The sequence below is a fragment of the Emydura macquarii genome, unplaced genomic scaffold (genome assembly GCF_026122565.2).
Source record: "Emydura macquarii macquarii isolate MOO-44397 ecotype Brisbane River unplaced genomic scaffold, CSIRO-AGI_Emac_v2 contig_1348, whole genome shotgun sequence".
Classification (NCBI taxonomy): Eukaryota; Metazoa; Chordata; order Testudines; family Chelidae; genus Emydura; species Emydura macquarii.
In genome coordinates, this window is record NW_027131485.1 from 5,545,562 (window position 1) to 5,689,740 (window position 144,179).

The following is a 144,179-nucleotide window of genomic DNA, read 5'->3' on the forward strand; positions in this document are numbered from 1 at the left end:
AGTATACATGAATTCATTAAATAATATTTAGCTCTTATACTGTGCTTTTCATCTGTAGATCTCAAATCGCTTTACAAAATGGATAAATATCTTTGTTCCCATTTTACAAGTAGAGAAATGGAGGCACAGAGCATTGCTGTGACTTCCCCCAAGATCACACATTATGTCAGTGGTAGTGCTGGGAACTATGTCTCCAGTCTAGTGCCATATTCATTACATCATACTGCCTCCCCTCAAAATCCAGTGAGGGTTCCGTATTCTCCCCACCCCCAAGATATGACATCACAAACACAGAGCCTTAGAAATATGAGTGGTATGTTCAATCCTTTTGTGTCTGGATAGACATATGAAGTATCTTGTGCATTTATATGGCTGGTGTTCTGGAAAAAAGAGCCAGGGGTTCTAAGGGTTACTTCTGATCAGACAAAAACAAAGAGCAACAACAGAAGGCTGGTTCTGTGCTTAAGCAATACATGAATGTGTCACTACATCACTTGAAAACCAATATAACACAAGCTACATTTTAAGGAGTCATTTCTGTCTTCCAACATTTAACATGAAATGAGAAAAAAAGTGAGCTATTAAGCATAAGGGGATAACCAAAATGCTGTTTTTAATAAGATATACAGCATTGTGCATAATATACTAGAGAGAGGAGTGAGTCCAGTAGGATTTAACATAATAGCATAATAATCTAACATAATAATCCTAGAAACATAAGTAGCCTTATTTTGTAAAAGTCATAAAATCTGTTAACATGAAGACTAGAAAGGCTTTAGTGGGGTAAATCAAAAACATTAACTTCAGCTGTTTGAGATCAAGCAAGTCTGAAGAATCAAACAAATTACTGAAGTGGGTAGAGTTTGATACAACGCAATTTTAGATGAATCTAAACCTTTCTAGCTAACTGAGCACAAATCCATCCAACATAAGATGTTAACTCTACATTTGTGTATAAAATGCTAAAAATAAATAATAGAAAAATAATTAAGCCCACTCAACCCTTAAAACATCATTTATGTGGCAGCAAGCAATAGAGAATTGCAAAGCTCAAAGTACAGAACTTCTCCCATAATTCACAACCCCTAATTCAACAGCACTTTATTCTTTCCTCCTTTACAGACTTCTGACTTTTACAGGTCAGTGAGTTACTCCAGCTCTTCCTACTGTAGCTGACTGTTTCTTCCTGATTGATATCAGGAAGAAATAATCTGAACATGAATCTCTACTTCCCCTGAAAAATGCAGTCCACCCTGATTTCTGAAGTCACATAGAAAAAAATCTTTTTGTTAGATAGGGCAGAATTACTCCACCCTTTCACTCAGCATGCCAGTTCCTGAAGGTCCTGTTGCAGGGATGGGCTTCAACTAGTTAACCTTCCGATTTTCCTGAGGAATGGATGTGTAATATCTGTACATACCAGATATACCTGTACTCACTCCATTGCTAAAGAGATAAAGGCACATCCTCAGTATACTCAGTAGAGTCCTTTGGAGAGTGCCAGCATTCCTACAATTGTCATATGTATGGTAACTATACTAAAAAAGCAATGTATAAGTGCTCAATGATATGTTCTACAGCCACCCTAGAGGAGAGCTTTTAATTTAATGGCTCAGATTGCATTTGGTCTAGTAGTCCATTAAGTACAATTTTGCTTTTTCACATTTTAAATGTATTAGTTCTACTGTGTACAATTCAACACAATATTTAGATCTTTCCTGTACAGACCAAGTATTAAAGATTCAATGTATGGTTGTCATATGACTGTTCTGGATGGAGAAGGGAGTCCATGTCAGAATCTGTATAACTGCAATGCAAAGTGGAACCAGACAGATCAAATAGAACATAGCATCATGAAGACCTAAAAACAAACTGGAAAAGAAGGTGAAAATGTCACAAAGTTTTCCCAAGATGCAGTCCCCTCCTCCATAATCTATTTTTATAGTTCTGATTATTGAGCGTGGTCAATTTTAAAAGGAAGTAAACAGTAGGTTTACTTTGAAGGAAAACACTTAAAAATCATCATATGGATATCTTGTTAAAAAGGAATAAAAATCTCCATGTTTTTTCTGTATTTTACCAAAAGCTTAATGTATGGATATTCAGCTTGTTTGGTTCTAAGGAAACAATCTTTATGAAAAGTAGCATATAAATACAGACTGTGGATGAAAATAACTATATTTAGTCTATTCCCAGCTCCACAGAAGGAATATGGATTCTCACTATTCAGAAATATACAAGCTATTCCCACTTACATTGAAGTATATTTTCTGATTCTATGTACAGTGCCATTATTCCCTTTACTTTGTTTTGGGGGCATAAATACGTTTATTTGTATAAAATAAGCTATTAAGAAATGAGCTGAGTAAGATAAACAGGGTGCGTTTTAATATGCTGTAGATAAGCTAACAGACCCTTTTAACTAGTCTATTACACAACTGTAATAGGTAATATAAAAATTAGTATAAAACAATATCAACTGACAGAGCAGGCAATCCTAGAAAGTCTTGTAAGATTGAACATTTTTTAAAAGGAATTAAAAAAAGAATGGGAGAAAGTAGAGAATACAACAATATGGGTTTATTGGTATTTTAAAAGTTAAAATTCTGAGACATTAACTATGTATAAAGTACATTATCATGGCTGGCAAACGCATGGAACGTAAATGGATTTACCACAATATTACCATTAATTCAGTTTATTATTAAGGGGAAAAATTAAGATAATTAAATCAAATATATTACATGTTCAAGTTACATTGAGATTCTGGCTTATCTTTATACATGCAAGGATATTTCCTAATCTAAACCTCCTTTAAGAAACAATGTCTAAAAATGTGGAACAACAACTATGGATTAAAAATTATAATATATGATTAAAATAACTCTGCTTTATGAAAAGGCTTGTTTTGGATAGCTTCAAAGACATCTAGGCATTTGTCTAGCAGCTGTGATCATTATCCACTGGCATCTGGTTAATTATTGGCTTCTAATTATAAAATATCAAGAAACTGAACTCAACCTGAGAGACAGGCTTTGAAAAAACTCTTCAATCTCCAAGAAGTGTACATTATTTTCTGTTTTTCCTTAGCACTGTGAATGAGATGGGAGACTAACACAATGGTTGTGAAAGCTGACTGCTATGTGCCTCATCCATAGCAGATTGACGTCTTTGGGCTTTGGATCAAACCCTATGAGTCTTAAAAGTAAAAGCCAAATCCAGGTCTCACTGACTTCAGTGGAACCAGGATTTGGTCCTAAATGTATAACACAATACAATCACCATTTATTCCGAGTTAAACAGGTGTTTTAAATAAATTGTGCACATCTTAATGCCAAGTGAGAAAGAAAAAACACAAGCTTAAAAATTGAAGTAATACTAAGGGAATTACTTAACTGCTTAGGTTGGTTACAGGAGAGATGGAACTTTGCACTGGCAGGGTAGTGGTTAATTTTCAGCATTTACTGTTAGTGACTACAACTTAACATCTGATGGTTATTTATTGGCCTGTGTTCAATGGTTCTTTCCATTTCCAAGTAAACAAGTGTTAATTAGCCTTTTTGTTGGCAGTTTCAACAGAGAGGCCGAGGACTGAACTGGTAAACTATTTACCTACATATAACTTCCTTTAGATAGGGACTGAGGCACATTTGGCAGGGTGCTGTAGTGAAGCTACACAGCTTTTGCCTGCACTTTATCTTTCTGTATATTAAGAGAGGACTGCAGTTTTCCATACTAAGAATCTACCAACCTTTAACAAGCACTTTACCTTTTCTAAAGAAAAAGATTGTGCCAAATCCCACCTCTCCTTTACATTGGTGCAATCCTGGTTTAGTTTAAATACAGTTGCATTAATTTAAGAAAAATATATGGATTAATGTTTTATTCTAAAAACAGGAATTATGAGAAATAAAATAGTTGTATTGTACAGAAAAATGAATGAATATTAAATATAATTCCATTGAGAGACTGGGATAAATTAATCAAGGACAATGCTCAAATTACATCACAACCATGGAGAAGAAGCCTTAACAATATTTATTTATATAATTATTATTTTTTGCATGCAGTATAAAGATGCATATATACAAAAACACACTCTTGCTAAAACTTATGTTATAGTATATTATAAAAGATATGATGATATAGTTCCTAACTATATCCAGAACATTTAAGTTTACATTGCTACTAGATGTGATATTCCCAACTGTCAGATGGACTGACAGCTTATTTAGAGTGTCTCTATTTATTGTGCACCATCTATATATTGTGCATCTATTTATAATCTGGTAATTTGTTTCTAAACACAAGGAAATAACAATAAGAAGGGCAACAAACTACTGCTGGTGTATTTTCATGGTATGATTGACTGTAGTTTCAGTGGATCTCCAGGAGAGGGAGGTTTAAAACTACATATTTCTTATAGAGCAAGAAAAAGGACCTAGTGTTATAGCGAAAATATTTAGAATAAACCAAAAGGAACAAAAACTGACTCTCAATCCTGTAACCAGCCACATTTTCAGTAGTACTATATAAAAATATCAAATATTTAAATGGGTTTTTCTTGCTAAAGGCTTTACTGATGCCTAAGAATGAAATCACCTGGGACCCAAGTACAATATGGAGTAGCATTTTTAAAATGATTAACACTGAATGAGACAGTGAAGCGTCTTTAACAATAAAGAATTAATAAATAAACAAGAAAGAATTCCTCCAGTGTGCCATGTGGATAAGTCACTTGTCGTCTCCTGTCTGAATGACTAGTTCTTAAATTGATTTTAATTAAATACATTAACACTAAACACCATTTGACAGCAGAAAAAAATGTTACTACTAAAATCATCTTCCCCTTCCATTACTGTCACCATATAGTTACCCTCCTCAAATCTTTGTGTTGGTTTCTCATCATCATCTTTTACATAAAATTAAAGTTTCTCCCTTGCATTTTTGAGACTCTGTACATCACCTCCACTGCCTACATTTCAGCCTTCACTTCCTCCAACTGCTATGTTTCTCCCAAGCCACCCACCTTAAATAGCCCTTATGTACCTTCCCACTCATTTCTATGCCTCTTCCATGCCACTCATTCTTGCAACTCCCTTCGTATCCTCGTGTACCAAGTGATTATAATCGTAATTCAAATCCCTCCCTAAATCACACATCCACAAAGACTGTCAACAAGAACAATACACTGTAGTCAGTAGTATGAAACCACATAAAAAAAAAGGGACATCCACAGTCATGGTCCTCCAGTATAGTGTGTGCTTGGAATGTTGTGTGTGTATTCAACTGGAAGCTCTTTGGGGCATGGACTGTGTTTTCCTGTATGCTCTAACAATGTTCAATACATAACAATTTGGACTCAACTGTACAAATCCATGCTGATGTGACCAGTCCTTGTTCATACATTCAATCCAGTGGGTTCGATAGAATGGTTTGTCTGAATAAAGGTTTGACGGATCAGACTCTAATACTGATTTCCTGTGTGGAAACCTCCCTTATCACTAAGTCAATACAGTTTACTGTACTAATATGGCAGATATTACTTTAAAACTCATCCTACAAGTTAAATTTTATAGGGTTATGCCCTCAGGCATAAATTATGCAAAAAAGTTACATATGGGATATTTTATTTCTTTAAAGGGACAGATGAAATCAAGTCTTTTAGAAAAAAGTGAAAAGTGGTTTCAGGTATTATACCTGCTAATGGTTTTAAACTCACATTTTCATTTTAAAATTTTCCTTTCCCCCTGTTGCTGTATGAAAGATTTACACAAATAAAATAAATTTGACTTGGGGAAACAGTGAAAGTGACTATTTACCAAGTGCTGTCAACTGTAGAAAGTAAAACTGAAAAAATCATAACTGTTCAATCTGAAATTTTACATGCCAGGGGTCTGCCTCAGGTGAAAAAAATTTTTTTTTTTTTGGCACAGGAAATCTTAATTCTGGCATTTCTAAACTTTTGAATGACTTGACTCTGCAACCTTAATAGCGTTAATTTAGCAGGTTTATGTAATTACTACTGTTATTACTACTACTACTGTAATAGTACTACTTTTATTACTGTTTGAATGACTTGACTCTGCAACCTTAATAGCGTTCATTTAGCAGGTTTATGTAAGTACTACTGTTATAGCACCAGTGTACTAAGTGCTTTACAGACATGTAAAAAGACATTCTCTCTGCCCAAAAGAATTTAGATTTTAAGACTTTAACCCTGCGTATACTTAAGCATGTGTATAACTTAACTGATGCGAGTAGTCTTACTAGCGTCAATGGTACTATTCATGTAAGTAAAACTACACAAATGCTTAAGTGCTCACAGGATTGGGATCTTGGTAGGCAACATACCTCATTTCCCTGCCCTTGTGTTTGTAACAAAAAGTCACATGAAATAGTGCGAATAAGAACAACAAAGTAACCACTGTAAGAAAACTAGTACTACAGGCATCTTCTATATATAAGAAGCAACTGCTAATCATTCCTGTTCTACTGGTCAGAATGGTGTTACATTACATACTAATGCTTCTATACTATCATTAAGTAATTAAATTTCATGAGCATGATTTGTCTTTCTATTCAAAACTAGTAATTTGAACTTTAGCAAATATTTTATGGATTTTTTAAAAAAAATAACCAAAAGGGTTGGAAATTTTAAGACATTTATGGAGAAGGCCAATACATTTCTGGAATATTAATTTCTTAGAACTACTCCAATGACTTGAACTCCATCCCTAGTGATCACTCTTCTGACAGACTGAAAGAGATTGATTCAGTTTTCTTGCTACAGTACTTCAGACATGAATTTCCTTGAACTAAGATGACGAATATATTCATACACTTTGGTATGTCCATCTCTCAGCTTAGCCTATCCAATCCTCCACTGCAAAAATCATCCACTTATTTGACACTATTAGTAGGTTAATTCACTCTTCAAATCTTCTCTCTGACTCCCTATCTGTCTACTGTATCAAAATTAAGCTTCCTGTTGTTACAACTTAACCTCTTTTCTTTTTAAATCTCCTCTCCTTTTGCTCCCCTACCCCCAAGTCCCTTTCACTTTGCTGAAGCTGCTTTTCTGAATGCCCCCAGCTTGTCCTCCTTCCAAACCTACCTCTATGCCTTTCTTCTAAAGCTAGCGTCAGGAAGAGGGTTCCAAATATCTGCCACATCTCCACTCTCTCCCCCTTAAAGACCTTTCTCCAAGGAGGCTTTATAAATGATTGTTGTCTATATATTTAAGAGGGTTTTTTAATTAAAGTAAAAATTTAGAAAGTACTATGCAATCCTCAAGATGTATATATATATTATTCTCCCAAGGAACTCCATGATCATATTGGTTTCTGCCTTATCTTCTCAACCCCAACTTCCCTATGTAGCCACTTCCTCCTGATTGTGATCTCTTTGGGGTAATGATGCCATCTTTTGTTTGTTGTATAAAGCACTATGCACAGCTAAAGCACTAAGTAATAAATAATAACAGCAATGGCAGCTTTATTCTGTGTGCCACTGCTCTCTGGGGACTAAGATAAGGCCATTAAAATAAAAATGGCAAACTGTACTCTAACCTACATGATTTACCTAGTTAAACCAAATCCCTCTCCTTCCTATAATTGTATTGTTTCCCTCAGAAACAAAATACATTAAATATTTAGTACAGTAGGACTGTGAATATAGTAACTAAGTTTATGAAACAAAAACACTTTTGTGGTTTTGGTAACAGTTATAGTCAACATTAGAATATCACAGGTTTGACTGTTTTCTAATTTTGCACAACAGAATGACAATCATATACTGAAATGAATTTTTTTCTCTCTCACACACACACAGCAAGTTTTCTCATGTCCCCTCTCATTAAAAGGTACCTTTTCCAGAATAAATATCTGTGATGCAACTCAGACAGCGTTTTTATGTCACAGTTGAGAAGGACCAATTGAAAATTCCTTGAAGCAAAATTGCAACACACCTGATATAAGCTAACTGCATATTAATTTCTAATAACTGTATAACATTACTTCACTTGAATAACTGTTGTGACTTAAAACTTCACTTTTGAACTCACCTTGGATCAGGCTGAGAAAATTTATTATTCAGGTTCTCATATCCGAATTGATTTAGTATTGTAACCACAAGCATAGGAGCCAAAGACTGGGCAGGTTTAGTAAATAAAGCATTGGTACCAAAAACCATGGAGGAAAGTGGTGATCTGAAATATTCAAGACAAATATTAATCCATATCACCCAGAATGTAAACACACATCACTTACCGCACCTGTTAAATAGGGAACATAAGTACTGTTCAGACTCAAATATTAGCCATGACAATACATAATTGCATACTTACCATCAACCTTCTAGTGAATGGTTCAGATATCATAATGAAATGACTACATTCCAGTTAGATAAGTATATAGATTTATTTTTTTAAACTAAACACACAAAGCAAAGGTGTCACCTTTTATAGTAATTTAGGTCCCTGCAACTACCTTACTCAACCATCAATAAAATAATCTGGGATCTAACAGAACAGTGTCACAGGGCCTAATCCAAAACCTGCTGAAACTAACTGATAGATTCACATTGATTCCAACAGGCTTTGGATCAGCCTGTAGTCTAGTGACTCAAGAGTTGTAATTGCACACTATTAACAAGGAAAAAAGAGGAAAAGAGGATAGACTTACAAGCATTTGTAAGAGACGTGATTTAATACTAAAAACTGATTTAGTCAAGTGCTCTTCTTCTTGTATCAAATATTCTTCAAACAAAGCAATCTGTTTTTTATTCAGAATAATTTCAAGAAAGTCTTGTATATGTACCAGGGGAAATACTGCATCAAAAATACTTTAAAATTGCAAGTCACACTACTGCACCTTCCATTTACTAAAAAATTCAATGTACCACTTATGAGATCTGGTCTGCATAGACACTGACCCCAATTCTGCAAGGACTTATACCCACGTTCAATTTTATGCACTGGAATAATGCCACAGAAGCTAATGGAACTGTTCACAGTGTGTAAAGTAATATGTCCTTTAGTCTTTGCAGAATTGTGGTCCGAGAGGGAGCGGATTCCCCTTTTCCCTCTCAAATAGCACTAAGTATCCACTTTAAACAGGTGGTTTCTTATAGTTGAGTGACTGAAACCAGAAACCCCACTGGCATAAAAGTCAGTATATTTGTGAAAGGAAATGAAGTTAGTTGCATTTTGATATTAATCCAGAAGGTACATGAACCACAGTACAGCATATCACAGCAAGTTGTATCAATTTTTATTTAAAAAATTGAACAGAAGCTACACAGACTTTGAATTTTGCTTGTCAAATGGTATAGTTCAAACATTCAAATATTTTGTGTATGTTATAAAGGCCATCTCTGAAGCCTGTGAGAAACATTAGACATGGAAGTATTTCTACTGAAATCAAAAGGACTAACCATGTGAATGTTTGTGGGACTTGGCTCTTGTAAATATAATAGACTAGAGCTTACAGTGGAAGTGATCTGGTGACTCATTTAAATGTATTCCTTTGTTAAAGTTACTCAGGGCCTAATCCTGCAGACATTTATGTAAGTGCCTACCTTTAGTTGTGTGTGTAAAATTAAGCATTTAATGCAAGTGTTTGCAGGATTGGAGCAAAAGAATGTCTCAACATTTTCTGCATTTATTTGATATAATCTAGGGAAAAGTTTTTTTAATAACTAATACAATTTCAAAATATTTAAAGCAATGTACAGTAAGTGAATTCCCATTCACTTCTCATATTAAAAGTAAATGTAAGTGAAATTTCTTTAAAATAGCTGTAACTTTAAAAAAAACCAAATCTTCATTTATCCAATTAAGAATCCTCTTAGATTAATATATTCAGAGTCCTTAATGTATGAAAATGTAACTTTAGTATAGATAATTTGATTACACTAGCTATATTGCATTTTGGAGCAGTAGTAAGATGAACATACCTCCGTTTGTATTTTAGTAAGTCTGCATCAACAATATCTGCCAAGGGCAGATTAAACAAACTGAATGATGCTTGAACGATTACCCTATAAAAAGAGAAAATATTTCAAATGTTGATAGATATTAAACATGCTTTTCTTAATAAAAATTGTAATGGATGGTGTGTGTGTGTGTGTGTGTGAGAGAGAGAGAGAGATTGTTTCTCTCTCTAACTCACACACACATACTTTCTCAACATGTACATTAAGATAACTATTTTTAATTTGAAGCAAAAATACTATTAGGTCTATTTAAAGATCAGTTCTCCAAAGAAATATTAGACCTGTTATTTTCATGAAGAATTAGAAACCTATATACAAACCTAAAACTTTCCCAACTCTTTCTGGAATTTCAAGATATTAGCTTGGCATTGAAGTGAAAGATGAAAGACACTTGATGAGGGTGCCAACTTAAATAGACTTGAATGAAGAAAAGGAATATCTCAGAAGAACAACTGAAATTTTCCTCTAGAAATCTGAAAAAGGACATGCAGAAGACTGGAAGGGAAAGACAGGATAACAAGTTTAAAATCATTTGAAAAGTGATAGAATTAGAATGATAAAGATAAAAAAACCCACATTTAACACATGACAACAGAACCAAATGAAACAAACAGGATGACAGGTTTGCATGTGTGGCTACATTTTGGTGAAATTAGGCTCAAATTACAAGAGTCCTTTTTGGGCTAGTAGCTAATAATTAAGTATCTTTTGCATATTTTGAGAGATTTTTTTCTAGGGAAACTTGAATACTTGAAATGAGGAAAATATATTATTGGATAATGTAGCTTAGTTGTCACATAGTTCTTAGTTACAATAGCCCATGACTGAAATCCTGAAAAAAGAGAGAGAAGATGAGTATATGCAAGGAGAACAGGTGGAGTAAGAAGGGAAGAAGACCATGAACTTAATACCATCCTATTCTGTTTAGAAGGCGGTTTTAAAAAATGTTTAATGATGCAGACCCTATTGAGGGTTTTCCACACCTCACTGATCTACCTGTTCTATGAAATAACTTCCAGGCATTATGCTATAGCATACCAAAGAAAACTGAAACTTCATGGTTTTTAGCCAACAATCACCTGAATTCCCAGCATGTGCATGGGGATGGAGGGATACAAAATCTTCAGGTAATGCCCCGGAAATGAGGTTTGAACTTATATGACAAACAACATTGAGAAATAACCTCTTAGAAGTGCCTCCTAAATGGGTGGGTGGAAAATCTGAGTCAGTGGAATCTGCATTTGGCCAATGTTAAAACTGATGTGGCTGGAGACAATGCTGCAAACTCTAATTATTGTATTTATTCTACTGTTAATTTTTAAAAGAAAATAAAAAGCAGTAACTAAAAGTTCAAAAACTGTTAAACAGTGTTTTAATTTCAGCTCCTTTTCAGACCCATGAAACAGAACAAAAGGAGAAGAACAAAATGTATAATAGGAAATTCCTCAAGCTACCAGAAGGGTCTGACAAAAAACCAAAGGAAGTGATCTGACACTTTCTTTTCAAAAGGTGTAGTCAAGATGTTACTTTTTTTTAATAGTATCCATGAAGATATATATTTACTTACATGTTTGTTGTGAGATAAATAGCCAGCAGGTAGTAATGTTCTGGTCCTAGAAAAAACATGACGGCTGAAGCTATTCCTTCTATGTAAAAGGAAAACAAGATGATCCTGTAATAACCAAACTTCTTCAACAAAGTATGACCGAGAAGCACAAGGCACTGAAAAGATAGTAGATGTATATAAGAATATACAGTACTTCAGGACTTTTAAAAGAAAACAGTTTTTGGTGTTATAAATGTTTTATTGCTACATGGTACTTGCTACTGATTAGCAATCATGCATGTTTTCTGAAAGGGGAAATCTGAATCAGTTAGCATTTTCAAATGTGCTCACAAATTAAGAACATGGGAATTGCATAAACAGAACAGATAAGAAAACCCCACTGGTCCTATCTCTGGCAGTGTTTTAAAACAAACAGATGCTTCAGAGAAGAATGCTTTCCCTTCCCCCAGAATCAGTCTGTGCACCACTCTACCATGGGGTAAATATCCCTTCCTACTTCAGATGGCAATCAGCTCATACCCTAGAGCATGATTGTCTGATATCCCTTATACAATTTATTTTGCAGTTTGTTCATAGTGAAAAGTTTTTACCACTTGACCTTTGACTGCTGGACTGAACAAAAAGGGTCATTTTCTTTTAAAGCTATAATTTTTTCATTAACTTCATTATGGTTCTTATATCAATGGATATATATAGTTAACTTCCACCACCACTATTACTCAGTGTGACTTTTGTAGTTAAAACAGTTTCACCGAGAAAATCCTATTATAAACAGGTTACCAATTTGGTTTCTATTGTAGAAAATAGTATTGGGAAAGGTAGATGCTGAATGCACAGTATTGGGAGCTCCGATTCAAGTTTCCAGATTTCAACATGCAACAGTATATACAAAGTGCTAACAACAATCAAATTTCAGTTTTTGGATGTATCATATCCAGTATTTCACTCTTGGGTGCATATGCTAATAAAAAGAATTAAGTTACTCAATTCACTACCTGGAGAAGTTCATTTAATAAGTGTCCTTTTTCTCCAGAACACTACTGTTTTAGTCACAGATTGCACTAATTTTCAAATCTAAAGCAAGTTTTAATTTAAGAATGTTGAGCAAAAGGGCTATGTAAATCTAAAGAAATTAGAAGAGAATTAAACCCATAATTCAACACTGGAAATTATATTTTAACATTTTCAGATTATAGCATTAGAAATCCCCACATGCATTATGTCACAAAAGTCTGAATTACTTAAAACACTTTAAAATAAAAACATCTGAAAACTGTTTCACCATGAAGCCCATAGAAAAAATGTAGACCAAAAGTGACCTGCAGATGCTGGGTCCACTAAGTAACCTGAATATTATCAGCAAAGAAAGCTATTACTGCTACATGCCAAAACCCTTTAAAAGCTTGGGGAGTTCCTGCTGTCCTGAGGAAAGAAACTGAGACTCAGGAGTGAGAACCAAGCACAGATATTATCTTCAAGGAAAAGTCTATTAAAAAGCAAACCCAATACAGCTGGATTCCATTCTTCCATATATCAGCAAAATTGTCAACCAAGTTCTAGAAGCAGAATCTTTATTACTAGTGGCATAAGTAGAAAAACATAGTTTGACTTTCAAATACCAGGTTGAGTTTACGAGTGCTAGTATATAGAAAAATAATTGTTTCCTCTGTAAGCTAAATAAAGTTAACACGTAGGCTATATTGGTGGTACTCAAACTTGCCAATTGCCATAGATAACGAAGATTTGTAGCTACCTAAATTCAATATTTTCAGATGATATGGTAATTGTATTTTAATAAAACATAGAATGCTGTTTTTGCAAAAAGGTCTGACAAAGTGTAGTTCAGGCCCACAGCAAAAAGAATGGTCTTGGATAAAACCAGAGACTAAAACACTCGATAATTTTTATATAGAATTTTTAAGATCTAGTTTATGATTTTGCCTGAATTTTTCCCCATGATGCTTCCTGATTCAGAACGCCTCAGGATTATCATCCTCACTTTATGGAAACAGACTTTTTATTGAGTTTATTTTTGGTTAAAATATTTAAGATGTTGTTTCACCCACATTTGCCTATTGTGAAAAATCTTACATCTGGCTTCTTATCTTGTTCTCCTTGTTTTCAAGAAATATTTGTTTTGAGTGTTCAGAAAATAAACAAGTCAATTAAATACCTTAAACTATATGTATTTTTGTTACAATAGGAAGTTAGCAAATAAAAACAAGATTGAGGCAAACCTTAAAGACAGTTTGACTTTCAGTCTTAAAACATGATTTCATGATCTCTATTATGCTCTAATATATAAATCAAAGAAATAGTGTTTTAAGATTAAACTTTAATACTGAAAATGTATTAAAAAGATGTAGCGATAACAAGCTTTAACAAACAAAAAATAAACTCTTTTCTCTTCCCTCCCGCACTTTCCTTTTTGAAATGAGATGACATTTTCAACGTACAGTGCCTTTTATTTTTCTAATATAATAATGATACACTATCTATATACCCATGTATATGGTTCTCATCAATCAGATTTGAGCACCTCCTGTGAGTTACCAGATGACAACGCTCTTTTTCCTTCAATACTAATTAGCCACCAAGATTAATGACTTCAAACCCAACAGACCATTTAACAAAAGGAAGGAACTCCCCTTGCACTTTTCTTATTTTACACACACACACACACACACACACACACACACACACACACACACACACACACACACACACACACACACACACACACACACACACAATTACTTAACATGAGGAATCAACCCTGGTCATTAGCAACAGAATGGGTTGAAGATTCAGCACAAGGAAATAAAAGGCAAACACATTTTTGAATGCTCTACACATGAATAGGATAATTAAAAAAAAAGATTGTGGAAATATGATGAGGTAATTCAAGCTTTCTGTTTAAAAAACTGAGAAGCATACATAGTAATGAGCAGGAAAAGCAAAGAACTGACACAAGTGGCTGCAATACAGAGAAGTGCAAATCTGGCTGGAACAAGATGTTAAAAAATATCAGCCTATTATCTGGCATTTTGTGAAAATATGTTAATATTTAGAAACGCTAACAGACATCTAATGCATGTTATTTTAATGAACTGGACCTCATCTCCTGATAATTAAGAAAAATAATTTTGCCCTGGGAGCTTCAAATTCTAGTGCTTTGGAAACTTAAATCCTTCATTAAAGGACCTCTATTTCCATAAAAAATATTGACTCAGTTGATGCTTTAGGCTTCAATTTTTAAGTCCTTTGGTTGCAACACCAGGATATGCTCAGTATGTGTCCTATCCTATGCACCAACTGGGATCCCTTAATAGAAGCTGTGATCTAGTTTTGTACAGGCCAGAGAGGCATAATCAACAGAGGAGCTTTCTTTTGTGTAGGCTGGGTGCTTTACCAATAAAGTGAACGTCAGGACACTGCTGTCGGAGAATTCTCTTGTTATATCTTGAATTCAAAGGGATAAAACCTAAGAAAAATAAGGTCACAGCAAATTGTATATGGTTCAGAGGCTTTCTAGACAATGAATCTTTGGACAGCAGAGAGAAATGCGCTTTCTGAAAGACTGTTAGTTTCAGTCTGTCATGTTGATTTTATCAGCAGTATTGCTATACTGTCTTTTGAGTCTAAAGTTATTGAAGCCATCCTAATTTCTGCAGTTTCTGTCAAATATATTCCCATAGAAGTTTACCACTTAGGTTTTCTTGACTTATAGGAGAGACCTGTTAAATCTTTGGCAGGGAATTTTAATGGCAGATATTTACAAGTTCTGCAGCAAATAGATTAATTATATTTCATTGCTGTATATCAGCAGAAACTTAAACTATAAAAAAATCTTAGCTGTGGATTTTATTAGTACTTTCCCATGTCGCCTTTTATCTTTTAATAATGTATTTATTTAAAAAAAAATTGTTCCACATTAAGAATGGTCTGATTTTCAGACATGGCAAGCACTGTCAACACCCATATATAGTCTGCTGCAGATGCTCACTATTTGAGAAAATCTAACTATAAACTTTTTAATAAATCTATGAAAAGTTTTTAAAGATCAGCCTTATACAAGTTTACAGGGGGGCATGAGTAAGAGGATTTTTTTATTTAAAAACGAGCATACTTGTCTTCTCTGTGGGGCATCTTTTTGCATATTTTTTTCTCTCACTCCTCTCCCATTGCTCTCCTAATCTTTCCCTCCACATCTAACCCTTTTGATCACCTTTTGATCTAACCCTTTTGCCACCCTATGCTCCCTGTTTGGCTAGACTATACAGACTAGATTATTAAGTTCTTTTTATAATGTTGGTGCACAAGATTTGTTTCTCAGACTGATAAAAGGTTTCTGCCAGATACAGCATTTTCTCCAAGCAGTGTAAACTGATATTTTAATTATTGAGAACTAGCACAAAAGTAAACTGCATTTTTCTTTTAAGTGAAAGATTAAAAGCATTGTTGCATACCTGAGGACAAATAAAGCCTGCCCCATACATGATGCTTCTTACAGAGGAGGAAAGGACATCCTTGGAGATGAGATTATCCGCAAAGATCATCATGAAATTGTTGCAGAAGGCTAGGTGGAAGACTTGAAAGAAGTTCATAATCACAAAAAGTATAAAGTTTTTCTGTGTCATTATCTGTTTGGTCAATGAAATTACAGAGGACCAAGAGAGAGCTTTATCATTATTTCCTAAGCTAGTGTTCTCCACAGAAGTTTTTCTTTGTTCATACTCACTAGTGCTATATATGCCAGTGTAACACATACAAGCAGTTGCTAGTGCTGCAACCAAAACAGTATAGGTTTGAAAATAGGCAAAATTTTCCATATTATTTGATATTAGACCACAAAAAAGAATGCTGGTTGATCCAATTAACGTTGCCACTTGGTTATATTTAATAAGCTGAAGTCTACTTTCATGTCTAGTTGAAATCTCTGCAAAGAGTGCACACTGTGCTAGCAACACAAATGTAAGCAAGCCATCAAAAGCACATAAAGCAACAATAAGGTGAAGACCACTGAGCCAGTCACCTTCCTGATAATGTTTCCAAGGAAACCAGGGAAGCAGAAAAGCTAAAGCATATAATGGTGCTCCATATAAAATTGAAAATTGACGTCTTGAGCAGCATGGGACTTTGGAGTTGTCTTGAATATACCCAAAGAGAGGGTCATTAATGGCATTCCAGATCATAAAAACTACCTGAGAAGAAAAATACAGATTTTTTCATTAGTGATATTTTTCTTTAGGATTCATCAAGATATACATAACATCTAGAATAACAAAAGTATATGATACAAAGGTTAAAAGTGTTTTCTATGTTGTACACTCACATACAAACACTATGTACATTTTTATGTAGAATCATCTAAATTACACTATTTCCAAACCTCTGCTAACAGAGGATATTGAGGTACAAACACAGAAGTATACCATGTCATATTTCTTTATGTACAATTCTGTTTATAAAACAAAAGAGGAAGGCTTGCTAAATGGAAATGGACGAAGGCCAGATTTTTAAAGGTATTTAGGTTCTTAAAGATGCAGATAGGATTTTCAAAAATGAGTGTTAGGCATTTAGGTCCATTTGAAAAAACTCACTAGGTGCTTACCCACATCGCTAGCCACCTAAATACCTTTAAAAATCTGGCCTTAAGGCCCCAGTCCTACTAAGACTTACGCATACTGACCTTCATCCTGCAAACCCTTAGGCACGTGAGTAACTTTGAGAACACGAGTATGTCCATTTAATTCATTGGGACTACACACATGCATAGGTTGCTCACATAAGTAAGGGTTTGCAGGATCAGGGCTATGTTTAACTTTAAGCATGAGTCGCCCCATGGGACTGCTATTAAAATTAAACATTCTTTGCTGAACAGGAACATAACATTGCTAAAGAAATAAACTTAATTTTGAAGCTTGTAAGTGTAACAAACATACTTCCAACAAGGATTTTTTTTAAATCTAAAAACTATTCAAAATAAATTTGAGTGTACCTTTAATTTACTATGTATCAAATATTTAATTCTATTTGCAGTATTAATTCATCAGTGAAGCACAACAATATGAAAACCCATGTTCTAATGTACTGTACCTGTGCTTGATGAAATGCTACTTCTGAAATCTTGTACTGGTTTAAAAAAAGCTTAACATAGTAGAAGTTAAAGACACTGTTCATCATTCCAGCACCTAGTGTGGTCATGGAATATGCCAGGGCATTAGGATGAATTCCTAAAACAAACTTCATTTTCCAAATTGTGATAGCCTCTTCTTCTACTAATTATAAAAAAGGAAAAATAATTATAATACTTGAAATTCCTAATGACTACTAATGTACTGATACATGTGAGCTAAAGGATGGCACAGAGCAAAACAGACTGTGTTGTTTAAGCAGGTAACAGATGGGTCCCACCAGATTCAGCTAACCACCTTCCCATTCAAATACCGCATATTACTTGCTTCTCTCCAAGAAACAATGACCAGGAGTAAAAGAAAACTAGTACACAGAGAAGAAAATGGATTCCAGATGGTAATAGACAGACACTAATCACCGCATGCTCTACTGCAGGGGGTACCAAATTGTAGTCTGTTGTGTGCACTTGTTGGCAGTCCTCAGAACTGGCTGGTCACATCTTTTAAACCATATTAAAATGTAGCTACAAATACATTATACTTTCCTAATGTTGAATGTGAGCCATTGCTGTAGTTGACACAAATATGATGGCAAATGGGAGGGAAAGAGGTCTGCATGATTTTGAATAGGAGGGATGTCAAGCATTGCTTTTTTTTTTAACTGTACAGAACTGCACCTGACAACCAGAAGACAGAAGGGTCTAGTGGACAGTTCACTGGACTAGAAGCTTGAAGACCTTTGTTCTCTGTAGAGTTGGGCAAGTCACTGTTGCCTTCTTCAACAGTCCCCCCTTTACCCCATCTGTAAAATGGGATGATGATCACCCTTCTTTATAAAAATTAAAGGTCTATGAATGCAAATTACTATATAAAGTCTACATATTACCATGGATAATTATTTTCAAACATGATAGCCAAGGATTCCCCCCCAAACAACAGCACCATGACTATGGGAAGTTTACAATAAAAAAAAAGACAGAGCTGGCATCTACGCAGACTACAATCCTGTGTGAAAGCATTTGACCAGAACCAAGCATTGATCCCGAAGGACCCCAGGCTGCTTTATGGACCATACATACACAGAAAGATCTCACTTCAGGGACCCCTTAATAGCATGCACCTATACAGCCGCTTTGGCTTCATCTATTCCCATCCCATTGTACTTCACCACCATTCACAACCCTCCACAGGTCCCTTACCCAATCCACCCCCATGGCTCCCGCTTCCCTCCGTCCTTCACCACCATTCCCAACCCCATGACTCCCCCCTCCCTCTGTACTGCTTCACTCCCACCCCACAGTTCCCCCATCCAATCACACACCCCTAGCATGCCCTGTCCTCCCCAAATCCCATTTCTCAACTCCCCCTTATCCAGCCCGGGACCCCCGAGAACCTACTCCCAGCCAATTCCCTTCACAGCCTCGTCATCATCCACTCCGCCCCCACCAACCAAGCACTAACTGCCTCTATCTCCGCCCTTCAGCCGGAGGCTACAACGCAGCTCGCTCGGGGGCGGAACTTAATCTGTCAAAACCCACTTTCTCCCCCACTCCATTGGCTGAGTGGACGATTTCTGCGCGTGATTGGTCAGTATTCCGATCGATCCCTGAGTGGCGGCGTGCGATTGGCTGTCCGCCGGGGAGGTCAGAGTGCCCATTTTGAATCGTTCGCTTTGTAGTAAGAGGGCGGTTGTTGGTGCCACGTTGCTGCCGGCTGCGGTGCCGGGCCCAGCCGGGAGGGGGAGGGAGGACTCGGCAAAATTCGGAAACATTCGGAAACGCTCGGCAAAGTCCGCCAGCCGCGGCTTTAAAGGAGCTGAGCGGTCCCCGGCGGGTCGCCTTGCGCCGTGGTCGGCTCGGCTGGGCGTGTGAGGAGCCTTCAGGTGCCGCTGCCTAGCCCACCGGCCGAGCCGCGATGTTGGCCGACAGCCTGGTGGAGGAGTTCGAGATCCGCGACGATGAGCCCTGGTACGATCAGCAGGACCTGCAGCAAGGTGAGCCGCCTGGCCGAGGCTGTGCATGGAGGATGCCCGCCCGCTCGCCCGTCTGAGGGAGGCTCGCCCCTCGGTGCGCAGGAGACCGGCTCCCGCTCGCCACGGCGCTGAAGAGAGCCGTCTCCGGCGGTGGCTGCTTCAGGGGGTGGGAAGGCAGGCTCCTGGGGGAAGGAGTGTGAGGAGGGCGGAAGGGAAACGTGGCTGCGGAGGGGGGTGAGGCAAAGAAAGAAGGGGACGTGAGCGCCTGGGGGGTGCAGAAGACAGAAGGGGAGGGGAATACGGTAACTGTTGACCCCCAGGGGCTGGGCCGATGGGGTGGTATTGGGAGAAGGGACGGGAGACCGCTCTGGGCTGGGGGCGCACGGGAGAGGAAGGGGGGGGGGGGGACTCTCTGACAATTGAAGCTGCAGGGTATTTGCCATCTTGCAGCTTCTTACGGGGACCCGGGATTAACGGCAGGCAAACCAGGAACGTGATAAGATCCTGTAAGGCGCAGCGGTACCGTGCCACCTGCACAGCGATGGCTTCTGGGCCGCATGCGACTGGGGAGGAATAGGGACTTCAGCAAAACAGACCTTGGATTTAAAGAGTGGCTTCTGTACCCGGTTTAAGAACTGGTTTTCCCCTTAATTTTGGTCGCTTTTTGGCTGCGTGCAACTCTGTGGAAAAAGTGGACCACCTCTTGCAGAAACAACTCGGCAAAGAGAGCGCTTTAGCTGTAGTGCGTGCTCAAAATAGAGTAGCTAAATAATGTTTTGGGGTTTCCACGCCCAATCAATCACCTTCTCCTGCCTACCTGTAATGAAAGGGGCTGCAATTGATTACACTGTAAATACTCTAATATCTTCATTGTGTGTAGGTGGTTAGTGCTCTCAGCTCCTCTTCACACACCTCCTGTTTACAACTTGCTGTGAAAATTCCTTGAATAATTCCAATATAAAATTGTTCATCTTAATAATAAATACCTATCTCATATAGTGCTTTTCATCAGTAGTTCTCTAAGTATTTCATAAAACTGGTAAGTAGGCACAGTGGACTGAATGCATGGCATTAATCAGTTTTCTAAACTTCCTCTGGGCATTAATTGGAATGAATGTACAATAACTTTCTTTGGGTTTAACAACGTTCACAATTGGCATTTAGTTTTTTTTTTTTTTTTTTTTTTTAAATCCTATGTACATTCTTAAATGGCCAGCTAAGAACTGTGAAGACTCTGGGAAGTAACTTCCTTAAAACGAGATTTAACTAAACTTGATTTCTCCAAAATCGTCCTCATTTAAGCTCTTTGGGGTAGGGACAGTCTTTTTATTCTATTTGTACAATGCCTAGCACAATAGGGTTCTGATCCATGACTGGGGATGATAGATACTATTGCACTATAAAGAATAGAAGTAGGAAAAAGTCACTATTTTCACACTAAAGTCAAGCAGTTAACAGTAAAAATTAAATCTCTCTAAGGTAGGAATAAGTCTGGAATTGTGTATGTTTTGGCTGACTTTGCTAATTATTGAATAGCTTTTTTTTAAGTGCTTCATATGCAAAAATAATAGTTTTCTTAGCCTGTAATTTATAAACCAGTTGGCTTAAACAGGATCACATAACCATAAATAATTTGCTATTGCCTGGAAAAACTGGTGAACCATCTAAAATTATTCTCTAATGATTGAGACCTTTTTTCCAATCCATTGTAAAGACAAATATGGCTGTGTGATTCATCTAGCTGCCTCATGAAGTGTACTGTGATTCGTTTCTGCCTTATAATGGTATTCCTTTGGTCTGATCTGAATGAAAATAAGTGGAATAACCTTTACTTAGATTTTTTTATTATTTCTTGTATCAAATAGTTATTTGGTGTTGTGCTTATAAATAGCTATGTTCCACCTCAGAAGTTAGTGCAATTCAATGACGGTTAAAGGATTCTTATATCAAATAGACTTATAGACAGAATTTCTCATTAGAAAATGCCCTAAGTATGTGACTATTAGCCTTGCCAAAAAAGATTATAGTAAAAAAATCACAAAGAATGTGGTAAAACTTCCAGTTAGGGGATTTTTTCTATAGTCCTTTTTTTTAAAATGCTCTATTATTGTCTGCAGTACTCTTAGGACGTTTGAAAATATTTCCCGTCACTTTAAGATCTGGCAAATATTGACTTTTTTGTGTTGAGTAGAAATTAAGTTAAATGGTGCATTTTTAATACACCAATGATTTTTATAGTACCCATTATGTCAAGACATCTATACATTAGCATAATTAAAATCAACACAACTCTGGGAATAATATTGAATGGTGCTGCAGAGAGAGATCAGACTGTTTTGAGGATCCCTTAAAATTAACTTAAAACCCCTAACCACCTTAACAATTGAGTAGATACAATTTAACCCTTAGGATTTGAAAATCCCAAATTCAAAGTAGGTTAAAATTCAGATAAAAACTTTGATGTACAATAAAACCCCAAAACTTCCACCTTTAAAAATCTAGTTTAATTTCCACTCAGACTTCTCATTAAAGCATAGTGTTGCTTGAAGTGAATTTTCATATTTGAAATATTCAAGAATGGGATGAGCAATTCCCTGCTTTCATAGGTCTATATTTTGTTGCAGTGTATTGACCTTCTGAGAAGTCTTCTCTCATATAAGGAAAGTGATCATAATATGGTTGTTCAAAAATTTCAACAAAGGATTGATTAGATTACAACCTGCAATTAAGGGAACAATATACATTGCACAGTGGCAATTCTAAAGCTTGCTTAAAAGCAAGGATCTGATGCTAAACCTTCACCAGGACTGCTTATCCTTAGTAGTCTCTTCTGTTGAACATATCATTTTGCTGTACAAAGTTCTCTGAATCCTCTTGTGTAGAGTTTTAAAACATTGGCGGGAGGAGAAATCTTGACTCCTCCCCGCCCCCCTTATAGTAACACTGTCAGTATGGTTTGTACTCAAGTGTAATTAAATGAGGACTATTTAATGCAACAGCAGGAGCAGCTTCCAAGTCTCACTTTATTGTGGAGATTCCAAACATAATTAAACATGATGAGGGGCATAGACTGATCTACCAAAATCTTACTCGCATTATTGCATGTAGGGGAGTAATTCATAAAGTGAATGATTTTAATTTACTTATTTAAGTAAGAACTGGTGACTGTGACTCATAATAACTTTCACCTCCTGGTAAAAAAGTGACCTTGCCCATGTATCTGTGGGGACTTCATTAACACATTGGCATAAATTTACTTGAGATCACAGCCAAGAAATGGAGTGCAAAGGAACAGCAACTATATTGTACTGAACTTTTTAAAGATGGAATTTAAATTGCTTGTTTCCTTATTCATCTGGACAACTAAGTCTTATAGCTGATTACTTATTTTTCTTGGCTATGTCAGACACACTTTACACACATTTAATGAACATACTTGTCTGGATAGTCCTTTCACTGGCCGAACTCCCCATAACATCCACATACTCACTCAGTCTGCAGGATCAGTTGGATACATTGAAAAAGCTAATTCCCTTTAACCCATACACTAATGGATTTTTTCCCAAACATGCTGTACACCAGTAGCTCCCATTGATTTCACTGGGGTTTATGGGTGCTCAGCATTGCTGAAAATTGTTTCATTAGAAAGTATATCCTTTCTACAATGTTTAAAAATACACTGGAATTTTAGTACAGACCAAAATCCCTCACTTCTTTGCCTTTTTCTTGGCTTTTCCACCTGTTTTCCTGCTTATCATAGGAAAGCCAACAGCTCAGCAAAGAATGGCAAATATTTCCCACAAGAAAAATATCAATGCTTCTGCGAATCTTTTGTCAAACTAACAGAGTATGTTTAAGTCTGCAGCATGTACTTAGGTGCCCATTATAGACAGGAATACTTGCATATCACTTTATATGTTTGAAGTGCTCTGTAAATACTAAAAAATGTACCGACATTCATGCATATGTAACTTCATGTTTATATGCATAGTTTAATTTCGTCTAACTGCACTTTTAGATATACTTTTTCTAAAGCATGCTTACAGCCATAACACAAATCTACAAGAATGGCGAACATTCACAAAGATATTTAGGCTCCTAACTGCCATTGAAATTAATGTCAGTTAGGAGCTTAAATACCTTTCAGGATCTGGGACAAAATGTTTCACTTTGGGTGTTTTGGGTAATTCTAGGAGTTACAAACATTCTTTGTTTAATAGAATCTTCTTCAATGTCTGATTTAAAGCCCACAGCCTTATGTAATGATAAATAAAGTTGGAACACTTTGCATTATTCGAGGCAACAAAAAAAGTTGCTACAAATTGTTGAATGGCTTTAAGGATTACATGGCTGCTGGTTACCTAAGGCTAGCATGTTGTCAGTTTAGAATTTGTAAAATAGGATTATATTTATGTAACATTATGTGGAGGTTAGACTGCAGTAGTTACACGTAGAGAGATGTGAAAAAATGAAAGGGTCTATTTCTGACTGCCAGGTTAAACTTTCATTTTGATTAACCAGAGGCAAAGATAAAGTTCACACTTTCTGCTTCTGTAGATTAAAGATGGCAAGGAAACATCAAGCAAAATATCTTGATTAAAGCTGGCAAGGATGGGAAGATTTGTAGACAGCCCAGAAAAGGAATCCATAGATGGATTTGCACTTCTTAACAAATGGAGTCATGATCAAAATTATTCTTTCAACTCCTTCAGGATTAGAATAGACTAAAGTTGTCCCTTTATTATAACCATTTTATAAAGTTCAGGGATATACCCACAACACGGCACATGTATTTTGTGCATTATAGCACTTACACACTTTGTATCCATAAACAAAATTAACTTAATATTAATATTGGTTTATATAACCTTTTGTGTGGGGATTGAGGGAGTGCTATTTGTTGGATAATGAGCCTTTTGGTTTGAGATTAACTGTAATCCTAAAATTGACCTATTGAGCATGATACAAGAAGACTGCATTCATGTCACTAGAGAATGACATATTAACTTTTAATCACTGAACTATTTAGCAGTGTATCACCAGATAACTTTTTCTCTTATAAATTAATTCTGTGTTTATTTTTCATTTCCCTACTAATCAATTAAATTATATTGTACTCTGTTATGTTGATGTATGCAACTTACACAAACTTGCTGGAGACCAGAATCCTAGTACGATATTTGGATGTCATGTTCTCTGGCACTGCTTTTCTAAAACTAGCAGTTAATTGGCAAGATACAGGACAAACAAATACTATAGCATTTGATACAGTGGAGTCTTGGGCCCTTGTCTACAGTAGAAAAAAGTCTTACTTGGATGCATTAGCATGTATTAAACTTCTAAACATGGACATGCTAGGTGTATTTAATAGACATTTTTCCCTAGTGTGGATGTGGCCTCTGACTTGCTGCTGTTAGTAGTCATTGGGTTTGGAGTTTAAATATATTTATATTCTTGCTGGGCAGATCTTGCCCTTCTCTGATTGATCAGTGGTCCTTTTTTTTTTAAGAATCAGATTGGAAGGAATGTTTTTCCTTTGCTATTTTCAAAGATAGGAAATAACACCTTTGAAAACAACTTGATTAAAGAATATTATAATTCATGGATTATTTGATCCGCCAAAGCACTTTAGTACTTCTCAGAACACCCTGCTGGAAGAAGATCTCAAGTTTCTATGCATATCTATTGGGGAAGTTCTTTGGCTTATACATCAGAATATAGTGATGATTTGTATACCCTGTCTAACTGAAGGTTGCCCATATAAATTAACAAGGTTTTATTCTATAGAAACTGGATAGAGAGATCTTGTTTCATTTTAGTTTGAGAAAAACAAGGGCATTTTAACTTCCAATCTAAAGAAATATTGGTGTTGATATTCCTGCCTACTTATTGTTATCTGTAGTGGTCATATATATTATACATACTTGGTGAAAGGAACTCTGAATTCTCCTTGGCTTGTCCTTCCTTGTATTCTGGCACTCTAACATTTGTGATGATAGTTCCATATATCTAAAAATTAACAAGATTGTCACATACATGCAGCTGGCAATACAATCTGGTCAAGGTCCAAGTGATGTGAGGGAGGTGGAAAATTACAAACTTTGTATAAGTAATGTCCACTGTCACTATTAGATTCTGCACTTCTCTTTATATGAAATATAATACCATGTTTAGGGAGGTTACTACCCTAGCAATAACCTAGATTATTGATCTCCATTGTCATACTGTAAAGTGTGAGTGAGGTGCATGCAATGTAAGGACTAAGTTACTACTTATTGCATGTCATTCTTCCATAGCATGGATTAGTAAATTCCAAGGTTATTTTTAAAAGAGGGCATCTAATCTTAGCTATAGTCCCTGTATATAAGTAGATTCCTCATTCTAAAAAAAAAAAAAAAACAGTTACATTCATAGGAACTCTGGAGGTTGTTGAGAAGGATTAGGCTGAGTTTCAAATATCTTTCAGAGAACAAATAGCATTCAGAATAACTTTGAGGAAAAGAAACTAACCATTGTCTGATACTGTTTATACATCTAGAGACAATACATATCTAAGCACATTATCTAACTTCCCTATGTTATGAGAAAAGTGTTTCAAAATCTTCAGCTGATTGTCTAATGGTGCTGCATAGGGTAGGCTGCCTTTTGGGGTTTTTGGAGGGGTGAGGGGACAGCAATTTTTGTCCCATGCCTAGCCCAACCAGTACTTAAAAGGCCTTCTTGCTTTTGCTCCCCACTCAGAACCCAACTAGCCTATTAACATGGTGTTACCAAAGATCCCTCAATTTAGCTAGGTGCTAAGAGCCACTCAGCAGTGGTGCACTACTGGGCCTCGTGTTTATGCAGCTCTGCCTACCATGTGGGGAGCATTGTTTCTATTCATCTTCATCTGCATAGGGGACAAAGTGAATGGGCAGATGTAGATAGGGAAGAACAGAAGGGAAACCTGGAGGGAATGTGAAAGGGAAAAAAGTGATCAGGTGAGGAAAGCGAAACTAATGTGGTAGAGAGGACTAAAAAGGATGATGGAGTGAATGAGGAAGAAAGAATAATTAGCCTCAGTCCGAAATAAGTTGTATTGGAGCAAAATAGCTTGTACACCATTATCTATAGTAAGTCTGAGAATTTAATTTAAATTTATATTTAAATAACTTAGTAATGGTCAGATTGCACAAATTAGGTCTTAAAAATTACAGGCAGTTTTGTTTATTTAGATTTGCATCTTGCTGCTGAGCTTGGGAAGACTTTACTGGATCGTAACACGGAATTGGAGGAATCTTTGCAGCAAATGTATGCAACCAATCAAGAGCAATTACAAGAGATAGAGGTAAGTGTTTAAGATGAATTGGTGAGCTCTATTGTAGAGTTTGATAATATTGTAGTGTGGACATTGAAATAATTTGGATACCATGAAACTTCATTTTGATTTGGTATTGAGACTCCATCTTCCAAGAATGCATCTTGCAGTTAATTTTAGTGTGATTCTAGAATTTCTAAAGCTTGATGACATGCATAGACACATCGTTTCCTATTCTTAGCAGGATATTTGTATCTTGACTAAATTTAACTTGTATAACTATAATGACAAGGTACCTGTTTGTGTAAACTAGCTGTTTCAGAAATTGATTGTTTAAAACAAGAGCTTCTCTATGTAAATACATGATATAGATGGATTACTTTTCTTAGCAAATCCAGAAATACATGTAGAAGAAATCTCCATAGGTTATTGAAAAGTCTGCATTATTTGAAATAGCATGATTAGCTATTTCCACTAATATCTTTACAAATATTTTTTGTAAATTTAACAAGTGGCATTTTGTCCTACACAAAGAGTTTCATGTAATTACCCAGTAGAGAGCAGTGATTTTTGCCTGCTGTATATTTAATATTTTAGTCTGATCAATAAGTATTAAAGTCAATTGCAAATAGAATAAGTTATTTATGGAGTATAGTCAGCATTCCAATCATCCATTGGTAGACATTTTAAGCTTTTCAATTAGAGAAATGAAATGTGACTGGTACTTAAGAAGAATTTACATTACTGCTTATATACTACTTGCACCATGTGGACAATTCAGTTATCAATTTAAAGGAAAATGTATATATCTACCTGCAATTTAGAGAATGTTTAAATGATCTTTCACTATAATAATGACAGTTACTACAGCTTTAATCCAATATTTGTATTAGGTTGCGTATGGAAGCAAACTAATGCTATGTTGGTGATAACATGGCGTTTTAAATTCTAGGATGCTTGCAAGCATCCTACCTGGGATGAATTGTCTTTGAAAATACCTTTGAAAATACCTAACAGGTTCACAGTATAGACAAAAAGAGCCCTCTTTTAAGGATACCTTTGTATTGCTGAACATTGACATACCTCACACAGCTTATTGACCCTCCCCCCTCCCAATTAAATCATTGTAGATCTATTCTCTATATCCAGTTCATCCTGTAAAATAAATGACCATCAATAAAGCAAAACAATGCTGGAGTATTAAAGCCACCAACCAAAAAGACAAGACAAACTCCCCCCTCCCCACTCCCAACCTATGTGCATTTGTTTATGCAGAGACCTTGAAATGACTCCCAGGTCCCAGATGTAAATGGTTCATAAACAAGATTGATCCTTAGAGTCTGAAGTATGTAAACTCTTTGAGCTACTACACAAACTGTGAAGTCTCCCAACTCTGATGTACATTAAGGTGCAGAGAAGGGCAATAAAAATGATTAGGGGTATGGAACAGCTTCCATATGAGGAGAGATTAAAAAGACTGGAACTGTTCATCTTAGAAAAGAGATGACTAAGGGGGGGGGATATGAGGGAGGTCTATAAAATCACATATGGTGTGGAGAAAGTGAAAAGGGAAGTGTTGTTTATCCCTTCACATAACACGAACTAGGGAATCACCCAATGAAATTAATAGGCAAGAGGTTTAAAACAAAAGGAGTACTTCTTCACACAACACACAATCAACCTGTGGAACTCTTGGCCTTCACAGCATCCCATGGCAACAAGTATTACTGGGTTCAAAAAAGAATTAGATAAATTCATGGAGGATAGGTCTATCAATGGCTATTAGCCAAGATGATCAGGGATGCAATCCCATGCTCCAGTGTCCCTAAACTTCCAACTGCCAGAAGCTGGGACTAGAAGGGATGGATCCCTTTAAATTGTCCTGTTCTGTTTATTTCCTCTGAAGTACCTGGTACTGGCCACCACCAGAGACAGGATACTGAGCTAGGTGAACTATTGGTCCGACCCAGTGTGGCCATTCTGATGTCCACCACATTGTAATACACTCATTTTATGATGAGATGGCAGGGAAATGTTATAATCTTGCCAAATGAATAAACTGAAATGAATGTCCTACACACATTATTTGACAGTAGATATCTAAAGAGACCCGTTTGTGTCTGCTTCATTAGTGTAGATTTTTCTAGCAGTTTATTAAATTACTAATTTAACCTGATCTTTTTTAGTCAGTTAGTGTTGTGCATAATAGAACTTTTCAAAAGACAACTTTCTTGTGTTCCCTGCATAGGAAGGGCTAAGGGAATTGAAATATGCTGAACTGTTCATAATCCCTATTTTGAAAGTTAAAACTAGTTTTAAACAGTTGACATGATTAGATATTTAGTCTCTGATCACTATATCTGACCTTTGCACTGACACGTATACCAGTAACTAATCATGTTGGATGTAATAAATGCTGCAATTGCAGATTAAAACCAATGCCAGAAAAACTAACCCAGGCTGTTTATGAATCTTGGTATCTCTTGTAAATCCAAATGTGAGGAGTTACAGCTCTCCTTTTCATAATGATCTGGTGGAGTGCAAGCCAGCCTAGCTGTTTATTACTTGCAGCCACATATTGTTTTCCTACTTCCCCTGCAATTGATGTAGATGCTAGCCTGAATTTCTGAAGTATCTGAGAAGCCAATATGAATTGTTTGCATTTGGGGGTTCTGCACTCATCTCCTGCATGATATTTTCAAGTTACCCCAACATCAGGCGTGCAAGGTGAGGAAATGAAGTGCAGTTTCTTAGAGTAAATTTTCCCCTCCGCTCCCCCATGTTGCTCTTGGTTCCATTCCACCTAAAGTACAGTGTCTCTGCATGGGTTGTCATTCAGTGGGTTCTTTATTATGAATTAAAGTACCTAAATTCAGAATTCTAATCTTTATTTTATATGCTCAGTCACGCTTCACTGTTGAAGAAAGCATGAACATCTCCGCTTTACTTTGAGGCTAGTGGACAGGGAAAGTTAATCTGAAATGGGTCACATTAAGGTTGTTGGTTAATCCAGATGCTATTCTTGTGTGAATATGATGTCACATGCCTATTTTGCAAAAGGATCTAGCCAACAGCTATCTGATCTTTTAGGACTTTGTAGGTAGCAGTCCTAGATTAACTTGTAATCACTTCTTAAATTGCCTTTGATGTAGGCCCATCAAGCTTCCAATGGGTAAAAGGTTAAGTAGAATATTAAGTATTGATTACATAATTAGTAGGCCATTTTAATCTAGAAATCTTTGACAATTTGGATGTGGATGATTTTGAACATTTAGCATCCAATTGTATAAAATCTGGCTAGGTTTAGAACCTAATGCTTCAAGAAATACTTTGTGAAACTTCTTTGACAAACTAGTTCAGAATAATGTGATCTTGATTTTAAACTTATTCTGTGGTATTTCTGGTCCAGGGATGACTTAGTGCCATATTTACATTCCGGGTAACAGGAACTTTGAAGTATTTATGTGTAATAAAATACATAGAGAAGTGTTCAACTATGGAAACCCTAAGGTGATTCTAGTACCAAGGGGCTTAAAGATGGTTTAGTACTCTTACATTGGAAATCTTTATCCTAGGCTTTCTGAAAGCAGTTTCACAACTACAAAAATAAACAACCTATTAAGTTTCTTGAATAAAGAGGATTACAGTGAGAACATTTCATACAGAATTAAAAAAAGCAGGTGATTTTTTTTATTGGGATCACAGATGCTTGAATATCTCCTTGTGGGTAATTAGTTTGTCCTGATAAACTGTTTAAATTAGTTTGTACTTCCTGACAAACTGATATTTGGGCTCCTATTTTTCAGTTAAGACTAAACTAAAATCTGAGTTTCTTTTAATTTAGTGCTACTTCATACATTGAGGAATTTATGCTGATTTGATAAAGTCTGCCAATGCAAAGCAGAACCCCAGTGCTACAGCTAGTACACTGCATAACTACAAATGAAGTTGTAATTTAAATCTTTCATACTCTAATTTAAAGAAACTGTATTGTAGCATGGTGTCTTGCTAATTATTCTGAGATCTTAAACTGTTAGTGGGCTTCAGTTTATGGAAGTCACTCCAGGGCTATTTAAGGGGGCAACATCTTTCCACAGTGCTACCCTCAAAACTAATGTACATTGTATTATTCTTGACGGTTTATAGGAAATGAACTGGCAATCCTGATTTAAGAATTTAAAGTTAAATTTTACATGAAGTGGGATTAAAGGACCTTTTTAGCAGTATAAAGATGGTAACTGCAAATTCATTTTATAGTACCTTACCAAACAAGTGGAGCTCTTACGTCAGATGAATGACCAGCATGCAAAGGTCTATGAACAGCTGGATGTTACAGCAAGAGAACTGGAAGATACTAATCAAAAACTAGTTGCAGATAGTAGAGCATCACAACAAAAAATATCAAGGTAACTAAAGTTTTTGTGGAGCATTTTATTTTTATATTGAGGAAGTAGAAGGAAATACTAGTCTGAATGTATAAGTTTATACATTTTTTGGGTGGCTGGTTAGCCACAGTTGTCTAATCACTGGGCTGTTGGGTTGAGTATGTAGTTTTGTTTAATGTTGTTGGTAACTGGAGTGATTTCCAGAGGAAGAAACCCCAGAATGAGTGGATAGTGACTTAACTTATGCTATTTGTCATGGCCTTGACTTAACATGACTGGCTTTAACAGCTTTATATGTCCATTAATTTCAGCCTGACAGAGACTATTGAAAGTCTGCAAACCCATATAGATGACCTTCAGAGACAAGTGGAGGAGCTGAAGAAATCTGGACGAGGCCATATGAACCATGAGAGATCTGAGCAGCCACGTTCAGTGCACAGCTTCTCATGTTTGAAGGAGTTGTATGACCTTCGCAAGTAAGACATTAACTCAGCTACATGTCATTTTATTGTGCAAGCAGATTTTTTAAAAATCTTTCATCCATTTGTTTGCAGCAGAGCAGAAAAAGACATGCATTTCTAGAAAATCGGTCAGTGTTACTTCAGACAAATGGGTTGAGGAGACACAAGCGGTCTTCACAAGCCTACTTTTTCCAGTTGGTGTCATCACTTTACCATATAAAGAATGTTAATGTAAACACTTTATAGCATTCCGTATTCCCTCTGCTATTTTCTGACAGTTCCCTAGAATACTACTTGTAGTATTTCCCTCGTTCGCTTTTCCTTATTCTCTAGGCAGAATAGTTGTCTTCAATAGACACGGAAAAAGACTAATTTGGAACAAATTAATCATGCAACATTGATAAAGCAAACATCGCATACAAACTTAACATTGATTTTAAACCAGCAGAAATCTGTGCTCAGGATTAAGAGGAGCAATTGAATTCACAGCCTGATCTGCTATGCCCAGTTATTGCAATATAAAATAGAACCTCAGTGTTATGAACATCTCAGGAATGGAGGTTGTTCATAACTCTGAAATGTTTAACTCTAAACAAAACGTTATGGTTCTTCTTTCAAAAGTTTACAACTGAACATGGACTTAATACAGCTTTGAAACTTTACTATGCAGAAGAAAAATGCTGCTTTTAACCATCTGAAACAAGTATAGAAACAGTTTCCTTACCTTGTCAATTAAAAAAAAAAATTTCCATTTTTTTTAGTAATTTACGTTTAACACAGTACTATGTGGTATTTGCTCTTTTTTCTTCTCTGCTGCTGTCTGATTGCGTATTTCTGGTTCCAAATGAGGTGTGTGGTTGATCAGTCAATTTGTAACTCTGGTGATAGTAAATCTGAGGTTCTAGTCTATTGTCTTTCAGAGATACTGCAATACTTAAACATGATATGGGATAACCTGAAATTTAGCCTCAACTTTTTAACTTCTAAACTGTAGTGAGTTAATTTGGCCTACAAACTTAACAGAACAACATGGAGTCAAGATCTGATAAAAAGCAGCATACTGAATGATGGTGCACCTTTTCAGTTATGTGCACCTATAGAATCTACTATCCTGAGCTAATATTGTAATTCCTAATTTGTTTAAAAATGAACAAATGTTCAATTTAAAAGAAGCATGGCAAACTATTCAAATTTTAAACTTTAATATTGACACTTCTATAGTGCATACACAAGAGGTGACCCTTTTTCATTTGAATTACAAAACATACTTAAATGAAACTTTGCTAGATTTCTGCCATAGTGGCTTTTATGACCATTCTGGGCATTAAGGTTATATAGTGGAAATGCTGAAACTTTAAACTCGGGGTATGGAGATCTTACATTTCAAAGATCCATTTTATTGAGAATTATACAAGTTAAAAATAGGAAAAGACCTATTGGATCATGTAGTCCTTCTGCTAATACTAGAAAAGTCCTGTAGAAAACTATCCTATGGTCTTGTAAAAAAAAAAAAAAATCCTCTAGACTATTCTCGAGCATTCTGGTTATAGGTCTGCTTGGTATGTTAGATTTTTATCTATTTGACACTGCAATTAAGCAGCTGCCATTCATCTGAATTGGAAAGCATGTATCGCTGGATACTGAATTAATTTATTTATAACCCTGTAGAAAAGCATTCTGTTGGATTACTGAGGCATTATAGCTTTGTACAAATAGATACCTTAAACAACCAACCTGGTTCTGTTTGGAAACCAGTTTTCTTCAACAGGGAATTTAAATTCAGTCTCTGTATCATCCAGAAGAGGCAGCCTAAAAGATAGGAAATCTAAGCTCTGACACTTTCTGTTTCTACAGGTATTTTGTTTATGACCATGTTTTCGCAGAAAAAATTACTTCCATGGATAGTCAGCTGAGTCCCATGGAAGAAGAAAATGAGAACTTAAAAAAGGCATTGACTGTATTGCAAGCCCAACTTAATCTGGAAAAGGAGAAGAGAGTGACAATGGAAGAGGAATATTATCTTATGGTAAAGGAGAACTATGACCTTGAACAGAGGCTGGTTGATAAAGACTCATACCAGGCTCGGGCAGAAGAGCTTGAATTAGAAGTGGCTGAAATGAAGCAGATTTTTCAGTCTGAAAACACATTTGTCAACAGCAGGGAGAATGTGGTTCCAGAATCATTTTTTATTTCATTTAAAGAGTCTTTCGAAAGGGAACGTAATCAAAATCCTTCAGAGGATGCATTCTTGACTGTCCCCCAGCTTGATAAAAGGGCCCTAAAAAGAAGCAGCAGTGACACCTTCCTAAGCAGTGCTACAGGTGGAGACCTTCTAAAGGGCCATGAAGAAACCTGTATTAGAAGAGCTGAAGCTGTGAAGCAGCGAGGCATCTCCTTGCTTAATGAAGTGGATGCTCAGTATAATGCTCTGCAGGTGAAGTATGAAGAACTTCTGAAGAAGTGTCAAATGGATGAAGATTCTTTGAAACATAAGGCTGTACAAACATCAAAACAGTATTCCAAAGACCCTAATATAGGGAGCATCCAGTCTGACCTTTCAGCTAGTGATCAAGAGTATGGAAACGTGGAACTAACCGGCTCACCCACAAATACTCTACCTGAATATAAAGCTCTCTTTAAAGAAATTTTTAGTTGTATCAAGAAAACAAAGCAAGAAATAGATGAACACAGAACAAAATATAAGCATGTCTCTTCTCAGCCCTAACAGTTGTTTATATAAACCATGCCGACAACCTGTTTTCCCACTGAAAAGTTCTGTATTAGTCCAGAAGGGAAACATTAAGGGTCCCTCTGGTGTTTGTACATATCTTGCTGTCACGTGTACTCCCTTCAGTTTGAATGTATGTTCACTTTACTTGTAAATATGTATGATGTGGTATATGAATGAAGTTGTATACTCTGTGCACACAGTGACTCCACCACATAGTAAAGGTTATTGTTCGGTGGTAGTTGTTGGCAGTCAAACTAGAAAATTTGGCTTAGTTTTTGCATGCTAGGAGTGACAGACATTGCCGCAGCAGCATTGATTGAGCAGGTCTGTGTAGACCCACTCAGTTAACGGGAAAGCGTTCTCCCGTCAACTGAATTAGTCCACCTCTCTGAAAGGCAGAAGGCAGCATCGACGGGAGGTGCTCTCCCATCAACGTAGCGTCGTGAAGACACTGCGCTGTATAGATGTAAGTATGTCCATGTGAAATACACTAGTTATGGTGTGTAACTAGTGTATTTCACATCGACAATCTCACATTGAGCCAGTGCAGCAGTATAGACCAGGCCTAGGTTTGGCCCCTCCAGAGCAGCAACTAACAATCTAGCTCACTCTGCCTAGTTTGCTACAGAAAGTGGAGACCTAAGGAAAAATTGCTTTATTTCTCCACTACTGGAAATTTGGAGTAAATTTTTTCCTTTCTTCACAAATGAAGAGGGATGTGTTCAGTCTTAGTCTTTTTTGGCTATTTTTGTGTACTAAAATACCACCTGGGAGAAACCTCTGCTTGAGACTGAAATTAGCAGTCAGTCTAAATGGATATGTTCTAGCAGAAACTTAGGTGAACTGGCACAGCAGCCTGTGCTAAGTCAGTACCAAGTTTTCACATGCACTAAACTTTTTCCCCTTAGCACAAATGTCTTTATAATAAAGGGATTAGGTGTAAAGGTATCAATGTGAGAGTTCAATGTTTAAGGAACTCTGTTTTAAGGCACAATACTGTGAACTATATACATTGTCAGATCTACTGAGCCTTAGAGTGGTACTCCTAAACATGCATTTTTTTTTATCGTTGGCTAAGATGTAATGTTGTGGTTTAGCTTGCTAATCTTGGTGGTAGCTGACATGGAGGAACTGCTTCCTTGAGTCTATAAAGCATCCTACTTCAAGTGTTTTAAAGAATACAGGACAAGTAAGTTAAAGTGTTGTCTATCACTTTACACCATTTTAGCCCAAGTGTGTGTAGACCTATTTAGTAGCAGCAGTAAACGAAACATAACTACCACCCCAAAACACTTCTTGAAAGAACTGGGCCCATTATAGTTAAAATAACCTTTGCTACTTCCTCCTTTTTCCATCCCTCTTTCCCAATACAATGAAGATTGCAGGGCAAACTTCAAATAACAAATACATAAGGATAAACACTGCATCAAGTGGGAGGAGGAAAGGCAAAACATGGTAAAAGCAGAAGTCAACAAGGCAGGGAAACTAGATAACGTGCCCTAAAAGGTGACCTAATCATTTTACAAGAGTAGGGATGCAGCTTAATTCTTCAGTGACTGTTAAACTTAATGTTTGCTGTGGATAAACATGTCTACTTGAGTTGCCTAGATCAATCAACCTGTTAGCACAAACTTCACAGCTGTAGGTTAATTGCTGCTGCTATTATAAATTCTTGTCTGCCTTATGTAAAATGTAAGTTAAGCTCCAGTTCTCTTTCAGTAAGACTAAGTAGTTGTGTATTGAATTTATAAACACCTAGTTAAAGAAAGCAGAATCCTAAATTATTAATATTTTTCCTAAAAAGCAAATTAATGCAGGCAGCTGACATTACTGTGTCTGTGCTGCTAATTTTGTACAAATGTGTGAAGCTACCAGTCATGCAGCAAAGGGGTTCTTAACAGCAAGGGGGGGGGGAGGGGAAGGCGGTGGCATCTTCATTTATATATAGATTCACTTCCCCTTCCCAGCTGGAATTTTATGGAATTGCTAGCCTACCTCGCCTTTGCTTAGATGAAAAACAAATTAGGGAAATAAAGACTTGATGGGGTGTGTGTGGACTAAGTCTCCTTTTCTTCTCTCCTACATTGCTGCTCTCCCCCTCCCTAGTAGTGTGCAAGTTGCTTCCCTGTACCTGTTCCTTTGGCACCAGCTCCCTTTTCTAACCTACATATTGCTTAGCTTCTCTGTGCCCTTAGATATTCTTCTCTTGGTGATAGCTGGCTGTTACGAGTCTAAGGCAGTTTATATCGCTGCACATTATGTAGCACGTGCACTTAAGTGGAGGCAGCACTGTTACACCTTGTTCCCTAGTCTCACCCTGGAGGACTGTAGAAGCACATGGAAACTCCTGCCATAAGTGATCCACCCCTCATTTGTATTACGGTAGTGGCTGGGAGCCCTACTCACAGCAGACCTAAACTGGCCAAGGGGTGTATAAATGGAACAAAAAGATAACCCCTAGCCCAAAGAGTTCATAATCTAGGTGTAAGATGACAACACCTGGATAGAGACTGAGTATAAGGACACAGTAAGGTACCTGTGGGCTAAGGTGGCACTAAGGTACCTGTATTGCATGGGCTGAGACGTCATGGAAAGGAGGGTTCTGAAGGAGAACATTAGTTTTGCAGATATGTCCAGGGAAGCTCCTTGCACAAAGGTATTTGTTTGAAAATCTAACAAGTGGGTGATAGCTGTACAGGCTCGTAGGGGGTCAGAGTAGACATTTCAATACTGAATGAGAAATGATTAGGGGAAGGCCCTGCCCAGGATTCCTGCAAATTCAGCTTTATTTTGTACTGTAAGTGCTTTGTAACTTCAATACCTGATTTCTCACTCATCTCTGTCTTAACCAAAAGATAGGTGAGTACTATGAGCAATCAAAGGAAGGGGAAGTTGCTCACTCTACCAGTTCCTCAGGGGTGTACAACTAACTTTCAAATAGTTGCCTGTTAAGTACAAGCATAATAAAATATACAGGGTCCTAATAAAACAGAGGAAGATGCGTTCACAGTGAATCAAATTCAAAGCTGAGACAAGACCGAGGCGGATAGCAAAGAGAACTGCTTTTTTTGGTAACTGATGCTTGAATATATTTTGTTACTGCCCACTTCAGAATTAAACTATATTGGAAAAGGTGCAACATATATAAATACTACTCTATTCATAAACACTGCTACATGTGAGAAACTTTATGGATACAATTACAGGAATAATGCAATAAACCTGGTCAAGGGGAAAAGATCACCAGTAGCTGGAATTGTCATAACTAGACTGACTGTGTTCAGATAAGCAATCACCTCACAAGCATTCAGTAAAGGGGAAATAAAACAGCTCAATGAAAAATACATGCGACTTCAGAGGCAATAATCAGTTTGAAGCTAGCTTGCTCTTGTTAGACATAAACCAGTATCTTCCTGTGCTGGTAATGAAAGATACTCTAGTTTACTCACATGAGGTTTATGCTAAGTTATAGCTACTCAAAAATTAGAGCCGTAGGATATTGTCCATAGGCCAATGGTGATGCTATATAAATACAGTAAGTTATTTAGCCAACTAACTAAATTAATCCTTGTTCATTTAACTGCTAGAACTTACTTATTTCAGCCAAAGAACCCACTTTACCTCAGAACCTCACTTATGGTTGGCAATTGTTTTCACCAGACAAGATGAAACTACAACTGCACACTCAAATCTTACCTTCAGCCTAAGCAGAGTGAAGAGTAAACACATGAAATGGTTAAAAATAAGCCACATTCCTCCACTGAAATGTTAGTTTCCATATCCCCTCTCCACTTCTTATACCTGCTCTTAAGTCTTAGATTATGAAATCCTTGCAGCAGAATACTATTTATTTTGCCTGAACCATAGTACAACAGGGCTCCCTGCTCCTACTTGGAAGGGCCTCTAGATGCTACCATAATGAATACGAAGTGATTTGTAACAATATGTAGTACTGGGCTTATCCCTGCCTCCCCACTTGCTCAACCAAATCTTTTTCTGTTAATGTTCCCTAGTCCATAAAAGATTACACTACTTCAATTTATTCATAGACAAACACCAGGGGGTGAGATCATGATGCTATAGTCAATCTTCAAGATAAAATTTTATTTGAAAAAGTTACATAAAATATAGGTTTTACATCACCAAGTGTGTTAACTACAGTTGGACACCTTTCAGATGGTGCATAAGGTTACCTTGCTGTACCTGCATCTAATTATGCAAAACAAAATCCAGTGGAATACACTACATCTGCTTTATATGTAATTACTTTTGAAAACAACTTGTCATGTAAACAATTGGTGAGACTGTTTTTCCTATGTATAATTAGTACAATGTTTCAGATGGGTTTCCCCCCACAAACCGAGGTGCATATAACACTCATGAGAATTAGTAGGGTTTCTTTCAAAGTGAGAAGGAGTGCTTTAACACTCAGACTAAAACATAACCTTTACTTGTTTAATAAAAATTGGATGTTTGTAAACAAAGACAATTCATTGGCATTAATTACAAAATAAAATATTAGCCCATGATTTTTCATCATGTCTGTGTCAGTATATGTTTTTATTTTATTAGAATGAAATAATGAGAAGCAAAATACATTAGGAATCCCAAATTCATCAATTTGCAGATAGGGTCTCACATTTTCTTCCTAGTTGCTCTCTGCATTTAGGCAGCCATGCAAACAAGTGTGTGAAGTTGTGACATCACTAACCGTCTTTCTGCAGTGCCCACATAGCCAGAAGTAGGTCAGATTCTGCCCCTTGCTCCCTGAAGCAAAGGCAGTATTCTGTCTATGCCCACTGCAGTTTTCCTCCTCTGTCCTGGTGATAACGGAGTAAAAAGCACATCACTGTTGTCAAGACTGCACTGTCCCTTTAAGGTACCACATTCCAGCGTGGCTTACACAGCAGTCCTAGGGAGAATGGGAAAAGCAGTTACCATGCTGAAAAGTTTAGTGTTAGGGTATTACTGATTAACCTCAGAGGCAGAAAGCTCCCAAATCACACTAGATTCCAAGAAGCAGAGACAAAACATTAAAATCAAAAGTGTATAGAGGCAACACTGGGGCATGTGTTGTGCCCACTTACAGCAGGGCAGGATCTGCTACCTTAATCAACCCTACCTTAACGCTGATGGTACTAGGAGTACTACAGCTATTCAAATTTGTCACATGGTTCAGAGCAGACTAGTTAAACCATGGGAAGGGATCCAGCAACCCTAGTGGGACTACTTCCATGAGTAAGGGTTGCAAGATCACAGCCCATCTGTTGAAGTGGGCCTTTTGGAGCTATTATTGATTGTTACGGTAGTTTGTAAAGAACACCCGAGAATGGGGTCCCATTGCACTAGGTGCTCTACAAACATGGTAGCAGACAGTCCCTAAATAAGAACGGCCATATTGGGTCAGACCAACGGTCCATCTAGTCCAGTATCCTGGCTTCTGACAGTGGCCAAAGCCAGATGCTTCAGAGGGAATGAACAGAAGAGGGCAATTCTGAAGGGATCCATCCCTTCCCATCCAATCCCAGCATCGGGTAATCAGAATTTTAGGGACACCCAGAGCATGGGGTTGCATCCCTGACCATCTTGGCTACTAGCCATTGATGGACTTATCCTCCATGAACTTATTTCATTCTTTTTTGAACCCAGTTACAGTTTTGGCCTTCACAACATCCCCCAGCAATGAGGTCCACAGGTTGACTGTGCTCAAAGAGATTACAATCTAGACAAGATACCCCCACTCTGTGTCTAAGGGATAGAACACACAAGCAGAGTCAACAACGTGATTGCAACAAATGTCATGTTAGTTCCAGTGTGTGTCTGTGTGTGTGTGTGTCTGTGTGTGTCAGGTAAGGGGATCAGCTAAATGGAAGGGAGAGGGGATGCTGAAGGGGAATGGCACACGAGAGAAGGGTAAGGCCAAAGGCCTATCTATACTACAGCTGTAAATTGACCTATGTCATGTCGACTTACAGCCACTGCAATAATTACTGTGTTGGTGGTACTTTTGTTGGTGGTACGCGTCCTCACCAGCACTTCCACCGACTGAAAAGAGGCAGTGTGTGTGCAGGTGGAGGGCCTGAGAGCCTCCTGTGAAGCTTGCTGCCCGGAGCCCAGCTGTCCCCTCCCACCACACACACACCGGGGATCTTGGCTCCCCACTCCTGGCCAGGAGCAGGGCAGCAGCCACCCAGGCTTCTCGATTCCCTAAGTGGGGAGCCTCTGGCCAGCAGCCCAGCTGGAAGCAGGAACCTGGGGGCAGCCAGGCTCTAGCTGCCCAGCTTTCAAAAGTGAAGTTGAGGTGGAGAGACAGAGGGGGAGGGCTGGAATGAACAGCCAATCACCAAAGATAACAGTGCAGAAGAATCAAACCCTCTCAGACTAAGCAATTTATTAGACTAAACTATGAAACCACTGGATTATATTTTTAACCAAATTATTAATAACCACACACCAGAAAAATATCCCAGGATAGTGGAAAGACCGACAGAAGCTCAATGTACTGGTTTATTTTTAGTGAACACCACTTGTGTTGAATTTTCATTTTACACACACACTATAATAGGTAAATTCAACAAGAACTGAATAACTCCTTCTGATTGAAAATGCACAGCTTTAAGGGAATAGGAGGGTTTTTTTTGTTAAGTTACTAGACCTTTCAGATCCCAGCAGCCTAGTACGGCGGTTCTCAGCCAGGAGTACATGTACCCCTGGGGGTACACAGAGGTCTTCCAGGAGGTACATCAACTCATCTAGATATGTGTCTAGTTTTACTTACAGCAGGCTACATAAAAAGCACTAGTGTAGTCAGTACAAACTAAAATTTCATAGAGCAGTATAAACAAGTCACTGTCTGTGTGTACTATACACTGAAATGTAAGTACAATATTTACATGCCAATTGATTTATTTTATAATTATATGGTAAAAATGAGAAAGTAAGCAATTTTTCAGTAATAGTGTGCTGTGCACTTTTCCATTTTGAGGTCTGATTTTGTAAGCAAGTAATTTTTAGGTGAGGTGAAACATGGGGGTACGCAAGACAAATCAGACTCCTGAAAGGGATACAATAGTCTGGGAAACTTGAGAGCCACTGGCCTACTACACTGCAAATACTTAACCTTAAAGGAAGGAAGCAAGCAAGCTCAAAAGAGGGGTTGATACATCTGCAGACCAAGATTTTAATCATATGTTCAAGACTTATTCCTGAAAGGATTCTTTCGTGCACTGCTTTGACGCACTTGTATTCAGGGAAAATGAAGACTGACACACACATCCCACTGTTGGGCATGTGATACAGATAACTTGTAATTTGCATAAGCTGTGTGGCTCTTAGTTCATTTACTTCCTATGTAGAGACACTCCTTGTCAAATAGCTGAATAATGAAAACGTGCACATATGTTGTCTAGGCACTCCTGGTTAGTCAGTGTTTAGGCACACCTATCTTCTTAAAAATCTGCCTGCCCCAGCAGTTTGTGTTACACTGAACAGACTCAAAATGCTGTAGGTTTATCAGATTCTTCCAGTCAAGACCAGAGACACTTAATAAAGACATACTGCATATTATCAAAACAGCAGAACCCTAATCTTTCAAATGCACAATTAATCTACAATACAGATCTGCATTCTGCAAAGCACTTAAACATGTGATTTACTGAATTAGGGCCAGAGTGACCCAAATCCTAGTAACAATTATTTAAATGTTAAATGAGCTGGTGGATTTCTATTTAGCAACATCACGCCACTTTAATACTTATTAATCAACGCCTGTATGGCCCTCAGGACATTCCTTGTATGTCTTGCAGCACCTTCGAAACAATGGGTGGCTCTTTCAAAGGCAGAGCGTACAGGAGGGTTAAACATTCTTTCCTAAAATGTTTTAACTGATTGCTGCCTATGCAGTTGTAAACTCTCCTCCAGAATAAGGAGATGTGGGAACTGTGCTTCCCAACTTTCTTTAAAGTTAAAGGGAATCACATGTCTCAGCTCACAACAAGCCATGCCAAACATTTCCCTTGTAATCTTTTACCAACACCGTTTAATAATACTTGTAAAAAGTGTACTTTTAGACTTTGTAGTCATTGTTAGCCCATGCTAGAAAAAGATTTGTTAGGAGAACACTGAATGATGATGGATTAAAAAAAATCAGTGCCATTTGGGAAAAAAAGGGAGAATGTAAAGTGTATTTTACATCAAACAGATTGAAAATATGGCCCTGTCCACATGATGACAGAAACCATAGTAGCAACACCTTAACTTTTATGTAACTCCAGGTAGAACATGGTCCTTTCTGTGAAGCCAACATATTAAAAACTATAGTACTGACTGTATCAAAACCACCATTAAACAGGAGCTTTGTACACGATCTTTATATTTGATGCATTACCTTTATCACTCTATCCACATCCTGTTTATTTAGATCCTCTCCACATTCTTGGCTCAACTGATTCTGGATGATGTTCCTGCGCACTCGGTAATTTTTGGAAAAGATTTTAAGCAAAACCTGCCGATGCTTTAACACATGAGAGAAAAGTTATCTGTGTTATATTTCTAAACATGAAACAAGAAAATCACCATTGGCCCCAAACTAGCTTCTAAGTACATCAATTTAAGCAACACATAACACATTCACTGAACTGTGTTAAAGAAATCTTCCTTAGTAAATCCCTCTTCAAACAGTCCCATACTAGTGGGCTAGAACTACCGCAACTATAAGAATGATACTCAGCCCTGGTCTACACTTACCAGGCAATTCAGCGGCAGTCAACAGGAGTTATGCAAGCAACACAGAGTAGCTTGCGTAACTCCCGTTGGCTGCTCTGCTTCCCTTCTGTGCAGCATCTTCACGGCCCTGTGCTGACAGAAACCGTGTTCCTGTCGATGCAGTGCTATGCTACTTGAGGGGGTGGTTTACCAGCTCTGACTTCTGGATCGATTAAGCGGATTTTCATTGACTGCTCAATCGATCCAGATAGGTCGATCTGACAGTGACGACTTTGACGCTGTCAGTATAGACATACCCTCAGCATGTATTGTGTATTTCTGTATTCAAAGCATTGTACAAAATGTTAACTAATTAATTCCTGCAGCATCCCTTTGAGAAAGGTATTATTCCCATCTTACAGATGGGGAAACTGAGGCAGAGAAAGTTTAATTAATGGAGCTAGAATCTGAGCTAACCTTAGAACTCAGGAGTTCCTGGCCTCCAGCTCACTCCACTAGATTCTCTATAATGAACACACACAGCATACGCCGTGGGTCTTCCCTATGAAAATTGTTTTATGTCACGAGCACAGGTTTCCTGGCTTCCCTTTGTCCCATTACACTCCATTTACAGTGGTAATAATTAAAAAGTCAGTGTATGCTAACAAGTACCAGTTATTTCCTATTCTAACTATAAGGAAATTCTGACCTCTCAGGTATCACCATAGGGTAACTATACTAATGCTGACATTTTAACAGCAAGGAACACAGGAATGCAAATACTACCAAGCTTCCAGCAACCAATAACCTGGGAATGACTTGCTAGATTAACAGCCATGTTTGTCTTTACCTGATCGTAAATGTCACCAGCTTCCCAAAGTGCGTAAACCTTTAGTTCATCCGGTGAAACAGCATGAATCTGTGGGGGAAACTAAGAACAGTTTGCACCAGTCAGAGCTGTTGGTTTAATTTTAGTCACAGGCTGTTAAAACAAACCAGCTTGAATGAGGAAGTGTCCCTTGAACTTCCGACACTCAAGCAACCTTGTATTGCCCCCATTAAGCCAAAGCCATGTTTGAGCTGCACCTCTCTTCCCGATGGGTGAAATTCACTCCTGCACTCAAGGCCCACCCACAATGCCTATGAATTTCTTAAACTTAGTGCCCACTTACACCCTCAAAATAAATTGGCACACAGGCTTGTGCAGGCTCTTTGCGGGGGGGGATTTCACCCTTTCCATGCAACTGCTGAACACTGAAAGAGCGATTCCAGGGCTTGAATGTTCAAGGGTATTTCATGGCAACAAGACATTTAGTTCTCTCCTATACGCAGCAACGGACAGATACATTTGCTTCCATGACAAAAGTCACCCAGAGCGGTTCTCTGCTAGTGCACGAAACAGGATTCCACTGTTTTTCTAGAAGTTTTACATTGACCATGGAAGTTTTTAGGGCTCCTAGATGCTACAGTTATACGCATATATAAATAAAAATAAACTAATGAATAAACAGATACTTTAGACAGATTAGATTGAGATCAGCATTCAACTGTCACTCCCAGAGCCACCCAAACCACTGAAAAACATTACAACACAGGGTGATGGCAGAACATGGCGTTGCTGACACACCCTTCATCTCTATCTTGTGGGCAGGCTAGATAACCCCCCCCCCTCCCCTCCCAAGAGTAAATAGCACACTGCTCGTGAAGCCAGGCACTTCTTGCTCATTGCAGACTCAGAAAATGAAACACTTGCATTTCAAGCACCCAAGAAGGAAAACAGGGTTTGGTGTTTCTGAGCTGCAGTGCCCTCATGTCTCCCTCCACATCACAAGGGATTCAGCAGCCCCACCTCACCACTCACCCTCCAGACAAATGCTTTCATGGAAAAATAAAACCCCCCATTAGCCTAACATCTTCCCTTAGAGCAGCCATTAGCAGTAACACTGGAGGATGCTCTCCCTCTTGACATGTCTCCTCCTTCAGGTCACTAATAATTCATTCCTTGCAAACTGGCCAAACAACCTGATTTTCAAAATCAACCATCGGAAGCGAACAAGCCATTTCAGAAACCATTAGGCATAGGGATGGTCATTTGTTCCATTTCATTTATCGTCACACTTTAACTGTTAGCTGGTATGAAACATACTTTTCCTCCCACCCCCCATAGGCTTAGAGGAGAACCTTGGATGACAGCACCGGAGATCCTACTCTTTCCATTCATACACTTACACACTTAGTCTGTCATCTTACTGTGGAGAGGTAAGTTTTGTTTGGTAGGAGATGCCTGGTGAGATTAGCTGCTCAGAACCCTGCACTGATCCAATATTGTGAAACGCATCATGTACATTTTAACAAGATTTTCCATTTGGTAAGATCCAGGAGCCTGGCTGTTTTATGATTTAACTTTACACTCTCGACACTTCTAACATCCCTCTGCTCAAACGGATGCTGGCTCATAAAGCTGGCCTCCCAGGATATGCATATCCCACAGATGAAAGTGAATTATGGTCCAGGCCTGTGAGAAGGAGACTGCAGGGAGCAAGAAGTGTTTATCCCAGCACTGTTACACAGTCACCTGCTCTCCTCCATCTGATGGAGCTGCTCTGAAACTGCTCTCCTCTATACTACAAGCTGCTCTTTCCCTGATCAAATCACACTAACATACCGGCATTTATCTCAGCCGTTCGGGAACTCGGGTTCTAAGCCGATGTGGATTTACCAAACTCTCAGCAGCCAGATGCCGCCAAGGAAACAGTTGATTGGGTGTTTAAAAACAAAAAGCTTTTCTCCTCTTCCCCCCCTTGTGGAGTGTCTGCAAGACACTGTTGCCAAGATCATCTCACTCTCCTGCTAATCCCACTACATGGCCTTGCTTAGGATTTGGGCAGAGACCAGCCATCCTTCCTAGAGTGCTCCCATCAAGACACAAGGGGGGGTGGCGTGGCCCTCCAGTGCCCTTTAAAGACCTAGGAAAGGAAGCCCAGCAAGGGGAGGCTGCCACCAAGTCCCCACATCCCTGAAGGCAACCACCATAAGTGGGGGAAGGGTGCAACTACTCAAGGAGGTTAATGGATTTTCCTTGTGTGCAAACATCCTCCCCAGGGGACTGTGGAACTTCAAACCGAGGCTCACTCCAAGTGTGAGTGCTGAACGTGACTACGCAGCAAAAGAACGTGTCAAGGCTTCCCTTTCTCTTGCCCTGGCCTGTGACCCTGGAGTGCTAGATTGCCTGGAATCTCAGGCTAAAGGAACTAATAGCCAATTGTGTTCAAGAGCAGGTCTACCTGAAACTCTCTCTGGATCTCACCACTGTGCTAACTACGAAGCGTGTGTTTTGGCTTGAAGATATTATAGCGCTACCAAGCGGGTGCAAGCAATGTTCCTCCGCAAGAGACACGGCAGCCATTAGACTAACCTGCATTCTAAGTGCCTCAGGGCAGAGTCGATAAATCCTTCGTTTCTATGGGCGAGAACTGGTCAAGACTTTAACCCAGTTTTTAACAGTGCATTTTCTTTGATGGGGCAGCTCGGCCGCACCCCTCCTAGAGGGCCTTGTTTTAATTACCTCAGTTCATTAGTGTTCATCACTGGAGCAACTTCACTACAGAAAATTAACATGCACATACTGAATCGAGTGATGAAATGAATGGTCCTTGCACTGCTAAAAAGGTCTTGGGTTCCAACGGAGGCACCAAGGGAAGCAGCCCATGCCCAAGAAAGCCCTGTGCCCACAAGGAGTGTTTGAGATTAGTGTTTAAACTCACCAACCACCTCTGCCAGGGGAGGGGGCTTCTGGAGGAGAGGATTTAAGATGGTGATTGCAGCAGCGCAGGGACTGGATCTAAACAGTGGGATTTGCAACAAGGCTCACCATAAGCCAGGTGCTTCCAGGACCGAACAACGCACTCGCAGTCAATGTTAGACAACAGATGCCATGCGCCGGTGGGCCGGATGGGCCTAAAAGCCTCCACAAAGTCCCTTCAGTAGGGAATGTCTGGCTTTGAATCAGGTTCGATATTTAAAAGCTTCTTCTGTTACATGGTCCCTCTCGCCAGAGCAGCTTCCTCAGGAGTTATTTTTTAAAAACAGCATGGCCCCTTCATTCCCCCCGCAATATTTAAATAAAAATATAATAAAAGTAATTGACAAAGTTTCAAACCCAATCCACAAACCCAACCTGGCGACTCCACCAGCAGCAGCCTCAGCTAATGAACATCTGCAGTATGTGCAGCCACATCACATGGCACATGAAAGAAAGTGAGACCCTGCAATAGCCACAGGAGGCTCCAGGTGGAAAACCAGCCAGGATGGGCAGGGCTGCAGCCAGAAGACACTGGACAGGAGGGAGAAGAAAGTCCCCAATTAAATGATCTCTCTCACAGCAATACTTAACTCCCAGCTGCCACACTGTATACCTACCATGCACAGCCACCATACTATAGTATTCCTACCTCCCGGCAACAGACCTTGTTCCTTAACTCCAGATCCTACTTCTGAATTATTTCCTGCTCCCCTCAACTCTGTCTTCCTCTTGTACTTTCTGTCATGCCTCCTCCTTCAAGCAGCTCACCCTTCCCTTTTTCTCTCCCCCTAAAGGCAGTGGAGTCCAGCTTTTCTCCCTAGCTGCACAATGATCAGGACTGATACCTGGCTCGTAAACTGGTTTCCCCCTCAGGCTCTCTCTGCATCCACTACACTGGTAGTCCTCTTCCCTCCACTAACCCAGCTATCGTCATGCAGTGCTACAGGAACTCCTGGTTCTCACACAAACACATTTCCCCGTTTTCAGAAGCCACAGAAATGGGGAGCAGGACACATGAACTGCCTCCAAGGAAAGGAAATTCAACAGCCAACGAGCAAAGGAACATGGCACAGACACAGCATGTGTCCCCTGCTATAGTCTTCCCAGCCACCAGTTGTACTGCCAGGTGTGTCCTGCACGCCTGAGAAAACAGATACCATCGTTCCTCCCTGACGGTAGCCCTGAGAACACGCAGCTTGTACAGCCCTGGCTACAACAAATAGACCTGGGACAGTCTGGGATCTGGATCATTTCAGATTGCTTCATGGAATCATGAGGATAACAAGAGTGAAGCACTGGTTCCAGTACGTACGAAGCTGTACCTCCGAGTTCCTCTGAGCTGAGAAGGAGGGCACTGCAGGGGGAAAGCACACCAGCAAGGACTATGGGAAGTAGGAGGTCAACCTGACAAAGCCCCAGCTGCTAAGAGGGATATCTGCCCCAGTCGCACAGTCTGGATGGACTGTGTAGGTCACGACATGTTTAAAAGCACCCCAGTCACTCAGCACTTGTGCCCGTCCCAAAGTGTACAATATAAAGAGGATACTTACAGGCACCAAAATCTGTTTGCAGCCAGTGTCCAATACCATGTCTTGTAACATTTTGTCTGAAATGCCACTAAACAACGTGTGTCCAGGGGGCAGACTGGCTAAGTGAAGATTAAATAACCGTTTAAGCTCACTCAAGGTGAGAACAAAGTGTTTCTTAAACGTTATTGTCAGAAACGCTTTCAGTTCTTGTGCCACCCGATCCACGCACCCGCCTGGCAAGTGGCCATTTAACGAGTCCATGGAGTTCTCCTCCGAATGGATGCCATTGACCAGGCCATTGTTCATACTCTCATAGGTGGACGTGTCCATAGGCTCCTCATCGCTCACAGGCTCCTCTTTGATGCGGACACTGGAAATATCCATCTTGGATGGAGAGTCATTTGCTTTGCTCTCTGCCTTCTGCTTTTGGAACTCTTTCTCCAGCAGCCCGTAGTTCTGTTTGACTTTTGCTTTCGCCATATGGACCCTTTGTTCCCCAGAAACCAGAGGTGGATGAACTAGTAAGATACAGGAGTACAACACTATGTTAACAGAGAATCTTGGTGCAACCAGGGCATTTTAATTCTGCAGAATATTTATTAAACAGAATTTAGTAAATTAATGGCAGTGAATAAAGTTTACTCCAGAGAGCCAAGACCACAAACTGATTTCAGACTAGATTTTGTTTTTAAAATAACTGAACAAGCAAAGAAACATTTTAATAACCGTTAGCAAGACACTTGGGGCTTAACCTTTCAGAAGTCTAAAGCCAGGGGCCACAGGAAAACATGCTTGTGTGAGTGCTAAAGCCCTGTGTGAATCAGGAATTGCATGTACAACTGCACCAGTGGTGCACACATTTCTGCCTGCACCCCTAGACTTCTGACATCTGTGCAAGACAAGGTTTTTCAAGAGCGGCTGGATGCCCATAAAATCTGCTGCAAGGAGAGAAAACCAGCTGAAGCAATTGTCATAGCTCCCACAGAGATGTTGATTGCTTGTGACTGGAAGAATGGATGGGGAAGTGATTTGAGTGACTGCTGATCAGAGGGGAGGTGGCGAAACCAGCAGACTCTACCTATTAGGATATGGTTCATAGTATGAAAGAGACAGAGAACCCCTTTTCTGTAGTAACTACAGAGTCTGAAGATGGAGAGTCCACCCCTCCCTAATCTTGCTGGCTTTGCATAGCCATTCTCAGCAAATGCAGGTGTGACAGAGAAATCACAAGCTTCAGCACCCCGGGAGTAAGATAAAGTACACTATGTTTTATAGTAAACTGCATGCACATACTTAACGTCTATGCCATTAGGCCAGCTAATCCTTCTCCAAATAACCCACCACCTAATCCTTCCAAGCAGATAAAGTAGAGGGAATTGAAATGTATTGTGTGTCCATTTGTCAGTTCTGCTTACAGTCTCCATGGACTCCAATGTCTGGTAACTAGCCAAGAACTTAGTTCAATCTCCCTGGAATCTCAAGTTTTCACAAGCTCTTATGATTACAGAACAGCTACTTTAAACTTTCACTGGCAGCTCTGGTGGAGAATCGTCTGGAAAAGAGAAGGCCTTGTACCTCCTCAGACCCCATTAAACGAATTCTTCACTAATAGCTCAACCATCAGCCATGGCAGAACAGAGCAGGGGAGTTCTGCTCTTACTTGCACTGTTGTATAAACGGAGGTGCTAGAACAATGGTGAGGATACACAGAGTGCAGTGTGTGCTGGCTCTGCCCCTTCCCACAAATATTCCCTACTCTGAGGACTGCGCTGCCCTTAATGGGGAGTTTTCTTTGTAGAGTCAGCTATATTAGCTTTACATTACCCAAGGATTCTCCTATGCTGGGGAATCCTCAGCTGCCCCATAGGGCAGTTTTAAGGTTACTTTGTCCCACCTTGGAAGCCTAAATTCACCTTAATGTAGCTCAGGATCTGCCCCAAACAAAGGGAAACTGCAGACTCATGGGGAAGAAAACCCATTGCTCCACATTCAAAAATATCAAAGAATGATGCACAGAAATTACACTAGAAACACAAACGGGCGAGTACATTTCATAATAATCTTAACCATTAATATACCTGACTGTCCATCTTGTTTCTTTGGTGTCAAATGTTCCTTTAATAGATTATAGACTTTTTCTAATCTGAAATTAAAAAGAAAAAAAATACTCTTGTGTATTTTATAAGTTTGTGATTATTACACCCAAACACAGACATTTTGGCTTCAGCCTTTCAAAAATGCCAAAGGCTCTAAAGCATCTGGAGATGTACAACCACCCAGTGAAGTTGGGTGCCATGGAACAGTCCCATCACACAACTGCTCTTTAAAAGGGACCACCTTATGTGGAGGAAATGCAGACCAAAATACTACCATACTATAATCTATACAGTCATGGGATAGTTGGTACTTGTACATCTTTAATTTATTCCCCCCAAAAAAGCAAATAATTTACTTGGCCTGAATGCCCATCCACAGCATATGCTGCCTCTGAACCACATCTGGATGCTTTTTAACAAAGTCTTCATCATAAGGAAGCAGGAATTCCCAGCCTTTGTTTATTCTTGCAACCGACATGTGCTCTAAGAAGTCCTTCACATCTTCTGGGCAAAGCTGAAAGAAAGAAAAAGTGGAACGGGTCAGGGAACCCTCACTTTCAGCCATACAAACCTGGCTGTGATTTCACAAACTAAGTAGAGTTGAGCTGGATTAAGGTTTCGGTGGGAGACTGCCAAGAAAATGTATTGGCAATTTAACAGGAGACATTCTTCCCTCTGTCTCAGTACCAAGAGGGACCATATTTCACAGGGGATGTAAAAGCCAAGCAATAATTAATAGTCCGTGGCACTGTTTGCAAAAATAGTAGTGGAGGTATCCCCAATATCCTGAACAAACTGCACCGTGGATGATAATATTCCACCTATCTGAAGTTTAGGCTCTTGGGTGCTGTTACTGGTGCCTGCATGGCTGGCTGCTGTTAAAAGCCCAGAGACAGCTGCATTTCAGCTACTGGTGAAGCAACTCTCTTTGTACACATCCATCTCCATCACTGGCAAAGTGCACTAGAAAATTTCAGAATGTAAGATTATTAAATCTGTACATAAATTAACTCATTCTGTCTTTTTTTTTTTTTGGTGATTTTTTTTTTTAAATCCTTATAGTGCTTTTTTCACTCTTCTATTCCCATTTACTTTGCAGATACTAATGTGCCTAAGCAGAGGATTCAGAGATCAGGTGCTTGAGTTGCTATAAAGCAATTAAAAACTACCCTCCTCCAAGGAGACTGAAGGCTTTGATTCTGTCATGCATTCGCAGTCTCCACTATCCAGTACACATCAGTTCTCAGCCATTCTAAAGAAACACTCTCCTATGTTAGCAATAATGTAAATTAGCAGTGAAATGCGTCAAGTAATGTTCAGAAGTCAGCAATAAAATGGGTCACCACTGTGTGGTGTGCTAGGAGGAAAGGCTTGCATCAGTTTGAATTAGCTACAAATGCAGCTATTGACAATACCCACTGCTTATCATACACCTCTGGTTTAGAAAAAAAAATTGTCACTCACTTTCGTGACTGTGGCCACTTCCTTTCGCACAACCCAGCGATCCTGCGTAAACTTCCACATCTGGGGGGAAATAAAGGGGAAACCCCCCCACATATTTTAGAAAGCTGCATTACTAAAGAACAGGTGCACTGTTGTGACAATGGCATGATCAGAAGGACTGAAACCAGGAGCCTTTCAAGGATGCAGGGATGGGCAAGTTTCAGCAAGGCAGGTGGGTCAACTGGGGAAAAAGCAGACGCGGCATGGTCTATTCCTGTAGACATTTTCCTTGAATGATAACAACAAACACAAAACAAAAAGTCTGGAGAAATCGAAGATTTGCCTTGGTGAAGCTGTGGGCTGCATTTAGATCCTCTTAAATCTAAATTAAACATGGTTTTTAAAAAACAAACAAGACAAAACCCACCAATATTCAGAAGGCTCATTGTTATCTTTCTGTGACTTGACAGGCATTAGCTGGAGTAGAACTCAGGATGTTCTGCCACTTGCCCCACAGGAAATCTCCATGAGCTATCACTAAGAATGAAGTTTATATCCTTCTTATAGGATAACCAGTGCAGGACGCCCATCCTCTCCCTTCGGCCTTTCTAGAGCACCCAGTACTGTATGGACAGTGGGGTGTGCATGCCCTGCACCTGTACATGACATTACAGTCACTTAGGTTCCTAGCCACTGCCCCCACTCACTTAAATAAGCTTGGGCTAGTTCAGTTTATGGAGGTTTTAATATGTTTTGGAGGGTTAGGGGAGGGAATTTAAAGCCTTGTTGCTACTAATTCCTCCCTTCCCCACTCTGCCCTGTCACACTCTAGGGTGTAAAAAATCATGAGCAACTGGCTGGTTCTGTAAGTCCTTTCACCTTATTCAGCTTCTCTCCCCCCACATATTAATTCACACAGCCACCCCCTGATGCACTGGCCCATGCTTCTTTAAAACCACACGCAGTCACTGACTCCAGTAAAGGAGACAATTTTGACCATGCTTTCTTGCAATTATACATCGCTCCAAAAGAGGCGCCAGCTTTCCTGCAGGGCGCACTCTCTTCAACCAGAGAGCGGAACACACCACCTCCTCCGGGCCCAGCGTTACTGCTGCTCCACTACTCAGCTAAATGCAGTGGTTTTGGTCCTCCGGGTCCCCAAAACTTCAAGTGTGATACTATTGGACATTGCCTCATTCTTCGGGAATAAGAGTCACCCCTGAACTTGGGTCTTCCATATGGCGGCACATGAAGCAGCTGTTAAGATGTGTCAGAAAGTCAATTTTAATCACTGTCAGTTTGGGCTCACACAGGGACTATAGCGGCCACTAATCTAACAGCAGCTGACTGTCCATGGGAGTTTAAGAGCCACAGTTAATAATGAAACTGAGCTAACGTGCTGAGTGCAAATGATGGGGTGATCGGCTCTAAAAGGAAAATTACAGGCTTGTATCTGCCCATTAGGGATGGAAACCACAGAGCATGGCAAACGCTGAAGTTATTTAGGGATTAATTCTCCTTCGATTGTTTGTAAAGACAGTCTCCAGTTTTGTTCCCTGCTGGGGTTCAGTGTGTGCATGTCTTGTACTCATTTTAATTTTAATTTGCATGCATTGTTCAAGAAAGGTGCTGGATCAGCAGCTCTGGGACCGAAGCCCTTCTATTGAACAACAGGGCATGCCTAGTAAGTATGGTGCTTGCCTTGCAAAGGTCCTTCAATTCTGCCCTAGACGGATAAGCTCTGAAGGTGTTAGGCTGTTTAGTCTCCATCACCATGCAGCCCTCAGCCTCTCTGCTGAGCCTGCCATTAAGCGGGTCAGTGTGCTGGTGGCTTTATGTCCTATATTTTAAATAGGATAAATGTTTTTATTTGGTAGAAGACGATCTGACACCTGGATATGATTGACTCCCAATCAATCAATCAATCAATCAATCACATGACAAGTGACAATCTATGTCAATATTTCTATGTTGATTCTCTTTTAACTCCTGCAACAAAATCCGTAGGAGTAATTGAGAGATTATTTATTTGGAACAAACGTCAGACACAGAAGAACAGTGCAGGGTAGCAACGCTGTGTTAAATTATGCAACTTCATCTTATTTGGGTTTTGGCTTTAGCACTGAAAAACAAACAGAGCATATTTGTACTTACAACAAAATCTCTTCCCCGGCAAAGCACTTCTGCAGGGACTCCACTGTGTGGGCTAGAGGTATCTTTTGGATAGAGGACATCACTGTTAATTAAAGGAGGAAATGATTATTATGCATGGCAACTAAATATTATTAGTGAGGATTTTTAACATAGCATATGTGCCCTGAAGTGCCCAAATGACACCTTTTATCCAGCCAAGTTTGTAGGGTTTCCACAAATTCCAATGAAGTTAAAGCCCTGTGTGCATTAAAGGAATTCACACTGTGTGACTACATCAGTGCAGTTACACTAGTGCAAAGGGGGCTTATGCCAGTGAAGCTTAATTTGACAACAAATAGAAATAAGTTGCACAGGTGTAAACTGTATGCTGGTACAGCACATCTACGTTAGGAGTCTGCCCCACCTTAGCTACATCAGAATGAATTTCCTTAAATGTACAGCTGTCCAAAAGTGTCTCATCAAATGCTTCGGGCTACATGGCTTCCCCACGCAACCCTAAGGTAACATTTAGCCAAAACGCATCTACAGGACTTAAACTGAAATAAAAATAAACGAATAAATCAGGATTTAAAGTGAGAGATGCTATAAATTCCACCCCTCCCCCAGGCACTTAACACCCCATCCCATTTGGACTGAGAGACTAATTAAATTACATCCATCATCATAAGTGGTCTCCATGTTTGCTGTCTCCAAAGCCCCAAGGTCACTCCTGATTGTGGGTCTCACTGAGCAGGTCAGGGCAAAAGATGTTTTTCACCCTTGCAGTAAAGACTCTATTAGGCTAATTTTACACTTCAAACACTTTTCTCCATTGGAAGATGAAGGAATTGTAACAACCACAGACACACACAACAGTACTAGCACTTACTACAACATAAACACCCGTGTGCCATCAGTCTGGGGGCCTGTAGACAGCATTAGCTGGCTTAAAGCATCCTTTGTGGAGTGGTTTAAGGTGGAGTCCATCTGTCTCACTATACAGGCTATTTATGTAGCAGCTGCAGCCCTAGGTCATAGGTCACCAAAGCGCAGTCCACGGGCTAACAGCCGCCAATGAATGTGAACGTGACTAGTGCTCACCCTCATCTTTATCACAGACATGTGGCCTACAGAGGAGTCCGCAATTCCCAGCACAAAATAGCCTATGTGGGTGAAAAGGACCTGGCATTTGAGACATGGAGTCTCACAGGGATGCCCTACTGTATTAAAGATGAAGGTGATTACAACAGAATCCATTTTATGGACAAGAGGTGCACCCAGCAACCTACTCTAGATTTATCAAATGAATAAACCCTTCCAGAGACCAGCCCTCAGTGACAGCAGCAATAAACCAGTGCTGAACCTACGCTGAAGGAATAAAGATTTTTCTTCCCAAGAACTGAAGTGGCTCAATACACAAACAAACAAAAAGATCTTATCACCGTTCGATACAATTTTAGAGAGGGCAGAGGCGGAGCTGTAATCATTTAACATCAGCCCTTTGACTTCTGCATAACAGCCTGCTGTAACAGGAATTGCATTTAATCAAGCATGTAAATAACTTGGGGTTTAAGCACAGACACGGTGCTTTCAACTATATAACAGCAGCCAAAGGTTAGTGAGGATTCAAAGTCATTGTTCTGATCCACTCCTACCAGGAACATTAACATTTGATGACAAAGAACAGCATACCTCTTTACTACCCAGTTTCCTTGGACCAGCATCGCCACCTGCTGTATACAGCGTAAAACTGCAGTAGAATCGGTCCCAGAACCCAATAAACTCATGAGGTTTGCAAAAGGCATGACCTTCACTAAAGGAAAAGATGAAACACACCATTGTTTAAAGATTCTCTCAGTGGTTTATTCAAACATTCATAGGAGGACTTTAAAAAAAAAAAAAAAAATCTAATACACAGATTTTATTTCTTTTTTAATATAAAGACTCCCCCCCCATCTGTTTACATTGAAGTCAGCAGTCAAAAACATTTCACATCTCCCAAAAAATAACGGCACTTTAGAAAAAGCATTCCATTTCAATCAGTCTCGTATGCACTGAACACATGTCAGGGAACGCTGTGTGCAAGTTAATTGGCTCAACTGATCTCAAATTAATACATTGATAAAAGAAGCCATCTATGCCTTTGCCATTCCATTTTTTGAGAGAGACTGAGTCATCTGACAAGACAGTAAGACCCTGAGACAAAAACTTTAGCATCTGCTATTGCCAAATCATCAGCAATCCCAGAAAGATGGGATAAAGCTGTCTCATGCTACATGCAAGAAGCACATATTACTGAAAATCTTCCAGGGGAAGAACAAACAAAGCCAAAGTGGCAGGTTGCTGCATTAAACTCTGAGCTAAAATTCATGCTTAGACTCCACTAGCCAGCAGTGGATCAACAAAGGCAAGTGTATCCTGAAAGCAATAGGAGTGGTCAGAGAGTGGAAGTTATTACAAGGAGTATTCCTTTGGTTGCACATGCCAAAATACAGGTGTCAGCTTTCCAGGTAGTCATGCATCTATCTTCCTTTCTAGAGGAAAGGCATACTTGATTGGCAGTGGAAACGATGAAGGGGTGCTACTGAGTCTGAGACCTAGCCATAGACCCAACAAGCCACACAGCCTCTCAGCCCTATAGGACAACAGCAAAGACACTGCCAGGAAAGTCTACTTATCTGAGGAAAAGGAGGATAAATCTCAGGTCATGAAAGGGCGTGAGGAAATGGAAAGTTTTAAAAATATCACATACCATTCTTCATCAGGATCTTAATCTGATCAGCAAGGGGTAAAGTTCTCAGCTGTGCCATAGAAAGCACATTGCTTGGAGCCACAGGTTTGTCTCTGTAATTAAACAAGCAGATCTGTAGCCAATGAAAAACAACATCCAGGCAATGTGATGTTAGGACATTCTCTGCAAACACTTACTTCTCTTCCTCTACACTCGGAGGCATCAGCATAATTAAGTATTCACTAAAAGAAGAGAAAACATATCAGCCTTAAATTACTTGTATTAGCATTTTCCAGGTTAAAGTACAATGATCTCCTGCTTAGTACAATTGTATTTACGTGAAATCTAAAAGTAAATATTAGCTTGCAAGGCCTTTCTTTTCAAAGAAATTCAGTGCTAAAGAAATGTATGAAGACTGTCATTATATCCACCAAGAACATTTAGTTTACACCTGTTTACTACACTTTTTAGCGTGTTGGAAGAAACCAAAAGCACTAAATTCATTCTGTTACCAGTAACCAGTGATCAAGATTTCTACATCACATTCCTTAAATTTAGTGAAGGTGAGGAAAGATGGTCCAGTCTTTGGAATGCTAGACTGGGACTTGGAAGATCAGGGTTCAATTCCCTGCTCTGCCACACATTTCCTGACCTTGGGCAAGTCTCTTAGCCTCCCTGGGTACGCCTACACTGCAATCAGATGCCCACGCCAGCTGACTTGGGCTTGTGGGGCTCAGGCTAAGGGGCTATTTAATTGTGGTGTAGACATTTGGGTTCAGATTACAGTCCGGGCTTTAGGACCCATGCGAGGTAGAAGGATCCCGACTGCAGCCGGACCCCTAATGTCTACACCAGAATTTTAAACAGTCCCTTAGCCCAAATCAGCTGGCATGGGCCAGCCGGGGGTTTTTAATGGCACTGTTGTGAAGGTACTACATTAAAGACTGTGAGACACTCAGACTATAGTAAGGCCCTTAGATACACAGTAACTCTTCTCTATTCTACCTGTGCAATCCTTGTCCACTTCAGTGTGTCTGAGGACAGAATCTCGCCCTAAGAATTTTTCATAGCAGACAGTACAGTTCATTTTAAAAATAACCCACCAACCCCATGAGTGCAAAACACTCTGGCCTGCTTCTTTCCCACTATTGGGCCTTGCTTACCCCAGATTATAGCAAAACCACAGTAATTATTGCATCCTGGACAGATTCCTGTAACCAGCATGTAACCCTTTTCTCCATACAACTACTGCTACCAAAAAACAAATCTGAAGCTGAAAAACAGTCACTGTAAAGTACTGAACATCTCTATTAAAAATAATAAAATAGGTTTTGTAAAACTCTTATCAATAAAAGTTGTTGGCTTGGGGTTTTTTAAATGTTCACAGTATCTGATTTTGATTGACACTTTCCCTGTCTGCGTTTGTAACCCTGGTATTACAGAACTGTGTTAGCACATAAGAACTAGAGTTAAACTGGTTTAAAAACAAAAGTGGCAGTGACTAGTTTCACTCTCTCAGCTGAGTGAAATACAACAACGAAAACCCAACTTAAATCATGAAAAGTCAAATTAATTTTAAAATTATTTCTGTCATAACAACCTACTGTTGTGTAATACAAGTCAGACTTTTAAAGACTACATATGATTATCAACCCGACAAATATTTAAATATTGCAACTTGTGTAGGATACTAGACCAAAGTTTTTACCTGGGAGATTTAATTAATTCAGTATTCTCTGCCATGCCATGCCCCTGACTGAGTAAATACTGGCGCTCATGTTCGGAACGGCTGTCCTGAGAGAGATGGGCGAGGAAGAGCAAGACTCAGTGCAATGTACAGTAAATGTACCAAATCTCAAACAGTTTAATTCTTCATTCTCATGCTCTCCAGCACTATTAAAATCTCATGCTCATTATTCTACATGTAGCTATTGCACTGTGTAAACATCACATCTCGGTAACGGACACATTACTTTCATACGGCTGCACTGAGATTGACAACATGGGGAGCTTGAGTTTGTATTATTTTAAAACACTGACACCTTTACACTCTTTGTTAGTTGACTATGACTCATGGCAACAAACTAATTTGATTCTCCTGAGCACCTCCTTATCTAGTGCCTTAAAATGCCCGGCCCACAAGCAAAGGCCTCGGTTTGATTCTCAGACTCAGAACCCCCATGCATGTTGCTGACACAGGAGTTTGCTCAGGTTCATGAGCATTGAGGCCTCCAGAGCACCCAGAACATACCTACCCTTAAACCATAATAATGCAGATGGACCCAATGCTCTTCAGCTTGTCTCTTCTGCAGGAACTCGTAGGACTGAACACGTCGCTGACGAGCTTGTTCAGTCTCTGGTCGGGAGAATCTTACCTACAAGATTTGGTCACCATTAACTACAGTCCCCAAAACTCTCAAAGTGACACACTTTAATCTTGCCCTAGCACATGGCATGATCTGCAAAAATTTGTTTGCTCTATAAAGGAAATGCATTGAACGGCAAAGCCAGGGTACCAACAACTAGGAACTAGCTGAACTAGAAACGCTCTTTTGCAAGAGTCCTGTGCTTATTATCTCACAGGATGACTTGACTAGATAGGTAACCTTCCTGTTCCCAAGCGGAGGTTTAACTGCCGAGCATCAACTGCAGTTTAAACCCTTTCCACTCAGTATGGATTGTTATACTCTGATATTTCAAGAAACTCTGCATAGCCAGTAATAAGGAATCTCAGACATACAGTAATTTGTTTGATGTCATCTTCAGCTTCATCCTGGGATGAATCGCCCCCTGCCAAAAAAAAAAAAAAAACAAGCCAGGAAAATGAAATTAAAAATACCATCAATATGAAGCAGCCACAAGAGAGTTTATGATTTTTCTGAGGCTTAGTCCAGGAGAGAGAGGCATGGCCCAAGCACAGGACCAGAAGCCAGCCATTTCAGCTCTATTTATAGTTACCCAGGTACTTCTAGACACTAAGAACCTCAGAGTTACGAACACCAGAGTTACAAACTGAACAGGCAACCACACGCCTTGTTTGGAACTTGAAATGCACAATCAGGCAGCAGCACAGACAAAAAAACAAAACAAAAATACAGCATAGTACCGTATTAAACATAAACTACCAAAAAAATAAAGGGAAAATTTAAAAAAAGATTTGATAAGGTAAGGAAATTGTTTCTGTGCTTGTTTCATTTAAATTAAGAGGGTTAAAAGCAGCATTTTTCTTCTGCGTAGTAAAGTTTCAAAGCTGTATTAAGTCAATGTTCAATTGTAATCATGTTTTGTTCAGAGTTACTGACATCTTGGGAATGGAGGTTGTTTGTAACTCTGAGGTTGTTCTCTCTCTCTCACCACTACAGTATATGAAACAGACAGACAGACACTCTTCACAACACCCCTGTGAAGGATGGAAAAATTACCACCACTGGGGGAAGTCGAGGCACAGAAAGCTGCAGGGACTGACCCAAAAATCACACAGGAAGCTTGAGGCAGAGCTGGGACTTGAACTCGCTCTGACACTGAGCCTTTGTTTTTGGGTAAGTTATTTAACCTCTGTGTCTTGGTTCCGCCATTTGTTAAATGGGGGAATCTCAATATGGTAATGTACTGGCGAGTGTATATACCGGATGCAATCAGAAATGCATCATTGTCATAAGATCTACAAGGCTAACGCATAATGGAGACTCTCCTTTAGCTCTAGAGATAGGAGCCTGTGTTTCTGGAACAAGAAGATCCAAGTTTAATTCCTGTTGATGCAATCACGTTCTAGATGCCCATGGAATGCAGCATAGTGACAACTGTGCAGACCTAGATGGCTACGGATGTGTTGTAACACTTTAATTGACAGAGGCCTTGGGAGGATGAGTTAAAATTTGTGCTGCACAATGAAAAAATTATTGTAAGTTTTATTATATTCTGCCCTCCAGGTGTTCATGGTCTTGTGTTATAAACCTTCAATTCTTTTGACTGTTAAAACGAACCATTATTTCCTGTGAGCCAATCATTATACATTGTTATACTTCAAAAACACACAATGTTTCCTCAGCTATGAAGAGCTCTTTCCAGTAACTGCATAAAGTCACTATAACAAAGTCTAAAGAGAAGCCAGATTGTTCCGTAACAAAGAAACCACAACTTATAATGTATTCACCTTCATTAGCAGCTTCTCTTTCTCGGTGTTTGGCATCAGCTTTGTCCAAATAGGAAAAACTCGGCCTCATTTGTAGAATGCCATGTAGTGGAGTTAGGTGAAGTTCACCTGAAAAAAGTACAGGTTATTTTCCAAGGCCTAAAATTGGCAATTTTTATTATCCCATCATCTTTGTAATGTCACAGTTTAAATCTTAAGATAAAGATTTAATAAATTTAAATGCAGAGTGAGAATATTAAAGGGAAGATTAATCCAGACTTCAGTATTTCAAAGAGGTATCAAATCTGAACCCCTTAATCCAAACTTGCCCCTATAATTTGCTGTGTAGGTAGGATCCAAACCTGGATAACCCAGGATAGCCCATTTTCTGGATAACATATGGCTCAACTTTCACAAGAAGAACCATCCTAATAAGATATTCACTATAGAAGATGCGAGCTTGAAATGAAAGTATTTCACACAGTCAGGTGATCTTGCAAGATTTCTGCCCTTTGTGGCCATGAACAGCTCATGAGATATCAGTACTATTGAATCCAATCCCTACTTGTGATTTGGCTTTGAAACACACCCCCAACCCCAGAGTCTAAACCTAGTCTGGATCTCAGTAATGCCTTTTTGTTCCTTCTCTAAGTAAGGTATCTCTGCCACAAACTGGAGAAAAATACCCAGTGCTGGCTCCACAGCATCCAAAGTTTCCAACAGCCCCTGGTCTTCCACACCAATAATGAGCATTTACATCATTATGACAGCAGCAAACTCTGAACAAGGTGACATAAAAAATGTACATAATACAAATCTCAGGAAATTCTTGGGACATCAGTACTCCCAGAGGTTTTCAAAATACCAAGCAAGAGGGCTGGGGGAATAAATGAAGGAGCAGAATGTGTAGAGTAAGGGAGAACAGCAGCAGAGAGACTGAAGTGTATTTATATAGAATATTAAATAACATCCCCTTCAATGTACATGGTTTCAGGCTATAATTCAATGTTAGGGGTCTGGTGGCATCTACAAGCCCTACTGGCTTTGTTGCCTCGTTTACAGTGCCACTAGAGAATCTTGAAGGAATCTCAAGGACTTTAAAACACTCTAAGTAGTTCAGTTATCCCTTATGGTAACTCCTTATAAAGAATTTACAGCCACCACAGAGGCTGCTAGAGACAAAGGACAGTTTTCTCATTTCAAACACCCTGCATATTTAAAAATTTGATTTGTTTTGTAAGGTTGAGAGAAGAGGGGAAAAAAGTAACCTTTTCTATAGATAGCAGCAGCATAACGGGAAACATTACTTGCAGCCTGTGAAGAGCAGAAAGTTTGTCTGTCCATCAGCTTCCTGTAAATAAATTAAAGCTTTATGACTATACTCCAGATACGACAAAACATGCAAGTGTTAAAGGGCTGCAGCAAAGAGTTGTTGAATTCTACAATTAAGTAATTAAACCTGCAGGTCATTTAAAAATATATATTTATATGTGTATTTGCTGATCTCCCACTCTGCAGCGTTATTTATTACGGGTACTGTGGAAATTACAACACGCCAACGACAATGTTAACTGTCCCATATGCTCAATCAATTAGGGGCACTTTTGAAAGTGCTGAGTGGTGGCTTCCCAGCTATCCAGAGAGCTCCTGCTGGAATTACACAGCACGAAACACTCTACAGCATGGGGCACTGGAGCAATTACTCTGCTACCTTGATCTTTCCTCTGGGAGAGCTACTGAGTTACACTAACAGCTACTGATGGGCTCAGAGAGGCCTTAATTCAGCAATGTGTTTATGCTCATGCTCAACACTTACTTGTGTCCCTCATGCTTTGCTGATTCATGGCCATATTTGGCTTAGATGTTTTCTCATTTTTCCCAGAGGCTCGGGCATAACACTCTCCAATGGCAGAGATCCTGCCAAGTTTAAGTGCACACCTGCCTAAGTTTTATTTTTACCTACTGTCATTATAAGAAACCCTTAGACTACTGCAACTAAAAGATTAGATAGGAAAAACCGTGTCTCTAATTTTGGCACATTTGACAATTTTCCTATAGTCACATTCACGGTTTCCCCAGAAGAGCCAGCCAGCCAGTTTCTCCTGTTTGTGTGCATCCTTCATGATCCAACAGAGAACAGAAAAACATTCTGGAAAGTGGAATTGTAAAAAAATTAACAAAAATCAGCAGCAAGACTTAGAGACAGGTGAGATCCCTGAATCTACTTTTCATCTGTATTTTAAAAACTGACAAATTTCAAGTTGACAGTGTCTTCAAACTCAAAATATATAGACCAAGATTTTCAAAAGTGACCAGTGATTTCTGGGTGTCCAACCTGAGACACCACACAGTGGTTATAGTTTTTAAGGTGTGTGTTCAGCATTTCCTGAAAAATCAAACCTTAAAACGGTCTCAAGTTGGGCATTCAAAAATTGGCAAACCTCCCCCTCCCCCCCGCAAATCACTAGTGACTTTTGAAAGTCTTGGCAATATATTTTAAAATGTCCAAATTTTTCTACTTTTGGAAGAGGGCCTAATGTGATTACTGGGCTTAAAAACTGACCCTAATTGTAAGCTCAAATGTAAAAAGTATTTAAAAGTTCGTAAGATGTCACAATAACCTACACCTTTTTTTTTTTTCCTTCAGCCTGTTTGGGAATTTACCATGGAAAATAGGTCAAGTTATTTTCATTAATGAATGTTATGAACAAATGCAAGAAAACGAGAGAGAGACTAAATTAGCCCAAACAAACAACGTCTACTAATATGATTCAAGGACTGTGTTGAGGTTGGACTTAACAGACAGGAAAATATGGGTCCAGAAATTAATGGACCAAAATTGGTGTGAAGGATGCAAGGCCTAATAGATGGACAAAATAATGAGGGAATGAACTATGCCACCCATTTTTCTTATCTTAGGGTTCTTAAAAAAAGATTTTTTTGGGAAAAAAAATCTCTTTTCCCAATGCGTCACCTTAACACACCTCAGCTCAATCAGTCTTGTCCCACCTCATCTTCCCCAATCCCAAGACAGGAGCAGACCGGACCAAAGGACATTCTTTCTGAGAGGAAGGCTAGCAGGTCTTACTCTTGTTTAAGGAACTTTGTTTTTCACCTGGAAGTCCTGAAAGCCATCATATATCATCATGGCATCCAGACCTCAGCCTCTCAGTGGGCATACCGAATTGCCAGCACTGCAGAGGCACATAAGATCCTGTTCTGTTTCCCTTCCTTTCATATTACTTTCTGCCTGCCCCACATACTTCCTATCTCTGACTCTCTCAGCTTTTCACTGAATCCTAAAATCAACTGCACTGTGACAGCAGAGAGAGATGAGATGGCTATAACCCTGTCCTGTCTAAGCAGAAATGACAAAATCAGATGACATCTCTGACCGAAATGTGAATCAGGGTCCAAGCAGCAGTTGTCTTGGTCACCTGCCAGCCAAAGTATCCATTCATGACTGACCAGCCACCCAGTGTTCCAAAAATATCAACAAAAGTTATTATTTCCCCCACTTTTCTATCCTTTCTCCCCTCTACCTTGTATCATCTGTTTGTTAAACACAGGAGAAGTGAATACCCTTTACACATCAGGAGTGACAGTAAAATTAACCCTTCCTTTTCACCAAAGAAAGGTTGTTAATGAAAATAAGAGACTGATATTTTGCCTGCAAAAAGAGAGAGATTTTAGTAAGTTTTAATTAAATTTGTTTTGCACAATCACTCAATTTCAGTTTCAATATAAATGCCTGTTTTAATTTCTTGCTCTTTCTTGTGTTTGATCCATAAAATTTCAACTTTACAACAAATGGTTTTGGGTGTTTGCCAGAACCCAAGTAAACCAAGGCTTCTGTAAAGAAAACCCCGAACCTAAGTGTCACTGTTTTAATGTTGGACAGCAGAGGAGTTTATAAAACACCTTTAACTTTTTTGTTCCCTGAAATCAATACAACAGGTCTCAAGATTACATATTTGCTTGTTTTGCCCCTTCCTTAAAAGCTTGGTGGGAAATCTAGCCATTTACTAGAAAAGAACACCAAAAGAGGATACCTACGAGGAATAGGTACTAGTTTCATCTGTGCAGGTGCCATCCACATTGAGAGCGATCTGTTCTCCTTTGCTACGACAATAGTTGGGATTCAAAGTATCAATGGCCATTTCAAGTTCAACCTAATCATCAATTAAAAAAGCACCAATAATTAGCATAGCATAATCACCAAATGTTCATCCATCTTCAACCAAACTTTGGCTCCAGTCTTGCAAAGACTAATGTATGTTTAACATGTCTCTGAGCAGTCCCACTAAAGTCTATGGGACAAATTACATGCATAAGGTCAAGCAGATGCGTAAGTCTTTGCAGGATTGGGGCCGCTGTCATACTTCATATCAGTGCCATCTGCAGATGCTCAACGAAAGCTACCATATTCGATCTGTACTTCAGGGACCCTTTTTAAAAGGCTTTTGAAGATGTATCATTTACACTGCAGGGAGAGGATGAAAATTCAAGATTCTCCCTTTACATCACCAAAGATTTAAAGAAAAGAAAATAGTACACAAAGGATGCTCACAGTTACAGCTGACCAAGTCCTACCGCTCTCAGCACGTATCAGCAATTCTATTACAAAGCACCTTCTTTTAGCTGTTTACCTCTCACACTCTTTTCCAGTGCGTCATACCCAAGGCTAGGTGGACGTTTAATGGCCAAACTCTGCCTCTCAATAGGGACACACAATTCTTATCAACGTCAGTGGAAACATGTATAGCCAATGGAGGGCAGAATCTGGGCATTACTGCTGAGATTTTAAGTCTATGGGATTTAGATGCACAAGTTCCCATTCAAATTAATGGGAGTGGAGAGTCTTAGACAGTTGTTTTTTTTTTTTTTTTTTTTGGGGGGGGGGAGTGTGGATTCTTTTTGCAGGGGATGGGGGTGTTATCACTACATTGTCAGCTAGCTTTGTATAAGAATACCATGGCCCCCTTCCCTCTCTCCTGCCATCAGGTCTATTCAGAAATTCTGAAGCCCAGTGCATTTCTCCAACACTTGGGCAATGAAACGTCATACTATGTTCCATCTAGCGGCAAACAGCCCCATATTCTGATCTTATAGTGGTTTTAGGACAGTGTAACTCTATGGGCTTCAGTGGAGTTACTCCTGATTTACACCTAGGTGAGAGGAGAATCAGGGTCCAGACTTTTTTTCCATAAGCTTACGTATGGCTCCTTGCAAAGTTTGGGCCTGACTCTGCAAGCTTCCTGAGACATATGGATCTCCCACAAATTTCAGTAAGAGAGCTGCACAATAAGGACCCCTTATTGAAACACTGATGGGGGGATTCTCCTTGGGAAGGGTCATTACAGCCTTGATTCTAACCTCACACTAGCCATAGATCTGTCACTCCACTGATTTCAAGTGTTACTCCTGATTTACACTTGCCTAAGTGAGAGCAGAATCAAGCCCCACCACTGATACTGAAATACAGAGTACCTCCCCAGAACCCAAATGTGATTTAGAAAATAAAGACGTACGAGAAATGCTCTTTGAAACATGGATTATTAGCACAAGCGTCCACCAACCTGAACTTGAATTTATCACAAGCTCAGCTACAATGGCTCCCAGGGTGGGATTTCACTATTTTTATACCAAAGGAATATCCTTTCCATCGCTGCTTCACCCATTGCTCTACAGAGCAAACCGCATGCCTGAGAAAGCCCTCTTTAAAATTTCTCAAATACACTGAAAGAACTAACCTCAGAGATGCAGTACCACAGTTGGCTGTTGCACCACGACAACAGCAGATTTATTAAATATTGATATGTATTGCCGTAGCACCTCGCAGCAGAGCACAATTCACATTTCCTGAGACCAGAATGTACAGCATGAAACAATCTTTTCAAACTAGCATTACATGATGCCCAACCTTTTGCTGTTTTGGTTTGATCTTTGCTGACAGATGCGTCACATCATCATACGTCATGGAAGCTGGGCGAATAGGATACTAGAAAACAAACAGGTTTTACAGTGTGTCTTTCATCCACAGTCTCAATATGCTTCAGCACAAATTAAAGATTTAATTAATTAACTGACTCTTCCCCACCCCACCTATATACCCACTTGCCACATGGTTATAAGGCACAGAAGAATAAATGACTTGAGTGGTCTGGTGAGTCACTGGCAGACATGGGAATGGGGCCCAGAAATCCAAACTCCAAGTCCTTTGCTCTAGCAATGACACAACACTCCCTACCAAAGAATCATGATATACAGAATTTTTCATCCAAGAATCTCAAAGTGCTTTACAAAAGGTGGGTGAGTATTATTATTCTTATTTCACAGATGGAAAAATGAGGCATTGAAAGATCAAGTGACTTGGCCAAGGTCTTATAGGAATTCAGTAGCAGAGTGAGTAATTAGCTCTCCTGACTCCCATTTCCCAGCTCTAATCATTAGGTGACTTTGCCTCCTCCCTAACAGATGGGAGACGTTTGCAGTGTTGTTGTAGCTGAGTCGCTCCCAGGATATTAATGAGACAAGATGGGTGAGGTAATGTCTTTTATTGGACCAACTTCTATTGGTGAAAGAGTGCTCTCATTAACTGGAATTATGAGTATAAATCTATGGAACATCAATACAGATTTTAACTGCTTAACAGATGTAGAAATTATTTTCACAAGCAGATAAACCAACATTCTTTTCGATACTAAGAGGTAAGCAACTCTATACTACCCACCGCAGTTTCTCTTTAGTGCTGTTCTCAGGGCTGCCTTTGACTCAATAGGCCTTAAACAGAACGTTAACAGTATGTGTTATATTGTGTAATATTGGGGAAATGGTAGGAATCAGTGGGGACAGGCAGCAATTTATACAGAGATAATACCTAAGGGCAACACTGTCCTGGCAATGGTTGAAAGGATGAGGAGGTGGGAGTAACAGCAGCCCTATACTATCACCAGCCATCTCCTCTGTTGGCACACACAACACTATATGTTTGAATGCCCAAGGCCTAAACAGGCCGACCTAAACCTAACTCCCACATAAATCCAAGGCCGAGACAGGCCTGCAGGCCCATGCACGCTCCTGCATTGGGAAATCCGCCAAAGTTGTCACATTACCGATAAACTCTTGCACTGTCAATAGGAGCTAAAACACAGTAAAACAATATAGCAAGTGAAACTGTTCAACAAAACTCAGCAGAAGTCACACTCGGGCATGCTAGGAGCTGCCGGGACCTATGTTAACATTAAGAGAAGTTACTGCTTTATGAAATAATTACTCTTTAAAAATTATAGCCAAGTAGTCAAATGGAATACCTGGAACATATACAGCTTCTCCGACAGGCTTTTGGCCAGGTACACGTCAATCTAACAAAGCAAAAGAAACAAGTTTAACCAGACAGAAAGCTACACCTGCTGATGACCTCAGACATTCGTGAGAATGCAGCCATTTGTTCTTAAGTTACTACAGCTGGGCGAAACTTGCCTAGTTTGGGGTTTCACTATGAATGCTGAATCTAGGTCAGGTCCATGAATCTTTTGGCAAACCCAGCCTCTGCTAGTTTTCATACAAAAATCAGCAATTTTGTGTATTTTTGCCATGACACAAGGCAGAGATCACTGGCTTTGGCCGAATGTTGGGTTCTCTCAAAGCAAACTCGGGTCATGACCAACACACTTGACCTGGGATAGGGGAAAACGACTCAGTGGGGTTTGTGTGAACTGGGCATCAAAGTTTCACCCAGCTCTAGAAGTCTCTCATGTGTTTCTTTGGTAACAGTGAGTGGAAGCAGAGTACCTAGCTAATATTGTGTCATAATGTCAATGTTAAAAATACAAAATTAAAAGTGAGGGAAGGGATGAATACGCTCAGAACCCCGTAACGGTCCCTTTACCAGCTTTTTGCCATGAACACCTAGAATTGATGGATGTTTTATGAATATCAAAAGTGGGCACTGCCGTAGGATGGCAGCCATTTTGGGTATTCACGTGGTCCTGTCAGTTCCCACTCCTGATAGCCACGTCCCTTCCCCCAATACCTTCCCTTTCCTGACACCTCCACAGTGGTGCTGGTGTGTCAATTCACATCAAGAATCAATCGGACACCACAGCCACTATGATGATCCTTTTAAAGGCAGAATGGTCCAATCCTCTTTTCCAACTGGAACAAGATCTCAACTGTTTGTTTTAGCAGAAGCAGTGAGCACATTTATCAATAATTTCATTTTTATACTCTTCTAGCCCAGCAAAGTAATTCTATTTTATTTTAAATTGTTTTAACTTTCCTAAGTGAAATTCAGTGCACATAAAAGATGTCAAATGATAAATCTGCAGACTGATCCTCTATTTATCCACTGAATAGATACAGCAGTGATGCTAGCTTCTCCACACTGACCCACCAATCTTCCTCCTCCAAGACTTGGAACACCACCTCCAGGGTCAAAGGCTAGAATGCTGAGTCTGCCAACACAAGTGCCAATTTGTTTTGGCAATGTGGACACCTGTACATCACACCTTTGATTCAGACCCCCTTTTTCCTTCATATACTGTAGGTTTTGAGCATCAGATGCCAGTTAAGCCCAGGGAAACGTTTTTTCAGAGCGCAAAAGGTTAAGAAAACTGAATTTCAAGAAAACCATACACCCACTAATGACCCAATTTACCTCTTGTATAATTGGGTCATCTTCTTCATTTGCCATGCTAGAATGGGAAAAGCAATGTTTCAGGTTCTTCCTTCGTACAACCTGAAAGAGAGGAAAAGTACTGTATCAAGGTTGGCTTTTTAAGAGCTATGCATCCCCCAATCATAATTTCCTGTGCACCATGTGCAGCCTAGCATTTTTCCTCCTTCACATTGACTCGGTTTCTTTCAATAGTAGGGAATTTTATTTTTTGGAAAGCAGACCACGGGGGTACGTTTATGTGGGCTTACTTCTTCCTTCCTCCTCTTTTGCTGGCCATGATGCTTTTGTACACTCTGTATTTTAATTAGGATTGGCAGAATTCGATTTTTTTTCTAATTTCAATGATTAATATTGATCTTTATTTTTAGGATTCTTTGTCATTTTTAACTATTTGTATTTAACAGATGCAGGACATTAAGGGGGTTAGGATTAGGGAAGCACTGACAGCAGGGCTGCAGGGAGCTCCCTGCATGGCCAAGAGCCCAAAACACCAGGGAACAAGGTGCAGTCCCGGCCATGCAGAGCAGAAACCCCCAGCCAGACCATGACAAAACTCTGACCACAGGGTGCTGCTGAACAGCTCCTGTCTTGGCCGGGTGAGTGAGTGAACGGGCCCATGACAGCAGAGTTGCACAGGGTCCATGCACAGCTGCGAGGCTGGTGATACCAGATCCCTGAAGCTGTGATGCGTGGGGAAGGCTGCAGTGCTGGTGGGGCAGAACACAGACCCCCTGACCAGGGCTGCAAGGAGGAGAGCAAGTCCTGGCCACAGAAAAGGATACCCTGCTACGGAACGGCTCCTGCCCAGGGACAAAGCCATTCAGCAGCAGCCTGGTTTCCCTCTGGCTTCCCTGGTAACCAGCAGCTCAAACTTCTCCTCACAGTCCCGGCCAGGAAGGGTCTCTGCTCCACCAGGCCAGGACTGCAGACTTTCCTACAACTTATGCCTGCAGAGATCAGGTATCACCAGCCATGCAGGGAGCCTGCTGGGAGCCCCACTGTCATAGGACTGAGAGAGGGGGGCTGTGACAGCAGAGCTGCAGAGGGCCCCCTGTACTCTGCAGGTGCAAAGGGTGGGGGGAGGCTGCACTCTCACTGACTGTTACTGCTGGACTGAAATAGACACTCCCGCACTAAAAAAAAAAAAAAAAAAATCAAACAGCTGAAATTGACATTTACTGACATCTATTGATTTAAATCGAATCCTGTCGAGCCTAATTGTAGGTTATGAATCCATTATAACTGACTGGCACATGCACAGTGCACTGCATAAACGTCCAGGGACTGTACGTATTACCGCACTTCAGAGGGTAGGAAATTAAAAACTAACCTGTTTGAATGAGAGTTCTCAGCCTGACACATGGCTCAGCCTCTCTTCCGTGCCTTTGAAAACATCTGCAGCCCCAGGTCTTATCTCACGCCTCTGATTTTATCAGCCCAAAGCTCTCCCACACAATTGTGTGAGGGGATTTAATTCTGTGCCTCAAAAGAAGCAAAGCAAGACCAGGGATAGAAAATGAGAACTCTCAGCAAGCTAGAGAGAGGCAGCAATAAAACGACACTTCCAAAGATGTCTTTCATGTTCCTTTTCTGCAAAAAAGATGAGCAACTTCTGCTCCTATTTAAATCGATGAAAGTTAAAAAAAAAGTCTTCAGCACCTACATCCACAAAAGGATTTAGAGGCCCAAACCACTGGACTACAGAGTCACAGTCTCCCTCACCCAAAGACTGTTTGTGGATCGCTAAGCAGAGAGAGGCGCCTATCTCTGAGAGAGACGCCTGGCTTAGCCCACCCGTCGTCAGCATCTCTCATGGGCTAGTTTAGACGGCTCTTCACCTAGCATGCTGTCTTTTGTGGATCCATTCTCAGCCCCTATCTCTCCTCATTCATTGTATAGGGAGCGTAGGTGCCTAACTCAGGCTTTGTGGATTGCACTGTTCCTGTGATTTTGTAGCCTCTATGACACTGTGCATTGAAACACGTAAGCCTCTGTAGATCCTGGCCTAGGTCCCTCAACTGGAGCAACAACTGTCTCTCCGACACCACAAACAACACAAGCAAGGTTTACAAATTATTTGGGCTGCCATTGCAACAGACAATATTTAATTAATCTGACAGAGATTCCTATGAACTACCATTCATTGATAACTGTCAGTCTGGAAGGGCACACAAAATACATGATAGCCTCTAATCAATAAAGGAAGTTTTAAAAATTAACAAATACAATTTAAAAAAATCCTATCCAAACTGGAATTATCTCCAGGGCCATGAGACTTCTGGAAAGAGGCTGTATCCAGGATCCCACTGCTGATCATGCACAATATACCATGGTCAAAGCAAGATACTAATACAGTGTCCGTGACTGTAGTCATTTTCATCAATTAAAAGTGGACATACATTGTTCACGTATTTTAATGGCATGTCTAAATATACTCCATTGTACTTGCAGGTTTATAATCCTAAAATGTCACATTAATAAATGTGGTTATTTACCTAATGTTTCAGAGGTTCTGATCACTTGTGGTCATTAAACATCCCATAGTGCTTGGGCATGAACTCCAACATCCTGGCAAAAATTCAACCAGTTTACTTACAGTGCCTTTACAGTTTCAACTGCATACAGCATTCTATATTCTTCATCTGATGTCTAAACTGCTGTGTAGTATGGTTGTAGAATTTTATATAGCTGCCACTTTCCACTCCAGAAGTGGCTGCATTTCAGTCATAGAACTGGAAGGAACTTCGAAAGGTCTTCCTAATCCAGTCCCCTACACTCAAGGTAAGGCCATCCCTGAAAGGTGTATGTGTAACCCTGCTCTTAAAAATCTCCAATGAAGAAGATTCCACAACCTCCCTTAGACAATTTATTCAGTGCTTAACCACCCTGACAGTTAGGAAGCTTTTCTTAATGTCTAACCTAAACCAGTCTTGCTGCAATTTAAGAACATTGCTTCTTGTCCTATCCTCAAAGGTTAATAAGAACAATTTTTCTCCCTCCTCCTTGTAACAATCTTTGATATATTTGAAATATGTTATCATGTCCCCCCTTAGTCTGCTTTTCTCCAAACTAAACAAACCCAATTTTTTCAATCTTCCCTCACAGATCATGTTTTCTAGACCTCTAATAATTTTTGTTGTTCCTTCTCCAATTTGTCCACATCTTTCCTGAAATGTTGCACGCCCTGATCATGGGGCTACTAGATCCTACTATCTCTCTTACTTACCTCAGCACTATTTATGACTTAACTACTTAATACCTAATATTTGAAAATATGCCACAGAACTATAAAATGTTCATGATGATAATTCTACATTCTCAGTTACTCTATTCTTAAGTAATTGCAGTCTTCTTGGCACAACGGTGGGCATGTGATGTAAAGTTAAAATGGTGACTATTAGATCAGACTATCAGAAACCGGGCCCTTTTCAGAAGTTAAGCATGACTGTATGCTATTTTACAGAATTGGAAATGAATATTTCTTTTCTGCTTACCCAGCTCATGGAGTGACTAAGTTAATAGTGAAAACATCAGATAATGAAGAGATCATTTTTCCAATTCCTTTAAGGGTAAAAGATGTCTAGCGTTGCTTTTAATAGAATATTAGAATGGCAAGCATAAAAACAGGAGGCATTGTTGCATAAATATTATAAGCTGTATCAGGTAACTTTCTACAATGAAGGAAATTAAATGGAATTAGATTCAGGCATTTAGAATGAGAAGACATACAGACAGGTCTGAGACACCTTTTCAACAGAAATGCAGTAACCAGAAGAAGGAATTCATGAACAGTGGAAAGAGTAATAAAATGAAATCAAGATAAACAGAAAGAAATCAAGCATATTAATTTACAACTCAGTAAATGGTTCAAATAATCTTTTTACATAGGTTTTGGATTTCTGAAGGGACTTCCATCTAAGTTAGAGAACTCATCGTTATTAGTTAAACTTCAAAACACCCTAAACACTTGTAGGTAATAGATACAAAGATCTCATTTTGCCTACCACTGAAACACAGTTAACTCTGTGATGGAATGAAGCAGCTGGTTAACAGTGTGCAACAATGCTAGCCAATTTAGAACAAGTGAAGAATATTCTATCAAAGTTAAACTGCAAATTGCATTTAACGATAAAGAATTCAAATCACCCCAAGTTTGAATTTAGCCAGGACATGGGGTAACACATTCATTCTCATGCTTATAAAAATGCCATGGTATCTTAAATGGCCACGAGTGGACAGGACCTCAGTTTTGTGTCTCATCTGAAAGCTGACATCTCTATTCCCACAGTGCCTCCTCATTGGGTTCTGAACCTGGGGCGCACAAACAGATACAGCAGCTCACAACTAGCCTGCCTCTTTTTATGGTTATATGGAAGTGGCTCCCCAAATTATTGAGGAGACCTGAAACATTTTTCTAGTGTAACAGGGGGTCATGGGATGGACAAGGATGAGAACCACAGTTCTAATAAAGTGCTGAAGCTCTGGCTCATTACCAATAAAGAAGGAAGAGTGACATCTTCTGAATTACCAAAGTCATTTCTTGTAGCACCCAGCTTTAGAGGTCTCTCATTCAAACACAGGCCCTGACCCTGGTTAGTTTATGTTCAGCCCAGAGCCTGTGGTGGTTTGAGAACTGCAGAAAGACAATTGAACAGAACTTTTACGAGGTTCTTTACTTCACCTTTCCTCATTTTGCCTGTCCTTAAAAAGTTTTGCAAAACCACATTCCGTTAATTACCCAAAACACTGGGACTTCCTGCCCACCAAGGCTTCTCTTTTCAGTTGGGTTACTTGTTTTCAGCCAGGCAGGCTAATGTAGTCAGGATTTAAAGAGGCTGTGCTGTAAGCTACGTTAAGCATGCATCACCTTTTAAAGCCTTAACATTTCCATAAATATCATTTGTGTACAAAGTGTTAGGCCTGTTCTTTCAGTGCCAGGGTAGATGGATGAATACAATCAGCAAATAACTTACTCCTAACAACATAATTGATTAAAACAAATCCAGTACATATGGTAGGTCACCTGGTCAGTGAGTCAGTAAAAGCTCCAGGTTACATGCATGACACGCTATGTCCTGCAGCTGCTGCTGAGCCAGGCTGAGTCCTCACACAGACTGCCACTCACTGCTGGCATTGAGTTTATTTTTTAAAATGATGATGATTATTATTGGCAATTTATAAACCTACTTTCTCCCAGCACCATGATATCAGTAAACAAGGGAGGAAAGACAAGCTCAAAATATTCAGCCAGGATTTAAAATACAGGCTCCAATTATTGATGGCAAAAATCCTGCTGTGAGCAAGAATGACTTGGTGACTTGTTATGGGCAGTGCTCTTTCTAAATAAGCCACTAAACAGAGAGCCAGACAGAGACACACGTCTTTCACTAGTCACTTTTCAGAGACACTGGGAGCAGCTGGGAGGGGTGGAGGTTATCAAACTCTGCTTACTTTTTTGGGGTGGGGGGGGAAGAAGCCCCCCTAGAGAGATGGCTGACGTAACCAGGAAACCTCATGGAGAAGCGATTCCGCACCCACCCAAAACCTCCCACTGAATCCGACACTCATATTTCTGGGATACTTGGGAGGCAAAGAGGCAAAGCTCTTTCCCAGTCCTGGCCTGAGAACACAACTAGGCTCTGGGGCCATGCTGTGGCTGATGTAACCATGCAGCAATCCCAGGGAAAGGCGGCTGCGAACCCCACACCACGCAGACAGGAGAATCTGTGTGAATTTGTACCCTCACCCTCGAACCAGGCAAACTCCCCCCCGCGGGGGGCTTCGCAGCCCACACCCAGCCCGTGACAAGCTGCCCCCAGCCGGAGCCCACCACGCTCCAGGCGCTCTTGCGTGCGAGGAGTTCGGACTCCTCGGAGAGTTCGTGGCCCCTGCCCAGGAACTGCAGCAGGCAGCGCGCATCGCATCGCAGCCCAGCCCAGGCCTTGCAGGGGAAGGCGGCCCGCTGCAGTGCAGTACAGCGCCGGGGCAGGGACACGAACCCCGGTACCACACATGCTCCCCCTACCTCGTGGCGCGGACTCGAGCGGCAGAGGGGGCCGCCGATCCCCCTTCGGCGTGTTGCAATGTGTGGGCAGGTCCCGGGGGGGCTCTCAAGCAGCAGCCATGTTGATGTACCTCCAGCTGGAGACACGTGGGGAGACTAGTTCCTCCTCTTACCCACAATGCTTCCCAGGCGGGGTCAAGGCTCCCAGTCCGGCACCAGGGGGCGCTGTGCGATCCCTAGTCTCCCTGCAAAACACTGGGGAACAAAAAGCGTTCTGGCAGCGGTGGGATTCGAACCCACGCCCCCGAAGAGACTGGAGCCTTAATCCAGCGCCTTAGACCGCTCGGCCACGCTACCGCCGTGAAAGAGAGGGCCTCTATGCTTTATTCATCTCAGCTCATCTCCTGTTGTTGCCATGTGTAGCTATCTAGTAGTGCTTATTGTGAATGGCTTGTTATGGAGAATAGGTCTTTTCCACAGAGATGGAGGGCTGAGCCTTTGCTTCCATTACAGATCCTTTTATAAAATAATTATTTCAGAGGGTAGAATAGTTTGCGATTCGGATATATGTTTAAGCTCAAAGCAGTGACCAAAGTAGTAAGAAATAATATTAATTAGCAATAGGTACTAACAGTTAACACAAATAATCACTATTTCAGCATTTATAGTGCATCAGTTAGAGCAATTGGTCCAGAGCTCTCAAGCAGCCGGAGGCTCTGGAAGGATGTCCCAAAACTCACTAATAATATGGACATTCCAAGCTGAGGCAATGGAACAACACAATGCAGTGCCAAGCCGTCACAAAACAGCATCCCAATATGGCATTGTGATGTCACATGCCATGTCAGTTAGTTGCAATACAGTGTCAAAAATGCAGCCTTAAGTGTCTGTGATTTAATGCCACATTGCAGCACCAACCCCGTCTTGCAACACTGGAATTAAAACATCAAGCCTTTGCAACACCACAACGTGATGAGGGTGCATTCTCCCATAAAGTAGGCCAGCAACATGGCTGGAGAAGCCGAAATTGCAGGCATCTTTTCCCCAGGATGTTAAATCTATAAAAATAAAAAAATAGTTTGGTGTGTTTTTTCTTTCCTGACCAACTCTTGCTAAAAATCAAAGCCTGGTTCATTTGAAAAGCTAGCCTCTAGGCATTTAGAGTGTGATTTTTCCTCTTCCTTGCTGTGCTGTAAAACAGCAGTAAGTGCACTGAAGTTCATATTATTACACCAAATGCAACCTTAATGCCGGGAGCGAGCAAAAAGAGTGGTATGGGGGGGACTGGAACCTTGAGTTGGTGGCTGCTGAGGATTCTTTGTGTCCTCATTAATACCTGGAGGATCTGGTGACATTTGATGTAAAAAAACATTTTTTTTTCTTTCTTTCTGCATCGGGGCAACGGGGTAAATTTATCTGGGGATAAGGAGGCTGGAAAGAAGTTTGCATGGAGCAAGCCATTAAATTGTAATCCACCATGATTTAAATCTTTAATTTGGGCAGTTCATTTCAGTAGAATGCTGACAATGCCACTGCCAGAGCGCTCCTATTGCCTGGTCTACCTGACATAGTCTTAAATGCCTTTTCATGCCCTGAAATAGCTGCCATCTCCTAGAGCCCACCTGCTTGCCTCTCCTTTCGAACTCCTGCCCAACCAGATCCATACACCATTGCACCAGCCCTCCCACAACGTCCAGCATGCCCAGCCTCTCCTCAGCCACAGATCTCTTTCTCCCTGCCCTACATTTTATACCTGCTGTGCCATTCATAAGCAATTCAGCTTACTTCATTTCACATCACAACGAAGGCCGGGCTTTCACTAGGGGCAGTTTCTACTCAGTGTCACAGGGACTCTACGAGCAGAATTGGATCATTGTCATATTGACTTAAGATGTGATCTCATAATCTCTCCCAAACTATAAAGGGTTGGGCTGCGCCTGCCCCAGGAAGTGGCACTGAGGAGTGGGAGTAGGCCACACGCTTCACACCAACCCAGTGTTCAAGCATGGTGTTGGGCGCATCCTGTCTTTCAGAAGAGATATACGACTGAGTCATTATTAAAGAACTATGGATTTCTTGTAAGAGAGAGTTGTTAGCCCTACTTTCCTGGCCAAATGAGTAATTACATTCTGCCTCCTGCATTTCTAGGTGTTTGGATTAGGGGAAGGAGCAGGCAGGCCTCTGATGCATAATAAGATTACAGTTTGTTTGCCTCTCCTTTCCTTAAACAATCTCTTAAAGTGTTACAGATCAGGAATAGTTTTCACAGAACACATAGTCCTGTATGGATTATTCTGTCCTGTGTAATGGAGGCTATGTTGTCTTTTTTCTGTCTGTCAGAAAATCAGTGTAGGAAGAGATACTACACAATATCTGATCTGTACTCTGAGTTGCTCTCAGGGTTACAAGAAGCCCGGGATGAAATTTCCTCAAGTTTTGAGTGTACTGATACTTTACAATGAGTACCTGAGGCAAACCTATTGCTCAAAGAGGCATGATTTAAAGCCCACCCTTCTCTCAGATCAGGGTTATGTGATCAAAATTTCTTCTTCCTTTCACAAAGACAACAGAGCTGCTCACCTACCATGAATCTTCTTCAAATAGGACTGAAAAAGCAGAGCATTGTAAGTGAAGTGTCAGTTGCATTGGTAGAGTTATGTTGAAGAAACTTACATAGTAACTCCCTGTCTGAGTCAAGCCAGGTCTATTAGTTCCTTGGGTTGTTCATCACCAAATTCACTTGTGAAGATAATGCCCCTACTTCATCTATTTGCCTACTAGGCCATCTGCCACCACCAGTATATAAATTACCCTGAATGGTAAATCAGTGAAAGTTACATTACTTTACCACTCACACCTATCGACCAACTTAGCCCACCATTTATGGTATGCTACTGTTGAATTTAGAACAAAGACTTCCATGGAAGATGCACCCTTTACCAAATCTGAATTTTGAAAAGCCAAGGAAATTGCATCCTCTTGGTACCCACTTCAGTGCCTGCAGGAAACCTGTCACAAACAAATACAGATGCTGAGATTTGATACAGGTTCCTCTGCCTAGCTGCTGTCACAATGTGATAGCCAACAAAATACAAAGAACAGCCACCAGTTGGCTTATGCTGCATCATTGTTGTCAAAGTCCCAACTGAAATAGCAATGACAAAAACTCTGGATCACAGAGGGCAAAGTTTAAAAGCCTATGAGGAGCTGCAATCCTCTTTTGGTTCTTGGATCCTTATTGCTTGGAGCTTTTTGGCCTCTGAATTTCTTTATAGGGGGACAATCCTTAGATTATTGGCATTCAGAGCATATACAAGAAACCATCTTTTCACTATAAAACATTTTATTTATCAGGAAACATTAGAGCTCTGTAACATTTCACAGTACATGTTAGCAAGGACCTCCCAAAGTGCTTGAATTACAAGGTAATACAGCTTGCATCACAGGATGCGGAGTTAACTAAAATAAAATAGATGGCATGCAGTTACTTGTTTTATTGCACAAAGTCAAAGAAGGCAAGTCAGGCCTGACCAAACACAGGTTCACTGATAGTAAAACTTTTCCTGATCCTGCACTCCCACCAACTTCAGTAAGTAAGGATAGCAAGATCAGGCCCTCAATCTTATCATTCTGGGCTGAATTTACACAAGGATATTTCAAATTGTGACGAAGGTGAAAGCTGGTTGGATATCAATAGTGAGTGTGAGCCGTATTGTGAGCTGTTCCACCACTCCATCGCCTGAGAGAGGGAAAAGGGGAATCTGTTTTCTCCCTGACTAAAGGATGCAAGAGAGCTCAGGCTGGGAACCTTAGGCTTGTCCTACACTACAAAGTCATGGCGACATAAGCTGCCTTGCATCGACCTAGCTGTGCATGTGTCCACACTTAAATTTGTCTCCCACCAGTGTAAGTGCCCTGTTACAGCGACACAGTAACACCACCTCCCTGAGCAGCGCTGAGCCATGATCAGTGTACTGCATTGCCTATATTAACCCAACAATCCTCCAGCAGCTGTCCCACAATGCCCACTGCTATGGTCACAATTGTAGACGTTGCTGCCCAGGGCTCATGTAAATTGGAAGCCCCACACACATACCCACACATACATTTTTAAAGCCCTGGAAATTTTTGAATTGCCTTTTCCTGATTGTCCAACTTGGCAAACACACCTCAGCAGCTCTCTACTGTTGAGTGCTATTGTCCAGCTGACCAGCTGGGCTGCATGGTTCAGATGCGCTCTGGCTTGGAGTAGACAGGAAATATTGCATCTCCTGGGCCCATAGGCAGAAGAGGCTGTGCACGCACAGCTACAGACCAGCCGTATAAACATGGACATCTACAAGCAGATTGCCTGGGGGATGCAGGAGAAGGGATATGACAGGGAACAGCAGCAATGCAGTGTGAAAGCGAAAGAACTGTGGCAGGCATGCCAGAAGGCCAGGAGGCCAACAGTATGTCTGGTGCCAAACCAGAGAACTAGTGCTTTTACAAAGAGCTGCATGCCATACTTGGCGAAGGCCCACCACCATCTTGCACACCACCATGAATACCTCCAAGGAGCCTGAGTGTTAGGCTGCTGGCATGAACAATAAGGAGAAGGAAGAGGAGGGCCATGTCTCTGGGGGAGTTCCAGACTCTATTGCACTCCAGTCAGTTGAGCATGGGTGAGCCCAACTCAAGGGAAGGAACCTCCGGTAAGCGTGTAAATGTATTTCACATTATAATAAAGTACTGATGGCATCCCAGCTTAACAGGACATAGCTGTTGACCTTTCATTCATTTACTCGTATGAGAAGAGGGAGCGTGCACCAAAGAGAGGTAGAGTTATCTGCTTGTCATTCCCCTGTTGCGTTAGGCAGGGTGAGCCAGGCGGAGCAGCTTGTTTATGTACACAGGGATGTCCCTTGACTCCTCCTGTGAGATCCCAATGAAACTTTCCTGGAGGTACTGTGCTGTCCTCTCCTGAAGGTTTCTAGAATGGCAGCCTTATTTCTTCCTCCCTGGTAGGACACTTTCCTACCCCAGTCAGCTATCGCCTTGGCAGGCATCACTGCAGTAAACGGCCTAGCAGCAAATGGGCCCAGGAGGTTTTGGGACACCAGCAGCAGCCATGCTGTCTGTGCCTTTGTCACCCTCTGGAGTGAGATATCAGCTAAAATCACCTCCACCTGTGGAAAACGGTGTCTATATTCAGTGCCATTGGCCTAGACTCAGTTTCATGCAACCCAGCAATTCTCTCCTCCTTGCCTTTACCCCAGTGAGTCGTACTCCAGTCGCCATGGCTGGTGCTGTGGTGGCAGCATGACAAGCACTCCGAAGCAGAAATGGCAATAAACAGGTCTTGTTTAATAAAACTTTAGGGGTGCAAGAGAAGGGAGTTCTGAATCTTAAGTTTTGCTTTCCGTTGTGATTATACTGACAATGGTACCGCTGCGTGTTTTATCTGTAGCTGCTGCCATTGCGGCCCTGAGGGATTCCCCCTCCACACCTGTGAAACACCTGAGCCAGATGAGGAGGAGACAGACTGGAACTCGAGATGACATGTTTAACAAGATCATGCAACCCATTTTGCATTGGAGCAGGATCAGAGGGCCTGGCGGGTGAATACTGCAGACTGTATGGAGAAGGACAGAGCAGACGGAAGAAAGGCACAGGAAAAGGAGAGGGTGATGCACCAGGACATAATGGAGCTTCTCTGGCAGCAAACACAGATGCTGCAGACTCTAGGCTTACGCGTGGCATTTCAACATTGCCAATGGCAATCTGCTGGTTGGAAAGTCCCTGCTTGTCACTTTGAACAGTCCTGTGTTCTTAAAGATGCAAACATCAACCACCTTCCCTGACCAGTCAACACCGATGTCAGTGAATCATCCTCCGTGACCCACCAATGCTTGCATAACCATAGAAAAGTAGCCCTTTCTGTTGATGTACTCTGTGGCAGGGTGGTCTGCCACCAAAAAAGGATAAGCGTGTTGTTGCTTGCTCCACCACAGTTCAGGAACCCCATTGCTGCAGATTCATCCACTGATGATTAATGGCCCTGCACACTTGCATGACCACAGTCCCATAGTGGATTTTCCAACTCCAAAATGATTTCCCACTGACTGGTAGCAACCTGGCATTGCAAGCTTCCACAGTGTGATCACCACTCGCTTCTCTGCTGTTAGTGCAGCTCTCATTTTGGTGTCCCTGCGCTGGAGGGTCGGGGTGAGCATGGTATACAGATCTAGGAACGTGGCCTTGCACATTGAAACATTCTGCAGCCATTTCTTGTCATGCTAAGCCTACTTTATGACATGGGATCACAAGTCAGTGCTTGTTTCTCAGGCCTAGAAGAGTCATCTACCATCTGCAGCTGCTCTGTGAATGCCACCAACAAACTCTAATTGGGTCTTGCTACGTCTCACAGCAATCTACCCTCCAGCAAATCATCATGTTCCCCACGGCTCTTCATGGGGCTCTGCAAATATCACAGCATGTGACCTGTGCTTGCAACGCTTGTGACAACAGTGCAGAGCTGTGCAGACCCCATGTTTCAGTCAGCAATGGCGGCATAGCAAGGAGGGCTGCATGGGTTTGTAGGATTGTTTTTAAAAAGGCACAAAAATTATGCGATATGGATGACATGATGGGATGGAGACAGTTGCATGCTGGGAAGTTGATTCCTTGCTCCTAGTCACCCTTGTGCAAATCGTTGCTGTCCGCCACACATTGCCAAAACTTCCCCAAAAAATGTGTGGGATGGTGGTGGGTTGCACACTAGAATACCTACCCATGGTGCACTGCACTGTGCATTGACACCAGCACTCCCGGTGCGTACATGCAGTACTGACGCAAGAAGCCAAGTAGGCATGTGCACAAGTGATGTACTAACTGCGGCAGCTTTATGCCGACATAACTTATGTCAGCAAAAGCTTGTAGTGTAGACGTGGCCCAACCTAGTCTATGGTGGCGTAGCCACTTGTAAATTCTTCCCTGACATACTAGAGGATGCTCCCAACAATATTCACATGAACCATTCATGGCAAATAGGCTCAGCAGGGCAGAGACACCACCTCTGAGCAGGGGTTAAACATGGACAGCTGAGTGACTGCTCCCCCCTTTGGAAGAGGAGAAGGTGTGGGGAGATATGGGGTCCTATTATGATCTAAAGACAGAAGCTTGCTTGGAAAATTCAAATGTTATAATCAAGCTATCTGCTTTGTTAGACTGCTTTACTATTCCATGATGTTTAAAGCAGAGATGGACTGAGTAAACCCATATTGAGAAGATATTTAGACTAAGGTCCAGGTCAGGATTTGACCAGGCAGAACGCTTGTGAGTTATTCTCATGAGGCCTGCTCTTTCTCTGAGATCCCCACCATCCTGGATTGAAATCTCTGAAGAGCAGACATTCTTGCCACATGTGCACTCAAACTAGAAAACGGCAGATTTGCCTCACAGCCAAAAGCCCAGGTCCAGACTCTCATTGAGGGTTTCTAACCTAACCCTCGATCCCAAAATCCAAAGGGATTCAAATGTGAGGTTCTGATTTTGGCCCATGTCTAATCTAAGACATTAGTGTCAGTCAGAGGTAATTCTACTGACAGCAGTGGTGTTACACCAGAGTAAAGAGATCAGAATCAGACCCAAGGGAGTTGTACAGTCTATGTAATTAACAGATTGGAGGTATTTCCCCTTTATATTGCTCACCTGCACTTTTGAATGCCATCACTGTGATATGAATAAAAGGTTTCTGAATGAAAAAGTCTTTCTTTTGTTGTATTTGCCTACTGCTTATTAAGAAGACCTGATACCAGCTTCAGCTAAAGAACAGTCATCTAATGTTGAATTCTACCATTCTTAATCCAGCAGAAATCCTGCTGACACAGCGAATGTGCTTGATTAAGGAACACAGATATAGGCTCCTATGCTACAAAGTCCCATTATTTCAAGTACCTCCACTATGGGACAGAGTTGTACTGCTTCAACTCTGCTGATGTAGCTCCCCTTGTGTGGATGCAGTTATGGCATAAAAGGGCTTATATAGGTATATCTTATAACTGTAGGAAAAGGGGAATACTGGTATGACAACTTTATAAGTGTGTAACTGCATCCACACTAGGAGTTTGCCAGTGTAACTATGCCAGGAAAAAAATCATTTCCCTAACCAAAATAGCTATACTACTGCAGAATGTGTGTGTAGACCAGGCCTAAGATCCTGCATTATTTATTCACACAAAACACCCATTGGCTTCAGAACTGCAAAAAGGTTGGACTACTGCATAAGGATACCTTAGCATTTTGCCCAAGTTAGGCCTTCAGGATTGGGTGTTAAGTCTCTTATTATTTTACTTACATCACATGCAAATGTAATTGTATGTAAATGTGACTGCACAGCACACATTTATCCCTTTTGCGAAAACTTTTCATTTTCTTGATATACACCAATCCCCCCCAATTAATTGATTACTGACTATCAAAAATAACTGGCATCGGGAATGGGTAATAAAAATAATGTAGAGAATATTTCAGAGCTTGCAATGGTAAATCATAACTCAGGCAAATCAAAAACAAAAAAATGCAATGATGTTCTACTAAAGAATGTGACAAAACAAAACTTTATTTGGCAAAGCAAAGCAAAACCAGTAAAACTGAATGACATGAATAAATGGCGCAAACTAGCAATTTCTGCATTTCTTACATGCAAAAAAAGGGCCCCAAATCCTAGCTCAGGCAAAACTCCCACTGAAGTCAATGGAACTTATTGCCTGATTCAGTTCTGCAGGTCTGGGTCCCGTGTTTATTTTTTTCACATTTTAAAAAATATATATATTTTATTTGTTCATTGTGAATAGATTAAAAATACAATGTGCAGCAAGATCGTTCCAAAAAGTTTGCCAAATACATACACTTTTTTCTCTTCAAAAGAATTTCCTAAAATCTGCTGTGCATATTTCTGTAAACAATAAGTTTAATTAAAAAAATTGACTGTCAGATATCTTGTACACCTAAATAGCTATATGATACCATGTTTGTGCCAAGAAGTAATCTAAATTACTAACAAAATGTAAGATTTGGAAGATAAAGTATAAACAATGACAATATTTTGCCTGTTGAGTTGTATAACTTCAATTGCCTCAGATCTAGGAAGAAGTTTCTGTAATTATACCAATTACAGAATTCAGTGAATTAACTTGAATGCCAACAGGTGTTAATAATTACCCTCTTTGAGCCTGTGTTTATATGTTGGATTTAAACAACCAAATCTCCTCCGCTCATCATACAGAGCAGATGTGTTAGCTACATAAACTCTTCTTTGTCAAGGAAAAGCACAATGATTAGCTTTTATACCTTTATAATAAAAATATTTATATTATATTTATATAGTGCTTACAGTGTGCAGGGGGGTTGTGCACTGTATGCACATTTTTCCAATTTTTCCCCATACATATACATAAATGCCTGTCACTGTTCCACTGTCTGCACAATTGAATGATGCAGTTGTCTCAGAGCTGACATTTTCCTGCAACGGTGCTTCCTAGTGGGAGGGAATGAGATGACTATGGAAGTGTTGCTCAAGAACACATATGGGTCTCACCACATTCTGTGCAAAGCAGAACTACACCTGTTCCATTTCAAATGGAGCTCTATACATGCAACAGAGGAAGGGTCAGGATTTGCCCCTTAATCTTTGCAATTAGATGGAAAGATGTCAAAATCTTATTCCTAAACTGCAGTTTTCCATTAAGAACATCCCAACTAACTGACTTTTTAAACTGGTGATTCTAAGTGTACACTTCCAAGAGGGCCCCAGGGAAGACCCATTCTACACACAGAAGGGAAAGGTATAACACTTTATTGACCTGATCCATCAAATCATTTAACCATGTGCTTTACTGTAAGCATGACAGAAGTCCCATTGAAATCAATGAGCTTAAATCAGTCATGTGCTTAAAGTTAAACTTGTGCTTAAATGCTTTACTGAGGCAACAGTAAATATTCAATACTCTCTTCCCTTCATGATGACACTGTCCTCCTAACTATTTCTTCTATGTGTCAATCAACACTCAGGAGATAGTAAAAGGACCCCCCTGGAGCTATATGTGCCATGATGACCGTAATCAAACACACACCTCAAAATCAGAACTACTGGTAAATAAGACCAATAAATAGAACCAGTTGCTGTACAGATGGCACTGGATTCTTGAAATAAAACTGAGTTTAGACTAAGATTCTCTCTTAAATGGTGTCTAATATGTTTTTTTCCCTTGCAACAAGCAAAACAAATATGTTTTTCTTTAACAAATAAATATATAAGGCTTTTTAAATAAGATATCAGAGTCCTGTGAAAAACAGAGACCCTTTATGATATCTCAGTGTGAATATCATCAGAGGGGGCCAAAATTCAGGTGTGCAACTACAGAATGTGAATCATTAGTACAACAAAATATGAGCTTTGTACCTTTATGGCTAGTATTAGTAAATCAGTACACTCAGGAATTTTATTGAGATGCTGAATAGATTATTCAGCAAACAGCTCAAATTTATTGTCCAGTACTTATTGTATGAATGCTCTCAACATAACCTAAGCATGAAGTTAATTAAAATAGAGGAGTAGTAAATGTACATGCATGTCACTTTCTCTAACCTCTTTAAATGTCCATCTGTAGAAATTGTTGGGCAGGGTATTTTTTAATGTTAAGTGCACGGAGAATGGAGATTTCACTGTAACAACAACTAAATGATACCAAGAAATCAGTATACTACAGACTTTTTTATGGTACCTTATTGGAAGCATATTGTAAGTCCAATAGGGCTATATGCAACTTAGTACTAGGATAAGAAGATGCAGTATACAATGTTGCAAATAAAATCTCCATTTACTATTGGGCTTGGGTCTACACTAAAAAAAGAAAAAAAAAAAAAAAAAAAATCAGCTCAACCCAGCTATGTCATTCCGGGGTGTAAGAAATCCACACCCAAGTGATATAGTTAAGCTGACCTAACTCCCAGTGGAAAGACAGCGCTAGGTCGATGGAATAATGGTTTCATCGACCTAGCTACTGCCTCTCGAGGAGGTTTATTACCTTCACTAATGGGAGACCTTATGTTACCATAGGTAGCGTCTACAGTGACGCACTACAGCAACGCAGCTGCACCACTGTAGCATTTGAATTGTAGACAAGCCTTCGGTGAAATCCTGGCCCCATCAAAGTCAATGGCATTTTGCCACTGACTTCAATAAAGCCAGGATTTCACCCTACAACTTTTAAAGTGCAATTCTACTACATAAAAATGACACTCCTATATTCAGTGGACCTGGTCCCTGTGTGTATTTGGAGTCATACCTACTTTTCTGACTGAAATAAGTTTTTACTTCTTTTTGGAGGCCATACATAAAAGGGAACGGGAACTAGAATGCCTCACCAAGAGAACTGTTAGCTAAGTTCTGATTGCGGAATTTGTATGGTTGGTGATGAGTCACCCAGAGAGAAACCATCTTGACTTTCAAGTCTCAGCTTGATTTTCAGGGTGGTCACCATTTTTTCATTTGGAAACTCAGAAGATGGCATCTGAAATCACTTAAGGAATAAAATAAACATGGTGCCCAATGCTACCAATTTTACACACAAGAACTGCACTGTAAAAGAGTGTTAGTGGAATTCTATTCCTGATCACGCCAGTTCATGGGTTTATTTCACTTGCTTAAAAAGGGGAATTTCTGCATGTATGTTTACATGAAGATAACCAAAGCCTGAGATAAAGCAAATGTTACTGAAGAAGTGCTTTGAACTTAGAAATGTGTATTTTTTGTGGGGCAGGGAAGAGGAGTAGGAAGAAACAAACCCACTGATCCTCTGCTGTGTAAAACAAAAAGTATGCAACGCAAGCTGACATCAGCTTCATTTTTCTCAAATTAATCAGGCCCCACATGTCTAAACAGTTAAAAGTCATAAAAGGTCAAGTTCATAGATACTGCAGCTTGGACTTGTACGTAAAAGTACATTATAGCACCCCCAAAATACAACCTACATTTGTATATTCCCCCTCAGAATAAAGTTAGAAAATTAAAATATGAAAAACACAAATTAGTAACAACACATAAAAATACTTTTTTTTTTTTTTTTGGGGGGGGGGGGGGGAAGAGGAGGAGGAACCAAGTAACAGTCTGTAAAAAAAATATTTCTATATACAAGAACTTCCTCATTTGAAGTTTCATTCCTCCATCATTGCCCAAGCTTCTTCAGCTTTCTGGTAGTATTGATTTGCCAGTCTGCCCTTCATGGCTTGTGTTGCGGCTTCTGCTGCTTCTGTATACAACTCACCTAGGAAAAGCAGTTTGAGAGTCATGTGACTAGGTCAAAGGAAAAAATGTTTCTTCCTCTCTAGAAACAGTACAGGATGCCAAAGTTACAGAAGAAAAAAAAAGAAATGGAGGTAAAGTTACAGTGCCAGACTCTCAGCTGGTATAAATCCACATAGCTTCATTGACATCAGTGGAGTTATGCTGATTTACAGCAGCTCAGAATCTGGCACGCAATGTTAAAATTCAAAGAGACAGGGCTAATTGCTGATATGACAGCAGAGTGTTTTTTTTCTGATGTACTTACAAGGATCATAAATGTAACAAGGCCAGTACCAACTAAAAAATGTCTTATGAATTCTATGTGCAAACATCCAGATTACATAGAAGCAATTAGAATGTCATACACTGAGAGTCAAATGTCTGCTCCTGAGAGGTGCTGAGTACCCTAAACTCCCACTGCAGTTAATGATCTCCAAGGGAGCTGAGGGTCCTCAATACTGCCAAAAGGGACCTGCCCCACTGCAGGATCAGAGCTGGTTCAGTCCACTATCTAAGGCATCAGCAAATATGACTTGCCAATTTTGCCTTACATTAGAGGGAGCCATTATAGTTTCACCTATAATCCTATGGCATTGGCTAACACACAGCTGTTTTATAACCTGAGAATAAGCCAGCTCCTCTAAGTGGTACTGCAGAGCTAGTAGGGGGAAAGAAAGTTGTTGGCTCCAGGAACCAAATCAGTATTCTTGCCTGCAGTGAGTCCTGACTGAATCTGCCTACCTGTTATTGGGACACTCCCTCTGCCAATGGCTTCCACTCCTTCTGTGCCCCGTCTCCCACTACTACAGAGATGGTAGCACAGATTAGGTGGAGAGGGACCAGCTCAGAGCACAGAATAATTACACACAGGAAGAAAGGCTGCTGGGTTGGCAGTGTAAAGCTGCTGGCCTGTTTGGGGGAGGCTTGGAGCCAACATTTGGCCCACTCCACAGGGATCCACTAGTGTTCAACAGGGAAAAGTGAGGGATCATTCAGAAGAGAGGGAGGTGGGATTCCTTCTGGGTGAGAATGGCGATGAGGACAGTAACTTGATGCTCAGCTCAGGACTCGGAAGACCCTAGAACTTGAGATCAGGGTTCAATCCACCACAGACTTCCTGCGTGTGCCTCTGTGCCTCAGCTCCCTACCTAAAAATAGGGATAATGGCATGCCTACCTCGCAGGAGTGTGGGAAGGAGACTGTGAGGTGATCAGATACGATAGTAATAGGGACCACATAAAAACCTAAGATGGATAGATAGCTTAGAGTCCTCAGGATGAGTATTGCATTTTAAGGACTAATAAAGAAAATCCATGTCCCCTCAACCCACCTTTCAGAGGCCTTTGCAATGGCATGTTAAGTATCACCCAATATGTCCCTACACACATTCAAATATTAAGGAAAATGGACACACACAGCACTGCCAAGTACACCAACAGGAAGAGATCAAGTCAACATCCTACCTGATCTTTGCGGATCCTTGGCCAGGTGGAACCCTCCTGTCATCAACATCTCAGCTTCCCTCGCCAAGAGCAGGTAGCGGGGCTCATCCTGAGTTCCATCATATTCACCCCCTTCGTCATAATCGGTCATGTTCAGGGCAGCGTTGTACCAGTGCAGGGCTTCCTTCCAGTCTTGGATTCTGATTTTTAAAATAATTTTTAAAACAGGTTATCCTGGGAAATGAAGTTTTACTTTGGAGCTATAGAGCTCAATCCTGCAAGGTGCTGAGCACACCAATCAAGCAAAGCACTTAACCACATGCTTACATTTAAGCAGGTGATTAGTCCCACTGAATTTGCATTACAGGTTTGAGCCCCCTAGTGATGAATGGAGCTAAATTCACTTTACATCTATTTGGCATTCACAGGATGAAATGCCAGATTGCAATGGCTCAACAGGTTAATACTGTTTTTGAAGGCTGAATTCTTATATGCCAGAATCTGAACAGTCTTTTAAAAAAAATAATTATGTCTCTGGCCTGTATGCTTGTAAAATTGACATTGACACTGCAAATGATGCAAACTGATGCAGTGATGTCTGTCTGGGCCTTAAGTGTGAGCTGCTCCATTCATTCATTCATATGACGTTGATTCTTAAGCCTAATGATATTAAATAATCAGTTTTGTTACGTTTCATAGCTGATCAAAACATGCAAGAAATAAAAGGGATGATCATATTATGAAGACCTGCACAATCGACTGAGTGGCATCTAATTTGGCATCTCAAGAGGGCAGAGCTTGGTTTGGATCTTGGGAGAGTTATCACAACTACTCCTCCTCCTCTCCCCCCTCCTCCCCCAAACACACACACACACTTTGATCCCCCTAGTTTCTGAGCCGAATGGCTATACTAATATGCCTAATTTTGTCATCGTTATTTTAAGTAAAAATTACTAAGGAGAGGTCACAGGCAATAAACAAAAATTCACAGATGTCATGACCTCTCCCTGACTTTTACTAAAAATAACTATCTATAGCTTGGAGATCCGGGTCCCCCTTTCTCCCCACCCATAGGGGCAGGGAGCCACTGGGCTCCCCGTTGGCTGACAGCTCGTGCCCAGCCCCCTCCAGCTGAAGCAGACAATGTCACGGAGGTTACAGGAAGTCACGGATTCCGTGACCTCTGTGACAATCTTAACCTTAAATATGCACCATGCTGAGGTTGGTATTATTAAGAAGACAAAAGGAAGAAGAGTAAAATCCCTTATCCAACTGCTGTGTCTGGTACTTAGGAAAATTAATCTAATATTGACAACATTTTTAAAAAATTATGTCATTACAAAAATATACAAAATTAGTGAACAAAATGCTCTAGTAGCTCTTGGCAAGCCACACCTTATATTTTTGAGTCACAGCCATCTTGCTGTAATTATGGCTGTATCACCTTTTCCATTATAAACTCTGAATTTTAGCGGCTTGCTTTATAGCCTCGCTATAAAAATGTACTGTCAGTAAATTGCTCCAAAATGAGATCAGCCATTTTCAAGTTAGAATTTCTTTTCATGCGTGCCAAATGAAAAGAAATCTGCCAATTTAAGATGTTTTTCATACATCTTAAAAACACCATCAACTTAAAAAAAAATCACACACCTCTCTGACATATTTTTGCTATTATTGTTAAAAGCAACAACTGGAAGGACAATGATTGAAAGTGATTAGAAAAATGATTATTCGTCTATCTTTTTAATGCATTTATTTTGTACATTTGAGAGCACACTGTTTATAGGCAGTTTCAGCATTTCCCCTGTATCAGTCTGTCAGTTTCCCCTGTTTGGGTCTTTTACAACGCAACAGGGGAGGGAACAATGTTTTTTTAAAATAGAAAAATGTCACCTGAAATGACTTTTAACTCATTTTTAAACGACTACATTTCATATGGACAGTTTCTTATACTCATTTTTTCGCTGACCCTTACTTTTTGAGGACCTGGCCCTACTCCCATTGACGCCAATGGCTGTTTTACCCCTGACCTCAGGGGAAAAAGCCTCAGGCCTTACCATAAATAAGGCAGAAAGTTGCTATAGTGCAGTGAGCTTGTGCAAGCCCCATTTAAGCCATCCTGCCTGTTCTTTTGTGGTGAGGAGTACCCCATAAAGCAGCAGAAGTGGTATGGTTCCACTGTGCAGGGATAATTAGACTGCTATGTGGGTTCACCAGCCATTGCCCCTGGAGAGTGGGGCATATGCTCCCAGGGTTATTGCAGCAACACTGAGGTCTGGGGGACAGCACTCTCTTAGTCTTATTCACATATACAGAAGTGTGACTCGAATATCAAGGCCAAATTCAAACATGCACACACACAGCTCCCATTCACAACAATGAGACATGCATGCAAGTATCCAAGAGCAGGATTTGTCTCTCAATCTGTAAAACAGGAGTCCTGTAGCACTTTAAAGACTAACAAATTTAATTTCTGCAGGCATAAGCTTTCATGAGCTGTAACCCACTTTGTCAGATGTAAGGAAGTGGGTTACAGCCCATGAAACCTTATGCCTGCAGAAATTAAATTTGTTAGTCTTTAAAGTGCTACAGGATTCTCGTTGTTTTTCCTGTATACAGACTAACATGGCTACCCCTCTGGAACTTCTCTCAATCTGTGTAACTCTTCCCTTCTGTGGTGATATAATATTATAGTCCAAATTCTGCTCTCACTTACACTAGCGTAAATTTGAAGTACCTCCATAAACTTCAGTAAATAATTAATAAATAAATAAATAAATAAATAAATAAATAAGCACTCACATAAATGAGAACCCTGCAATAAAAAAAATCTTCTGCCTGGACAATCGATCATTCCAAGTAACAATAAGTTATTCATTCTCTCTCTCACACGCACACGCTTACACAGTACCTGTCTGAACCAAGATTTACACCAGTGTCATACGCTCTTGCTACCAGAATCATGGAAGGCCGGTCTCCAGCTTCTGCTGCTCTCAGTAAATAATCAAATCCTTTTATTCTGTTTTCCTCTGTGTCCTTTGAAGGCAAAAGCAGAAACAAAATGCTAAAATGGATATATCTAAAATTCCAGCATTCCCTCCCTCACCTAGTTGTAGGTGCAACCCCCACAACCTCAAATGAAATCAATAGGAGCTGCAAGTCTTCAGCACTTTTTGAAAATTAGAGGCCAACTTTGAAAATATAGGCCTCAGTGACTTATCTAGAGCCAGGCAATTAATTTGTGGCCAAGCCAGGAATAGAAGCTAGTTATCTTGTTCCTAGTTCTGTGTGTTAATCACAAGTCCATCTTTCTTCTCTCCAAATGAACCTCTGGGATTCTTCGATATGTCAGTAAATATAATACTAATATTATCATTATCATCACTGGGCATGATGATCTGCTGCTCCTAGTCTAGATAGGACACAAAAGATCCCAGGATGCTTTACTCTGTATTTTGGTATTTTCAATATTTTATTTACCTCTAAAGTGATCTCTGAAAGAATATGATGTGGCAGCTGGGAATACATGAGTCCTAACCCAACGATGGCTTCCAGTTCCCCACAATCAGCAGCATGTGTCAGGTGAAAAAGAGCAGATTCCTGATCCCACTCCTGATCTTTCTCACAGAATCGTCCAGCTTCGTGGTAGCGAACCATGGCCAGATGCACCTACCACACAGCATGAGTGAAACTGTATTTAGAAAAGTTAAACAAAATACAAAGTGTGGCTCTAATGCAGCAAAGCACTTAAGCACGTGCTTACACTTTAAGCATGTGAATAATCCCTTGATTTAAATGGGACTGCTCATGCCTAAAATTAACCATGTGCTTAAATGCTTTGCAAGCAAGGGTGCATGAGAGGAAATTTAGTGCTTGTGAAAGGAGCCAGTTTGATAATCATAGGGACTAACAGACTCCGTTTTGTCTATAAAACAGACACAGTATGGTCAGCAGCAACTGTAAACCCCACTTACCCAGTGTCTTTCTGTAGGGGCTGGACCACATAGTAGTTTATGAGTCTCTACTGCCTGAGCTAAAAGACCCAGGTTTGCAAGAAGGCAGCTGTCACACAAGCTTCCACCACCTTGCCTAACCAATGTGTCTCTAACTGTGACCTAGTGGGACTAACAGGGCATTGGGCCTTTGGTCCTTTAAAACAGAGAGCTATGCTTGCAGGGGACATGACTAGAAGAAGGCATGTGTCCTATAGGAAACCAGATACAAGGCTTTTTGCCTTTCCTGTAGGGGCAGCAATAGAAGAGACCCTAGCTCACATAACCTCTAGTGTGGAACACTGCAGTAGCTAAGAAAGGACTATCTGGGATGGGGCGGGAGAGGGAGATGTCTCATTCCCCTTCTGATCTGCAGAAAGTGCAAAAGATCTCTTACCAAGGTTGAAACCCTGGCTCCACTGAAATCCAGGGCAAAAACTCCCTTTGACTTCTATGGGGAAAGGATTCCACTCCAAGTGTTTTCTATTATTTTTAGCTTTTTAATATTGTCTGTTTAGTAATAAAACCCCCTTGAGGAAAGGGACATGGAAAGGAAACTAAGCATTTGGGCTTTTTCTAGCCTGCCCACACCTGCCCAATGGCTTATGGACTCTCCCCAATATATCATCATTCTTTGCTGGTCTGTACAGTTCCCAGTTCATCAAGAGGGGTGGTGGTTACTATATAAACAATAATAAAATACATTTCTCAAGTTGGAAAGAACAGAATTAATAGAACCATCAACACCTTCCCAAGGATGGATTTCCCGATTTTCTTTTCAAGTTCCAGTGCATTGAGTCTCTGAACTTCCACTGCAACACAAGATGGTCTATGGACGTGGACTCTGGAAGAGTTGTAGAGATTCCATTTCTCCACACTGACCTAAGAAAATCCCCAAACTTGCATTATAACTTGTATTTTAAATGAAAAGGTGTCAAGTCATTTAACTATGTTAGCTTTATCAGTTTCTGAAGGGTATCTTTTACTTTAGGGTACTGCTTTAAAAAGGCATGTTAGTAGTTACACACAAATATAATCACTTCTCTCACCAAAATCTCAGAGCAGCTCTCCATTTCTAAGCACACTAAGAAAATAAACAAAATTACCTTCACATTTTTCAGCCTTAAAATCACAGAAGCTAAAACAAGGCACCACAGCTAGGCCCCGATCTAGCAAAGCCTATGCTTAACTTCAAGTACATGACTAGTCCTGTGGCAGTCAATGGGGCTACTCACGCTTCAAGTTAAGCATGTGCTTAAGTGCTTTGCTGGACTGGGGCTTTAAAGAACAGCATTTTAGGTATTGCTCATGCTCAGCACTACCAGGAGAAAATGAAAAGCATTTCAATAAAAATGCTATGGAGCCTGGGCAAAACATGTGTTAGTGTTTGCTGGATTGATCCAATTAAAAAAACCCGGTTAATAACCTTCCGTAACTGTTGTTCTTTGAGATGTGTTTCTCATGTCCATTCCACGTTAGGTGTGTGCATGCCATGTGCACCATCGCCGGAGATTTTTCCCTCAGTGGTATCCATTGGGCCAGCTCTAATGCCCTCTGGTACCACACATTTATGCACCGATTTAAGGGGTGCCGTCAGCCCTGCATCCTCTCAGTTCCTCCTTGCTGGCTAATTCTGACAGAGGGGTAGGAGGTGTCCAGTGCCATCTGGAGTGAGGCTCTGGCAACGTTCTTTCCCTCCTCTAAGAGGGCAGAGAATTCCTGTTGAGTCCTGAGACATGAAGTCTTTAAATTTCAACAAGGAGTCCTACAAGTTGAAACTACATCTCCTCAGCAGAGCTTGCTGGTTCAAGATACGTAGTCTACCCGTTGAATAAATTGTTCTCCCAAACAGATGCAGTTTCTTTGTATCCTTCTGTATAGAGGAAGCACTTGCTTGGCCCTGTCTATCCTTCTCATTGGCTTCTGATACAACAAGGGACCAAGGAGGAGGGTGGGAGTATAGGTACTGTTACGCTTTGGCTGGCACATAGTATTTCTTCTCTGTCCTCTTAGAAGTAGGAGGGAGAGAAAATGGGGTCTGCCACAGGGCTCTGACCAGACCCATTACTGCATTGTTAAGGGGTAGGACCACCTTAGATGTAGCCAGAATGTCAATGAGACTGTGGGATTATTCCTTGAGCTCCTCAACCTCTAGCCCCAGGTTAGATGCTATCCTCTTTAGAAACTCCTGATGGGCTCTAACGTCATCTTGCGGCAACAAGTCACTTGATCCCAAGATGACCTTGTCTCAGGGGAAGAGGCCTGTGCCAGAGTGGGAGGCTTCTTCTGCCCATGTTCTGTGTATCGGTACACAGGATCACGGTCTGGTGCCGAGTGGTGCACAGGCCCACCTCTCAGAAGCAACTGAGCATGATCAGTGGGACGATGGACCCGTCACTTCCGTCGTCTGGTGTCAACGGTCTGGGAACTGGTGCCAGATCAGGGACGACCTCATAGAAAGAAGTAGGGTTGGCTTGCCCCTGGAAGGTATCGAAGGTCCTGGTGCTGGGAAGGAGCTCAGAGCACTATGCTCTCTCTTGCTCATTGGAGCTGGCACTTGTCCCATTGGAGTTGGCAGTATCAGGAGTGATATGTTCCTGACTGCTGAAAAGGCCTCCAGGGTTAAAGGCACCATGACGACTTCCTGGCATTTGCGGATGGTGCTGCACCGGACTCAATGTTCTGGGTGGAGTCGACGGTGCCGCCATGAGACCAGGGGTGGAGGAATGGCCCGAAGCAGGTCGCACTCCACTGCCTTCTTATTGCTTGCTTTTCTTCGGCACCAGTGAGCACCCTCTCTCAGAAAACTGCTTTTTATGTTTCTTCCTCAGCACCGGAGATGGAGAACGGTGCCGGGACAGGCACGGTGCTGGAGGAGTGCTTCGCACTGAGGACAAAGTGCTCGGTGCTGAATCTGAGTGGCTTGGCTCGAAGCCGGTCTAAGAGTGGCTTCCATTAGGATAGCCCTCAGTCTAGGCTCTCTGTCTTTCTTTGTATGAGACTTAAAGTCCCTACAAATCTGACAGCACTCTCTTACATGAGCCTCTCCCAGACACTTCAGACAACTGGGGTGTGGACTGCTCACAGGCATAAGTTTGCCACAGGAGGCACAAGGTTTGAAGCCCAGGGACCGGGCATGCCTGGCCCCAGGCAGGAAGGGAGCCCCTCAGCAAAAAAGGAGGGGTTCTAACTATCTACACTAATACTGTTTACACTTTTACACTACAACTATAATGAGACTAATAAACTAATATACAGAGAAGAAAAATTACTGACTAATGCCTTGCCGAAGCAAGAGGAGTTGTTCTAACAATCATCATGGGTGGTAAGAAGGAACAGAGAGGGTGCGGAGCTGGAGACCCCTTATACCGGCACATAAGCATGCGACACCAGAAGGCACTAGAGACAGCCCGATGGATACCATTGAGGGAAAAATCTCTGGTAACAGTGCGCGACATTCGCACACCTAACGTGGAAAGGACATGAGCAAGCACTCAAAGAAGAACTGTAACTAACTTGCTATAATGCTTCTTAAACTGCATTTTTCATGACCATGGGTGGATGGGAATCACTAGTACAAAACAAAACCATACAAAATTATCCCTATTAAAGAAAACCTCACAGCACATGTTTTATATAGAATTTCAGCCCATTAAAGTTGTTTTAATTTACTTCAACAGCAAAAAAATTAAACACATTGCAAGAACTCTAAAATTTGAATTAGCACCTTTGAAGTAATTTTTGATTGCTGTCAAATATCTGTTTTCCATTTTCTGCACAGTATATAACATTTGTTTTATTTTTATAACCACAGAATACCATTGATAAACAGATTATTATAAAAGTTACATTTTGTAAAAATGTGAAAGCAGATACTTTTTTTAATAACTGAGAAAATGCATAATACTAACAGATATTTCAACAAACTTTGAGAATTGTAGGCTTTACAAAAAGACCATCCAACCATGTTTAGGGCACAGTGCAACAAATACAGCACAGAAAGGAAATAAAATTTTGTTATGTAAAGGAAACAAAAATATAACAATTGTATCAGTGAGAAATTCATGCAGAATCAGTTTACTTGAGGGACTGTTTTTAGTAGTCACAGAGGATTTATTTACAACAGTGCTTTTCTCTCACTGAAAAATTTAGAAAAGGGAAACAAAATAGGTGAAAATTATTAATATAACAATTTATTCAGCAATTAAAATGAAAGAAAATTAACTTCTAATGTAGTGACATGAAGTTAGATGACAGATAAAAAACAGGTTGGAATGGTAAACTATTGTCTGCAGAGATTTCTGCTCTATTTACCCTTGCAGAACTTCCCAAACTGTCTTCATCAGATTCACGTCTTCGGTTGTAGTTTGAATGGCCCTATGTTAATGTAAAGATTTGTATCATTTAATTTATGTCGGGAGTGTTCCGTCCACTGTTAAGGAACAATTTTTACCAGCAAAATTAACAGTGACTATGATGAAAAGAGCTTATATTGTTCCCCCCCATTATGTTACAGTCTATGAAAGACACTTGTTGAATTCATAAAATGAACAGTGCCAAAACTTTATTCCTAAAAACTGAATTTATTTCATTAGACAGACAAAAATGTCATCCTTTGTCTCCTCAAAGATGACATTTTTGTTGCAAAAGATCAGACAAAATTTTAAACAGTCACATTTGCTTTGCACCAGCCAAAAAGCTATTTAAAATATTTAAGAAAGGAAACATTTCTTTAAAAGTTTATGATTTGTAAGAGTAACCAACAGCCCCACAAAATTTTATACAAGTAAGTTAATAGTTAACTGCAACATTAACCTATCTAATGCCTCAGGTCATATAACATGCAGCAGACCTGGAAAGCAGAGAGCGGAGGTCTTGGAAAGTGAGCCATATTCACAGATCTCCATTCTCACAGGCAACTTTCACAATGCACTAACTGTAAATCACAATGCAAAGCACCTCAAGAAACAACTTGCTATCAAATGGAGTCTTTTTAAGGCAATATTGGAAATACTCTTTCCCTGCAAGCAACTGGAATTAGCATATCGAGGTTGAACAACCTATTTTAGAATATATGGAAAAATCTTTCCAATTGTTCTCCATTCACTCCTTGCACAGGTCAGATCAAAAGGATGACAAGGAAATGTAAACTCTTTTACTGAACTGCCTTCAGTTGGGCTGGGGATCTGACGGGGCCTTTTTAAATGTAAAATAGAGGTCCTTACCTTTTCTCGATGATCCATATCTTCCAGATCACTCCTCTTTTCACTGGGGTACCCACTGTCACCACCATTTTCAGAGTCCTACAGAAGACAAAAATGAAGTGGCACAATGTCAGAGCATTAGTACATTATCTTGTAAGGATCTCATCCTGCAGACCCTCACTCAAGCAAAACTTCCACTAACTTCAATAAGGGTCAAGAGGCCTGAGGGAGGTTGACCTTGTTTTTGTGTGTCCTCTCTTGGATGCTTTGTAGCCAGTTAAGAAGGAGCACCAATCTCAATTGCTAAGGCTCTGCCTAGACTATGAAAATACCCTAAAAAGCTCCTTCAAGTGAGGTTGTCTAACTGGCATTCGCAGAGACAAAACCCAAGGGGATGTTATCTGGCCATAGAAGCATACATAAGACCCAGAAAGATGATATTGGGGCAAGGAAATGAATAGACACCTTTATTTTGCACTAAAATGTGTTGGACATAATTATTCTCTCTGTTCCTCCAGAAGTTCATTTATTAAAATATAAAATGTTCTCCATTTATTAGGGACAGCTGGCGCATACAGCTTATGTGGCCTTCTACCGCACTAAGGACATTGTTTTTAAATGAATGATGCCCACAAGGCAGTTCTTTAAAGAAACATTTGCTGAAGCAAATGCAAATTCATCCTTTTTCAGAAAAACACTTACCCTTTGATTATCAAGATGATCATGGTCTTTGTGAACCAAGTTATCTACTTCATTGAACACAGGCCAGTCTAAGAAGAATAAAGTTTTGTTTGTTATTCTGGAAGTAGATTGTAATGTGTCAGGACGGAGCTTCTACTATCTTCTTACTTCTATTAAAGGGTTTTCAAGAAAACTGAAGACATCAGTAAGTTGAAATACAGACACATTTTTGGTTCTATTATTACTTAGCAGAAATATGTTTAGACACGGCAATGGTAGAAGAGGAGCCTTTGTACTAAATAAAACTCTTTAAGTAACTTGACACTCAGTAAAATAAACAATTTTTGTTAAAATGCCCAGGATCCCAAAACTAACTTTCACAAAGTTGTATACAGAGAAGGCAGATGGCTCACTCACGAAGCATGTCCGTCTTGTGGCTGTGTGGCGTTGCTGAGGAGGGAGAAGAAGGTAAGGAGTCAAATGCCACATCACTCATGCTCTCATCTCCAGAGTTTTCAGACAGGCGGGAAAGCAGAGGAGGACGACTACCAGAGATTGTTCTCACCCGGCTGCTGCCACATTTTTCCTCTGTGCCACGTAGAATTGTCTGAGCAGATTCCTTGGTAAAGGAACATGAAAATCCTGCACTTATGCTTTTCTTCACTGCATTCTGAATATGGTGTGCATACAAACACACACAAATATTTAATAATGGGCTCATACAGATAGGTATATGTATATATATGCACGTATAAATGAAAAACAACGGATGAAATCCTGGCCCCATTGGAGTTAATGGGAGTTCTGCTATTGATTTCAATAGAGCCAGGATTTCACCCCAAAACTATAGTCCAAATTCCATATTCCTTAATCAAGTAAAACTGTTGTAGAAAACAACTGGAGTTTTGTTCAATTAAAGAGTGAGCAATCTGAGTCTTTGTTTCCATAATTATCTGTTGTCACTATGATCTACAGAACCTAATGATTTGGATGCTTTAAGATCTATTTTATGAACATGCTATAGGGTTTCATGCTCATACCTACAGAATCAATTTAGGAACTGACTGAATAACGGAGCTTCAGACTGCTATATTTTACATTTTGCATAAAGAAACTTACAAGAAGTTTGTTACTATGATCCAAGACATGCTTCTCTTTGGATGAAAGATCAAAAGGTGTAAGTCCCATACTTTTGCAAATCTTGTTACAGGCATGAGAATGAAAGAACAAAGCCATACCCCGTACACCTGGAGATAATAAAAGAAATCAGTGAAGAAAGTTTTTATCAATGAGAAATTAGATATTAGAAGCCTAAACTCCTTCCTTCAAATTATTCATGCAGCTATGGCACAATATTCTGGTTCACCTTTAGATTTTAAAATACTACAGAAATTTATAAATTAAGTTTTACAATTAGAGTTATGAGAAACCCTAAGAGTAGAATTTAAAAATGATAGAAGCACACCATGAAAATTCAATGGAATTACCCCCTAAAATGGAATTACCCCCTTTCTATTTTACACACACTTACAATTTTAAAATCTCTGATAGAGAAAAGCTATCATCCCACTAAATCGATGTCTGCAAAAATGTTAAAATCTTAGAAGCTCTGGCTGTAATGCATGCAAAATATACTGCAATAATCAATAAAAGAAACAGGGCAAAATTCAATCCCATACAGAAGACTCACACAAACTCTAGGCAGATCTGACCGTAAGAGCAACTGGAGCTTAAATCATAAACAAGGTTATCCCTCCATCCACTCTGCTGGATCCGTTCTTGTGATTTGGTAGGGAATTTAACTAGCCAGGATTACTGCTCTCAAACCACAAGAATCTTGTTAATTTAATTACTTTGCTGGTTTAAGACTGGAGCTGGCAGGATGCAGAAAACGTTTTTCTTTTTAAACTAGGCATCCTGAGTCAAGACCCACTTTTCTATTTTAAACCCACCATTTTGCAGAGCATGACATATGGTTGGGGTGTCTTCCGATACACGACACAAATTAGCAGGCAGCAGTGGTGGAAATTTCCGAGTTGTTTGCACTCTGATTATTGGGAGTTTGCCTGCTTTCATAGCCACGCGAGTGCTCAGCAGACTGCTCAGGAGAAAAGCATTCATAACAATATTAATTAGCACTGCTGATTTTACCTAGGTTGCCATCTCCAAAGTCTGTGCCACTCTCTGTGTGGATCTGAGGATCTGTATAAAGATCTCCAACTCCCTGGATATCAACAATAATAAGCTGGTGTCCTGAGCGCTCAAACGTGAAGTGGCTAAAGGCCTGTAGGTAATTATAAAATAATGAAGTGAGGGAGAAGGAAATCAAGACAATATAAATGGGAAAACAGGAGGTGAATGAAGAAACTTGATCTTCCTTTATTGAAAAACAACAAGATACATGACTTTATTTTTCTATTTTAATTTTTTTATTGGCCTACAGGCAATCCATTATGACATCCTGGGCCTAATTCACCACTGATAAACCAGCATAAAGTTAGAGTAAGCCACTGGTGAATGAGGACAAGAGTAAATATAAGGATATTAATAGCTAGAGATGGAAAAGTCCTATTATATCAGAGTCCACCTCTTGCAAGTGAAGGTACAGCCCTCCAAGAGAAAAATCAATCCAAGACCACGCTTGGGGGCAAATCCTGGTTGCCTTTCTCATGTGAAGTCAATGGGACGGCTTGTGTGAGGAAAATCAGAAGGATTTGGCATGTGGCCTTTAATTTTAACTCAAAGGCAGGAAAGAAGCACAGCTTATTGTTGGTCAACTGTCTGGCTGAACATTACTCTGCAGATTGTATGTGAAGCTGCTCAATAAAAAAATATTAACTAAAAACAATGGTGTAAGCCTAAAATTACACACTTATTGGAGGGGGGGATTGTTCCTCAAGAGCCACATGGGGAGGGGACCCTTTGTACGCTGATCTCTTCATGGAAAGTGGGGGAGGGAGATTTCTCCAGCCTGGACTCCACACAGTGGGGAGTGGATGGGCTAGAGGGCAAGAACGGGAAGGCCAAGTGGAAGAGTTGAAGGGGTTACGCATCAATCCCCTCTCCTATACTGGGAATTCTATTTTCCAGTGGAGCCCTCCCCCCTTTAAAAGTGGAATACAGAGACAGCTGTTGCAAAGGACAGAACTAAGGAGAGCAGCAGCAGGGTCTGTAGTCACAGAGGCTCAGAACAGCTCTGCACCTCTGGATCTCAGAGCTATGGAGTTTGGGTGCCAGACTTCTGCTTCCTCTGTGGGTGGGAAGACCCCAGTCTCCAGCCGCCAAAGGGAAATGTAAGCACCTTCATAGAGCTTTCCTTGATCTAGGGCCTCCTGTGTAAGTTGTCCTATGAGATGGAGTGGTCTGGCCCTAAGTACATAATTAAGACTGCAAAATGTATGTCTGTGCTCTTTAAATATTGCATTTAAAGTGTGCCAAGCATAAAAATAATCCTCCTATTTTGCATACAGCTGGGACATTTGGAACCTCCTGGGAAGGCCTCCAGAAGGGCTTTGAAGAGTTTAGGGTTTGTTTTAGATAAGATTTGCTGCACTAAAAATGTTTATGAAACATTTTGTTTCCAACCTGTGAAAGGACAGTGCCAATTCCGCAACGTACAAAAAAGGGACAAAGAACCCTCCCCTTCATCCGCATTTAAGCAATGTGGCGAACATGAGAAACTTTTAAAATGCTGCTCGCGTGGAACTTTCTACCATAATATTTTAATCCTTTTATTAGAACCACGAGATTTACATGGATCAGATGGGTTGTTTGAATTAGCTGCTTTATTGCCACAGGCATACAACTCCTGGTTTACTTATTCAGAGGCTGGAATTAATAGACCAGATCCTCAGCAGGTATAAATTGGCTAACGTCAATAGAGCTATGCTGATTTACACCAGCCACGTATCTGGTCTCTTGTTTTATCCATTATACCAATTTAGTAGAATATTATTCAGGATCTAAAGCTTGAACCCTTTATTTCTTTAAAAATCTGAGCTTTCGCAAAATCTGCCCCTGTAAAGATTGGATATTAGCTAAAATAAGGTTCAATATTACAAGGTGCTGAATGCTTTCACTGAGGTGCTGAGCACCCTCAACTCCCACTGAAGACAGTGTAAGCTAAGTGTTCTAGGCAATCCCCTGGAAGTACTCAGACTCTTGCATGATCAGGCCCTGAATGAACAGGCCCTGTGCTGTAACTGGGTAAATTAATTTGTGCACCATCCTGGAAAATCTGCAATATCTTTTCTTGGCAAAATCAAGGGAACTCTAAATAAAGCCAAGCAAATCCGAGCAGCACTAAAGCCTCACTTGTGGGGTAAGACGAATGTTGTCATCTCGTACGAATCCAGAGTTTGAGTTGTATTTAATATATTTGCCCTCTATGTAATGTTCCAAATGAAACAGGGGCTTTCCAGGTCTGTTCTTCATTTCAATAATGCCAGTCTGCACTATGTCAACCTGGGAAAAGAAGCAAGACACATTGAGAAATGAGCACTCCGTTCAAATAAAAAATAAAGCATGTGAATTCTGCAACTAAGCAAACTTTGGCCATGAAAAGCTATCAACAATTGCCAAGACTTGTTTATTTAACAATGAGAGTGGAGAGTCATGCGCTCCCAGGGTTGCTGGAAGAATTACATAAAGCAGCAGCAGTCCCTGAAAAAACAACTTACTTCTATTTTTGCTTGAAAGAACAAAAGACAAATCCTTTGGAAAAACTTTTATAGCAGATATTGATTTTTACTGGGCAGTTTTGAAGTGTTTTATAAATAATCTGTATACCTGCACTCTCTCACAGATGGATATGGCATACAATTTAGCAGTAATTATTGCCTACACTCCAGCAATGGAGTAAAAACCTGCGCTTTGTCTTTTACCATTCAGAAATTGTGGGTGGTTTTAGAAACCCCACTCCCAAAAGGGAAATCATCACAGGTCACTTTTTGACAGGGTTCATCTCCTTGGTCTCAGAGCACCTCACATGTACTTTATCCTTACAATACTGCTTTGAGGCAGATAAGTATTATTAATCCCCCATATAAAGGCAGAATTTAGACAGATTACGCCCCAAATTTTCAAGTCACTGATTTTGAGTGCCCAACTTCAGGGAACACTTTTGACATGGGTGACTTGCCTGAGAGCACACAGGAAGTCTGTGGCTGAGCCAGGATCAACACTTAGAACTCCCCAGTCCCAAGCCTTAACTACAAAACTTTCCTTCCTCCCTTTGAAAACTACAGCTTTAAAGGGGATCTGCGCCAGATCTCGGGGACAGTTCGGCTGCCACAGCATGCAGCAGACAGAATACTCCTGCATGTACTGGGTTTGTGCTCGGCAGAGCGGAATTGCTACAGGCTGAGGAAAGACTGATGCATGCACTCCTTCACTCCTATACTGCAACTCCAGTCTGACAAACACTCGCCCTGGGCCCTTTGACAAGTTTATCACTGCTGAAAGTTCTTGTTTTTTCAGGAACATAAAGACGGGGATTGTGACCAAGAGTTGCCCAGGTGCATGCAGAAGATGGAGGTAGAATAATAGAACAGAATACTATAGAATGTGTAACAAAGATCTTCAAGGGTGCTGTAAATAATCAAATAGGACCACCTCCTCCAGGGTGCTGTCCATGGTGGGAGCTCTTTCCTTGCTACTCTGACCCTACTGTTTTGCTGGTCTTTGTGATTGGAATTTCCTTCCCCATTCTGATGTGCCTTGCTCAACACTTTGCATTCCAGCCAAACCCCACTATACATGGTTTATTTTCACACCATGGAAGTGCACAGGCTGTACTTAATTTGTACTGAAAGAGGTGCTGGGGCTCAAGCAATTTTTTTTTTTTTTAAACTTTCATAACTGATGTGGCAAGCCCAGAGATGCTGGGGCTATGAACTGCCAAGCATAGAGGTGCTGGGCAACTTAAGCACTGTGCACAGCTCTGCCCCAGATCCTATCAGGTAAAAACCTGCAGGGCTAGAACCCGGGAGTTCTGGGCTGCTTATGCCTCCACATCACCCCAGGAAGCTTAGGCTGTGCTCCCCCAGAGGAGGGCCCTGAGAGGCTGGGCCCAGTAGGATCTAAGTGGCAGCTCCTCACAGCCTATTGATTGGCTGGCCCTGGTACGTAAGCCAGGAGGGAATGACAGGGAGCAGTCTGAGCACCAATACAGACTGCCTGTCAGTCTTGCTTCAGACCTTACCCATGAAAGATCCCAGACTCCGGTTTTGACCCTTCCTGTCTCCTGATTCTTGGTTTACCCTCCAGCCTATCTCAGACACTGACCCCCTGGTACCTGTATCCCGTTCTGACAACTAAGTCTGACCGCTTATGACCTGGTCATGACATACCAGCTCCCGCATGCAAATGAACAGCCCTACATCAGAGACGCTCGTTCCTGCAGGATGGGACATGCAGACTCTCAAAGCCCTTCCCTCCATCCCTCCCATCTTACAGGAGACAATTATCCCATGAACAGCTGAGTAAGAACACAGGAGCAGCTCCCACCTGGTTCATCCCTGCTAGAGCAGGTATCTAGAAATCCTGACTAATCTGACTTAACTTTGCTTTTGGCTGTTCTCTGCTGGTAGGTTAGATATTTGCATACAGTGCCCTTTGGACGCATGCACACAACCAATGATATTGTGCGCACACAGTGCTTTCAGCATTTTCTCTCTATTAAAGTTCAACTACCTTAAAACAATTAATGAAAAACGTTCAGTGTGGGGCACACGGCTTTATCTGAGCAATCAATTAGCATTCACCTTAATGGGATTTGCACAGATAAATCCCTCTGAACTGCTTTGAAATCTCACCCTTTAAAACAGAAAAACGGAATTTCTTGCTCATTGGTTCTCTTGATGCTTTGCGATACCTGTTTTGGTGGCTTGTGCCGGTTATACTCCTCTCCCCAAAGTTTTGCTTCCATTTGAAGTCGGACATCTTCGAAGTATACATCCCTGTCCACGGTCTCGATGTATCGCTTGGCGACATAATTAAATGCACCTTTCCAGTTCTGAGTGTGTAAAAAATTGGACAGCTTTTTCCTGCAAGGCAAACCAATTGCAGATAAAAGGGAAACCGAGAACTTTGATTCAATATTCCCCATTACCTCACCTCACAAAACACTAAAATTCAATGTGCCAAACTCTTCCCTCAGATCAACAGCAACCTAAACTGGGATCTGACGGATGAGATTTAACAGATATTCCAGCTGAAAAAGATGTTTGAGCACATAGCAGGGAAGAGACAGAAAGCAGCATTTTACATGAAAGCTTTGCAACACGCTAAAAGACAGCAGAGCAACCAAATGGTTCGGCTACTGTAATGCATTACACTGCTCCCTATCCTCTCACTTCCTTTCTGTCTCAAGCACTTCTTCTAAGCCAACCACTTTGGCTTGCAGAAAATTAAAGGTGGCTGCAGCTGATTTTTAAACTTTTTAACTGAGAGGAAACAGCACTTTTTTCCTCTGATAAGGGCAAACTGCTGCTTTCATAACACAAGAGTAGCTACTCAATAACCCTATGGCTAGGAACAAAAGTTGCAGACGGGAGTTCTTCTTTTGCTGCACCTCTGAAGCTCTGTTAATAAGCCGTGAACACTTCACAGTGAAAAAAGGAAGACTTTGATTGCAGATGGACTGCTGGATGCCAACTAATGCAAGTGCATGGGAGGCTGCAGAAGGTGCCAAAATACAAATCAAATAGAAAACAATGGCTTTCTAGACCTCAAAGGCAATATTTTGAATTTGAGGACCTCCATTCCACTCACTTTCTCCTTTCAGCTCTCCCCAGCAGGCCAACAATAGGGGGTGTCTATTCATATAGGGCACAGGGAGAAAGAAAAAGTGCACATGGTCTTTCTGCTCAGTGATTTAATTTAACAGAGGTGATGACAAAAACTATGAAGACAGGGAAGTAATCTGTGCTGTCAGGCGGAGACCCTAGCAAAATGGGGGGTGAGAAGCGGCAGTCTGGATGAGGAAGAGGTGGGGAAGGTAAAGTAGAGCCGGAAGTCATGTCCAGCTAGCTCCCAGTGGTTCTCAAACTATGGTCAGTGACTAGCAATGGCACACCGAGCCGTTCTTGGTGATCTGTAGAATGAGACTTTTGGGAACCAAGCAGTGCCAGTTAAACTCCTCTCCTCCCCAAGACATTGGGAGTGGCGAGGGAGTCCATGAGAAGATCTCCTTTTTGCAAAGTAGTTCAGAGTGAAAATACTGGAGAACTACTGTTGCCCAGGAAGGGAGCCCACAACACTACTGCTGCAACAGACAGTGGCTATGACATAGGCCCTCAAAGGAAGGGGTAAGCAGGCAAAAATGAGGGATTCTAAGAGTTCCAACAAGTATTTCGGAGCTGCCTGGCTCTCCAGGGAATCAATCTCTTCCTTGCAAAAGAAGTCAGCTCACATGCTCTTCTGCAACCACCACTCTCCACTGTTTTCTAAGCACCTTGCAGCCATTCTCCTGAGTGGAAATTTGTGGGGGGAAGAGATCTACATGCAAGTGCACAGCAAGCAGAACAGAGCCCCCTGAGACACCAGCGCATAAAAGAGGAGGCTCCTGGATGAGAAATATCAATGCACCACTGTAAATGAACTCTGTAAAATCCAGGAGAAGGGAAGCTAAAGAAACACAAGTGAAACTTGTTTGAAGTAATGACATAATGGTGAGATGCAATTTACATTTACAGCATCTTGGACCAAGGAATTTGGTCACTTGCAAACAAGAGCTGAAAGCAAACAGGACAAACTAAGGCTTGTTGCTTCCAAAGCTTCACCACTGCATCTGGTTTTGCATGAATAGAAACTCAGGCCCAAGTACTGAACTTAATGGTTACTTTGTCCTATTTACCTGGATATTTAATATACTGGGCTGTTACCATTCAGAAGCTTATTTCCCCACTCCTCCCCCCCCAAGCAAAACCAGATGTTAAATCCCAATCATCTGGATCCAGCAGTTAGAGAGAAGGGAGAACTGCTTGAAGCAGGCACACATGTACTTTCCAGGAGACATCAGCATCCATAGATGGGAAAGGGAGGGGATTCTTTTCTAGTACAAACTGATCTACTGCAAGGTGCTAGTACCTATAGCTGTATCCTCAAACATTCTCTGAGCAAAGGGAAACCCTCCCCATCCAGCAATTTACTTTACTGGGAAGAATGATTCTTCTTCTTCCTGTTCCACCTTGTTTAGAACAGGGTCATCCTGGTGATTATTCTATAGCATCTGATTCAAGTTGAACTCTCAGCAGGATAGGCTTCTGGTTAGACCTGAGCATTTCTGGTACCTCCTTTTCTTTCATTTATTCCTCCCACTTATATCTGCATAACTATGGGTCTGCATTTGGCCCTCCAACAGTTGCAGACCCCTGCAGTCCCATATCACATTCAGAACCATTCCAGCAAACTAGTAACCCACTAAAAATGGAACATGGAGCTTCTGCATTTGTGAGAGAGGCTGAGCTACAGCAGATGGGGAAGAGGTAAGTTCCAGCCCTAACTTTTAGGTTTGTTTGGGTTTGGGACTATTCAAAGCTACTGTTCCAAGAGGGCTCCAGGAGGGATCATGCCTCAGCTCCCAGCGTTGCCCAAGCACACTCACTCTACCATCCCTTTGGAGAATGCAGCTTGCTGTCCCTTCTGTTGCCTGTCCCCTATGTTGTGGCTACTACCCCAGCAGGACACAGGGAAAAGGAGAAAACAGCTGCAGTTGTGCCTGGCCTCTGTGAGAAAGCATGGCTAGGAGGCTCCTTGCATCTACCTTTCCATGCAAAAGCCAGGCACAATTTGGCCCAACCACAGGGGCCATAATGGGTTCTCCACCTAGCCATGCTCTCACCCAGCAGGGAACTTTACTCTCTCTCTGTGTTCCCTCCCCACAAGTTAAAGAAAAAAATTACATTAAAACTGCTGCACTCACAACTACAGGAAATACTACAAGGAGGCCAAAAAGAAAAAGACAGTGGACACTTACGTTCTGAAGCACTCCCGCATTGCTCCACGGCCGAAGGGCTGGAAAAAATCCAGTGACAGTCACAGCCATTAATAAAATCTTTAACAGTATTTGACATTTCCATAGCCCCTCTCCTCCCAGTGGATCCCCAAGCACCACACAAATTATCCACATAAAACAACACTTGAAATGCATCCTTCTCTGAACTGGAAGGTGGTAACCAACAGGCCCAAAGTAGCAGGGAAGGGGAAATTTGGGGCAAATCTCCCTCTTCTAAGGAAAAGTGCCATGGGATCTTTAATGTCTCTGCAGGACAGACTGATTTTGGCTTTTTAAGATCTGATTCAAAATATCTGTCCAGGCTTGAATTAGCTTTTTTGTGACTAGCCAAAACAGCTGACTTCAAAATTCCCAAGCCCAAATTTAGCCCTGCATGTCTGATGTGACCTGCAGACTGACACCGCTCTACATACCATGCACTTCTGCAGTCACACTGACCAAGGAGCTCCCAAAACTTCTCAAGTGACTCCTTGTTTTAAGCAGGAGTTGATAGTGGTCCTGCCCTTATCAACAGAAAACCCAGGCAGTTTTTTTTTTTCTTAAGAGCAGAAATTATTTGGATGCCTCAGAAAAACAAGGCTGGCTGGACTGCCAGGCAGGGGGCTGTGGGTTAGAGTCCTGGGCTCTGCCCAAAGCGCCCCAGCCAGCAGGAGTTGGGAGTGCTGAGGAGGCAGCATGCTTTGCTCCTGGAGAGGAGTGAATGCCTCACGTCACTTGTCTTTGGTTGGCACTTGCATGGCGGTTGCTGGGATGGGGAAGAGCTGCCCCTACATGCTGCTCTACTCCAGTGAAGGGAAGGGTACTGTCACACAAAACCCTACGAGGAAAAGCAGAGGAATAAAGTGAAAAAAGGGATGATCCTGAGGCTTGGAAGTCCCTGGGTAAAACGTCTCTATTAGGCACCTTCCCCTAGTCTAGTCTATATTGAGAAGGAACTAATAAATACCCCAATAATAGTATTAATAAAAAAGATAGAGAAATGTGTTCTTACTTGTGAAGCCATTTTGATGAGAACTTCATCTTCAACCCATTCTGCAGTAACTGCATTGTACCTGCAAAATTAGAATTCACGCCTCTAATTAAAATGCACAAGGAACCAAAGACTTTCCCCCTGTGTCACAGCTGATCCTAGCTGACTGAGGAAGTGATGTAAGGCTCTTTTCTCTGCTCTAGCCTACTGAACACTCAGCCTCTCCACCACCCAAATCTAGGTGTCTGTCAATATGGGCCTTGTCCTTCAGTTAGGACAGAACACAAGCAAATGGTCTCCTCAGAAAGCCATGCTGAAGCCACCCCATGGCTAGGCTGGCAAAAAGCCCTCTACTGCACAGTCCATGTTAACTCTGGGACAGAAAGTAAGGCAGAAGGGCCTGGTCTGCTGTTATGTTAAAGCTCCTTCAGGCTGCTCTGGCAGCATAAAGAGGGTAGAAATGGTCGTCAGAGAATATCCACTGCACAGGGGGCCTCCCTGACTGGTGCAGAGCTGGCATACCTCAAAACCCTGCTCCCATGCCTTGGCAGAAGGGTGGATTGGAGGCACGTCAGGGGTACAACCTAAGTGCACTGAACTATGGCTATTCTCTGTCTCCCAAAGTCCATAGGGGGCCTTTAGAAGCAGAGCATAAATTAGAGTAGCCCTGAGGCTACTAAATCTTACACCAGGAGCTTGGCTTGCCTCTGCACAACCAAAGGGCGCACAATGGTGGCTTTATCCTTCTTCTCCTCATCCCTTTCCCAAGCACAGGAATGGACTAATCCGGCAACACGATTGTTTCTAGCTTGCCTTTTCCTGACCAGTATGGATAGATTCCCTCCCCCATCTTAGACTGGCTGGACTAGCATGGTTTTCTATCTATAACTTACTTCCTTATACAGCACAGTTTTGTAGCACAGTCTTTAGGGGGAACAAAACCAAACCCTGCTCTTTTTAGTTGGCTATTCCAGTAACCCTAGAGCAGCACTTTCACTATTAAAAATGCACAAGTAGTAAATAAATGTCACTTCATCAAATTTCAAAACAATAAAAAACGCTTCATGGCTGTACAGCGTGAACGCTTTGGCAAAGCACGTGCCCAAAGCACTGTATGAAGGTCAGGGGCCAGGACTGGTTTCAGCATGTACGCTATGCTGTGCTATTCTGCTCCTTTTAAAGGTTTATGTTCCAGCCTCACAGAGCACTGCTATTTCAGGCACAGAGTATTATAAACAGGCAGAACTGTTTATAGCTTCAAATGCCATAATGATTTTGTTTCTTTCCTTATTGGATTAATTCTATAGAATATTTATAAATCAATTAGCAACACACTTCTCATTTATTTCCTGGCTGTTTCTTGTAATGCTGGAACTTTTAGACACTGCTAAAGTGGGAAAGATTGTAAAATGTGACACTATTTTTTGACTGAGTACATTCTTTGTAAATACTAGGTAGTTTCATTTTAGACACATTCTTGCCATGGATACTGTTTGCACTTACTTACCTAGATAATTATACAAAATTTATGAAAAAAAATGAACATAATCCTTTGAAATAGACATGTAACTCAATGGAATCTGCTTAATGTTAATATTAGAAGCAGAAACATCTACAGACCTATAACGTGTGGCATATTCTGTTTCAATGTCCTCAAGATGAAATTCTGCCCAGGGATCAGGCATGTGTTTAGCTTTCTGAATGGCATGTTTCCAGGCTTCCTACAGAAGTTAAAAAGTAGAAGGTTATTTATATCGAACAACCCCCTAATGATTGATTACGAGCCTTATCACATTTTCTACTGTACATTTAGGCCCCAGTGTTGTAAAGAAAAGCACGCAGACAGACCTCTGTGCTCATACGGAGTCCATGGGGTGCTGGGTGGGTGCATGATAAACCAAGCCTGCATGTATCTCTTTAAAGGATGAGAGCCGTATTTTCTAATTCCATTCTCCTCCCCTTTCTCTAATTGGTATTGGTCGGGTACCAAACACCATCCAACATTTTACAGTTTCAAGTGCAATGATGATAAGCACAGAAATGTAAAGCACCAGATTCTGATTTGATTTACACCACTGTAAATCCAAGTAAGAATTTGGTCTAATACACACAAATATGAACTGGAGCACAACTTTCACAAAATGCCGTAATTTTATAATTTACAGTGTTTATAACAGCTCTTTGCATTCACCTCTAGTTGCCAATGTTAATGTCAGAGAAATTTACTTAAAGAGAATTATATTTTAATTAAACTAACATGTTCTATCAGTGCAAAGAACAAGCATGCTTTGCACAATAATACTAAGGTAAAAAAACTTTGCAAAAACCAAGGCCCCAAAACTGAGCTCACCACAAGATGCAAAAGCAGAAGAAAGTAGTTATGTAAGGAAAATGGCTGATTATTACAGTTCCAGACAAGTAGCTATTTCAGTCTCCATCAAGTCACAGTAACTCTGAAAATGCATATGTTGAAAATTCAATGGTTGTTTCCACAGACCACCCTAAATGTTTTTCTCTTAACATTTATCCTGTCCCCCTATTTTCACATTACACTATGCCCGGAGCCCCTGAGGGCTAATCCTGCAAAGTGTTGAATGCATTCTGCAAGATGCCAAGTACCTTCAGTTGCTACTCATGTGAATGAGAGTAAAGGGTGCTCAGCACCTTGCCAGTCTGGGCCTTTTGTGCCTGCTCTTATCTGAATCTGTCGTAGGAAATATGTGCATTTTTAAACAGGAAGCAGGTCCATTCTATTCCAATGACAAAGCAGCATATTCTAAAAGCAAATAAAAAGCCCCACCTTCTCCACCCATAAAACCCAGCCGTACACAAACACATTAAATGAAATCAGTTAGAAAATATTCCATTTGTCACATGACAATGTGGGACTGCCTGAATCACATGACATGATAAGCTATCTGTGAGCCTCCATTTGTAAACTGTGAAGATGAACATATGAAATAAAAATATGGACACACCCTTATACTTCACTGAAGGGAAGTTGTAAAATCCCCATCACTGGAGGTTTTTAAGAACAGGTTGGACAAACACCTATCAGGGACAGTCTAGATTTACTTTGTCCTGTCTCAGCACAGGGAGCTTGACATGATGATCTCTCAAGGTCGCTTTCAGCCCTATATTTCTATGACTATGTTCTAAAAATCTGCTGTAGACAAGGCAGCGTTTATCCTATGCTCCCCTCTAGGCTTTAACTCAACCAGCTTCACACACTTTAAATTCTAAGCTACTTTGTCCACACTAAACTATTAGGCCTCATCTTCACTAGAAAATTAAGTATTGTTAACATTATCACGTTAAAATAGTATTATAGACAAGGCAGCTGTAACTGGCTGAGGTTAACTGTACTGGTGAGCCAAGAGATTACTTCTAATAGCAAACGTATTAAAAATGTCTACACTAGGATTGGGGGTCGGCTCCTGGGCGCCCTTCCGTGGCCTGAGGTCACTCTATAGGCAGCCTGATTCTGCCTCCCCTTCAAGGGGCTTCTTGATTAGATACCATACATAGACTTCCCAATATCAACCTTCCTTGGGATCTGGTTTTATTAACAAAATCCCTCAAAATAAAGTCTTCTCAAGTCCATTTGTCTACCCTCTTATCAGTCACTGTCAGGCTTTCCTGCCTGTAATCTTGCTTGTCTGTTGTCTCACTCTGCAGTCCTAGGTTCCTCTGAGGTAGCATACTTGCTCCCAGTAGCCTCTGTATTCCACTGCGGTCTCTCTGAATATTTCCCTCTCCTTCCAGTTTCCTGCTGCTCTTTATAGAAGAATCAGCTAATCCCAGCTCAGGTGTGCCTCCTTGGTAATTAGGGTTGGCTGGCTCCATGCCTCTAGAGACAAGCCACCTGGTAGCTAATGGGTGTTAAAAATGTACCTTTTTTCCTAGGGAACACAAGGTCTTAGAAGGTGTTAGCTAACACATGTTAATGATACATCTTTAAATGCTAGTCTAGACAAAGACTAAGCGATATCCCAATTTAGCACAGTCCGTTAAATGGAGCATATTAGGAGGGTCTATAACCTGTGGACGGGATGCCATTTGTGGTTTTTGAGGCTCTAAACTGTGACCCACCCCCACCTCCCCCAAGGGCGACCATGAGGGCAGCTATGCAGGCTCTATACCTGCTGGGGATCCTCCAGATTAGAGGGGTTTCCAGTAGGAGACTTACAGGTGGATTCTGTTTGCTTTGCATTGTCTGATCTGTGCAAAGGCAGAAGAATGGGGCAGTCGCCCCTTGATCTTGGGGCAGTGTAATATGTTTGGCTCTCAGACTGAAATGGTTGGATACCAAGAGAGCAGCGGTTCCCAACCTTTTTGAGTGTGCAGACCCCTTTTCAACCTCCAAACATTTCACAGACCACCATAAGCTACTAGTTTTATTTGAAATTGTACATTTCCTTGGTGAGGATGTTTTGTTTTTTTTCCCCTCGCGGACCCCTGGAGTAGCCTTGCGGACCAGTAGGGGTCCATGGACCACAGGTTGGGAACCGCAGCAATAGAGTACACTGTCTGGGGCTTGTGGTGGAGTTTACTGTGGAATTTAACATCAGAGCGCTATTGTCAAAATGTAGAGACCCCACCACAAGAAACATCTAAATCCAGCTGTCTAAATGATGTTCTTCTGTGTTGTCTCAAAAATTTATGACTGGTTTTGTTCAAATAAAGATATTCAACTCAGGCATATTGATTTGCTTGACATCATCCATGACAGAATGTCTACTCTCATGACCCAAGTTTTGAAATTATTAATAATATTGCATTAGAGTTACAACAAACGTCATCTTTTAAAACTGCAAACCCATCGGTTTGGGTTTTTTAAAGCAGTTGAATTAGAACAGCTTTGCAGTTTTAGGCTCAAACCTGCTATTGTTCCATGTCTGGAGATCCCATTGAATTCAAGGGGAGTTTTGTAAGTGAACCAATGACAGGATCAGGTTATTGGCTTAATATGCTCAAGTGCAAGTCTCGAAAAATGTAATTCTCATGAAAAACTGTTAGTTACAAGAAATGAAGCAGCTAGAAAATCTTTGCCCTTGCTTTTCATGCCAGATAAATGAGATTAGAACCCCATTCAAGCTTGGACCCAATGCTTACCTTAAAATTGAATGAGTTCCTAGGAGAACAGCTAGATCTGTACTGTTCATCTTTTGCTAAGTTGCTGTAGTAATTGGTGACTTTGTTGTTTGCAGCCTTGTTAGATACTGGGTCATCTGTTATCGGGCAGATGTAATAATGATCTTCATCATCACTATCGGCATCAGAATAGTTTCCAGAGGCTGCTTTAATTGACCTGGCATTAACAATACCTTCCATACGAAAGATAAGGTCCTCGTCTGCCATGTTTGTGGGAGGTTGGTTTAATTCGTGCAATGATTAAATCAGCCAGTATTACAATACACATGTGAAATGAGGGAAATACCTGGGAGAGAAAAATAATGAAATTAAAGAAAATGAATAGTCCTGTTCTGAAAGAAAAAGAAAGAAAGAAGCCAAAGTTTATACTGGCCAGTATTAGCAAAAATTAGTCAATCTGTACATGGGTGTGTAAAAGGAGTATCTGGGTACCTAAGTATGGCTCTCAACATGCGAATGCAGGATTTGGACTCCCACTTTAGGTATCCGAGTTTAAAACTCTCACAGGTTATAGAAAAATTGGCTCCGAATAGAACAGGAATTTAATATGAAGTCTTATGGACTTCAAATAATACTTGATTCCTCTAGTTTATCTTTAGTAGCATTCCAGTCTCCATTAATCAAATTCCCTCTTTGAACGTGTCTACCCTTACTTGTTTAAAAACTTTGGTCCTGATGTTACAGTTCTGACTCAGGCAAAATTACATTGGCTTCCCCAAACTTTGTGCATTTTGCCCAATGCACGGACTGCAAGATCAGGCCCTCTGTTTTCCAAAGGCAGTTTTTCCAACAGGTGATCGCGTACAAACGGAAACACAGAATAGGATTAACAGACTCCAGGGAAAGGGATTATGGAATATTATTGGGAATGGGTGGGGAAGTTGAAACCAGAAGACACACACTGTGCCAGGATGGTTTTATATTATTCGGCCACCAGCTCACATGGGCTAGTCAGTCCAAAGTCAATCACTGTGTGCGCGCCTGGGGTGTTCTCTAAAGTGAGGTCAAATGAGGCTGCCAGATGGTTGCTGCTGCTCTAGCCACTAAAGTGAATGAAAGGAGTCCAGGTGGGGAGGGACTGCAGGGAAGAGTCACACCTCAGTGGTCTTCTCTGGCTTCAAATCTCACTCCGACCTCCTTCCCAGCAGAGATGCTCTTGCTGTCTGTTCCGGGATCTGAACTTTCTACGAGCAGTGACTGGGCTTGCTCAGTACCAGGAGCTTGCCTTTGGATGATCCACCGGCACCTGGGATTGGCAGCCTTCAGGGAAGCACATTTATTTACATCATTTTTTCTTTCCTCTCTGGATTTTATTCATTCCCAGCTGGTGACAAAGAGCCTCATCCAAAAGTCACTGAAGTCAACAGAAAGGTTCCTGCTGATTTCAGTGGACTATGGAACAAGCCCAGAGCCTGGGACGACAGTAGTTCACATATACCAACTGTCCCTCTTTGGCAAAGACAAGCCTTGTGTTGAAAGCAAAATAGTCAAACTTTTTCCACTCTATCCATCCAAAATGCTTTCTTCATCCAATGGCGTTTAAAGGTCAATCCCTGTTTTTCTCCCCAGAGCTGAGATGTTGGTAGATATGATGATAGTTTAGCAATCTCTCTTTGCTAGCCACTGTAGGTAATTTGTGCATTTTATCATACAGTCATAGGACTGGAAGTGACCTCCTGGGTCGCTGAGCCCAGGTCTCTGCTACAGCAGGCAACCCTGTTGTATAATCACCTTAATAAATTTATCCAGCTCTAGACTGAAACTAGTTAAATTGCTTGTCCCACCCCGCTCTTATTGGACGGCTATTCCAGAGCCTACAGAACTATCTGTCATCATGCTTAGACATAATATATCAACAGGCACTTCAACCATAAATAATAAATTGAGCTAGCTCTATCTGGTGCCCCCTGCTTCAGTCACCTACTCCATTTGTTCATTATGTGACAAAAACATGAGCATCTAGCTCATGGTCCCCAATGCCTTCCCTTGGTTTTGTATTCTTTGGTAACAAAAAGGACTGGGAAACAATCATCAAGCTAAAGAAAAAACAAAACAAAAAAAACCCCATCCTACTGGAAGACCACAGTGATGTCTCTTTGCTTCCCTCCCGAACTCCATGATCTTTTCTTGTCACTAAAATCAATGATGCAAAAAAACTTTGCACAACCAAGAATTTTCCTGGATACTTATCAGGAACCCAAGGGATACAGGTAGCTTACATAAAATGGCACAGTCTGCAGAACACCCTTGGTCTCCTGGGTGCACACTTCTGAGCCCTTGCCTGTGTCTCTAGAATGACAGAATGAGGCGTGCCCCCATGGGAGTGCAGAGACACCTCTCAGGGTAGTAGTGTGCCTATTCACCAGTTACAGTAGACGGCCAGTTCCAAGAGTGTATAAGGACCAACCACATATAGTTTCTAAAACAGAGAAAGTGACATTTCACTTTCAGTGGTGTCAGCAGGGGGCAGATCCACTAAAGTAATGGAATTGCACCTGTTTATAATAGTGCTGAATTTGGCCTTTCATCTATATTTGTTGCTTAGCACCTCCAGATTAGGAACCTGCACCTCATTATATAGGATCAGATTTCTTCCTGATGTGAGTTTGTCTCCCCCTCTCCTTCATGCCTTTTTTTTAAATACTGTTTTCTAAACTTAAAACAGCTTCCACCTTCCCATGATCTAAGCTACTTCCCTGTTCTCCCTCATATCCTCCCTTAAAGCTCACATCTTTTGCTTAGCCGTGGAACTCTCATTTCTTCTTTGGAAGTGTCTGCTTCCACAGTCATGTAAAGAATTATGTATTTTTATACTGTGCTATATATAGGTGTGGCTGCTCGATTACATGCCCTCATTTTATATCTTTCCTATTTATTTTTTCTACTGAAAGTACAATAGGACATTATTGGTACCACTTCTTTGGCTGCCTTCAGCCCTCCCTGCTATAGAGGTCACTCTGCAGTTTGGTACTTCCCTGCTGCTCCTATAATTTTTAGGTCAATCAGCAAATGTGATCATGACTGAACTGACAACAAGGAAATACCCAACACAAGAAAGACTCAATAGGAGACTTCAGTTCCTCAGCAAGAATCCAACAGGCACAGTCATGCATGGGAAATCTGAAGACTGACACATGCATAACTGAAACTTCAGGGGAGGATGGGACCATCTCCTGATTCTACTGTTCACTCTTCCCCACTGTGATGAAAGCAGCTCCATGGATCACCAGTGGATCCACAGACTAGTTTGAGAATCACTGCCTTAATGTGTTCTCCCTGTAACAATCAGAAACCAAAAGCCTAAGGGTGAAATCCTGGCCCCATTTAAATTAATGGGAGTTTTTTCATTGATTTTAACAGGGCCAGGATTTCATCCCTAGTTCCTGGTCTATCCTAGCTCTCACCCCTTTATCAAACTGTCCCCCCAAATGAAATCAAACAAGCTGATGCCCACGATGCAGATTTGAAACAGTGCAAAACAAGCTTCCAAATGTTCACAAGGGGGTTAGCTGAGTTTAAAAAAAATATTTGTTGGCAAATCAATCAATGTGAATTTTGGCAGGTTCTTCCAGCACACACTGAAAGGCAGGGGTGTGCACAAGGTGGAGAGGGGCAAATAAGGGCACGCCCTCTCTCCCCCAATAATAGGCAGGGGCACAGAACTCCTCTGGCCCCAAGGGGAGAGTGAACTACTCCAGCCCCCAGGGGTGCGGGAAGAAAACAAGTTCCTATGTCCCAGCTATTTCCTGATAGCACAACAGTTCTGCTGCAGCTGGCCACGTGTTAGGGCAGCTCTCTGCACTGCTCTAATCAACATCGGAGGCTGACCCAGAATAGGCAAGGTGCAAGCCCTTCCAACCTTTGAACCCTGCATCAGACTCAGTTCTAGACCAAGGATGAATTATTACCAAGGATGAATTATTATTATACAATTATTACTGTAATCTGATTCAGTTTAATTATATTTCAGTTGTAACGATAAGAGGGAGGCCATTCTCAGAGGGCAATGTGATTCTTAAGCTGATGGCATCCCTTTAGTTTTACACAAGAAACTTAATAGCAGAAACCTTACACGATATTCACACAACCAAATCATCATTATTATTGCCATCATTATGAATTATTACTGCCAAACCATGGAGCACATTACATCACATACCCAGCACCCTAATAATGCTTATCATTTATATCTTCAACGTGCCTTATGAACATTAACTACCCTTCCAAACAAAATATTGCAGTAATAGCCCACTTTACAATTGTTCTATGGTAGCATTCGGGGTGACTGCAAAAGAATACTGCATTGTGGTTTCTATTTAGGTAACTCATCTTTATGAAGTAAGGAAATATTCCTATTCTCATTGTATATAAATAAGAAACAGACACAGAGAAGTTAAGTTGTCTCAAGCTGGGCACCCAAAAAACAGCAGCATCCCAAATCCTTAGCTACTTCTGAATAATTTGGCCTTAACAACTAAAAAAAACTGCTCACAAGAAGAACCAGCTTCCAGCACTTTCATTGTGTATGCTTTCATCCTGACTGCAAACACTCGATACTACAAATCATATCCAGCATCCCTCTACAATCAATCAGGAAAACCCACTAACTTAGCTAGTGAAGCTTAATAGGGATGATGTAAGTTTCAGGGACTGAAGTGCCTGTTCTGCAGTGCCTGGAGTTCAGAATCTGAACTTGTATCACTATTCCAGCCCCAAAGGAAAAAACTTTGGCACAGGAAACATACTGCTGTTTCAAACTTCCAAAGGGCTATTAGGATCCTAGCAGTAAAAGACAGACAATAACTTTCTGATCACTGAGTCCATGCCTTTGCCAGGTCCATACAGACTTCCAAAGATGACTCATAATGACATTAAATTGATACTACACTGATATTAACCAAAAGATCAAGATATAGAACGGTGGTAGAAAAGTTATTGAAAAATACCTTTATAATGTTCTTTTAATATTAATATCCCCAAAATTTCCACTGGCTTTAGATACAAAGAGCAAGTAACCATAACTTCAATTAGTATTTCAAGGCTGTTGATCAACCTTGGTTGATGGCTATTGTTTGCATGGTACCATATCTGCATTTCACAGCAAACAAGATCTGAATATTAATAAACCCAAAGGACTTTTATAGCCTGCTATTGTCTATTTGTGAAGCTGTTTATCAAACTAATCCTCTACTCACTTTCCAGCGCATACTACCAGGGTTTTTTTCCCCCTTCTATACAGGTAGATTTCTTTAATGGAACTTCAGGACTTTTAAATTGGGTGTGTCGTTATGTTTTACAGTATCCAGACAGTAATAAGGAAGGGGATCTTCAGGTGCATATCAAGGGATTCGATCTAGAAAACATCCGACTAGTATTGTTATGTCTCCTCCTAAAAAGTAAATAACTGTTAAGTGTGCTTTTCAACTAGATTCCAAATATTGCTTTCCTTGGTTTAAACTGAATTGTATTTGTTCATTATCATATGTAACTCTACCTGTCCTTTTTTAAAAACAAAACCCTATTATTCTGTGCACATCAACATCTGAACTGTTTAGTGACATTTTCTTTTTGTGACAGTTTGATTCATTAACACAGCATAAGTTTAATTATTTCACTGTGCATACAGTGCTTTCCTCTCCCCACCCCCGAATACAAGGCAACTGTCACATATCTGTGTTTGCAATAAATTGGTGTGGCAATGGGAATTTTTCCCCTTCCATCTGTTTGATTCTCACATACGGTATTCTTTTGGCTATCTGGACAAAGCAGCATGCAGGCCATCGAGAGGAGAATGTGCTGACTAGTACATTTTAGTGTCATTACATCAAGAATCTGCAGTCAAAACAATCCGGTAACATCTCATTCTCTCCTTAAAAACTGGCAAAAAGCTCCTTGTGAGGAAACTGTCGTCAGAAATACGGTTTGACGAAGAGCAAAGTACCACTCCAGATCACTGACAACCTCACCCCAACCCACAACAGGCCTTTAATTTCATTAGCCAGGAGGTGAACATTATATGAACATTATACCCTTACATCACCCCCCAACATTCCACAGTAACACCCTTGTAAAAACATTACAGTATTCTGGTAAAAAGAAAGGCCATAGTATTCCACAGCGTTGACCCTGGTCTAAACACTACAGCACACCTGCCAACATTCAAAAGCTGTTCATTGGGGGCATTTACAGAGAGAACCAGGGAAAGACCTTTTAATGCCATAATGGGAAATTTTTGCAAGCACAGAACAGGGGAAAAATAAAGAAATAAAAGAGAGATAAGGAGCATGTAGGCAACAGGACAATAACAGCTCTTCATTAAAAACACTGCAGCATGGTACATAAAGAATCCCCAAACAAGTAGCCATTCTGTGGTAAATGGTAAGATTTTGGCCCGTTATGTGGGAATGCTCTAGTGTGTTGAATAAAGGGAATCAAATATGACTAAAAATGGGTGTTAACAACACAAACGTGTCCATGTGTAACGTGCCACACGCAGCGCCACAGCGGGCACAGTCTGAGCAGGGTTAGCAGGCCGAGCAGCTCGCCAGCTGCATCTCACGCCGCCCAGCGAAGCAGCTTCCTCCGGACCCCCTCCCACCGTGCACGGTGAAGGTATGCTCGTGACCCGGGAGGGAGCCCGGCCAAGCCACGGTGGAGAAGCAGGCTCCCCTTGCAGCGCCCGGCCTACCTTGTGCAGACAGACCCGGTGCAATGCCTGGCCTACCTTGTGCAGACACGCACGGCTCCCAGAGCAGCCCTCCGCGAAGTCAGGCGAGGAAGACGGAGGAGAGAGCCCGCTGCAGTTGCAGAGCGCACACCGGCTGTAAGCGCTTCCCTCCCAGGCCCGCGCGAGGGTCTCGCGCGCCAGCTGCTTGCTTCCCCGGGGAGCGCACACGGACAGCTCGCGTCTGTGAACCTCTCGCTCTCCCTGCTCCGTCGTGCCCCCCCCATCAGCGGCTAGCTGCACCCTTCCGCCGCAGGCTGGCAGAGGGCGGTACTGCAGCAGGCAGGCATGGCTGTCTGCCCAGGGATGAGACGCTCGAGCCTGCCCTGATTGGGATCTCCCCACAGGTGGTCTAAAGCTACCCCGGAGCCTTGCAACTACATACACACCAGGAGAACTGATCACTTGACTATGCAGATAAAGTAGCACAACTGCTTTTGTGTAGACCTGCCTTTAATGATCTATAATAATGTGCCCACTCTAATATTATGCAGATTTTTTTTGCATTACTTGCCAGCTGTGTTCCTGATCTGCTGTTTTTTCACCCTCTGTATGCATATTGGAGGATATTTATGCGGTTTTAAAACTCTTTCGCTTAATTTTGTGTGCTTAAAAAGTGCCAGATGCGCAGCAGCAGCGTAGGACATTAATATCCTGTGTCCACAGAGCAGTTGCAGATGCAGAGCACACTTTTCCCCACATAGCCTTACTGTCTTAACCCTGAGTTGTAGTGAACACTTTTTAATGGGCAAGATCTAGTTTAATCTTTCTGCCCATTCAGTTCTAGGGAAAAACAAACAAACAAAAAAACAAACAAACCCCAAAACAATGCCCCAGCCGAATGCCCTGCACTTGGTGCAAGCTGCATCGGTTCAGCTTCTGCACACGCTCCTTGTGATTTGGGGGGTCTCCTGTCCTGAGTGATGAAACTAGTCTGTTGCACCCAGGAAATATAGTCCCTCCCATGTGGTCTTGTGCTTGGAGGGACTAATTGAGGACACATGACAGACACCGCCTTGGGACTCCCAAAGCCCCATCATCACCTCCCCCAGTCCAGCTGCAAAATAGTGGGGGTTGGGGTCATCTGTCACTGATGTGACTGCAGGACATCTAAGAGTCTTTTCCTTCTCCTTTTTTAATTTTCTGTTAATATTTTCCCCTTTGAATATAGTGGTAGTGGAAGGTACCAGATGGTATTGGTACTGTCTCACAAGGCCCAAAGTTCAAAGTATTTGTCCTGATATTGTGTTCCACCCTTGTTCTGAGGGGAACATCAATGAAAAATGGGTTAGAATGATTGGTTAGATGCCCACTGGTTATATTATTATCTGGCTGTACAAGGGTTTACATCTTTACATTATTAACAATAATGGGAGCCATGCACACAAATTTACACCACAGAATATTCATCCGGCAGTCGTATGTCCTTAGGTGTCTGTTACTGCCACTGATGTAAACAATAGTTCTGTTTGTGAAAAGGCTGACAGATCAGACAGGTGATATTTGAGTACATATTTTCTAGCCTATAGTTTGACTTTGTACCATGATTCACTTGGTGAGTCTGCAAGTTATTACTCCCCGGATGCAGAAACAACGCAAAACAGTACACACTATTGGAAAGCAAAAGTTTGCCATAAGGGTTCCTGAAGAGCATTGCAAATAGTATAGAAGGGGAGGGGGGAAGAACCCACCCCCATCCAACACTTTTACCTTTAGAGTTGCCAGTCATAATTGTCACTAGACATCATCTAGGAATACATTGGGCAATTGTTACAGTAATGAAAAGGAAGATCATGTGCTTACATAAGGACATGTTTCTACTGTGGCAGTTTTAAAAAGCTTCATTTTTTGCTTTAACTAAACCTAACTCTAGCCATCAAAAAAGTATAAGTTACTCTTAATAATGAGTTAAGAGATGCAAAGTAAATCTTTGTATGCAATATGAAAATAATCACAATAATATTATTTTATATATATATATATATATGAATGAAACATGTATCCAAACAGTTACATTTTATATTCTTAGAATATTGCAGATGAATTCTTACCTGAATTGGAGTCCATGAAATTATGTATTAATTCTCTTTGCCCACTTGACTTGCCAAAACACAGTAGAAAAAAAACAGATACAAAAGTCGGTGAAATGCAGTATGGTCTATGGAGACTAGTGTCCAGAAAACACTTTCACATTGAACAGCTTTTTAAACAAAGTTGGTAGATTTATTTCTTTTGGCCAGTTCTTGTACAGATTGGCTTTGTGGAAAACAGTCATAAATAACCATGGACATGAATAATAATATTGGTACATTAATATAGCACTCGTCAAAATATTGCAGTCTAATATGCTGGACACAGAATATAATTTTCACTAGCGGAATGTTCCTGTAACTTCCTATTCTAAATAACATCAAGTACATATAATAGTGTAATGCAGTAAATAATCTATTAATTAGAGCAGATAGTAGATCTACCGCCCTGATCTTTTGCATGTGAATTTCTGCGTGAGCCAATTTCACTTGATTCAATTAAGATTTTATCATTGTTGTTCTTGTTTCTGGCCATTAGTTACCTATATGAGTCATCCAAGACAGTCTATGTGTTATGAAACATTCTGAAAACACTTTTTGTCTTTTTGCCTTTAAAACACAGTCCAAAATATTATTGCTTCTTTTATTTTCAGAAGTTAACAATGTTATATGCCACTTTAACCACGTACATTCCACACATTAATATGAAAAGGATATGTGAAAAAGATTGATAACTAATTATTTGTACACAAAAAGCTATCAGGTTTGCTGCCTGTGTGTGGAATACTAGTCCTTCTGCCTGTGTAAAGCCTGTGTAATGCTATCGTGGGAATGACTATGCCAAGTCTCTGAACCTGCCTAGTGGGAAATCAATGTTCCCAGAATCCTGAGCTGACTCCAATCTGAATTGTGTGCTTATGTGATTAATAAAATTACTGTATCTTCTCTCTAATCAACCTGATTTCTGAATGCAGCAACCATCACAATCACTTTTTTTCTATTTCTAACATGCCCATTACCACAGTTTCTCAACACCAGAATATGAAGTTACTAATTGCACTAATTTTTGTCTGTAAAATTACTTTGCACTTCCCATCTTCAGTTCAGCTTCTCAAATGTAATGTGTGTGTGTGCTTCTTAATTTAATCTATCCAGGAGAAATGATACATTCTAATAAAGTTGCAAAAGAGTCTCCATTATAACATCCAATACACGCTCAGTCGTAACGTTCTAAAACATTCACTTGCTGGGCCGAAATTCAGTTTGGTTACTAGCCAAAGCTGAATTTTGTGGACTGTTTGAGCAAAATCCCATTTATGAAAAGAAAAAAATGTGATTTTTCTCCCTGTAAACAAATGCTATCTTAATTGTATTCAGTGGGCATCTGCTAAGAGTCAGATTCAGTCATCCTTACTCATCCTGAGCATTTACTCATGTGAGTAATCTTAATAAGTGTTACATATTATGAGTAAAAGTTACAGAATCAGTTCCTAAAATTTTAGTATAAGCCTAATGAATGACTGCCTTTTGCGATGTCATGTACAGATTGGGAGAACTGCACAATATCTATTCTTCTCTGACAGGCCCAGCACCTGTGCAGGGAGTTGAACGAGACAGCAGTTGCTGCTCTCATGCTGCTACTGAGACTAATATTTCATTGTAATATGCAGAGCAGAATTCTCCCCCCCCCAGAACAAATTAACTAGTTAAAGAAAACTCTACCTTACCAGGGAGACAGGAAAAAATATGTGTGTATGTGTGTGTGTGTTGGGGGAAATAGATTTTCTGATTTCAGGAACCCTGCAATTTTGGATGCAGAGTATGCATTTTTGTGTAAAAAAATCAAATGCAGCAGCTGGATTGTGCCATTAATTGATGCTACCCCATACAGCCTCATCATTTCCTACAGAGCATAACCTTTCATTAAAGCACAAAAATTTCCAGCACTTCTTGTTTGTGAAGAAAACCTTCTGAAGCCCCAATCACACTGCAGCTGCAACTGTGATTTTGTAACAATTTGGAGACCCAGGCACCTTAACCACTTACTGGTTAGGTCCTCTGCCCTTATAACCATTGTTTGCATAGCCACATCTTCTAATCTGCTGCTGAAGCATAGCTGAACAAGAACAATCCCATAGTGCCGGGGACTGAGTGACTGAAGGACACACACACAGAGCAACAGTTTGTGGAACAATGCACTCTCCGATGTCCTACTGCAGAGAGCTCAGAGGAAGGGGGACTTGTCAAATTGATTATACAGGCACAGTTGTAGGAAAAATATCCTATCCTCATTGCAATAAAAATAATGTGCTGATACAATTACAAGAAGTTGACCATGTGCTAGCATAGGCCATTGGCAAGGACGAAACACAGTTAGTAACTGAATGTTAACCATGTGATGCATGGACAAAGCCATGTTTAGAGCCAGCCATGCCAGTAACTGGTTACAAATGCACTTAAATATATAGTGTGGCTACAGCCTGAATGTGACACAATGCAGGCTATGTTCCTGAGACTGCAGACAGTCTGAAACAATAGCTCTAAGAGAGGTGTGAACTGCTCATTTCCTAGGCCAGTGTTTCCTCAATCTTTTCAGCTTGGTAACCGCTTATTCAACATAAAAAAAACTGTTGTGACCTCCTTTACAGTCATTATAAAAGTAATAATAAAAATGTATGCTACATCTACTATATTTGACCTCACAAACACTGAAAGTTTCGACCACTCTGAAGTAATTCTGGACATTTTATATTCTTTGCTTTAGAATTGTAATATAAATTTCCAGTGCCTCACAACCTTCCTTATAGTCTTTCATCACTCCTGGAGGGTAGGGGTAGGAGCGGGAGGGTTACGACCCCCTAGTTGATAAACACTGTCCTGATATGACCAGTCCCTCTCCACACTTTCTTCAGAACAGGGAAGCAGCTCAGCCTTCCTTCTGCATGAAGAGATCTCTTCATTGATGGATGCGTGGATCTAGGGAGACAATCCATCCCAACAACAGCAGCAAAATGCAAAATTCACCCTTCCTTCTACCCCATACTCCTTAATGAGTTGTGAATTTTGAAAACTAATTAGGATACTTTAAATTCTAATTTAACTATGCATCAATATTTTATTTTTAAAGGATATTGCTCAAATTTGTTTAGAGAAAGTATGAACAATTAAAATACCCAAAGGCAAAAATGCAAAAATTAAGTAGTTTTAATTAAGCTATGTTGCACATATATATTGTATTTTCTATTCTTGGTTTTCAGTTTAAATGTGTTTTAGTATATGATTAGAAATCAATTGTTCCTATTACAACTTATGAACTTCACATTTAATTTACTTCTTTCTTGAGAACATTAAAATTAATTAATTTCTAATAGCAGCCTAGCAAATTAATGTCCTGAAAGTCTAACATATTATCCTTGATCTAATATGTTTAGCAATGCAAGCACAGCTTGCTATTTTTCCAGTGGCTGTGAAAGCTGTAGAAATCCAGTGTGTTTAGATTAAAATTACATTTTATTGAGAAACTGGTTTCTAAGAGGACAGCATTTTTTACTTATTAAAAAGAAAAACACATTGTAGACAGTATCAAACTTGTAGAGCAATTTGAAACTACATTCATTTAAAACTCCAGGCACATAATTGCTATCAAATTATTTAGTTCCTTAAACATCCTTGTCCTTAAAGGATGTGTCTATCCATTTTTCTAAGCTAAATATGCTGGGTCATAAACCTCACATAATTAACAGGATATGCATAATGTATGTGCATATAACTTTCCTTGGTAGTTCTCTCTCTCTCTCACCACATGCATTTAACATAGTGGAATTTAGACATTAAGAATACAGACAGGTAGATGGGGATACAGAAAGCTGGTATAATATCCATTTAGTATTCTAAAACTAGGAATTTTAGTACAGAGTGAATTGTTTGCCCCCTACCCACAAAAGACTAGTTGTATCAATTCTCACTGGCATCACAGCACTCACAAAGGTACAACTGCTTATGTTGCCCTATAAGAAAACTGAAACTTCCATCCACAAACCAAATTCAGCTCTGGTTGTAGTTGGCAAAACTCTTACTGAAATCAGTGGGAGATGGATCTGCTTACAGAGTGGCTGAATTTGGTTCCCCAGGTGAAGAGAGTGGGGAGGTGCCACAAGCTGTCAGATCTTGTGTTGTATAAAACATATCAGTTTATACCACCATTTTAATTGGTTTCAATCTGCATGTTTGCTCCAAGGCCTCAGTTGGAACTACTTGTTTCTGTATCTTAAAAAACAAACAAAAAACCACCGACAACAAACAGTCCAAACCACCAGTTTTCATCCCGATTTGGGGGGAAACCCTGTGAAACTATGAATTTGCCATGATTTGTATGCAAAGCCATCAGCTCTGGTTCACACAAAAGGTAGTGAACTTTAGCAAATCTTTTGATGAGCCCAGTATGAGTTTCAAGTGTGTAAGGAGATATGAAAGCTGATTAATTTTACTTGGTCATGAGTTTAGTTGTGAATTTGCCCAATTGTAGCCAGCATATATACTATACTATAGAACATCTCACACAGCTTCAGATGTGGCATAATTCTCCACAGAAAAGCCAAAATGATAAACACTACACAGAGATAAGAAGAATAGTAGAAATCTGTATTTGAGGAGGAGCAAAAGGTAACAAGTGTTGTAACTGCAAATTTTATATACTGCATGCATAAAAGCATGGCTCCAAGTAATGACTGGCCATGAGAATATGCAACTGAGAGATTTAACATACAAGTGTATTTAAAAAATGCTTCTATTTTGCTGAGAGGGACCCAGATGGGTTTTAAAGTTATGGGTGGAGAGAAAAAGAGCAGCATTTCTCATTTTTCCACATACAATAGCTTGATATTTGGCTTCAGTTCAGCAAAGAAGTGGGGAGAGGGAGCCCTCCCTGAAGCAGCAGTAAAAGGAGAAACAAGCATGTTATTGTGACAACCAGTCACAAGGCTATATTTATGGATGAACAACTGTGTCCTTTATAAACAGATAGTTTCTAACTTGTCTGATTAATCAAAGTCAGTGTTGGCTGAGAATTACCTAAGGGAAAATGATATTAAAAAAATCCTTCATTTATTTGTGAGTTAAAAGAGGCAAAGGGGAGAAGTTAGAACATTTAAGATGTTTTCTGGTTCTAGGAAAAAGCAAAGGTTTTGTTAATTTGGGACAAAATGCAGCAGCTGCTTAGCTCATGATGCAGGCTATAGAGAAAGAGCAAAAGCAACTCAAGGCAAAAGTAGCAGCCACGATAGCTCTGGGGTGGCCGCAGTAGTTACAATCGTCAGTAAAGAAGACCAGGATCCTCGGCTGCATTCATCTGCACCCTGACTTCGAGGATGGCATCTTTGCAAACACGAATTAAATCTCCTTTTCCCGGGGTGGCATGGACCGGCTGCTAATTCGCTTTGACATCTTAAAGAAAGGCCCCAGCCAAGCACGCTGGACCCTTTAATTCAACCCGCCCCGCACCAGTAAGCCCGGGCAGTCGAAGGTCCCCGCACAGCTCCGGGTTTTTGCTGCAGCCGGGTTGGAGCTGTGAGTTCATCTGGGGCTGGGCGAGATAAGAATCAGGCTGATGCGTCGCCGAGCACAGCCTGGGAAACACACGGACGCCCAGGCACGCCCATCACCACAAGCGCTTTACACGAGCCCCCGGAGCGCGTTCCGCCGGGCCCGGCGCACGTGAGCTCCAAGCCAGGCGGGAAGGGGGACGGGGCATAAACCAGGTGCTGCACGCAAGCGGAAGAGCGACGCCGCAGCGCCACCTGCTGGCCATGGGCCGCCACTGCGCGGGTTAAGGCTGGACGGCGGGGTGTCTGCCGCTGCGCCCGGGCAGGAACACGCCACTAGTCCGCTAACACGCTCCGCCCCGCGGCGGGCCCCGTGCACGCTGCCGCAGGGTGTCAGCCCTCCCTTCCCCCACCTCCTTCTTAACCAGCCTCCTCCCCTTTGCTGTACACACTCCCAGCCCCCTGCATTTGGCGCCTCTCCTCTTGGGGGGAAAGATAAGCAGCCCCCCCTCCGCCCAGCGCCAGACTAAACAGCTGGTGGCTTGAACTCGGCTGCATGAAAGAAAAGAGAGAAGGCTGCGGAGAGCGGAGTCAGCGCTTGTCCTCTCTATATGCTCCTCAAGGTCACCCTAGCAATCAGGTGGTAGCGTGGCCGAGTGGTCTAAGGCGCTGGATTTAGGCTCCAGTCATTTCGATGGCGTGGGTTCGAATCCCACCGCTGCCAGGAAAGTTTTAGAATTTTATTTCCAGGCTTGCTCCCTACTTTAGTCTCCTATCAGTATTTTAAATTTGTTTCTAATGAAGTGTGCCCGTTTTGTTTCTGAAGCAGCATCATGCATATTGGGGTGAGTGAGGGCAATTTGGAAGGCAGGAGTATGATCTTTCTCTGCTATTTTGTGTCTGCTTTGTATTTCTTAATTTTTGTGAATTGTCCCTTTCTCTTTTTCTCCAAAACTTGTAGGGAGTGAAATAATAAGTCACATTTTCACTGCTGTTTTATTACTAACTGCTTGAACAACACATGGTTTTTACTTCTATAAAAATAAGTAAAATTAACTTAAATCATTACTGAAAGTAATGGCAAGTGCATGGGCAAAGATAGTTGGCAGTTTATTTATTTAATCCTATTAATTAATGTTTTAAAATAATTTTATAGATGATTTAAATATTACAGTAATTAAGTTAATTATTATTGCTTCCACTGAAGTTTTCTAGGATATTTCTAGCAACATTAACTACCTCTGAGACACAGGACCATGTTTAAAAAACTACCACTTTTCACCAAATTTGTTTTTATTTTGTGCCCAATATTTCAGAGGAGTCATGACTTGGCCTCTAAAATTGTTGGGTAATTTTCTACATCTAAGGGTTCTAACTGTGTGACACATAAACCTTGTCAATTCTAAATCACCAAACCATAAATCCACGGAGATGAGTGTGATATAAAAACAGAGAGATGAGTGCAGATGTTTGAAAACTATTAAGCATAGTGGTCCTCCATTTACCAAAAAAACTCAAACAACCACCAAAAAAAAAAAAACCCCAAAAACCCAACCACCAAAAACGGTTACTTACCTTACGGTGACTGTTGTTCTTTGAGATGTGTTGTGCAGATACACATTTCACTGTAGGGCTATGTGTCCAGTGTACTCAAGTTGGAGACTTTTGCCAGCACTACTACTGGGCAGCGCATGCACCCCTAATCTCATGCTTTCAGGAGAGGGCATTAAAGGGACATGTCCACTGCTGCTCCCTTCCTTCAAATGGCTGTTAAGTAATGTCCGAAGTAGCAAGGAAGGTGGGAGGGTTGTGAAATGTATATGTGCACAACACATCTTGAAAAACAACAGTTACTTTAGGGTAAGTAACATGGTTTTTCTCTTTCAAGTGATTGTGCACGTATACATTTCACTGTAGGTGATTCTATAGCAGTTCCCCATAGGCAGAGGGAGTTCAGATCATCTGAATTAAGACTGCAGCACTGATTTGCCAAAGTTGGCCTCATCACAAGAAGCTTGAACAAAAGTGTAATGAGTATAAAAAATACATACAGATGATCACGTTGCCTCTTTACAAGTATCTGCTATTGAAATATTACTCAGGAAAGCTGAAATGGTTGAATGTGCTTTGGTGGAGTGAGCTGTTATTTTCTGTGGCGGAGAGCCTTCAAGGAACTAGTAACAGAGTTTGATAAATCAGAAATCCAGTCAGAGATTTGCTGAGGTGAATGGAGATGCAGGCTGAACTAGCTGAGGAGAGGTTACATACTGGTTTCCATGGCCCTGATAGAGTCAGAGTTGATGATGTTCCCTCAGAGGGTATTGGCAAATGTTAGCTTTATGAGGCTTCCAACTGGTACCGGAGGACTTGGTGGAGGATTTCTTGAAGGAGATTGAGTCTTAGATTCCCTGCCAAACTCAGAGTGCTTAGAACGATTTGAATCCGAATGAAATGATGAAGTGTGACATTTTTCATGCACCTTATGCTTTGAGTAAGAAGCAGCTGGAAGGAGAATCTAAGCTAAATCACATTCTCCTGTAACTCTGTCAGGGCCTGGCTCAGAAGCAGGTCTCATCACCTCCTTCATGTGATGAATCTTCAGGCAACTGTCCCTCTGCTTCTTATTTCTGGTTGGGAAGACGGTACAAATAGAACATTTGTCCCTCACGTCTCCCACTCAGACAAATTAAACAGCTAGCGTGACCATTCATGACAGAGATAATAGGCCTTGTTTAAACTCTGATGATTTCTTCAGAATGAATCCTCCAGGTTACTAATATAACTAACTACCTTATACTAGATAGTAACTGTACTATATTTACAAAGTTTGTTTGCTTGCTTACTATGCTGGCTAACCAAAGGTAAGCTATGGGGAGCTCCCACTCTAGCATGGATGGTACGGAACTGAGGGGGAAGCTGCGGACACACCCCTTTTATGCCCTCCTCTGAGAGCAGAAGATCAGCAGCGCATACTCTGCTGGCAAAAGTCTCCAACTCAAGTGCACTGGGAGCACGTACACCTACAGTGGAATGTAATATGTGCACAATCACTCAAAGGAGAACAGTGCTTACCAAACTTTTTCACACAGGGTTGCAGCTAGTAGGTTGTCAGATCATACAACAGCATGGGGGTTGCAGCCACCTTGATAGTATCATTCTCCCCTCAGACCTGAGAGGGCAGCATTCTCTGCATATCTTTGATCCATGCTGGGGGTCAAAGAGACTGGGTGGGCCAGTGCAAGAATGCACATCACACTTCCCCCACCCTATTTATCCCCACAGATCTTACCTGGAAAAGGTAATACAGGAACAGACAATGTTGTTTTTTAGTCATTGCCCTCCTAAGGGTTTCTGGGGTTGCTGTTAGTGAGGCTCCCAATAAAGTCACATTGATGGGAAGCTATAGGGTAAAGATGGAGCCACCAGGAGTCAGAGGGGTGGGGTTGATCACCAATGGATTCTGGGATATCCAGCAGGATTGAGGAACAGCCACACAACCTCTTGGTTTTGGGAAAGCAGCCCTAGCAATCTTCCAGATGTTCGCAATCTACTTGGCTGTGCAAGTTCTCTTATCTCTTGGAAGAACTTCAGAAAATGATGCTAAAAATATATGTAACTTTCTGGATTTCCATCTAGTGTTATATTTTCAACTGGTTGTATTCAGATGAGAATATATTACTAAACATTTAGAAGAGTTTTAAATGCCTGTATCACCCCAATCATCTTTCAACAAGCATGTTTTTAATTTTGGCAGCTGAAAGGACTGGTACAACCAAATTGACACATCCCCTCTCTTAATAATTAAGTGAAAAATTAATTTAAAAAGGGTGCTGCAGAAAAATTCCCTATTCCATGGGCTGGCTAAATGTATAAATACAAGGTGATCTAAAAATTCATACACACCAGCCAAGGACCAATAAAAATAAATGAACTATTGAATATCATTTGAAAAAGAAAAGGAAATGTAATTACATTGTTATTACTTCAGTCAGGATTATGTCTCAGGAAGACACAAGCCTCAATAACTCACAGAAAATAGAACAAAGGGGGAGGAAATGTTCTGGTCAGTGTATATGTGTGGGTTTTTCTCAAAGTTTCCTTCTTGTTTAAATAGTTTTATAGTATACTTATTTGAGCAATAAGATTACATTTGTATCATTCTCAAGAGACAAAGGAACCATACAAACAGGACATCCACATTTCAGCTTTAAAAATATCTGGCATAAATGCAGTACAGGATGAAGACATTTCCTTAACTTGTTAACAATGTTATTTCATTAATAATTTTAATAATACTTCTGCAAGTCCTCAGAAGTTTGATGGAGGCCAGGTAGAGGCCAGTGCCTACCATGCATAGCTACTAAACTTCATAGCTGGTATTATTGGGACATTATGAATGAGTGCTAATAACGGTCACTGCATGTGAGAGATCCTTGACACATGTCGAATTTCAAGTATACTTTTATTTCACCTCTTATGCAGTGTCACAATACAGCTAATTCACAAAAGAAATTACATTGTATGCATCTTTTCTATACAGCCTGTGTGCATTGTGTATTGTTTACATGAATCTATTTTTCACTTTTATTGTTCTATTTTCCAGCTTCTCTGTATTCCTCGCAATAACATACATTGGTATAAGGTCTGGTCAATCTTTCTCCTTATTTTAGCTGTTGTCTTTGTTGATACAATATTGCAAGTTTACTGTAGCTCCTCCTCTTCCAGATTCTCATCCACTGGAAAAAGCAGTTTGGAAAGAAGCCATCTCTTGGTGTGAAACAAATAGATCCAACAGCTCTGATTCCTGCATTTGTCATTGGTGATCTCCTTCGGCCTTCTGACCTTCCTATACTTTATTTTAACCTTTTAAGAACACTTACTGATATGCCATATTTCTTTGACTTAAGCCTAAAAATAACTGTCTATTACATTGGAGCTAATAACTGGTGTAGAGTAATGCAGCCCATGTGAGCCAAGGACTATACTGTGACTGATTACAAGCCAGTTTATTAATGCTTAGGAAACATAAGTTAATGTTGGTTTTCTTTGAAAAAATGCATAATTGAAAGGTCTTGCAATTTAAAAGAAAGAAATATCAAACTTAGAAAGCTGCCAATTAAGGAAAGTATGATTTTAAGGAAGACGTGATGATTCTGGTTTTCTGGTCTTGTTTTAATAAAATGGTCCACAGAATCAGCAAATGTGAACTTCTTTGGATAATAACCTAGCTGGTTACGTGCCTTGTCTATTCGGAATGTGTGAGTCATGGAAATGTTCATCACCTACAAGACAAAAGAACCAACAGACAAAGAGCTGCATACATTCCAAACCTTGAGCAGAACACCGTGATGTGAATGGCAGCATGATAGAATATGACAGAAAAGAAAATTCTCAAATTAAAAATAACTTTGAGCCAAATTGTACACTCCCATGGATATACTGCACATTTCCCTTCAAATTGTTCTCACAACTGGAGGGTCTTGGGAGTCCACAGAGGAGGCAGAGGTTGTAATCTTCCAGTCTTTTGGACATCTACATAGGGTGCTCAGACTCTCTCCTGCTGTTCTGCTGTTGGCCAGGCACCCTACACCCATCCAACTATCCATCATACTTCTATGACCCCACATTGCCATAGTATCTGAGTACCTCACAATCTTTAGGGTATTTATCTTCACAACACCTGAGGGGAGTATGGGGAACTCAGGAAAGACTCAGGACCCGATTTTTAAAGATATTTAGGCACCTAAAATGGAGATAGTCACCAAGTGGGATTTTCAAAAGTGCATTGGCACCTAGATGCTTTTGAAAATTCCGCTAGATGCCTATCTGCATCTTTAGGTGCCTAAATACCTTAAAAATCTGGCCGTAAATGGCTTTCTAAAGTCACATAAGAAGTCTGTGGCAGAGCAGAGAAATGGACCTGTATCTCCCAAGCCTCAGGCAAGTGCTCTAACCACTGAACCATCCTTCCTTATGACTGACTGTGTCACTCCCATCTTTTGAAGAGGTGGAGAGGGGCAGGTGCTGAGGAACTGTAAATATAAGCAGTGTTATGGTTGGCTTGGGATGCCCCAATAGAGATCTGTTGCCTCTGAAGAGAAAGTGGCTCATGGCAAATGGCTCATCCTACTCTTGGTCCGGGCTCCACATCGAAACCACGTAATCTCAACCTTATAGTTAATCCATTGAGATGATGGATTGGAAGACAATGATGGCATGGAGGTGGTGCTACCTGGTGCCATACAGCTCCCTAGGTCAGATCAGAAATAGTGAGGATGATCTGCCTTATAGCAATTTTTAGCTACTGACACTAAGTGAAATAATTACTTCTCATTTGCCCAGAATTATTTAGATTTGGTTTTTTTTGTTGCAAATTATTTAGTCATGTTTAATTACTGCTACAGAATAAAACAACTACTTCTTATTTACTTGTGTTTTCTAACAATAACTTAAAATCATTACATTTTCTTGGGAATTACTAACTAACAACATAAATAATACAAGTGTGTTAAATAGAGAGAAATTATTAAATCATCAGAATTTTTTTTTTAAATCTCAATTATTTCTAATAACAAATATACTATATGGCCCAAACTGTGCCTGACATTTACATTTGCAGGTAAAGATGGAGCACAGACTGGGGGTTTTATTCTTTGACTTGTATGAATTCTTTGTTCGCTCACTGCAGCATTGTGCCCCAGTATTAATATAACATGCTTCCTGCAAATTTTAATTAGATATATTATAAACATACATATTTTACCTCATTTCTGGTCAGCAAAGGTCTAAATTCAATAACTGGTTTCAATGCCAAGTGCAGATATTCCATTGTTGTGGCTGTGCAACAGAAAATTACTATTTGAAATAATAGTAAATCAATGAGATATTGTAATTTTAGTATAACTGTTCGGATATGTAGTATTAAAGAGCATTTTAATTGCTAAATAATTGGAGGCAAAATAATTGAAGTCAGTAGCAGTACTTGCTTAAATAAGATGGGTTGGATTTGGTGCTATTTTTGCACCAAAAGTAGGGGTCTAATTGGGCCTACTTTTATGAATAAAGGGTTTGCATGCTTGGGTGTAGGTCTGGTAGATTGATTAGATTGTAGCTACAGGATTTTGGGTAAACATAGTGATAACAAGCCATTGTAGGCTGGATTCTGCATCCGTTTCACACCCAAGATTCTCATAGTCACAGAGGGAGTTTGTGATGCACAAGGATGCAAAATTCAGCATTCCAAGGAAAACATCAATTTCAGAGTATAAAATGAGGCCAAAGTTTTTTACCTGTAATTTTTTTACATGCATATTGTTAACTTCACCCCTATTCAGGGAGCCTGAATAAGACTCACACAGCCCTTAATTTTACTTTAGCCCTATTTTGAGATTTTAGGTAGGACTTAAATGATGGATAAATCTTGTGTTGGCTCTTTTCACAGAGGTGAATTTCACCAGCATGTCATATAAATCAAATTGTCACAAAGTTACTTAACAATTACTTTTGGAATTGCATGATTTAAAACTGTAATATTTCATTTTATAGAAGTGTGATGCAGATTATTGTTGGATATGAAAATAAAAATTCAGAGACAAAATAAAAAAAGCATAATAAACCAATACATGGCATTCAGGTAATATGGAGATGGGGGCAGGATAAACAGAAAGGTAAATAAATATTTTACCTGCTATGTAAACTAAGCAAGTAGGAATACGTATCCATGGTTGACTGTAACCTAATTTTTCAAACTGAAATGATTAAAAAATAGTGAATAACAAAAGAGAAACAAATAAACATATGGATATCAGTGCAGAAAGTGTATATGGAAATATTTACAGATAAAATATAAACCTGAATGTTTTTCTTCAAATTAGTTCACTGTTGCTATTATTGTTATTATTTTACCATTTTTCTTCTCAAAAAGATTCCAAACACAATTACATGACAAATGTCGGAAATGACATTAATTTGAAATAGCACCATATGTGAGTAAAATGCATTTTTTATTCTTTGGTCCTAATACCACATCATGATGCACTGATTTCTCATTTTACAGTTAAAATGTTATGTTTTTAGCAAATCATTAAAAGTAAAGTGATTCATGGAATAATTATTTGTTTTACAGAGTATCAGCCTAAACCTACATTCTTTGTGAACCCAAAACTTCCAGTCGTGTCAGTAGGAAGGAAGGATCAGGCACTAATCTGATAAAATAGATATACCAACAAGGTAGCTTTTGCTTATTCCAGTAATCATATTATTCTGCCTTCAATTAGCTATGAAAGCTCAAATGTGGAAAGGTGCTCTTGAACCTGAGATGAGCATGCAAAACCCTCAATGTTTACCCAAAAATTGAACTTGTATACATATAAAGAAATATATGCATGCAATTCCCTGATTTGTGCATCCAGATTTGCATGTACAGTTTTCAAAATGTGGGCCTATAGTATTTCTATATACATTGTATTGAATTTGAAATAAAGATATGTATCATACATACTAGTGGAGTTATCCATTCAAAAAGGTTGACATTCTTGCCATCATTTATGTAGTATGCCTGACCACTCTGTTAGAGACAGAGAAAAGGCAACTTAGTAACATGATACCTTGTGTGGGGTGACATTTTTCATTCTCTCTTTAATTATCTGTACTAATTTTATAAATAATATAGCAACATAAATAAAAGTATATACAGATCAACAGGTTACCTAAATACTGTTTCAATTAACGACTATTCTGTATACAATCAAACTGATTGCCATAACGCTGACTCTTTTATTTTGGTTAACACTCTTCATTATAAACTTGCTTATTACAAGTTTATTGCTAGTAAATAATTAGTTTACTGTGATTCTCAAACACAATTAAATTGATTCTAAATTGACACTTTAATAATGTGTGCTTTCTTGGAACATACAACAAATATTGGGGCAATATTCTGCTCTTAGTGACACTGGTCAGACCGCAGTGAAGCCCATGTCCATACTTGTGAAAGTAAAGGCAGAGTTTGGTGTATTACCTTTTTCCTGTTAACAGCTTCAGATATAAAACCCAAACACTAGTATATACTCTGATAGTCTTACCAATGTACTTTTCTTTTTTAGTTAATTCTTTTAAATTGGGCAGAAATTTGTGCTAACAAGGAGGAAAAGACATGCAACATTTTTTTTAGAATAGATGCACTTGTATTGAGTGTGCAGAACTGGCAGTTTGCATGTTCAAATACTACAGGTGGAGCTGGCAGCAACACCTAGAGTTATGACTGTGTAAGACTTTCTTTCCATAATTAGATACATAGGCTCTGATCCTGCAAACTGTTCTGCACAGATTGTGATATTAGTTCTGAGTGCTAGTTTCACAACCATCATTGGCAGTTACTTAGGGAGGAGGGTGCTATCTCCAACCACCTTCCCTGCCCTCAATCCCATTTCTGGAACTGAATCTGTGTATAGTGAGGATTGGGGTAAAACAGCCCAACTCCATTCTCTAAGTATCTACTACTCTTTTGCTTCTGTTGGAGAAATAATAATAAAGATAATTTGGGGAGAGTTTTTTCATATTTGTGGATTGAGTCCTCCAATATGTAGTGTATTCAATGTTCTCTGGTGCCACCAAAGAAACTGGTACTTTACAGCAATACAACAGGACAAAGGTCATGCTTAGGAGGACCATGATGTGAGTGTTAAGACCTAGTACCATGGTTCTGTTCTGATTATGGCTATTTTCATTTTAAACTTGTAACAAGCTAGAGCGGATGTTGCCGGGTTTGTTTTTTTTCTTTTTACTTACAGCTATGTAGTTCCTCTCAGAGGTGAGAGCCTCAGCAGCCAGGATATGAGCTTGTACAAGATTCTGTACATGAACCCAGTTCATTTGGGCAGAAGGATCCCCAAACCTGAAGCGAAACAGCCCCCTCTGAACATTAGCCTGCAGAAACATACATACATGAAATCACTGCAGGATGGGTTTTAATTAGGCAATGTGCATTTTTCCAATTGGTTTATTATATTAAAATGAAGTGTGTGTCTCATTTCTAAACATGAACCTAATCTTTATGTTAGAACTACTGCAATGCTTTATAAATACTGCCTGATTTATAAGAATAAAAGAGATTCAATACATTACAAGATTTTTCTGAGTTCATTGGGTGTTGATAGCATCCAGCATCTTGCAGAATTTGGCCCTTTATGGTCAATATATGGGTGGATTTTAACAAGTTTATTGCTCATTGAAAAACTTAATTTGGGATCACAAAAAGGACTAGCTTAAGGTTAATTTTGCACATAAAAGGATTACAGAAAACAGAGCACAGTCCTTCTTCCACTGAAGTCAATGAGAATTTCACTGCTGAATTCTATGCCTCCAGGATTGGACCCTTAATCAAAAATTTAAAAGGTTGCTGTTTACTAAGGGGATGTCTGACTCAATTTCTGTGCTTAGGACTTCTAGTCTAGATTGTCTTTTTGTCATTTATTAGAACAGAAATTGAATAAAATACCGTGGCCAGATTTTATAAATAGATCTGGATAATTTAATAACATGTTAATAAAAATACCTAACAGTAATCAAATATCATGCTCCAGGAAGTAAGCCGATCACTTAAAACAGTCAGGAGGGAACATCATCACCGCCATGTACAATGTCAGACAATTTGCTAAATGTATTATTGTGAGAAAGAGAGATAACTTTCTTCAGAAACATCAATAGTCTTTGGGAAGATAACTGGACTAGGATGAGTAGTCTGAACTAATAAGGGAAATTATAGACTCATAGAATCAGAGAAGTGTAAGACTGGAAGGGACCTCAAGAGGTCATCTAATCCAGTCCCCTGCACTCAAGGTAGGACAAAGTATTATCTAGACCATCTCTGACCGATGTTGTCTAGCCTGCTCTTAAAAACCTCCAGTGGCGGAGACTACACAACCTCCACAGGCAATTTATTCCAGTGCTTAACTACCATAGATGCTGGAACTAGGAGTACTAGGAGTGCTGCTGCATGCCCTGTCTTAAAATGTTTTTCATTATATATAGGGTTTAAACTTTATAGTTTGGCTCAGTGTTTCTCAGCAACCCCACTATATAAATTGTTCCAGCACTCCTGTTAACAACCTTGACAGTTAAGAAGATTTTCCTAATGTCCAATCTAAACCTTCCTTGCTGCAATTTAAGAACATTGCTTCTTGTCCTATCCTCAGAGGTTAATGAGAATAATTTTTCTCCCTCTTCCTTGTAATAACTTGTTATATATTTGAAAACTGTTATCATGTCCCCCTCAATCTTCTCTTTTCCAGACTAAACAAACTCAGTTTTTTTCAATCTTTCCTCATAGGTAATGTTTTCTAGACCTTTAATCATTTTCGTTGCTCTCCTCTGGACTTTCTCCAATTTCTCCACATTATTCCTGAAATCTGGCACCCAGAATTGGACACAATACTCCAGCTGAGGTTTTATGAGTGCAGAGTAGAGTGGAAGAATAACTTCTCATATGTATTCTTATGAAACTCTTATGTCCGGGAAATACTTTTTCTTGCCTCCTGTATTTCTAATACTTGTCTTTTGTTATGGAGCATCACCAATTTAGGGCCAATTTCTGTTCTCTGATTCTCCTGTTGAAGTTATTGGTATTTGGAAACTAGTGAAATGCTAGAAAAGAAGTTTCTTCTGCTAATGTTCTGGTTTTTTAAATTGGCTTAATTCGTATCTGTGAAGTATTCCCTCACACAGAACAACTGAAATCAGTTAAACTACAATTGGAAAACAGCTGCTGACAGGCCTGATATTTGGGGAGACATTAAGTGACACTCTCTATGCCCATTTTCCTTGACAGTTCCTTCATGTCAGTCCCCAGGCTCCTGTTAAGTCCTGGAAGTGCTAGCAACCTTCCATTGCACCCTATGGCCATTGGTCCCATGCAGCTCTGCTGTACACAGTGTAGCTCCCTCTGGCTTCTGGTTGTCATGGAGATATCACAGGCCCTGTTAGAGGTAGCAGTTTTGGATTGGGAAGCAGAGATGCCATCAGTTGTCACAAGGGGAGGGCACTTAAACCCTGAGACCTTTAAAAGGAGAAGGAATGGGGGAGTGAGGGTGTTTGAGGGTCAATGAAAGGGGGAAAATAAGGAGATTTGGGATTCAGCAAGAGGATGGGGAGTTTGAGGGTCAGTGAAGGGAGACTGAGGTGGAGCTTGGGAACAAGAGGGGTTAGTGGGCAGTGAAGAGTTTTAGGGAGCAATTTGGAAGCAAGAGTGAGAGATTTGGTAACAACGAGAAGTGGGAGTAAGTGAGGCTTGGGGGTTGTGAGAGAAGACAGTAAGGGGATTAAGGGAATAATGAGGAGAACAAAGGATGCACAACACAGTGAAGGGAAGGAATGACTGAGGGAGTTTGGGAATAATGATTGGGAATGAAGGGATTTTGTAGCAGTGAAGGAAAGGGGGAGTAAATATTTCTGAGTGCAAATGGGAGAGAAGTGAGGCAATTTGGGATATAGTGAGAGGGAGGAAGGATGCTCTTGTGATTAGTGCACTGGAGATGGATTAAGGCAATCGGGAGTTTATTCCCTTGTCTCCTTGGGCAAGTAATTTACATCTCTCTGTGCCTTATTTTCCTATATGTAAAATGCGGACAAATATTTCTTTACCTCATAGGGGTTTTGTGGCAATAAATCTATAAATATTTGGGAGGCACTCAGATACTATGGGGCCAAATAAGTACTAATATTTGTACTAAATATGTCTATTTGGTAGATAGTTTTAGTACATATATTAGTACTTATTTGGCCCCATATAGGGGATTGAAGGGAAAGAGTGAGGAGGCCTTAGGAACAGCGCAGAGTGTTTGGGGGGAGTGAGGAAGTTTTGCAGAAATGAGTAGGAATTGAGAAAGTGTTTTGGGGCAGAGACAGGAAAGGAGTGTAAAGCACTTTAAGGACAAATGAGGGGAGGGTGTGAGGAGATGTAGGAAGCAGTGAGGGGGTTTGAAGATCAGTGAAGAGGTTTAAGGGCTGTGAGGAGAGAATTTCCAGAAATAAAAGATGGGAGAAGACTGAAAGTGAAAGAGAGATTTGGGGTGCTTTGAAGACTTACAAAGAGGGTGGATTGGAGATCATGAGGAAGGAGAGAGTTAGGGGGCAAGCAGAGAGAAAAAGAAAAAAGGAAATTTGTGGTCACTGAGGAGAGAGTGGGGTTTTTTAGCAGAAGGAAGGATTGAAGGAAAGGATAGGAGAAGAACACAGGGAAGAAAACCTAGGAAAGGGAAAGGTGAATGGTGGGAAAAGGAAGGGATAAGTGAACTTCAGGGAAGGAAGGAAAAAGAGGAGATTTTGTGAAAAATGGTGAAAAAGAAAAAACGGATATGAAAGAATCAGAAGACAAAGGAGATAAAGAATTGAAGAAAAAGGGGAGATATAGGAAAAGTTGTAGATAAAATAAACGGCAATTTTAAAAATTATTGAACAGAATGAAGGAAAGCAGAGGTTGAAAAAGACATAAAGGAAAAAAATACACTAAGGCACACACACAAAGAAAATGCAGAGTTAAAGACTGAAAAAATGGAAAAAAGGAAGAACAAAACGAAGAAGCCATAGTAAGTTTATATATATATAAAATTATATATTATATATAAAATTTAATTAGAGAATGTTGTAATTAAATAAATTATATACACTATTCCATCCCATCATTTATTTCACATATGTAGCATACAAAAATAATATATAATGGGATGGTGTCACAAAAAATTATACCATAATTTTGGGATAGTTATGTTACTCTTTAGTGATCAATCCACAAGTGATTTATGGAGATTACCTCTCATGAGTATTGATAAAACTATTTTACCAAAACACATCAGCATGTGTATTTTATATTCCACATATTTTACAGAAAAATTACTTTAAGGATATCTTATACGTTTTATTGGAATGATTTGTTGTATCTCTCCATCTCTGAAGTCAAGTTCCTTAGTTAGTGTGAGATAAGCTGTACAGGAATAAACTACTTTCTCACCCCAGTAGGTAATCCCTACATGTCAGGGTTGAGGCTGATTGGAAGAGCAGCATGGGAAGTTTGCATTGCCCATCTGTACCTGTCCTATAGCCAAACAGATAATTTCCTTTTCCAAATCTGTCAATCATGCATCATGCCTGAACCCTGCATTTGAACACAACCCTCCCCTGCTCCTATGAAAAATACAGATGTTATTTTTTCATAGTGTTAGGTAACTTTAAAGAGTAATCATACCCTCAAAACAAATTACTTGTAATCATGCAAACTCTGTCTTTTAAACACTGCACTAAAC

The 144,179-nt window shown here is 40.4% G+C and overlaps 5 protein-coding genes and 2 non-coding genes across 10 annotated transcripts in view; 2 read left to right on the forward strand and 5 right to left on the reverse strand.

Annotated features, from left to right (window-relative positions):
- Positions 1–593: 593 nt before the first annotated feature.
- LOC137155042 (transmembrane protein 180-like) lies at positions 594–19,137 on the reverse strand. Of its 2 annotated transcripts, XM_067550963.1 has the most exons (8): positions 19,098–19,137; positions 18,378–18,502; positions 17,663–17,844; positions 16,033–16,767; positions 11,564–11,718; positions 9,958–10,041; positions 8,066–8,209; positions 594–1,872 (listed from the first exon to the last, which is right to left on the reverse strand). In XM_067550963.1, exons 3-8 carry the CDS (start codon positions 17,813–17,815, stop codon positions 1,743–1,745), a joined length of 1,401 nt encoding a protein of 466 aa, XP_067407064.1. In that variant the 5' UTR covers positions 17,816–17,844; positions 18,378–18,502; positions 19,098–19,137; the 3' UTR covers positions 594–1,742. The 2 variants fall into 2 exon arrangements, with proteins under 2 accessions (XP_067407064.1, XP_067407063.1); XM_067550962.1 differs by lacking the exon at positions 19,098–19,137 and having other exon boundaries at positions 17,663–17,841; positions 18,378–18,914.
- On the forward strand, positions 19,006–36,260 carry CDR2 (cerebellar degeneration related protein 2). The gene is made up of 5 exons (XM_067550964.1): positions 19,006–19,693; positions 26,887–26,999; positions 31,227–31,375; positions 31,666–31,830; positions 33,670–36,260. Exons 1-5 carry the CDS (start codon positions 19,615–19,617, stop codon positions 34,538–34,540), a joined length of 1,377 nt encoding a protein of 458 aa, XP_067407065.1. The 5' UTR covers positions 19,006–19,614; the 3' UTR covers positions 34,541–36,260.
- Positions 36,261–38,621: 2,361 nt separating this feature from the next.
- On the reverse strand, positions 38,622–75,929 carry POLR3E (RNA polymerase III subunit E). 2 transcript variants are annotated; one of them, XM_067550960.1, is made up of 21 exons: positions 75,821–75,929; positions 69,775–69,855; positions 68,429–68,479; positions 67,039–67,116; positions 65,172–65,287; positions 62,384–62,466; positions 61,137–61,244; positions 59,724–59,773; positions 59,239–59,358; positions 58,692–58,777; positions 57,181–57,225; positions 57,005–57,096; positions 55,945–56,065; positions 54,274–54,355; positions 52,141–52,200; positions 51,033–51,190; positions 50,659–50,723; positions 48,602–49,098; positions 44,100–44,180; positions 42,933–43,058; positions 38,622–39,458 (listed from the first exon to the last, which is right to left on the reverse strand). In XM_067550960.1, exons 2-21 carry the CDS (start codon positions 69,808–69,810, stop codon positions 39,402–39,404), a joined length of 2,112 nt encoding a protein of 703 aa, XP_067407061.1. In that variant the 5' UTR covers positions 69,811–69,855; positions 75,821–75,929; the 3' UTR covers positions 38,622–39,401. The 2 variants fall into 2 exon arrangements, with proteins under 2 accessions (XP_067407061.1, XP_067407062.1); XM_067550961.1 differs by lacking the exon at positions 75,821–75,929 and adding an exon at positions 71,126–71,202.
- Positions 75,930–76,074: 145 nt separating this feature from the next.
- Positions 76,075–76,156, reverse strand: TRNAL-AAG (transfer RNA leucine (anticodon AAG)). The gene has a single exon. It is a non-coding gene; the product is annotated as a tRNA-Leu (tRNA).
- An 8,227-nt stretch (positions 76,157–84,383) lies between these two features.
- On the reverse strand, positions 84,384–117,644 carry EEF2K (eukaryotic elongation factor 2 kinase). Of its 2 annotated transcripts, none has more exons than XM_067550965.1 (18): positions 116,686–117,644; positions 115,550–115,874; positions 112,055–112,155; positions 110,456–110,516; positions 109,426–109,463; positions 106,321–106,492; positions 103,761–103,910; positions 101,598–101,730; positions 100,566–100,693; positions 99,864–100,065; positions 99,468–99,535; positions 98,787–98,864; positions 97,876–97,938; positions 94,309–94,443; positions 93,050–93,238; positions 92,481–92,605; positions 89,591–89,769; positions 84,384–88,107 (listed from the first exon to the last, which is right to left on the reverse strand). In XM_067550965.1, the coding sequence occupies exons 2-18, from the start codon at positions 115,793–115,795 to the stop codon at positions 87,998–88,000; spliced, it is 2,178 nt and encodes a 725-aa protein (XP_067407066.1). In that variant the 5' UTR covers positions 115,796–115,874; positions 116,686–117,644; the 3' UTR covers positions 84,384–87,997. The 2 variants fall into 2 exon arrangements, with proteins under 2 accessions (XP_067407066.1, XP_067407067.1); XM_067550966.1 differs by lacking the exon at positions 116,686–117,644 and adding an exon at positions 116,242–116,438.
- A 12,880-nt stretch (positions 117,645–130,524) lies between these two features.
- On the forward strand, positions 130,525–130,606 carry TRNAL-UAG (transfer RNA leucine (anticodon UAG)). The gene has a single exon. It is a non-coding gene; the product is annotated as a tRNA-Leu (tRNA).
- A 4,306-nt stretch (positions 130,607–134,912) lies between these two features.
- The window catches only part of SDR42E2 (short chain dehydrogenase/reductase family 42E, member 2), a 20,138-nt gene continuing 10,871 nt past the window's right edge, over positions 134,913–144,179 (reverse strand). Inside the window, exons 8-12 of the mRNA XM_067551487.1 lie at positions 139,672–139,809; positions 138,383–138,448; positions 137,567–137,630; positions 136,646–136,719; positions 134,913–135,164 (exon numbers count right to left, since the gene is read on the reverse strand). Coding sequence (XP_067407588.1) covers positions 134,913–135,164; positions 136,646–136,719; positions 137,567–137,630; positions 138,383–138,448; positions 139,672–139,809 — 594 coding nt within the window. The remainder of the gene's footprint in view (positions 135,165–136,645; positions 136,720–137,566; positions 137,631–138,382; positions 138,449–139,671; positions 139,810–144,179) is intronic.

What these genes read in the sequence shown, in the direction of transcription:
- LOC137155042 (XM_067550963.1), bottom strand. Translation starts at nt 17,815, where the DNA reads ATGAAGTTTGTTTTAGGAATTCATCCTAATGCCCTGGCATATTCCATG. An exon ending in ATTTATCTCACAACAAACAT is followed by an intron (nt 10,042 to 11,563) that starts GTAAGTAAATAT and finishes CTCTTTTTATAG; the next exon opens with GGTAATCGTTCAAGCATCAT. An exon ending in TTACTAAAATACAAACGGAG is followed by an intron (nt 8,210 to 9,957) that starts GTATGTTCATCT and finishes TGAATATTTCAG; the next exon opens with ATCACCACTTTCCTCCATGG.
- CDR2 (XM_067550964.1), top strand. Translation starts at nt 19,615, where the DNA reads ATGTTGGCCGACAGCCTGGTGGAGGAGTTCGAGATCCGCGACGATGAG. An exon ending in TCAGCAGGACCTGCAGCAAG is followed by an intron (nt 19,694 to 26,886) that starts GTGAGCCGCCTG and finishes TTGTTTATTTAG; the next exon opens with ATTTGCATCTTGCTGCTGAG. An exon ending in AGCAATTACAAGAGATAGAG is followed by an intron (nt 27,000 to 31,226) that starts GTAAGTGTTTAA and finishes TTCATTTTATAG; the next exon opens with TACCTTACCAAACAAGTGGA.
- POLR3E (XM_067550960.1), bottom strand. Translation starts at nt 69,810, where the DNA reads ATGGCAAATGAAGAAGATGACCCAATTATACAAGAG. An exon ending in ATGACATCAAACAAATTACT is followed by an intron (nt 59,359 to 59,723) that starts GTATGTCTGAGA and finishes CAAATCTTGTAG; the next exon opens with GTAAGATTCTCCCGACCAGA. An exon ending in CTGGTGACATTTACGATCAG is followed by an intron (nt 43,059 to 44,099) that starts GTAAAGACAAAC and finishes CATGTGTTAAAG; the next exon opens with CATCGGCAGGTTTTGCTTAA.
- EEF2K (XM_067550965.1), bottom strand. Translation starts at nt 115,795, where the DNA reads ATGGCAGACGAGGACCTTATCTTTCGTATGGAAGGTATTGTTAATGCC. An exon ending in CTTTGGAGATGGCAACCTAG is followed by an intron (nt 100,694 to 101,597) that starts GTAAAATCAGCA and finishes TATTATCTCCAG; the next exon opens with GTGTACGGGGTATGGCTTTG. An exon ending in CCACAAGACGGACATGCTTC is followed by an intron (nt 99,536 to 99,863) that starts GTGAGTGAGCCA and finishes TATTCTTCTTAG; the next exon opens with ACTGGCCTGTGTTCAATGAA.